Source organism: Schistocerca piceifrons, chromosome 6, assembly GCF_021461385.2.
Source record: "Schistocerca piceifrons isolate TAMUIC-IGC-003096 chromosome 6, iqSchPice1.1, whole genome shotgun sequence".
In the NCBI taxonomy this organism is placed as follows: domain Eukaryota; kingdom Metazoa; phylum Arthropoda; class Insecta; order Orthoptera; family Acrididae; genus Schistocerca; species Schistocerca piceifrons.
Window position 1 is genome coordinate 116,334,660 of NC_060143.1, and position 144,179 is coordinate 116,478,838.

Genomic DNA, 144,179 nt, shown 5'->3' on the forward strand with positions numbered 1-144,179 from the left:
TGTAGCCTATCTCCATGTTATTGTCTGTGCATTGAGCAAGCAATTAAGAAAAGCGAGGAGAAATTAGGATAGTTTGAAAGTTTGTGTGAGCGCAGTGTACACTGTACTCACACTACTCTTCAACTGAAGACGTTTGACTGGTCTATGGTTCTCCATTTTCCTTGTGTTTCCATTTGTTTACTGTCTACTCCGGAAAGTGGACGAATTACGCTACCCTGTATAGATGCACTGTTTGCTAGTACAGGAGAGTGAAACTCAGTTTTGTGTAACGTTTTTAACAACGTCCTCTTTATGTGAATGGTGCACTGTGATACGTTTTGATCAGGTCTTAAGAAAAGGAAGCGTATACTGAAAAAAATATAGGGTACTTCATATTTAAACTTACGTAAATTATAAAGCAAAGGCTCCATTACTAAACTAAAAAATAATAGAAATTTTATATTTTAGTTCTTTTCACTCAGTTTAGAGAAAGGGCATTTTTATCGAAGTTAGAACAATACAATAGGGCTAGTTCTTTCGACTTTCACTAAAAGCTTTTTAATATCTCAGGAATCACTTTCTATATTTACATCCACATAGACACTCCCCAAACTACCGTACGATGCGTGGTGCAGGGTACCCTGTACCACTACTAGTCATTTCCTTTCCTGTTCAACTCGCAAATAGAGCGAGGGAAAAACGACTGTATGCCTCCAGATGAGTCCAAATTTCTCGAATCTTATCTGTGTGATCCTTACGGCAGTCAATCTCAAATGCCGGTTCTTTAAATTTTCTCAACAGTGTTTCTCGAAACGAACGAACCCTTCCCCCCAGGGATTCCCATTTGAGTTTCTGGAGCATCTCTGCAACACTTACGTGTTTTTGGAATCCATCGTAACAAATCTGGCAGCTCGCCTCTGAGTTGCTTCAATGTCTTCCTTCAGTCCGACGTGGTACGGATCCCAAATATTCAAGCAGTACTCAAGGATAGGTCGCAACAGCGACCTATATGCGGACTCCTTTACAGGCGAACCACTCTTTCCTAAAAGTCTCCCAATAAACCGAAGTTAACCATTTGACTTCCCTACCATTCGCCTTCCCTGCCACAGTTGTCACATTCTCGTTCCATTTCATGTCGCTTTGCAACATTACACCCATATATTTAAACGAATTGACTGCGTCGAACAGAACACTAGTAATACTGTAACTGTACAATTGTAAAAGGAAATAAAAAGTTTCTTCTTTAAATATTTAGCATTGGAGTAAAATTGAGAAATTTACTTTCGTTATAGAGAAAAATCTATAAAATACTTACTGGCCTTTTATCCACGGCTTCGCCCACATACACATGTGGCACATATATTGCACACATCTCCTTCCCCCACCCTCTGTGCATCAATATCCTATCCCCATCTCTCTCTGTCTGTCGCTTTCTCCATCATCCCTCCGTCTATCTCCTCCTTCCCCTCTTTGTCTATCCATCTCACCTATGCCCCTGTCTCTCTCTGTCCATCTTCTCCTCCAATCTCTCTTTATCCATGCCCTCACAGCTTCTTACTTTTGTATTTGCCCACTAGCCCACTCCATCTTCCGCCTGCCTCCTACAGCTTCCCCTCCTCCCACACTCTCTGTCCATCTTCTCCTCCCCCTCTCTCTTTACCAATTTCTCCTCCCCTCTCTCTCTGTACTCCTCCTCCTTTCACCCTGTCTCTGTCTGTCCTTACTATCCCCTCTCTCGGTCCATCAGCTCCTTCTCTCTTTCTCTGTTTACTTATCCTCCCCCTTCATTATCCGTTTACTCCTGCTTCTCTCTGGTCAGCCATATCTGTCTACACGTACAGCCCCTGGAATACATTCTGATACTACCCACACAACACAACTGTCATGCAGGGCAGCCTAGATGTCAGATTTACCAAAATTTCCCCACAACCTCACCCAGCCCTATGGAAGCTAGGTGGTCCTTACCCCCACAGGAGGCCTACGTGTTCCCTGATAATAAGAATTATGTATACAAAACTTGTTTCAAATCGATCCAGTGGTTTAGAAGGAGACGCTGGACAGACACACAGACACATATACATACATTCATTTTTATATATGTATGTGATTTTAAAAAGACAAAACCACGCATTTCCACTATCACTAGATTTAGATTTTTAAAGGTCTTAACAAGAGGCCAAGGAAAGGCAGGCAGAGGCATGGGATTCTGGGGAACATACAGTATATATGGCTTGTGTGGAGAAAATATTCTCAAAGCGGCAGTGGCTGAGCGGCTAACAGGTCATGCTTGTAAAGAGCAAACCATCACAGGAACATACTATCGAAATCTCCTGACGAAGCTACAGTTGAAGAGCCATCGGCGTAACACTGCAGAGCGATATGAAATGGGACAAGCATGTAATGGCAGTTGTGGGGAAGGCGGATAGTCGTCTTCGGTTCATTGGTAGAATTTTGGGAAGATGTGGTTCATCTGTAAAGGAGACCGCTTATAAAACACTAATACGACCTATTCTTGAGTACTCCTCGAGCGTTTGGGATCCCTATCAGGTCGGATTGAGGGAGGACATAGAAGCAATTCAGAGGTGGGCTGCTAGATTTGTTACTGGTAGGTTTGATCATCACGCGAGTGTTACGGAAATGCTTCAGGAACTCAGGTGGGAGCCTCTAGAGGAAAGGAGGCGTTCTTTTCGTTAATCGCTACTGAGGAAATTTAGAGAACCAGCATTTGAAGCTGACTGCAGTACAGTTTTACTGCCGCCAACTTACATTTCGCGGAAAGACCACAAAGATAAGATAAGAGAGATTAGGGCTCGTACAGAGGCATATAGGCAGTCATTTTTCCCTCGTTCTGTTTGGGAGTGGAACAGGGAGAGAAGATGCTAGTTGTGGTACGAGTCACCCTGCGCCACGCACCGTATGGTGGGTTGTGGAGTATGTATGTAGATGTAGATGTAGATCTCGGTACGAGAGAGTGTTTTTTCTCCAGTACGACACCGCAGGTCATTCTGCATAGGTCAAAGTAACGCATGTTGCTTCTTTGAGCCAGTAAATTTTGCCTCACCCCTGCATACTCTTGACATGGCACCCACCGATGCCTTATACTTTCCTCGTGCAAAAGAAACCATTCCGTGGTAGGTGTTTCCGAAAGGGCGACGAGATGGCTTTCGAGACAGAACGTTTCCTAAACAGCCAAAATGTATTCTAACAGCGAGACCTCTGTGAAGTCGTTCGTTGTTCAGAAAAATGTGTCACATTGGAGGGTGAGTATCCAGAGAAGGGTACAAAACCGTCACCAAGTCTCTCTCTCGCAGTGCAATTGTTCCGAGTTGTTTCGGAGTGATAATCTACATCTACATCTACATGATTACTCTGCAATTCACATTTAAGTGCTTGGCAGAGGGTTCATCGAACCACAATCATACTCTCTCCCTACCATTCCACTCCCGAAGAGCGCGCGGGAAAAACGAACACCTAAACCTTTCTGTTGGAGCTCTGATTTCTCTTATTTTATTTCGATGATCATTCCTACCTATGTAGGTTGGGCTCAACAAAATATTTTCGCGTTCGGAAGAGAAAGTTGGTGACTGAAATTTCGTAAATAGATCTCGCCGCGACGAAAAACGTCTTTGCTTTAATGACTTCTATCCCAACTCGCGTATCGTATCTGTCACACTCTCTCCCCTATTACGTGAGAATACAAAACGAGCTGCCCTTTTTTGCACCCTTTCGATGTCCTCCGTCAATCCCACCTGGTAAGGATCCCACGCCACGCAGCAATATTCTAACAGAGGACGAACGAGTGTAGTGTAAGCTGTCTCTTTAGTGGACTTGTTGCATCTTCTAAGTGTCCTGCCAATGAAACGCAACCTTTGGCTCGCATTCCCCACAATATTATCAATGTGGTCTTTCCAACTGAAGTTGTTCGTAATTTTAACACCCAGGTACTTAGTTGAATTGACAGCCTTTAGAATTGTACTATTTATTGAGTAATCGAATTCCAACGGTTTTCTTTTGGAACTCATGTGGGTCACCTCACACTTTTCGTTATTTAGCGTCAACTGCCACCTGCCACACCATACAGCAATCTTTTCTAAATCGCTTTGCAACTGATACTGGTCTTCGGATGACCTTACTAGACGGTAAATTACAGTATCATCTGCGAACAACCTAAGAGAACTGCTCAGATTGTCACCCAGGTCATTTATATAGATCTGGAACAGCAGAGGTCCCAGGACGGTTCCCTGGGGAACAACTGATATCACTTCAGTTTCACTCGATGATTTGCCGTCTATTACTACGAACTGCGACCTTCCTGACAGGAAATCACGAATCCAGTCGCACAACTGAGACGATACCCCATAGGCCCGCAGCTCGATTAGAAGTCGCCGCAGCTTGATTAGAAGTCGCCGCCCGCAATAATGGGAAGTCTATTATTAGGTCCAGTGTTTAGGAGCTCGAGTGTCATTTGGGCAGTGAATACTGGGGCAGGCAGTGGATGAGTGGTCCCGGTGGAGTAGTGGTGCGGTGTGGTCGTCGTGATCAGCGGGGTGCAGGGCAGGGCAGGGCGTGGCGCGGTCGCAGACGGTCTGGCGCGGCCTCGGGGCGGCTCGCGTGCCAAGGAGCGCCGCCCGCAAGAATTAGGGAGGCGGCGTGGATCAATACGGCCCCCGCCGGACAGCCGCGGCCGCCTCCTCCGGTGACCTCGCCTGCCGCGGCCCACCTCAAGAAGAGCGGGCCGCCACACTCCCCAGCACAGCCAACTCCACAGCGATGCCGTCAGACTGTTTCATTCATTTCATTACACTCAGCTTTCGGTCGGAGTTTGCAGCTCTGTGAGCTGTGCTGGTGTCCCCAGATCTACAGGGATAGGCAAAATAATGTGGACACCTTGTAATGGTCGACTAGTCGTAGATATTGCTATAATCGCACTATTTCACTCCCATTTACGGAGCTTGTTAGCACTTGATGTTAGGTTCGCGCCATTAAAATGCACTGTGGTAATCGCTGCTGCTTGCTGGATCGCTGCTGTGTCTCGATGCTAATGCTGGCTCTAAATCTGGTTGTCTAGGGGTAAAAAGATGAGGTCCCGTGTTTTTGATGTGCTTTTGATGATAAATAATGAGCGAAACCAACAAATATTTAAACTTCAAATACTTATTACTCTGGTGGCCATCTTAATTCCACTGTCAACCAAAGACAATGACACAACACAAAGTAGCACTTCTTTTACATGTTCTTTGCAATGTTTATCCACCTCGAACAATAACACACATACAAAACTTCCTGGCAGATGAAAACTGTGTGCCGGACCGAGACTCGAACTCGGGACCTTTGCCTTTCGCGGGCAAGTCCTCTACCAACTGAGCTACCTAAGCACGACTCACGCCCCGTCCTCACAGCTTTACTTCTGCCAGTACCTCGTCTCCTACCTTCCAAACTTTACAGAAGCTCTCCTGCGAACCTTGCAGAACTAGCACTCCTGAAAGAAAGGATATTGCAGAGACATGGCTTAGCCACAACCTGGGGGATGTTTCCAGAATGAGATTTTCACCCTGCAGCGGAGTGTGCGCTGATATGAAACTTCCTGGCAGATGAAAACTGTGTGCCGGACCGAGACTCGAACTCGGGACCGAGTTCGAGTCTCGGTCCGGCACACAGTTTTAATCTGCCAGGAAGTTTCAACTTACTGAATGTTTCAAGAGCAACTGTTTCAACAGTCATGTCGCAGGAGAGCTTCTGTAAAGTTTGGAAGGTAGGAGACGAGGTACTGGCAGAAGTAAAGCTGCGAGGACGGGGCGTGAGTCGTCCTTGGGTAGCTCAGTTGTTAGAGCACTTGCCCGCGAAAGGCAAAGGTCCCGAGTTCGAGTCTCGGTCCGGCACACAGTTTTCATCTGCCAGGAAGTTTTGTATCAGCGCTCACTCCGCTGCAGGGTGAAAATCTCATTCTGAACACACATACACTTTACCAAAGTGATATTCAGACTCCGCCCCCGACCCTTCTTGCTGGTATTTATAACCTTGTCAAAGAACTACTAAAAAGAGATATAGTTTATACGTCACATGTACATCTGTTATCGCAATTTGTGCAGAAAAGTTATTAATTTATATCGACTGACATAATTTAACAGGTTATTAAAATGACAGACAGATTTGTTGACTTGACAGAATAATTCTTGGTTACAAAAAGGCCGTTTTTTAGAAGTTTGCCAATTGACTTCTCTAAATTGCATAAATAAGTAAATGACATGAATTATTAAGAATTACATTGGTTTTCGTCTAAAATAGGAGTGTTGACGTGAATACTGAGTGAAAACTGTCCTAGTGAACAAATAGGTTACACTGGGTGATTTTTATTTAAGGAGATCCAAAATACGTAAGTTGGCCGCTATTTTTCGTACTTCATATTAATTATTTAAGATGAACTTAGTGTTTTTACATGATGACATTTGCGGTATCAGTGATCAAGTGATATTAACTTTTGTGTGGGTCAGTTATTCTGTATAATTTAATGGGTTGACTGTTTATGGAGACATGTTATGCAGTCATTGTTAACATACACAATAACTTTTCTATAATCATAAATAACCGTTAAACTTGTTGAATTTGGAGGGTATCGCATACTTCGGTAAAGTAAAGCCTTTAATAGGTTTCGTTACAACCTGCACTTACTTGGGAATGGTTTATCAATAATGGGTTGGACCCCCGTTGGCCGTAATACAGCTCGCAGTTAATGATTGTATGGTCTCCAGGGAATGTTACGCCACTCTTCGAACAGAACCTCTTCTAACTCCTGTAGAGACGAGGGAGGCGGAAATCTGCTCCGGAGTCTGGGCTTCAATGCCGCTCACAAGGGTTCGATAACGTTCAAGTCCGGGGACTGTGCTGGCCAGGGAAGACGCTGCAGTTCAGTTGCATGCTCCTCATACCACGATTGTAATGTCCTGATTGTGTGAATGAGTGCATTATCCTTCTGAAATATGACAGCATTGTTGGGGAGCAACATTCGAATCATGGGGTGTACCTGATCACCTAAAAGTTTCACTTAATCATTGGTTGTATCACGGCCTTTGAGACTAATGATGGGACCAGCGGACTACCATGATATGGCTGCCGACACCATCACACTTCCACCTCCATGCTTAATCCTTGAAATCAAGCAATCAGGATTGTAAGCTTCTTTTGGCGTTCTCCAGACGTAAACCTGGCCCAGTATTGGAGGTAACGAAAACGTTGACGGGTTGTGTGAATGAGTGCATTATCGTTCTGAAATATGGCAGCATTGTTGGGGAGCAACATTTGAATCATAGGGTGTACCTGATCACCTAATATTTTCACTTAATCGTTGGCTGTATCACGGCCTTTGAGATTAATGATGGAACCAGAGGAATACCATGATATGGATGCCGACACCATCACACTGCCACCTCCAATATTAACAGTTGAAATCAAGCAATCAGGATTGTAGGCTTCTTTTGGCGTTCTCCAGACGTAAACCCGGCTCAGTGTTGGAGATAACGAAAACGTTGACTCGTCGGACCTTGTGACCTGTTTCCACTGATCTGCCGTCCAGGATTTATGCTCCTGACACCATGTTTTACGCATCTTTGCGCTGGTTCTCGTCACTAATTGTTTCGATATAGTAGTTCGTCCATGAATATTCGCTTTGTGGAGTTCTGGCGGACAGTGTCGATAGATACGGGATGTCGAAGAGGGCTATTGAGCTCTGCAGTCACTTTAGCCTCCGTACCTTTGTGTTGTTTTCATACAATTCGTGCTAGCATAGGACGATTTCTGTCGTTTAGTTTCAATTTGCGCCCACTGTTACTTTTACACGATGATGTCTTGCCATATTTTGTGTAGGCTGTCATGACTGTTGAAACAGTTGCTCTTGAAACATTCGCCGGCCGGATGTGGCCGAACGGTTCTAGGCGCTACAGTCTGGAACCGCGCGACCGCTACGGTCGCAGGGTCGAATTTTGCCTCGGGCATGGATGTGTGTGATGTCCTTAGGTTAGTTAGGTTTAAGCAGTTCTTAGATCTAGGGGACTGATGACCTCAGAAGTTAAGTCCCATAATGCTCAGAGCCATTTGAACCATTTATTAGGGAGTTAAAAAATGGAGTACAATGGTCGAGTAGCGCCTCATAAAATGAAGGCTTTCACGACCGCATGACATAGCTTGAGTCTTGCCAACTGTCCGAGAGCGACTATGGAGAACAGCCATTGAAATTTATAAGCATCAGGATAATTTTAATGGGAAAGAGGAGGCAATGAAACTTCGCGACATATTGACAGTAGCTCTGCTGATGGCTAGACAGTTTTATCTTTGACAAGACGACAATTGATAGTTAAGTTTTATCTCTGGCAAGGATTATCTCTGCTCATCGCGTGTTACTTTGACCACGCCCCTTATCCTACGACATTTATGTCGCTCTCGGACGGCCGACCGGTCAGTCGGCAAGACTCAGCGGAGGAATGCCTCTGAGGATGTCCAGCACAGTCGTGGACGACATGTCAGGAACAGAAGAGTTTCTTGCACCACGACCTCACATCCTGAAAAGTTTACCAGCAGCTCCTCATAACGCAGTTCTGTAGTCAGAGCTCAGTAACACATGAGGTGGCCTAAAGAGCAACGTCACTGGACAGTGGATGATTCGAAATGAGCGATTTGGAACGATGAATGACGCTGTTCACTATGACAATCGGATGGAAGAGTTCGAGTTTGACGGATGCCTGTAGAATGTTACTTACCATCATGTGTAGTGGCAATACTGAAGTACAGAGGAGTGGCATTACGGCATCGGGATATTTTTCCGTGGTTTGGGTGAAGTTCCCTTATTGCACTTAAGAAAACCCTAAATGAAGAAGCATATGAGCATATTTTACAGCTTTGTGTACTGCGTACATTAAAGTAACAGTTTGAAGAATACGATAATTTGTATCAGCATGACAATACGCCCTATTACAATGTACCATCTGTGAGGCAATGGTTTGTGGACGATATGATTCCCGAAATGGACTAACCTGCTCTGAGTCCCGACCTGAACTCAATGAAACGCTTTTGGGATGAGTTAATACGACGACTTCAAAATGGTTCAAAAGGCTCTGAGAAATATGGGACTTAACATCTGAGGTCATCAGTCCCCTAGACTTAGAACTACTTAAACCTAACTAACCTAAGGACATCACACACATCCATGTCCGAGGCAGGATTCGAACTTGCGACCGTAGCAGCAGCCCGGTTCCGGACTGAAGTGCCTAGAACCGCTCGGCCACAGCGGCCGGCACGTTGACTTCGCCCCATCTCCAGCGTTCAACATTACTAACTTCTACGCCTTCGGTTCTTGAACAAGAATGAGTTGCCAATCCTCCAGAGGCATTCAGACATATGACTGAAAGTGTTCCCAGCAGACTTCAAGCAGTCATAAAGGCGAACGGTGGACACAGCCCATGTTAATGTCCACTGATACGTGTCCGTATACTTTCGATCACATCTGCATACGTAGTCCTACGTAGTTTGCAAGTCACCGTAAGGTAAAAGCATTATACCAGTGCCACTGATTCCCTTTCGTTCTACTCACAAATCGAGCGACGCAAATACGACTGTCTACATCCTTCCGCACGATAGTGATTTCTCTAGTCTTTATGGCGCTTATGGGAGATGTACGTTGGTGGCAGTAGCTTCATTGTGCAGTCAACCACTAACTCCGACTCAACAGCGTTGCAAGAAAATAAAGTCTTCTTTCCTCCAGCGATTCCCATTTGAGTTGATGGAGCTGTTTCACTAACACTCGCGTGTTGATGGAACCTACCTGTCACAAATCTAGCAGCACACCTCTTAATGGGTTCGATGTTTTCCTTTATTTTGACCCGGTGCGAATCTTAAAACATTCCAGCAGTCCATAGAATGGGCGCTTAAATTTGTGTACGCTGTTTCCTTTATAGATGGGCTGCACATTCCTAGAACTATCTCAATAAACAGAAGTGTACCATTCGCCTTCCCTGCGATTTACCTTACGTAATCTTTCCATTTCATGTCGCTTTGCAACGTTACACCTAGATATTTAACCGAGGCGACTGTGTGGAGCAGCACACCAAAAATATTTTGTTTTGAACGTTACAGGATTGCTTTTCCTACTCTCTCGCATTATCTTGCATTTTCCTTCACTTAGATCAATCTGCCGCTCATAATAGCAAATAGAAATTCTATCCAAGTCATCATGTATCCTCCTACAGTCAGCCAACGACGGCTCTTTTCCGTAAACTACACTACTGACCATTAAATTGCTACACCACGAAGATGACGTGCTACACACGCGAAATTTAACCGACAGGAAGAAGATGCTGTGATACGCAAATGATTATCTTTTCAGAGCATTCACATAAGGTTGGCGCCGGTGGCGACACCTACAACGTGCCGACATGAGGAAAGTTTCCAACCGATTTCTCATACAAAAACAGCTGTTGACCGGCGTTGTCTGGTGAAACGCTGTTGTGATGCCTCGTGTAAGGAGGAGAAATGCGTACCGTTACGTTTCCGAATTTGATAAAGGTCGGATTGTAGCCATCGCGATTGCGGTTTATCGTATCGCGACATTGCTCCTCGCATTGGTCGAGATCCAATGACTGTTAGCAGAATATGGAATCGGTGGGATCAGGAGGGTAATACGGAACGCCGTGCTGGATCCCAACGGCCTCGTATCACTAGCAGTCGAGATGACAGGCATCTTATCCGCATGGCTGTAACGGATCGTGCACCCACGTCTCGATCCCTGAGTCAACAGATGGGGACGTTTTCAAGACAACAACCATCTGCACGAACAGTTCGACGACGTTTGCAGCAGCATGGACTATCAGCTCGGAGACCGTGGTTGCGATTACCCTTGACGCTGCATCACAGAAAGGAGCGCCTGCGATGGTGTACTCAACGACGAACCTGGGTGCATGAATGGCAAAACGGTCTTTTTGTCGGATGAATCCATGTTCTGTTTACAGCATCATGATGGTCGCATCTGTGTTTGGCGACATCGCGGTGAACGCATATTGGAAGCGTGTATTCGTCATCGCCATACTGGCGTATCACTTCTTGTTCGCGTTGACGGCACTTTGAACAGTGGACGTTACATTTCAGATGTGTTACAACCCGTGGCTCTACCCTTCATTCGATCCCTGCGAAACCCTACATTTCAGCAGGATAATGCATTACCGCATGTTGCAGGTCCTGTACGGGCCTTTCTGGATACAGCAAATGTTCGACTGCTGCCCTGGCCAGCACATTCTCCAGATCGCTCACCAATTGAAAACGTCTGGTCAATGGGTGGCCGAGCAACTGGCTCGTCACAATACGCCAGTCACTACTCTTGATGAACTGTGGTATCGTGTTGAAGCTGCATGGGCAGCTGTACCTGTACACGCTATCCAAGCTCTGTTTGACTCAATGCCCAGGCGTATCAAGGCCTTATTACGGGCAGAGGTGGTTGTTGTGGGTACTGATTTCTCAGGATCTATGCACCCAAATTGCGTGAAAATGTAATCACATGTTGATTCTAGTATAATATATTTGTCCAATGAATACCCGTTTATCATCTGCATTTCTTCTTGGTGTAGCAATTTTAATAGCCAGTAGTGTACAATCTTATTTCACGATTCTTAAACCAAGCGTTTCTGAAGAAGAGAAATTTGTTAACATCAAGTATAGATTTAAGTGTCAGGAAGTCTTTTATGAAAGTATTTGTATGGAGTGTAGCCATGTATGGAAGTGAAACGTGGACGATAAATAGTTTGGACAAGAAGAGAATAAAAGCTTTCGAAATGTGGTGCTACAGAACAATGATGAAGATTAGATGGGTAAACACATAACTAATGAGGAGGTATTGAATATAATTGGGGAGAAGAGGAGTTTGTGGCACAACTTGACTAGAAGAAAAGATCGGTTGGTAGGACATGTTCTGAGGCACCAAGGGATCACCAATTTAGTATTGGAGGGCAGCGTGGAGGGTCAAAATCGCAGAGGGTGACCTAGAGATGAATACACTAAGCAGATTCAGAAGGATGTATGCTGCAGTACGTACTGGGAGATGAAGCAGCTTGCACAGGATAGAGTAGCATGGAGAGCTGCATCAAACCAGTATTAGGACTGAAGACCACAACAACAACAACGATCAGAGGATGGCATTCACGTATCGTACAGCCGTTACCGCGCCTTCCGTGACCATGAGGGAATTTCCACCTTGCTGCACTCGCTGGACAGTGTGTATAAGGCGTTCAGCATGACCGGGTTGCCACCAAACACGTCTCCGATGATAGTCTGGTTGAAGGCATATGCGACACTCATCGGTGAAGAGAACGTGACGCCAAAACTGAGCAGTTCATTGGGCATGTTGTTGGGCCATCTGTACTGCGCTGCATGTTATTGTGGTTGCAAAGATGGACCTCGCCATGGACGTCGGAAGTGAAGTTGCGCATCATGCAGCCTATGTGCACAGTTTCAGTCGTAACACGACGTCCTGTGGCTGCACGAAAAGCATTTTTTGACGTGGTGGCGTTGCTGTCAGGGTTCCTCCGAGCCATATTCCGTTGGTAGCTGTCATCCACTGCAGTAGCAGCCCTTGGGCGGCCTGAGCAAGGCATGTCATCGACAGTTCCTGTCCCTGTTATCCCCTCCAAATCCAAACAACATCGCTTTGGTTCATTCTGAGACGCCTGGACACTTACCTCGTTGAGAGCCCTTCCTCGCACAAAGTAACAATGCGGACGCGATCGAACTGCGGGATTGGCCGTCTAGGCATGGTTGAACTACAGACAACACGAGCCGTTTATCTCCTTCCTTGTGGAATGACTGGAACTGATCGGCTGTCGGACCCCCTCCGTCTAATGGGAGCTACTCATGCATGGTTGTTTACATCTTTTGGCGGCTTGAGTGACATCTCTGAGGACTCAAACGGACTGTGTCTGTGATAGAATATCGGCAGTCAACGTCTATCTTCAGGAGTTCTGGGAACCGGGATGATGCAAAAGTTTTTTTGATGTGTGTAATTTTACAGATGTTTCTTTCTTATTTTGCATTACCTGCATATCGGTTGAATAAACCGCGTCATACGTTAGACAGGCTTCCAGGTGGCGCCACACGTTGGACGCTGCGATCAGAAACGAAGCCGACGTTGTAACGCATCCCAGATGTGTTCCTGTGGGTTCCGGTCGGGACTGTGGCAGGCCAGTCCATTTCAGGAGTGGCACTGGGCACAGGCCGTTGCCAAACAGATGCTTGTTTGTAACAGGTTGTATTGTCATGCTGGTACACTAAATCATCGTTTCCGAACTGTTCTTGCACTGTACGCAGTACACAATGCTCCAAAATGTGTTCAAATTCTATCGCATTTAGCATTTTGTTTAGCGCAATAAAGCGACCACAACCTAATAAGAAAAATTCCTCCTTACTCTAACATCAGCTCCTCTTGTACTTGACTCTTGCCACTACACATGGTGGCACATAACATTCTCCGGGCATTCGATGATCGCAAATCCTTCCTTCGGATTGCCAGAGGGTACAGCGTGATTCATTAATTCAAAACTACTCGTTTCCAATGATTGACCGTCCAATGCTGTCGCTCTTTACACAGTCGCTAGCCTCGCGTAGCATTGCCTACAGAAATATTTGGCTGACAAGGAGCTGATGAACCACTCTCCCGTTCTTCTTAAATCCGTACGCATTATCATCGTACTGGTGGACTGCAGGTCGAACTGTGGAGCTGACGAATAATTCCCTCAGCTAATTTCATGCAATTTTTTACAACCATCTTCCGCAATGCTCGAGTGTTCCTGTCCGTCTGAACATGAGGTCTGTTTGGTCTCGGTTTAGCTGTGCCGTTCCTCCGCGTTCCAGCTTCACAGTCACATCACCAGCAGTCCACTTTGGCAGCTACAGAAAGGCTGAAATGTCGCTGACGGATTTACACTACTGGCCATTAAAATTGCTACACCAAGAAGAAATGCAGATGATAAACGGGTATTCATTGGACAAATATATTATACTAGAACTGACATGTGATTACATTTTCACGCAGTTTGGGTGCATAGATCCTGAGAAATCAGTACCCAGAACAACCACCTCTGGCCGTAATAACGGCCTTGATACGCCTGGGGATTGAGTCAAACAGAGCTTGAATGGAGTGTACAGGTACAGCTGCCTATGCAGCTTCAACACGATACCACAGTTCATCAAGAATAGTGACTGCCGTATTGTGATGAGCCAGCTGCTCGACCATCCATTGGCCAGACGTTTTCAGTTGGTGAGCGATCTGGAGAATGTGCTGGCCAGGGCAGCAGCCGAACATTTGCTGTATCCAGAAAGGCCCGTACAGAACCTGCAACATGCAGTCGTGAATTATCCTGCTGAAATGTAGGGTTTAGCAGGGATCGAATGAAGGATAGAGCCACGGGTCGTAACACATCTGAAATGTAACGTCCACTGTTCAAAGTGCCATCAATGCGAACCAGAGGTGGCCGAATACTATCACGCCGGGTGATACGCCAGTATGGCGATGACGAATACACGCTTCCAATGTGCGTTCACCGCGATGTCGCCAAACACAGATGCGACCATCATGATGCTATGAACAGAACCTGGATTCATCCGAAAAAATGACGTTTTGCCATTCGTGCACCCAGGTTCGTCGTTGAGTACAACATCACAGGCACTCCTCTCTGTGATGCAGCGCCAAGGGTAACCGCAGCCATGGTTTCCGAGCTGATAGTCCCTGCTGCTGAAAACGTCGTCGAACTGTTCGTGCAGATGGTTGTTGTCTTGCAAACGTCCCCATCTGTTGACTCAGGGACCGAGACGTGGCTACACGATCCTTTACAGCCATGCGGATAAGATGCCTGTCATCTTGACTGCTAGTGATACGAGGCCGTTGGGATCCAGCACGCGTTCCATATTACCCTCCTGAACCCACCGATTCCATATTCTGCTAACAGTCATTGGATCTCGAGCAACGCGAGCAGCAACGTCGCGATACGATAAACCGCAATCGCGATAGGCTACAATCCGATCTTTATCATTGTCGGAAACATGATGGTACGCATTTCTCCTCCTTACACGAGGCATCACACCAACGTTTCACCAGGCAACTCCGGTCAACTACTGTTTGTGTATGAGAAACGTGTTGGAAACTTTCCTCATGTCAGCACGTTGTAGGTGTCGCCACCGGCGCCAACCTTATGTGAATGCTCTGAAAAGATAATCATTTGCATATCACAGCGTCTTCTTCCTGTCGGTTAAATTTCGCGTCTTTAGCGCGTCATCTTCGTGGTGTAGCAATTTTAATGGCGAGTAGTGTATTACTCGTATGACGTCGTAGGAGCTGTCTACGTTCGAAGTCACGGAGCTCTCCTAACTGACCCACTCTACTGCTGCTGCTGCTTCTTTACTGACAACACAATAAACCCCATGTTCTTTCATACTGGCGGGTCCGCGTCTTGTGACATCTAATGGCTAATTCCGCATCACAGAGGGTTGTCCGGATGCTTTTGGGCAAATACCCTAGCAGTATTAATGGAAGACCGACACTTTCCTTCCAGTTTGGATAAAAGTTTCTATCCCCCGGAAACCGTAAACGTCGTACACAACAGCCAAAGGACGAATATAGAGGCTCGGCCAGATACTGATACTTTACCCTCTGTTTGATGCTTGTTACGTTTTTGTTGTTTTCAGCTTCTCGATCGCTAGTCAGAAGCATTTAGCAGGTATCTGCAAAGTATTCCTGGATGATATCGCTCGGAATTAGACGTGGAACCCTTGAAGGTGATTCGTGGTACAAAATAAACAAGATATTCACTATCTCTTATTTTACTGTGAAAGAAGTGTCGATTATTTTAAGATGTGCCAATACTCGCCAAGGGAAGAATAGCAAGTCAAATAAATAAGCTTCCGAAAACGTGTTCTTTGTGAGATATGATCAGATGTTCATACGAGCGCCTGAAAGGCGATTTTGTGGCTGATTGCTGCACGTTAGTTACATCGACTTTCGGTCAAAAGGGTCTACAACGTTTTGAAGTATTTCTGTGCCACAGTACATCTTGTGCTAAGCTTTTCTCGACGGCTAAATACAGCATACGATCGTCCTTCTCAGGCGTGTGGACTGAAGACATCTACTGTTAACTTTTTCTGGCGGCAGAGAACTTGCGTCCGTAAGACACTGGAAAGTTCGTCGGGCAGCTTATCAGACGGTACTTTGTGATGTGGATGTTTTTGAGTGTAGAGGGCATGGGCTCGAAGTCTGCTTTCATTTGCTAATCAGTAGCATAAATCCAGAATGAAATTTTCACTCCGCAGCGGACTGTGCGCTCATTTTAAACGTCCTGGATCGAGACTCGAACTCAGGACGTTTTCCTTTCGCGAACAAGTGTTCTACCGATTTTTTACGTGCGAGTTTTTTAGAGGTCACGAAATTTACATTTTTACTGCAAAAATGGAGGTGAATCTAGATTCTTCGACTACTGCGTGTGGTTAATATGATGAAGATTCAACGCATAATGCAGTTGCAAAAGTCATGTAAGAGCTGCGTTCTTCAAGGAGCGGGCATTTGATGCACAATCATCAGCAATGATTTCTGCAGATGCAGTGGTGATTGGAGAAAAATACTTTGTCGGTCTAACGTTGAAAGGTAGGATAAAACACACATGTTGCTGACGAGGGCCTCATTCATTCCGACGAAATAGATCAAGAAGGTCTATTCTGTGAAGCTGAAGATTTTTCCGATGATGAAGATAACGAGCCAGCCGAGAAGAAGTCAAAAACCGGATATATTTCGTCGGAAGCAAAAATAAAAGCAGTGAGACTGACTAAAAATCAAATGGCTCTGAGCACTATGGGACTCAACACCTTAGGTCATCAGTCCCCTAGAACTTAGAACTACTTAAACCTAACTAACCTAAGGACATCACACACATCCATGCCCGAGGCAGGATTCGAACCTGCGACCGTAGCAGTCGCGCGGTTCCGGACTGACGCGCCTAGAGCCGCTCGGCCACCGCGGCCGGCGAGACTGACTAAAGAACACGCTACGTAGTATCTACAAACTCTACAAAATTCATGCAAATACAACTGTTTTTTCATCTTTTTACGTTACAGATGTCATATACCATATACGAGAAATAATATGACCAGTGTTGAAAAAATATGCATTAAAATGTTGAGCGGAACTCGATCCAGCTATAACGGAGCTATTTTTATTTATTTATTTTTAAAATAAGGATGTCCTAGAACGATTGTCGGGGTTGGGGGGGGGGGGGGGGGTGAAGTGGCGAGGGGTCACAAACCGAGGTCTGTCGACGACGTCCCCATCACCCGTGGCGACCGCTGTGTCAGGTTGGGAAATATGTAGAAGCGGTGTAGAACGGGAACCAGCTATTGTTTTGTTCGTTTTGTGCCGAATAGGGGTAGACTTCCCTAACAGTTCAAGGCCCGCAAACACTTTTGGTACGACAAGAAACAGAAACAAAAAAAGGAGGGTGGGGAGGAATAAAGGATATCTGGGTAAAGGTTCTCCAATGCATTGCGATGGGCGCGTTGCAAAAACAGCTTGTAAAAGTTTTTCATTCGTGGGGAGTACGTGGTCGGAAAGCCATCACATATGTAGCTGAGTTCGGCAAGTAGGTCGCTATGTGGGAAAGTGCTGGGTCAACTGATCGACGAGACAGGGAAGGCTGACATATAAGGGACGTGTAAGGCCTGTGTCAACAACTCCTTGTCACAGTAGTTACGTATAAAGTGGACGTCCTGATTCTAAGATGGACGAGTCGAGTCCTCCTGCAGAAGTGGGGAGTAGAGGGTGTCAAAAAAAAAAAAATGTGTTTGAAATCTTAGGAGACTTAACTGCTAAGGTCATCAGTCCCTAAGCTTACACACTACTCAACCTGAATTATCCTAAGGACAAACACACACACCCATGCCCGAGGGAGGACTCGAACCTCCGCCGGGACCAGCCGCACAGTCCGTTATTGCAGCGCCTTAGACCGTTGAGGGTGTCATAGCGGATCTTAAAGATGGTTTCTACTGACAGGAAGTACCCAAAGGCCACCTGGAATTGTCGTCGTATGACCATTGGCAGAGTGAGGATTTGGGCAAGATGTACCAGCTTGTGCTACGGTAAAAAAAAAAAGGCTCAAATGGCTCTGAGCACTATGGGACTTAACATCTATGGCCATCAGTCTCCTAGAACTTAGAACTACTTAAACCTAACTAACCTAAGGACATCACACAACACCCAGTCATCACGAGTGTTGTGTGATGTTCTTATTTAAGTCCCATAGTGCTCAGAGCCATTTGAACCAAATTTGTACCAGCTTGGATGCGACATAGGTGTAGCCCTCTCGCTGGAGTCGATTCAGACTGCGGTGGAGGTTGTGTTGAGTGTAGTCTCGCATCGTCTGAAGCAAACGGCTATAAGCGTACATCACAGTACGATGGGAATGTCCAGTAAATATGATACCCACATAATGGAGTTTTTCTACTGTGGGTAACAGAAGTGTCCACAACCAGTGTTTATAATCGCTGATATGGCCACATTGAAGATGCTTCCAGAGTTTCTACTGTACTGCTGGATACATGTGGTGGCATTATTTGTTACTGCAGGTGTATGTGTCAGGAGTAAGAGGTCGTCCACATATGCTCGGCAACAGAAGGTAGGACTGCATAGGGTGAGTCCTGTAATGTGGGGTAGGAAGTCTGCTACAAGGGGTTTGAAGGCGATCACGGGCAGCACAGTGGACAGGAGACAGCCCTGTCTGATGCAATGCCATATTGGAATCCGTCTAACATTTTTCCCTTGCCTTGTATAATTGAGGTGAGACCGGTAAGCAGGCGTTACAAAGTGTTGGTGAATGGCAGATGTTGGACTCTATCAAAGGCACTATCAAAGTCGATTGATACCAGTGCCTCATGGAGCTGGTAGGACTGGTATGCGCAATGAGATCCTAACATTTGTCTGTGAAAGTGTGTAGTTTGGCATAATGGCCATGTGATATCTGCTCCAGTGAAAGTATTGAGGGCAGTTCCACAAATACGTACACTGCCAATAGGTGCACATAGATATTATATTTTGCACTGAGAAGAGTAAGTGGGCGAAAGCTGGTGATCTCTGGACCTCCAGATGGTTTATGTACCAGATTTAAATTGCTGGCCACAAAGGCTGTTGGCATGTGGAAGTTTGGGTTGGGTATGTCCTGCAACATTTCGGTCCACCGCTGATTCATCAGGTCATGTAATAGCTGGAAGACTGTTTGGGCCTAGTAATTTGTTCATCGCGCCTTTGGCAATAGCATCTGCCACCTCATCCACTGTTACTGCTGCCACCAAGGATATTGCCTCCACGGTGTTTGGAGTACATGTAATGTGTTGGAGAACATCCTCAGATGTCCGATCATTTGCAGTACTGTCATAGCAAAACTGTCATAGTGTTCAACAGAGGTGGAGACAATAGTCGCCTGTGTAGTGCCATGTAGTGCCATGACCACCATCTTGCTTCAACACAAGCACAGGTGCGATATATTGTCTGCATGATCTCACCATTATACCCTGTAGCTTATTCCATGTCAATGAAAAGAGCTTGGCCTTAATGCACTGTCGTTCCCTGTGTGTCTTGGGTGATAGGGGTTGTACATTGAGTTCCTGTAGCACAGAGCAGTAGTAGATCATCGTGTCTCGATGCCAAGTGGCTGATTCATTCCCACATTGGACCAACTTCCTCGTGGTTTGGTGCAGTTGGAACACCACAGCGGTGTAGAATGTTTCCTGGGAAGGGGCCGTTCATGGTAGTCCACATCGTTGCAACGTGCTGTCGACAAATTGGGTCGCGGAGGAGGATCATATTATACTTCCATGTCCTACAGCTGTGCGAGACTGACTGCGGTGGAAGCAGGGGAGCTGATTAGTGTGTATTGGCCGGAAAATGTGAGTGGTCATTTTTGTGCTGCGAGTACTCAAGACTGGAGGGTATTGGAGACGTAGATCGGATCTATCCTGCTTGCAGAATGGCTTGAAACATGTGTGTGGCTTGTGGCGCCGCTATGTACTTTCTCCCATCAACAAAACGGAGTCCTTCCATCATTGTATGCAGGGCTGGACATCATGAGTAGCTGAGATGCTGGTCTTTCAGATGCAATACGCAATCCCATTGAGGTGACAAAAATCAAGGGATCCTCCTCACATTGTGTTGGAACTCCTTTCGCCTGGCAGCAACTAGATGTGACCAGGACTCAACAATTGGTTGGAAGTCCTCTGCAGAAATATTGAGTCCTACTGCCTCTATAGCCGTCCATAACTGCGAAAGTACTGCCGGTGCAGAATTTTATGAACCAATTGACACTCGATTATGTCCCATAAATGTTCTAATGGATTCATGTCGGGCGATCTGGGTGGCCAAATCATTTGCTCGAATTCTCCAGAATGTTGTAAAATGGCATATTGTCTTTCATAAAAGTTCCATCTCTGTTTGGGAAAATGAAGTCCGTGATTGGCTGCAAATGGTCTCCAACTATCTGAACATAACTATTTTCCGTCGATGCTCGGTTTTAATTGGACCAGAGGACCCAGTCCATTCCATGTAAATACAGCCCCCATCATAATGGAGCCACCACCGTCTTGCACACTGCTTTGTTGGCAGCTTGGGTCCATCGCTTCGTGGAAAATGAAATCGGGACTCATCCGAACAGGCCACTGTTTTCCAGTCGTCTAGGGAAAACCGATAGGGTTACGAGCCCAGGAGAGACACTCCAGGCGATATCGTTCTGCTAGCAAGGGCACTTGCATAGGTCGTCCGCTGCCATAGCCCATTACCGCCAAATTTCGACGCAAATCCATCTTACAACACACACTGATTTCTGCTGTTATTTTTACGCAGTGTTGTTTGTCTGTTAGCACTGATAACACTACACAAACGCCGCTGCTCTAGGTCGTTAAGTGGAGGCCGTCGGCCACTGTGGTGAGAGATTATGCCTGAAATTTGGTATTCTTGGCACACTGTTGAGTCCCCTAAAGATTCCCGAAATGGAGTGTCCCATGCATGTAGCTCCAACTACCGTTCCGCGTTCAGAGTCTGTTAATCGCCGTCCTGCGGCCAAAATCACGTCGGAAACCTTTTCACATGAATCATTTGAATATAAACGACAGCTCTGCCAATGCACTGCCCTTTTATACGCAGTGTACGCGATATTACAGGCATTTGTATAAATGCATACCGCTATCCCGTGACTTTTGTCACCTCAGTGTAAAGTCACCTCCAATTATAGTGTGGGAGACACGACCATGGAAGAGAGGGGAGATGTCTTTGAAGTATAAAACAGAACCCTGATGTCCGTTTGACTTGCCTGATGGGGAGTATAGATTGATGATACACATCCCAAATATGGCAAGGGCCATGCCCCGTATGGATGGTAGGGTGGTCATATCTATGAGCAGTAGCCCTTCTCAGATGTGGATCGCCACCCCACCAGCCTGATCTCCAAACGAGTGGCACAGGTCGTATCCATAAATATCTGTAATCATCATAATATGCTCCTCTTGTAATAGGAAAACGTCGACAATTGACATGTGAATCATGTCTCGAAGTAACTGTTGCTTCGCCATACTGCAAATCATTGTGGTGTTTACTGTGGCCACTGTACACTTGTCACAGGGTTGCTGAAAGTTGATCCACCATTGCTGGGACAGGAAGTGGATGTAGCCAATGGCTGATGGCACCCTGCCCCACTCGATCACAGCGGGCACACCTTCAAGTGTTTGGTGGGTGGGGCTAACTTTGTACATCGACCCCACAGGGATTGCCAAACCATTTTTTTCAATTTCTCCCCAAGCCATTGTGGTGGGGGAGTGTTTGATGACCATAAGTTGTATCATGCTAGTATGCTGTCCATACGAGTGACAAGTGCTGGCGTTATCATTTGGCAAGACTGTGTTTCACTGTCACAGTCAGTTGATATCAGGAGGTGGGCGTCACCTGCACATGTAACATCACCATTCTTGTGTGTGATTTTGTCACCAGTTCCTGCTCCACTTGGGCCACTGTAGTGTTTTGCAAACACGTCCTTCCGCATCAGACAACGGCAATGTCCCGATGTCCAGGTTCATAAGCTTCTACCAGCACAACAAGGGAGCCAAGTGGTGACATGATGTCGACGCCGATGGTGGTGTTTGCTGGAGGAGGCTGCTATGTGGCGGCCTCCCAGTCTATTGATCCCTTCACATTGTCCAAACTTTCTCTTTGTGCTGGCGGTTGCCGTCTGGGGTAGCTAAGTTGCTGGTTTCGTGAAATCATGGAGGAGGTAAGCGCCGCTGCATATGTCAATGAAAGAGCGGTCGGTTTGGGTGTGGGTGTCACGTCTGTAGGTGGTAACTGTGCAATCTGCCTAGTATAGATTCTGACCAAAGACGTTCTTCTTTCCACACCCCAAGCACATTTGGGGTTGGCCATCGAAAATGATAATGCCTCTGTAGCCCCTGATGCGGAGATAGGGGGCACGTGTATGGAGACTGATATGCACTTGTTGGACACCATTCAAGAAAAGATGTCTTGAACTGTGCCAATTTCTCGCCTACATGGTCGATAACTTACGGGTTGAGGGTGATTATCACAGCTTAAGCAGATAGTTCAATAGACAGTTAAAAGACTCTGAACACCCAAATCCTCATGATCAACACTCACAGTGTCTGCATTGCTATAAGCTTGGCAGAAGTGGAGTCCTTGACTTGCCTCCCTGATGATCTTGATGCATGTGGTGCCACTGATAATCTTCACCTACACTGTGTTGCTGACGATGGAAAAATGTTTGCCTATGATTTCCAATGCTGGCATCTTTACTTTGCCTCATATGAACTGTTCCACATCAATTGCTTTGAGTCGTGCGAAGTCGAGACAAAAAGTGAATCAATTGTACTATGTGGTTCCAGAGACCTTTTCATGTCTCAAATATCTATGAAGCAATGAATCAAAATTTGTACTAAGGCTGGTATTCGAACTCAGGTCTCCCATTCACTAGGCAGATGTGCTAACCGCTATTCTTTCCCGGCTCAGTGGCCTTGCACAATTGCATGGACTGCCCTAACACGCCTCCCTCCTCAATGTAAATTCCCGTTCACAGCTCAGCCCACCTCGTATTCCCCTAATCTCTAACAGCATTGGAATACCAGTAGGCTGAGGCATGAATGGCAATCGAGATTGAGAGGGGAGGCATGTTCGACAACTTGTGTGCAAAAGCCAAGGCTTTCAGTGGCGTAAATCGTTTCCGCATTATGAATTGTTGAGTCGTAGGCGCCCGTTGTTAACAAGTGGTGAAAAGAGAAAAAAAATATGTTTATCCGTTCGTAGCTATAAACAGTAAAAGAACAGTAAACTCAAAAGTGAAGTCAAAGTAGATAAGACGTGACATTACACTCCCAGAGTTGCAAGTAATACACTGTTTCATCAGAAGTATCCGGACACCCCCAAAAACATACGTTTTTCATATCAGGTGCATTTTGCTGCCACCTACCGCCAGGTAGTCCATATCAACGACCTCAGTAGTTATTATACATCGTGAGATAGCAGAATAGGGCACTCTGCGGAACTCATGGACTTCGAACGTGGTCAGGTGATTGGGTATCACTTGTGTCCTGCGTCTGTAGGCGAGATTTCCACACTCCTAAACATCCCTGGGTCCACCGTTCCCGATGTGATAGTGAAGTGAAGTGGAAACGTGAAGGGACACATACAGCACGAAAGCATACAAGCTGACCTCGTCTGTTGACTGACAGAAACCGCCTACAGTTGAAAAGGGTCGTAATGTGTAACACGCAGACATCTAACCAGACCATCACACATGAATTCCAAAATGCATCAGGATCCACTGCAAGTACTATGATAGTTAGGTGGGAGGTGCGAAAACTTGGATTTTATGGTCGAGTGGCTGCTCATAAGCCACACATCACGCCGGTAAATGGCAAACGACGCCTCGCTTGGTGTCAGAAGCGTAAAGATTGGACGATTGAACAGTGGAATAACGCTGTGTGGAGTGACGAATCATGGTACACAATGTGGCGATCCGATGGCAGGGTGTGGTTATGGCGAATGCCCGGGGAACGTCATCTGCTAGCGTGTATGGCACCAACAGTAAAAATCGGAGGCGGTGGTGTTACGGTGTGGTTGTGTTTTTCATGGAAGGGGTTTGCAACCCTTGTTGTTTTGCGTGGCACTGCCCTACATTGATGTTTTAAGCACCTTAATGCTTCCCACTGTTGAAGAGCAATTTGGGGTTGGCAATTGCATCTTTCTACACGATCGAGCACCTGTTCATAATGCACGGCCTCTGGTGGAGTGGTTACACGACAATAAGATCCGTGTAACGGACTGGCCTGCACAGAGTCCTGACCTGAATCCCGTAGAATACCTCTGGGATGTTTTTGAACGCCGACTTCGTGCCAGGTCTCACCGACCGTCATCGATACCTCTCCTCAGTGCAGCACTCTGTGAAGAATGGGCTGCCATTCCCCAAGAAAGCCGCGCGGATTGGCCGCGCGGTGTGAGGTGCTTTGTCACGGACTGCGGGCATGGGTGTATGTGTTGTTCTTAGCTTTGTGTAAGTCTAGGGATCGATTACCTCAGCAGTTTGGTTCCTTAAGAATTCACGCTCATTTGAACATTTTTTTTTCTCCAGGAAACCTTCCAGCACCTGATTGAACACATGTCTGCGAGAGTGGAAGCTATCATCAAGGCTGAAGCTGGGCCAACACCATACTGAATTCCAGCATTACCGACGGAGGGCGCCATGAACTTGTAAGTTATTTTCAGCCAGGTGTTCGGATACTTTTATCACATAGTATGCATCATTCAGTAACAACACACACTAACGCAACTGAAACCACAATTCAGGACAACTCGAATGACACAACTAAATGCTGACTATCTGATGCTCAGACTAATGTGTGTCTATGGTGTTGTGACATAGAAAGACACCAAAAACTCCAACTGACCCAGATGATAGAGCGTTGATGCAATGACAGACCTCATATCCACAATCGAATGTCTTTTAATCCCTCCAATGAACAAGTAAAAGAAGTGTTCGTATCTCAGGAAGTATATGTTCTCGATTCGTGTTTGCTGGATTTATTTTTCTTCTTTCTTTGAGTTAGAAACCACCTCTCAAAATATTCCATGGTTTCTTTAACTCCCTGTGTACGCATGTCGTTATTAATCATGTTTCTCTTGCGCGTAGCAATTTTGTTCATCCTCTTTCTTTATTGAACTTTACATCGACAGTGATGATGGACGGACCACGCAGGTCGCGGTGTGTTCCAGGGAATGGCGTCTAGGCTTTCACAAGGGTAGCTTTAAGTACCCTATGGTTATAATTAAAGCACTGCTACTCAGAGAGGTCCAGTGTAGGCTGTAATTACCGCACGGCAGCGAAACTTGGTAGGTATTCTAATGCGTTAATGCAGAACCGATATACACTGGAAAAAAATTAGTTCCCATTTTGGCCACCAGGTGCAAATATAGCGCTCTGAATGCAAGGAAGACGCACCGAAATGTTTCGTAAGTAATGGTTTAGTAACGGGAGGTGGTCTGAAAAGGTCAGACAAGTAAGAAAGTTATAACATTAATTTTATTATTAATTACCACTTACACAATTTGTTCACTCTGAGCACTGGAGACGTCAACGAGGTACTATACAGCGCCAGATTTCTACTTGGTGGCCAAATTGGAACTAGTAGTATTCTTTCAGCGTAGATCGGTACCCCATTAACGCATGAGAATATCTAACAGATTTCACTGCCCTGCGATGACTACAACCCACACTGGAACTCCGTTAGTAGCTGCATTGTAATTGTAACTACGTTGTATCTACGGCCGGGCCTTCTACGGCCGGTCTACTTGTCTGGCGTAGCGGTACAAATTATACAGAAAACCCTTTCTCGCGAATCAGTCTACCTCTTAGTGAAAACCGTATCAGAATCCCTAGAGTGGTTCCTGGTGTTAACCTTCAAATATAGACACGAAAACAATATAGGGGACATTAATTTATAATATGTACAGGTGCACACCTTGAGGTGTCGCGTGTCCTCCGGATATCAGGGTGCACAATATTTTGACAAATGACTTGTCTTATAAATACTGTACATGTATGAATGCATGGTTTCGCGACGATTTTAGTTAATAACATTTTCTCGGGCTTCCAGCCGCGTCAGGTGGTTAAAATCCCACGGACTTTCGACCGAGCTCTCCTCAGTCATTGTCAAAGGATAAGAATGACTGCTATGACGCCGTGGCCGCGTCGTTATATAGCCGCACTGCTGGCTCTGACGTCACTAGTGCTCTCTTCCTCGCACTAGTGACGTCACAGCCAGCAGTGCGGCTATATAAAGACGCGGCCACTTCGACACAACAGTCATTCTTATCCCTTGACAATGACTGAGGAGAGATCGGTCGAAAGCTCGTGGAAGCCCAAGAAAATTTTATTAAATACTGTACATGTGCCACGAGCAGGCTCGGGTAGTACCTGATGAAACCAACGAGTCACGTTGTTGAACTATTGTGCGTGGACGACGCTGATATCCGGCAGAACACCCGACACATCAAGATGTCAACTGATAACCGGGAAAGCCTAAGAATTTCATATACAGCTGTACTTCGTTCGTAGTGGTGATCAAGAACATGGTCAAGGACAGGAGTGGGCCTAACCTAGTCCTTGTATTTGTACAGTCATTTCCATAATTTTCTCGAAATATCGTGGCTCCATTGCGTATTACGTGCACCAGAAAGATGTAATAGATGACTAGTAAGCATTGTGAACTTAAGGGCACTATTTGCGTCATTTAATCCCATCATCATTTCAGAACTTTCTTGAGACTTGAGTTAAAGTAAGAAAATTTCTGTGAGATTGAGTACTTAGCACGGAGATCAAGACTTTGGAAGAGGACTCAGTTTCTTAACATCCTCATCAAATTTCTCGGCCTTTCTTTAAATCACTGCAGACAACAGATTACGCTACAATTCATTTCCTTGAGGATTCCCTATCCTGCTCTTGCCCAACTGAAATAGTGCCGCGTCTCTAATGACAGAGATGTCAACAGGACGATAAACGATGTTACTTACAATCCGTCTTGATTGCAAAAATGTTTGTTCACATGACCGGTTTCGGTTCCTCTAGGACCATCATCAGATCTGAAACGACAATGACACTAATTTACTATTTCACAAATGCAAACCTTTTTCATCCTATCCGATCAACATCAAATGTACCAGATTGTACCTGCTATTTCGGTTGCAGGAGTAACCCATCCACACACAGCAACCTTCACATGCTGCGTCACATTAAGTTGGTTCGCAGAATGCACGTCATTTATATTAATTATAAAACTATTACCGACAGGTGGCGTCTGGTACATTTATTACTTTACATATGCACATACTGTATTAAGTACATTTTTCTAATTCACTTTTATCTCTGAAAATACTTAGTTAAAATCTGTAGTTGTCACGGTTAAAATCTGTACTTGTCAAAATTAAAATACACAATAAAATTATCATTTTTGTACGATCAAAAACAAAGGGCGATTTCTATATCCATGGCGCTAGTGTAGACTTGTTTTCCTCCACGGTCTGCTTCCGTGGTTCCCGCTATTTCGGTGTTGTGCAGCGAGCCGTTCAGTCGTCTGATGTCCATCGCCGTGGGTACGAGGGCCGTGCAGCAGGGCCCCGTCAACGACGTTAGGCGCTGCACGCATCTTCCGCCTTATTCACCGTGCACCATCTCTCATCCTTCGGGTTGGACTTCTATACACAACAGTGATCATCTCAGTAAGTCGTCATAAATACTAAATTAGGCGTTATGATTGAACTCGCTTTGCTCATTGAGGATTAAATTCGGATCTTTCTTTTTGTGGGTGTATATTTCAACTTCTTCCAAAATGTTAAGAAACTGTAGCTTATGAGCTCTATGTAGGATGTCTGAATTTTGTTCAATGTTCGTGAATGAGTGCTTTAAGGTAGTCAGATGCGCACCAAACGCTGTTTTGTTTTGAGAATAGGTGTGCTCCCTGAATCTGGTTTCAAAGTTCCTACCAGTCTGTCCTATGTATTGTTTACAGCAGTCATCACATTTGGTCTTATACAGGGTGTTACAAAAAGGTACGGCCAAACTTTCAGGAAACATTCCTCACACACAAAGAAAGAAAATATGTTATGTGGACATGTGTCTGGAAACGCTTCCTTTCCATGTTAGAGCTCATTTTATTACTTCTCTTCAAATCACATTAATCATGGAATGGAAACACACAGCAACAGAACGTACCAGCGTGACTTCAAACACTTTGTTACCGGAAATGTTCAAAATGTCCTCCGTTAGCGAGGATACATTCATCCACCCTCCGTCGCATGGAATCCCTGATGCGCTGATGCAGCCCTGGAGAATGGCGTATTGTATCACAGCCGTCCACAATACGAGCACGAAGAGTCTTTACATTTGGTACCGGGGTTGCGTAGACAAGAGCTTTCAAATGCCTCCAAAAATGAAAGTCAAGAGGGTTGAGGTCAGGAGAGCGTGGAGGCCATGGAATTGGTCCGCCTCTACCAATCTTTCGGTCACCGAATCTGTTGTTGAGAAGCGTACGGACACTTCGACTGAAATGTGCAGGAGCTCCATCGTGCATGAACCACATGTTGTGTCGTACTTGTAAAGGCACAATTTCTAGCAGCACAGGTAGAGTATCCCGTATGAAATCATGGCGGTGCATCGAGGAAGTACAGTACATACCGACGAAACTAAAATGAGCTCTAACATGGAATCTTTATTTGTGTATGAGGAATGTTTCCTGAAAGTTTGGCCGTACCTTTTTGTAACACCCTGTATACACCTGAATCCTGAAATGTGTTCCTACTATACATATTTTGTGCCGGAGCTTCAATTTTAGCGTGTTATTTGTTCGGAACCCTATTGCAAAGGACGATAAACTCTGACTTTAGTTTCCTCATCTGTGACAGAACAATCGAAGGGGGCCGAAAAGGGGCAGCAACTGCATTAAGGAGCATGTCGTCACCTATTCTACGTGCTACATACAATTAACGACCATGCGTCGCAGGAAACAATGAAGATCTCCACTTCCGTTGACAGTGCAATCCGGGAATGTAACCTCCGACCCTGTAGAGGAAGACTCAACAAAGAATTCGACGTCACGATGCACTACAAATTGATTATTTAAAAAAAATCACTAAGAAGCATACGAAACTTTTAATTGCTTGTGTGGGCAGTAAACTAGCACAGGGTGGTTATAATTAAACTGACGGTGTCCCAAGTGCTGCGGTACGGTCTGTATAGATCGCAGGACGCTGAAACATCGTAGGTGTGTTCATTAATGGACGCACTCATGGAGTACGCCAAAAAATTACAGTTCTCGTTCTCCCACCTGGAGAAAATATGGCGCTGTAAGCAGCGAGAATGTGGTGTGGGTGGAAATTAGGGAGGAACGATCGAACTCATGATTGTGGTGGTTGTGGCACGGTTATTAGGATACGGTCACAAGTTACAACACACGTTCGATGTGGTCTCACGACGCAGCAACATGCATTCGTTATACGGTGCGGTCGACAGTTGCTCGTATCACATCCAGTGTAATGAGAGCGATGTGTCGTCGTATGTTATTCTTCAGATCAGGAAGAGACCGATATATCCCTGATAGACGCGATCTTTCGGATGCCCACAAACAGAAGTTAAACGGTTATAGGTCGGGGTATCTCGAAGGCCGCACATGTTGAAACTGCCTAGAGATGATGTGGTCATTACCGAAGGTTTCTCGAAGCAAATCTTTCACCAGGCAAGCGACATGTAGTGTCGCCCCACCTGCATGAAAACAATGATGTGGACGCAGTTACTTTCTTGCAAAGCTAGAATAATTTGTTCCACAAAAAGGTCCTTATAACATATAGATGTCGGGCCTGCGATGTGTCATCTCCTCGAAGAAAGATGAACCGAGAACGAAGGAGCGTGTGAAGTCACACAACACAGTCACATAAGCTGAGTGCAGTGGATGTTCCTGCACAACATGTTGGGAAGAAACCCATAGGCGACAGTTATGTGCATTCGCGGCATCGTGCGGACTAAACTGTGTCTCGTCATACCAAAGAATATTCCACAGCCACATGTCATCCATTTCCATGCGCGACAAAAAACGATGGGCAAACTCACGGCCTTGTAGCCAATCTTGGGCCTCCATTTGGTGCACATAATGAATATTTTAGCGGTACCATTGTAAAATGCGACGGAAACCTTTTGTACTGTTAACCAGGATAGAGACTGCTCGAACAGAATTCGAGGCACACACTGCGCCATCGGCTACAGCCACAGCAGGTTCATCGAACAACTGCCACTGGAATAGGCCACCTCCCTCCCCCTGCTGCACCACCTAATTCACCTCTTTCCTGAGATTTCTTGATCATATTCTTTTGCCCATTTGCTGACAATGATCTTCTTTGCACCTTTTTCTGGCAGTGAAATTCCTACGATGTAACGCTGCTATTGCAGCCGTTCTAATAAAACAACTTTACCAGCAGTGCACGGTCTTTCTTCTCAATAGCCATTGCGTTTCGTATGGAAAACTTCAAAAAATGGTTCAAATGGCTCTGAGCACTATGGGACTCAACTGCTGTGGTCATTAGTCCCCTAGAACTTAGAACTACTTAAACCTAACTAACCTAAGGACATCACACACATCCATGCCCGAGGCAGGATTCGAACCTGCGACCGTAGCAGTCGCACGGTTCCGGACTGCGCGCCTAGAACCGCGAGACCACCGCGGCCGGCTGGAAAACTTCAATCTTCTTCAACCTCTACACCAAGTCAGATCACAAAAGAGACCAACATGCGTCGCCAAGCGACAAACAACATACTGACGTCAAAACAGGAAACACTTCACATTTAAGTGCTTACAGCGCCATATTTTCGCCTGGTCTCAGAAAGTGGCACTATTATTCTTTTCCATCTACTCCGCGAGCACACCGATTAATGAACATACCTACCACTTTTCAGCGACCTCCGATAAATACAACCCACACTGCAGCAGTAGGGACATCGTCAGTTTAATAATAACCACTCGATACTAATGCGTAGAGATGCTACGCCAAGCAAGTTGCTCAGTGATTAAACTCTGTCCTATGCGTGAGGAGCGTGTTATGAATTACCGTTCGCCCGTCCCATTGACGGTTCAAACCGCCGTCCGACCACCTATCTTTAGGTGTTCCATGAAGGCAATTGCTGGGTAGTTTCTACTGAAATTCAGCGTCCTCTAATACCTCGTCGTCGACGGGGCGTTAACCCCCATTTTCCTCCCTTGCGTCCTGCTGTTTTCATAAATCACTTTCTTCTTCAAGAAATCTATGAGAAATTTCTTACCCGATCCTTGAATAAATGAGCTAATGTTTTCTCTATAATGACGTTGACGTCGACGAAATTGTTAAACTCTAACTTTTTGTCCTTCTGACAGGTAACTCCAGTGCGTAGAAAAAGGGGTATACAGAAAGAAAGTTCTCTTTGCAAACAAGCTACAGCAAAACTCAACCGCAAGAAGGAAGGGGGATTAGTATTTAACTTCCTGTTGTCGAGGAGCAGGTGGCTGAAAAGTGGTAGGTATGTTCATTAATCGAGCACAAGCTCAGATTAAGGAAGGGCGAGGAAGGAAATATACCGCATGCTTTTGAAACGAACCATCCCGGCATTCACCTTAACCAATTTAGCGAAATGACGGAAAACCTAAAACTGGATGTCCGGACTGGGTTTTGAACTGCCGATCACCCGACTGCGAGTCCAGCGCGCTGTCTCGCTCGGTTTGAACCGCAAGAGTGCACGTAAGCACCAACTGGCGAATCCCATCAGCAAGAACGAGGTGTCACTGTTAGAGAGGATTGAAATGAACACTCTTAATTGTGGGTTGCAAGATGTTCACGGAAATCGATACACCCGCAGTGTGTACGGATTCGCTCAGTCGCTGACGTTCGCGGTCAAATTTGTGAACTAAAAATTGATTTAGGAAATGCATGTCTGTATGTCCTTTACTATCGCTAGAAAAGGCACTAAATAATCAGAAATGCATAGATTACAACCAATTAAACATGAATGCGAAGAACCCCCTGTCATGTACTTCACAGTGGCTCACACACTATGGATGTAAACGTAATGTAGAAGTGTAGGATGGTCTTACGGAGCTTCACATCTTCATCGCTGGTGGGGGCTCGCCTCTAATCTCCACCCCAGAAAATGAGCTAAACACGGAACAAAGCTTACACGATTCGCAGACAGATGGCATACACGACTTTCCTCCCTTGGGTTATCTGACGTCTTCGGCGACAGGAAGGGCGCCCACCACAGAGTTAAAATGCAGTAAATTTGCCACATCATTAAAACACCGGACTCGGAACAAAGCGATGAACACTAGAGAGTGAGAAATAGATAGACAGATACATAGACTGAAAGAGAGAGAGAGAGAGAAAAAAGTTTAGGCCTCCACGTTCGAATATAAAGGACGTCTTTGGATTGGACTGGAGAGCCAAACTGCAGCTCGACTGCGACCTAGCGCAAATGACTATTTCGTTGTCTACGAAAGAGACTTCCACGGTTTCGTGACTTTCTCAGAACGTTTCCAATTACATATTTCGGGTATCATATCACACACCTCCCCCAGCTGCAACATAACACAGTTTGTTTAGTTTCGACATTTAATATAGCGTTATACGTTCTTTTTTCGTTTCGTGTCTTCTGTATCGATTAGTCGCTCACTTGAGCAAAATATATCTCTGCCATCGGATCATTTTCGCTCGTCACTCACGAAGGGTCGACAATCCTATAAAGCGGACGCAAAGTCTCGAAGCACGTTCGCCTTTACAACTATACAAAACACTAAATATATGAAAGTTTCTATAATACCGGCTACATCGTTCAGAATCTTCTTCTGCTTCTTCGCGGATGGATCACTTAGGACCACGCGTAATCAACATTTGTTGGAAACTTCCTGGCAGATTAAAACTGTGTGCCAGGCTGAGACTCGAACTCGGGCCTTTGCCTTTCGCGGGCAAGTGCTCTACCAACTGAGCTACCCAAGCACGACTCACGCCCCGTCCTCACAGCTTTACTTCTGCCAGTACCTCGTCTCCTACCTTCAAACTTAACAGAAGCTCTTCTGCGAACCTTGCAGAACTAGCACTCCTGAAAGAAAGGATATAGCGGAGACATGGCTTAGCCACAGCCTGGGGGATCTTTCCAGAATGAGATTTTCACTCTGCAGCGGAGTGTGCGCTGATATGAAACTTCCTGGCAGATTAAAACTGAGTGCCAGGCCGAGACTCGAACTCGCAGAAGAGCTTCTGTTAAGTTTGGAAGGTAGGAGACGAGGTACTGGCAGAAGTAAAGCTGTGAGGACGGGGCGTGAGTCGTACTTGGGTAGCTCAGTTGGTGGAGCACTTGCCCGCGAAAGGCAAAGGCCCCGAGTTCGAGTCTCGGCCTGGCACACAGTTTTAATCTGCCAGGAAGTTTCATATCAGCGCACACTCCGCTGCGGAGTGAAAATCTCATTCTGGAAATATTTGTTGGCCTTCCTTTTCGCCCAGTATTCCTTCATACGCTACGAAAGGGCTAGTTATCGTTGCCCAGACCACGTATGTCGGTTAGTTTTTCTCTCTTTTTCCTCAAAACCCCGTGTGTTTGTGATTTTTCTGATTTCATTTCTGTCACGTAGATTTGGAAACTCTAATTCTCTCAGGTCTTTTGCCGTCTGTTTGTACCAGTTCGGTCTTGTAGTTTTGTTGTTTAAAAATGTATGGATTTTGTGCGTTAACCTGTTTGAGTCCATTCTTTCTAAATGCCCCATGAATTGAATTCTTCTCATGCACATTGTGTCTGTTATTTTGGAAATATTTTATATATATTTCTGCCATAGGTTTTGGATAATGCACACCATCTTTAATTCTTGGTCCTAGGATTTTCCTCATTATTTTACATTCTTTCACTTCTAATTCCCCTTTTAGTGTTCTTTGTTGAAGATTTGGTGTCTCAGATGCATACAGAGCTTCGGGTTTAATTACTGTTGCGTAGTGTCGTATTTTGCAGTTCAACGAGAGACTCTTTGTTGTAAACGTTTTTTGCTAACTGAAACGCCGTCTCCATTTTCTGGACCCTTGATCTGACAGATTTCTTTTCATTACATTTTCCTGCAACCCATTCACCTAAATATTTAAATTCTTGTACTCGAGAGATGTAGTTGTTATGAGTTTTGAGATCAGAAGGTGCATCTTTGATGTCAGTCATAAATTTTCTTTTTTCAAATGAAATTTCTAATCCTATTTTTGCTGCCTGCTCTTGTAATAATTCTAGCTGTTTCTGTGCATCGGTAATGTCTTGGGCGATCAGTGCCATGTCGTCAGAAAATGCTAAACAGTCTAATTCTGTGTCGTTACGTTTTGGCCCCAGTCTGTATGCCGGTGCACCTGCTTTTCTCCATCCTCGAACAACTTTTTCAAGAGCACAATTGAAGAGCACTGGGAACAGTTCACTCCTTGTCATACTTCTGTGTCTATTTCAAATTCTGTGCTCAATTCTCCCATAAATTTTACTTTGGATTTGGTGTCCGTGAGTGTTTCTTTTATGATGTTTGTTGTCTTTTGATCTAGTCCAAATTCTGCTAACACTTCAAAAAGGGATTCTCGGTCTATACTGTCATATGCTTTTTTAAAGTCGACAAATGTAATGGCATAACTTTTGTTTGAAGTACTGTGCAAATATTTCGTCGAATTTTTCAAGTTAAGGATTTGTTATACGCATGATCGATCTTTTCTGAATCCACTTTGGTATTCGCCTAGTTTTGAATCCAGCTGAGGTTCTGCTCGGTTTAGTAGGGCTTTAGACAGAATTTTGTATGTTATTGACAATAAAGAGATTCCACGATAGTTGTTGGGGTCTTTTTTACTTCATTTTTTGTGCAGAGGATGCATGATTGCTGTCTTCCAATCTGTTTTCCAGATTTCATCTACGATTTCTTTGAGTTTTGCAATAAGATTTTCTCCTGCATTTTTCCATAATTCTGCGGTGTTTTGGTCTTCTCCTAATGCTTTGTTACTTTTCAGTGACTGAATTATCTCTTTAATCTCCTGGAAACTTGGTGGCTTTGAGTCTGGGTTTCGTTGTGTATTACGGAACTCAAATTTTTCTGCAGGCTTTCCACAATTCAGTAATTTAGAAAAGTATTTTGCAAGAATTTCACAGTTTTCGGTGTTGGTATGGGCAATTTCTCCATGTTCATTTCTGAATTGGATTCAATTTTTGTAATTTACTTACAAATGCGAACGTGCTTGGAGATATTCAGGGTGATTCCGCCAAATGACGACAAACTGTAGGAAACGATACGTGAGAGGAAAAGGAGCAAAAACGGTCATATGGACATGTGGCAGGAAATATTTTGCAAGAGAGGTGCACCCATATCAAGGTTGCCATGGAAGATCTCTGACGGTGACGCTGGTATCATCGCCAACCAGATGACCTGCCAGCATAGAATAAGCTAGGCGACCGTGTGGAGCATTCGCAATGACAACTGCTGCTATCCGCATCACTCGACGAGGTGTGGTTTTGTAGCTGGTTCGTCGCACTGTCCATCACGGTGCTCAGATTTTTGTCATCCTTCCTATTCACATATGAGTCTACCTTTAATAGGGACGCTATCGTCGACCTTCGCAACACCCACCTGTGAGCTATGCAGAATCGCCACGGTACGGTGGCAGCGAATCATCAGCACTGGCCCAGCCCCAGTGTGTGGGCCTAGCTTACTGGTAACCACCTCGTGTTGTGGGACCAGCCATCCTTTCACAAGGCCTCGAAGGCGAGGCATATCTGCGCTTCCTGCAGGTGACCCTGCCTGCCTGGCTGGAAGATGTGTGACTGATGGTACGAAGGGTGGTGCGGCTACTACATGATGGAGCTCCAACACATTGCCCTCTTAAGTGCGAAGCTAAAACACTAGTACAGACGGAATATTGGCACTTGCATGGTCTGTTCTCACATGTGCTTTCAATAATTGAAGCCTATACTGCCAAAGATCGTTCAAGGGGGAGTACCTCCCTCGGACGTGTTTCCAGCCACATGTCTGTATGACATTTCTTGCTCCTTATTCTCTCAGGGAGGGATTCATTAAGTTTGTTCTCATTTAGCGAAAGCATCCTGTACTGTATGACTGAAGGGCGAAGACAGTATGACCAGTGCCCTTCGAGAGATTGAATGACACTTAGTGACGCTGAGGGCACAGGAGGCGGGAAGGGATGTATGTAAATGGAAGAGAGGCGGACAGGGTATCATTCTGTCCGGTCTGTCGCCTTAAACGAGCACCTCGGAAATAGCGAAGCTGCTCGGCTGTTCGAGTGCAACTTTTTTTTTTGTGCGGTCTGCCACGAATTTCTCTCCTGTGTCAACCTTTTCAACGCAGAGTAGCACTTGCAACCTACGTCCTCAATTATTTGCTTGACGTATTCCAATCTCTGTCTTCCTCTACAGTTTTTGCCCTCTACAGTTCTCTCTAGTACCATGGAAGTCACTCCCTGATGTCATAACAGATATCCTATCATCTACTATTGGGAGTATATATTGAAAGTGGTGATACCACGACTAGGAGACAAGGTATTAGAGATTCACAACTCATCACAGAGCGTGGTGGTCGAAGTCTCGGCCTCTTTCTAAACCAGGATAGTTGGCGATCTGTCGTGTGGTCTGACGATATAGAACAGTGTTGGTGCAGGCGCACGTGTTTCGCAACACACTTTCATTGCAAATTGTCGAACTTGGGGCCCCATAGAAGACGGGCTACATGTTCGCATGTCGAACCAACGACAGTGTCAGTTATGACTGCAGTGGGCACGGGGTCATCGGAAATGGGTACGCTGTCGTCCAGGCAAACGGCTGCTCGGAAGATGCACCACACACAGATGCAGCCCGGTGGAGACAGTGTTATGCTATGATGAACTATCATCTGGGTTTCCGTGGGACCAGTGGTAGTAACTGAAGGCATTATCACAGCTGTGGACTATGTGAACATCATTGTGAACCACTTACTGATGTTTACTGAGGTGGCCAAGGCATCTTCCGCCAGGATAACTGACCTTATTACAAAGCCAGAATTATGCTACAGTGGTTTGAGGAGCACGATAGCAAACTCAGATGAAGTCTCGAGCATACAGGGTGGTCTATTGATCGTGACCGGGCCAAATATCTCACAAAATAAGCGTCAATCAAAAAACTACAAAGAACGAAACTTGTCTAGCTTCAATGGGAGAAACCAGATGGCGCTATGGTTAGCCCGCTAGATGGCGCTGCCATAGGTCAAACGGATGTCAACTGCGTTTTTTTAAATAGGAGCCACCACTTTTTATCACATATTCGTGTAGTACATAAATAAATATGAATGTTTTAGTTGGACCACATTTTTCGCTTTGTGATAGATCGCGCTGATATAGTGACAAACATTTGGCTCACAATTTCAGACGAACAGTTGGTAACAGGTAGGTTTTTTTAAATCAAAATACAGAACATAGGTACGTTTGAACATTTTATTTCGGTTGTTCCAATGTGATACATGTACCTTTGTGAACTTATCATTTCTGAGAACGCATGCTGTTACAGCGTGATTACCTGTAAATACCACATTAATGCAATGCAATAAATGCTCAAAATGATGTCCGTCAACCTCAATGCATTTGGCAATACGTGTAGCGACATTCCTCTCAACAGCGAGTAGTTCGCCTTCCGTAATGTTCACACATGCATTGACAGTGCAATGACGCATGTTGTCAGGCGTTGTTGGTGGATCACGATAGCAAATATCCTTCAACTTTCCCCACAGAAAGAAATCCGGGGACGTCAGATCCGGTGAATGTGCGGGCCATGGTATGGTGCTTCGATGACCAATCCACCTGTCATGAAATATGCTATTCAATACCGCTTCAACCGCACGCGACCTATGTGCCGGACATCCATCATGTTGGAAGTACATCGCCATTCTGTCATGCAGTGAAACATCTTGTAGTAACATCGGTAGAACATTACGTAGGAAATCAGCGTACATTGCACCATTTAGATTGCTATCGATAAAATGGGGGCCAATTATCCTTGGTCCCATAATGCCACACCATACATTAACCCACCAAGGTCGCTGATGTTCCACTTGTCGCAGCCATCGTGGACTATCCGTTGCCCAATAGTGCATATTACGTCGGTTTACGTTACCGCTGTTGGTGAATGACGCTTCGTCGCTAAATAGAATTCGTGCAAAAAATCTATCATCGTCCCGTAATTTCTCTTGTGCCCGGTGGCAGAACTGTACGCGACATTCAAAGTCGTCGCCATGCAATTCCTGGTGCAGAGAAATATGGTATGGGTGCAAACGATGTTGATGTAGTATTCTCAACACCGACGTTTTTGAGATTCCCGATTCTCGCGCAGTTTGTCTGCTACTGATGTGCGGATTAGCCGCGACAGCAGCTAAAACACCTACTTGGGCATCATCATTTGTTGCAGGTAGTGGTTGACGTTTCACATGTGGCTGAACACTTCCTGTTTCCTTAAATAACGTAACTATCCGGCGAACGGTCCGGACACTTGGATGATGTCGTCCAGGATACCGAGCAGCATACACAACACACGCCCGTTGGTCATTTTGATCACAATAGCCATACATCAACAAGATATCGACCTTTTCCGCAATTGGTAAACGGTCCATTTTAACACTGGTAATGTATCACGAAGCAAATACCGTCCACACTGGCGGAATGTTACGTGATACCACGTACTTATACGTTTGTGACTATTACAGCGCCATCTATCGCAAAGTGAAAAAAGTGGTCCAACTAAAACATTCATATTTCTTTACGTACTACACGAGTATGTAATAAAAATGGGTGTTCCTGTTTAAAAAAAAAACGCAGTTGATATCCCTTTGGCCTATGGCAGCGCCATCTAGCGGGCCAACCATAGCGCCATCTGGTTTCCCCCTTCAAGCTAGACGAGTTTCGTTCTTTGTAGTTTTTTCGTCTGATGCTTATTTCGTGAGATATTTGGCCCGGTCACTATCAATGGACCACGCTGTATAATTTGCATGATCTGAACTATTCTGCACCTACGAATCACCAACTTTTAATCCACAGGAGCTTTGAATCGTGTGTGTAGACATGTGGCACCACATGCCTGCAGTATCCTACCGAGAACTCGTTGAGTCCATGCCACGAGAATCGCTCTGGTACTGCATTCCACAGGGGGCCGAACATACCATTAAGAAACTGGTAGTAATGTTACCTTAATGAAGATAGCAGCAGGCAGCCAGTTCAGCAGGGCCAAACGTGGAAGGTTTTGTTTTCTCTCGTTATCAGTGTAGGCTTGTACCATGGGAGGCAGAGGATGCCGTTTGGTGACTGGTATGCTCTTTCTGTAACATAACTGTATGCATGTATTAACTGGGTTCTTTATTTATCAGGGCAGAAAACTGCTTAAGTCGAGATAGTCTGCGTGTTCTGCTACAAACTCTCTGTAGCACATTAGCCTCACTGCTGGTGAAGTACAAATACCGCTATGTACACTACACTGTTCGTTAAGTACTGATTCTGACCTAGAGGCTGAGTTAACTGCGACTGTGATCCCACTGGGCTGCGACCGATGACTCGATTCGTAGACTCCCTGGATGACTGTCCGGAACCGACGGGTCCCTCCGGTCTGCGGCGGCGATCTAAATACTGTCGGCCGAGAGGGCGTTGGCGCGTTTCTTGTGAGTCTGTCTTTGGCCTCTATCGATCTTCTCGCAACGTCTTTGCCGCCTGGTGTGCTGGCGCCAGCTTACAGCAGCACGGAAGGAGACACGTAAGGCTGATGCCGATGTAGACCGAGTGCCACGTGGTTTAGCCAGATACTGAGATGTCATTTCTCGATGCGCTACACTTTTGGACAGCAGAGCGCGTCGCGAGCATCGCACTGAAGATGTTTCCAGAGCTGAAATGAAAAGCAGCGCCGGAGTCGCAGCGACACATCCGGGCGCGGTAATCGCGCGGGGCAGCGGGGCGGGGCGTCAAGAATAGCGCAGCGCGGTCACGGCGAGAGGGACGCGCGGGCTGCCAACGGCCACGGCGTTTCGCCACAGCCGGCCGGCGGCCCCACCAGCGCACGCACCGGCTCGCGTGTGGGGGCGGCGACACACGCCGTCACACGGCCCGCGGCCGTCAGCTTCCACTGGTGCGGCTGCATCCACACGCCGTAAACCACTGTGAGCGCACGGCGGGGGGCGCTTCCCACTGTAACACGTACCCCTCTCGTTCCATTGGTTCACCTACAGAGGATAGGCAAAATAATGTGAACACCTGTACTTACTTGGGAATGGTTTGTTAATAAGGTGTTGGACCCCCATTGGCCGTAATACAGCTGTGATTCTTCTTGGAATACTGGCATATAATGATTATACAGGGTATAAAGTATTTAAACCGACAAACTCTGGGAGGTTGTAGGGGACATAAAAACAAATATTTTTCCCTAATGTAATTTTTTCCTATGAGGATTATTTAAACCGGTGGAGGCTGTATTACTCTCTTCAGTTGTTAGAGGCCGTATTACGATCTTTAGTTGTTAGAGGGCGTATTACGCTCTTCAGTTGCAGGCAACTGCAGTCCACCAGTGTAGTAGTGCATTGTGTCTGTTTACTAATGGAGCGATACACCTGGGGTGAGTACACTGATGCGGTTGGTGCGTACCTCGTAGCGCACCACAATGGACGAGCCGCGCAGCGGATTGATCAACAAGTGCACTCTTTGTTAATGTGTGAGTCGGTGTTGTTGGGGACTGTTTAATTGGGCCGTATCTGCTACCTAGGCCATTAAATGGCAGGCACTATTACAATTTTCTCGCCAGAGCATTTCCAGACTTGCTGGAAGATGTCCTGCTCCCTACAAGCCAACGCATGTGGTTCCAACATGGGGCACCAGCACATTTCAGTCGTCGTGTGCGTCGATTCCTGGACCGACGGTTCCCAAAAACGTGGATTGGCAGAGGTGGTCCTGTACCATTACCTGCTCGATCCCCAGATATGTCCCCTCTGGACTTTTTTGTGTGGCGAGAGATGCGCAACCTTGTTTAAACAACTCCTGTTGCATCAGAAGATGATCTGGTAGCCCGGATAGTAGCAGCAGCAGGAACAATTCAGGATACTCCTGGGGTTTTTGCCCGTGTCACACAGAACATGATCCGACGGTGTAAACTTTTGTAAGTAGGCTGTTTAGGTTTTTTTTATTGGTAACGCCACCTCTGTATGAAAATCACTGGCTGTGCTGTGTGCAGTCTGTGGCTGCTTTGCATTGTTGTAATACTCGCCATTGTAGTGTTAGGCAGCTGGCTGTGAACAGCGCGTAGCGTTGCGCAGTTGGAGGTGAGCCGCCAGCAGTGGTGGATGTGGGGAGAGAGATGGCAGAGATTTGTAATTTGTCATGAACTGCTATATTTATATATGATGATATCAAGGTAAATACATTGTTTGTTCTCTACTAATATCTTTCATTTGCTAACTATCCCTATCAGTAGTTAGTGCCTTCCATAGTCTGAATCTTTTATTTAGCTGGCAGTAGTGGCGCTCGCTGTATTGCAGTAGCTTGAGCAGCGAAGATTTTTGTGAGGTAAGTGATTTGTGAAAGGTATAGTTTAATGTTAGTCAGGGCCATTCTTTAGTAGGGAATTTTGAAAGTCAGATTGCGTTGCGCTAAAAACATTGTGTGTCAGTATAAGCACAGTCTTGTATAAATAGTTCAAAGGGGACGTTTCATATGTCGACCCTTAGCCTAGGATACCTCACTGGAATCTTCTGATTTTTTCTTGTAATTTGTGTAATTAGTGTAGCTATTGTTTATTGCTAGCGCGTAATTATAGAGAGAATTTCCTTTGTAGTTGTAGTTTTTCATTGTTGTACAGTAAAACAGTTGTGGCACGCATGTAGATTTGCACCAAGTATTTCGCAGCTGCGCTGGCAATCAAGTAGACATTATTTCCATTGCTATGTTATTTTATTTTGCTCTTCAAATTGCGCTTTTCTGTGTTATCGTGTGAAATACTGTGACAATAATGGCGTGTGAAAAACGTAATACTAGGCTCCAAAGTAAACTGAGAAATGACAGTGAAGACGAAAGCAGTGTGTTAGCGCCGCAGAGTAATGAATTAACTAATGTTCAAAGTAGTAATTTGGTAATTGCGCATAGGGAAATGGAGCGGGCGGCAAACAATGGTGTGGACAGTGAAACAGGTAGTGAACAGGGAAGCGTTATCGATCGATTGGTCGGCAACAGCTCGCCTCAGGAATCGGGAATGACAGAACACAATATTGCAAATACTGCAGACTCAGGTTTTGGGTTCCCACCGTTTTCTCAAATGAGTCAAGACACATTTTCCACTTGTCAAAATGTGAATGTTGCCGGTGCAACTTCACTGCCGAAAAGCACTGAGGAACATGTTTCAGACACCAGTGCATTGTTATTACAATTAATGCAACAAATGGGACAAAAGCTTGAAAAGTTAGACACAATGGAACAACATCAGAGACAAACACAGCAACAGTTAGACACAATGGAACAAAATCAGAGACAAACACAGCAAAAGCTTCAAAAGTTAGACACAATGGAACAAAATCAGAGACAAACACAGCAAAAGCTTCAAAAGTTAGACACAGTGGAACAAAATCTTAAAAAGTTAGACTCATTGGAACAAACACTTGAACAAACACGTGAAGATTTAACTACTGAGTTACATAACATTGAATCGAAATGTCAAAAAGTCTGTAATGACGTAAAAACACAAATTTGTGAGCACTTTCAACCTATTTTTTCGCGGCATGAAAATGCATTACAGAATCACGAAGCAGCCATAAAAGAACTGCAAGCCACTGTTCATGAAAATCATGAGACCTTGTGGGCTAAAATTGACTCAGTTGCATCTACCGATTCGGTTACGCAACTTGCAATAACTCAGGAAAACTTAAAGGACACAGTAGATTCGATTTCAACACAAATGGACACTCTGAAACTTGGTTCAGAAAAACACACTGAGGAAATGTGTTCACTATCGGAGAAAGTAGCCGAACTTTCGGATCAGGTCACTAACTTATCTACAAAGGTAGATGATGATCTGAATGACACAAGACCTGTAGCCTTCACTGACACAGAAGAGTATGAACAAATTAGAAAATTCGAACAGAATCAAAATCAAATCAATACACAGTACAAAAGAGAAATCCGGGAAGTACAAGATCTGCTGACACAGGTAATTCAAGAATTACGTATTTCAGAGGATACTCGCGCCCCAATACGGGAAGAGGGACACAGAAATACGGAACAGCCACAAAATAATAACACAGGGCATTTCGGAAGTTATGAAAGAAATTGGCAATGTGCACCGAATTTTGATATGGAACGGCCGACACGACCTAACAATGACCGATATGCGACTCGCCGACATGATGATTTTGACTATAAGCTGTTCATTACTACACGTAAATTCAAAACATTTAAGAATTCTGGCAACGACATTCATCCACAAGCATGGCTCCATCAATTCTCGCATTGTTTTCCTCCCAACTGGTCGTTAGAACACAGATTAGAATTTATGTGTGGCTACTTGGAGAATGAACCAGCTGTAAGAATGCGATCGGTAATTCACGATTGCCACAGTGAAGGGGAGTTTTACCATGCCTTCCTCTCAGCATATTGGTTTCAAGCTACACAAGACCGTGTAAAACATAGCATCATGATGATGAAACACTTTGAACAATCTGAATTTTCCAGTCTTGTCAAATATTTTGAAGACATGTTGCATAAGAATCAATATCTTTCAAACCCATACAGCCCCTCAGAACTCATCCGCATTTGCTTACTCAAATTGCCTGAACATTTACGACACATTATTTTAGCAGGACGTTGCAAAGACGACATTGAAGCATTTCAGGGACTGTTACAAGAACTGGAAATTGACACAGACCGTCGCGGGATGCGAAAACAGGAAAACAATCACTACAGGTCACATCCGTCACAATTCCGTGATGACAGAAACAATAACCGGACACGACTGGTCTATTCTTACAATGCAAATCGTGACCAAAACAGACACCACCCATATGACAACCACTGGCAGAGTAATAATAGTTACAAAGAAAGATCACATTTCTGTAGTAATGAATATGACAGAGACAATCATAGAAACAGACAATATGGTAACCAGAACTGTTATTATCAAGGGAGACAGAATAATTTCAGACGCAACGGTCCAGCGCGCAGTTACGATTCAGGGAGAAATTCTCCACCACATGACCGACAAGAAAGAAACTACAGGAACTACCGACATGACGACAGACGATATAATCATAACGATAGACGTGAATTTCATCAGAACTGGCGGGACTCTAACAGAGCTGGGCCCTCTCGGCAAGGCGAATTTGTAGAAGTTAGGTTTCCTAATCCCAATAACGACGCGCGCCAACAAAGCGGCAGACAATGACTCACGCCGCAGGCAGCCACCTGCGCCGGCTGGCTCAGGAAAAAATAACATAGACGCTAACATTAAGAAAAATTCCAGTATTCTTTAACGACGTATACCGCATGATAATTGCGTTGAAGTTGAAACGCTGCACACTAGAAAGAGTAAAGGTTTACACCACATTTCACATGTAAAACCGTTTATTGAAAGATAATCTGCTTTTTAACTTTGTCTTTGCCATAAAACTTTTCACTTCACATTTCCAGTATGCTTTGTCAGACTTAAGAAACTGTTAACATGCAACAATGTTTGAAGTTAAATATCCAGTCTAGAACCTAGGGAACATTTTTAAACAGAAATTACGAATGCATTGTTATAGTGAACAGACGACACAGTGTTGTATTTGTACATTCTTGCTTGTTAGTTGCACGATTACGTAACGACTATCAGGCTTACATACTTAGGACACATACTGGTACTGCTAATGAGATTTTAATGCAACATTTTGGTTTACTTGAAAATACATTCTGGGTTTAATGTACTTTCTGTGAGATACCAGATGACACAGTGGTTAGTTTAAGTGACAACTACACGGTTTTATCACGACGCTTCTAATGAGTGACAATTTACAATGTTGCTTTTATAGTGTTTCTGTTTTATTTCTGCACAGTTTTTCTGTTTTATTCTGCAAAGTAAAACATGTTTTAGTAGTAACTTTTGTGGTATAGCTACAATGAGATTGCCTTTTCCGTAGCACAACAATACGTTACAGCACAGTACTTTCTTCATCATGGCAATAAGCGTAATAACTAAGATATCTATACATAAAGCATTTCACTTTTGTTTATCATGAGGTAAGTACATTGACTTCTGCAGAACTTAGCTTTCGGAGGACGATAAGTACGACACTTCCACAGAATTATCTTACAGCAAGACGCACATTTAGCGCTACAGGACACGCATTTGAGTGATTAATTTTGTACTTAAAACATTTATTTTTAAAGATATTTGAAGTACAATGATACAAAGGTTTTCAGTGATACATTTCATTTCATTGCTGTAATCTGTAACACCTGAGGGTATAATTACATTAATCCTCAGGGGGTTACACACTTACTTTGTGTACCATGTGTGTGGCAACCACAAGGAACCCTAGCTAATATGGTATTTGCTTATACAACTTTACACATCGGTACCATATTTCTCTAACACACAAATTACACAGCTATCTGATCATTTAACTGAGAGATAAACATTTTTTTATTACATCAGTGACAGATGTTTACGCAATTACACAGTTGGATAACTTCACACTTATGAAATTGTATTTTGTCTGTACTTTGTAAACTGTTCATATTTTTTTTGGAACCATTGTGATACTATGAGAGCTTTGAATGATGTATTTGGTATGGATTCATGATTTTTAAAGTACGTTTGAGGCAGATGACACTTTTGACATGAGCAGAGAATTTTTTTAATTCTTGGAGGAAGCTACGACGATTTTGAGATTTGACTGAGGTGTTATGATGTTATTTTTTTACGACGACGATGTGCATTATGCTGCTGAGGTATGTTTATGATTAATAGGCTGAAGCTATATGAGTTATTTGATTATGCTTCATATTTATAATGACGAAATATTGACGAGTGTCGATGGATACGTATATGTGTAATAAGGTAAGGAGTGATGAATAGTGGGTAGGGACTCTTGACTTGTGAAACACGATGTTGGAAACCAAGAATCGTACTTTAAGAGTTATGAAATGTGTGTAAATGCGTGAATGTATCACAATGCCGGCGAAAATTTTTTTGGACACTTATATTTATAGGATTTTCTTTCTACAGATTTGCAACGCTAATTCTTGACCTGTGAAATATTTTTATGTGAGACTGTCACTGTAGCGGAAACTGCTGTCGTAAATATTTCCGTAAGAAAGTTAAGTGACCACCTGCACGTAATGCGTCGCGGGCACCCACCTGGGCGCCAGCTGCCCAAAAAAAAAAAAAAAAGGCCATTAGCCTTTCAGCGGCACAGGTAGAAAAAAAAAGGGAGGCCATTATCGTGGCTATTGACTTTCCTTTGTAGAAAGCATCGCAAATATTACACGCTCATTACCAGAAAACATATGGTTACTCGTACTTTGTGCTAATTACTGAAATGCTTATGAATTGACAAGAAATATTTTTACATCTGCACACCTGATTATGACAAGCGTCTTTCTATGAGAGTTGAGAGAATTTCTACTAACTTATGAAATGTCACATGACTGCTGAATGATATTTTTATGCTTTGCTTTTCATAGTTGCTTATTTCATTTGATATCTGGTTTCCAGCTGTGTTGCAGCATTGTTTTTATAAAATGAAATGCATTTGCTAATGTGAACACTTTCTGTCAACAGATCTATTAAATAATTATTTTGATCCACATTCTTCAAAAAAGGTGCACTTGGAAAGGAAAGAACAATAAGAAGGGACTAGTAACAGTAACACATAATTTTCTTTTCAAGTACATGGTAATATTTCTTTTACAATAAGTTGTTGTGGTGCACCACTTTAATTACTTAGACATTAAGATGTGATTATACATTTCCCTTATCTGCATTGTTATCTTTAGTGTACTATTTTTTCTGCTTGAGCTATGTCATGTTTAGATATAAGCTGCTGTTTGCCAGCCATAGTGTTACTGAATTTGACTTTGTGTTACTCTGCTAAGCCAGTTTTACTACTCATTTATTTTTGTTGTTGCTGCACATTGGCTCATATTAGTTGTAATGTTGAATTGCTTGGTAATTTAGATTTACTGTAGCTTGCTTTGCGATTTTCCATTTTTTTTTCATTGCTGTTTATATTAATTGTTTTATGTGCTGCTGCATTGCCTCGTCCCTTAGATTAGCATCTGAGCTCAGTAGATTTAAGATAGCTTAAGAGGGGTAGACTATATAAGAAACTGACTATGGAGAGTAGGTAAAGAATGCGTTGCGAAGTTATATGAAACAGACTTGGGCCAAAATGAGTATTGTGCACTGAGAAATAATTATATTGAAAAAAATATGAATAGAATACAGAAAGCAGGTATAGATAGGACTTTTTGGGAATAATGTTGAATGAAGGGAGATCTCCAAGAAGTAAAGAAAGTTTTGTTTGCAAAATACTGCAGTACAACAAACCCTGTCCTTTCCTTTTGTATTATCCCACTATATGTTTGTGTACCCTTGTGTATTTGTTTTCTTCCTGTCTCTGTGTAGTTTCATAGAATTTTTTCTTCTTTTAATATTAAGCTACATTCACTATGATGAGGAATACTGTTATCCTCGAATATAATTGGCATTAATAATATGTTATTTACCTTATAAATATGCTTACACATTATTTATTCTGTTTTGTTTTAATGCTCATGTGTGAAGTTGATGTTTCGAAAGTGATTCTGATCTTTTATTTTTGTACTCATGTCATAATTCCTGTAACACTGATGTATATGTTCATTTCTATTCTTTTGTAAAGCCTGTACTACAAATGTTATCTGTATTTTTATGTTCTTTAATGATGTATTTTGTACCTTTGTTATTGTATTTTTATGTTACCAAATTGTAATTGTTACCAGTTCTTCAAATTAAGTAACATTTCACTGCACACGTTTCTGTTGGTCATAGTACATGGACAATATGTGAGAAGTAGGGACTGATAGTGTTTGCACGTGTGTTAATGATTCAGCAAGGGACTGGATAACAGCATTGCTGGATCTAAGGATAATTCCAGAAACTTTGTGAGTGCACAAGTGGTGGTTTATGGACTTGCTATATTGTCCGCAAGACTCTTCGATGGTGATTGTGCACCTGCACATTTGCAACAGATGGCTGCTGGCTGTCTCTACCAGGACTACAGTGGGTCTGCATCTTTGATGGCCCACCAATTGCTACAAGGACTGCAGTGGGTCTGCACCTCTGGTGGCCCACCAGTACCGTAATTTCTACCAGGACTACAGTGGGTCTGCTCTGTGATGACCTAACTACCAATATTCTTCAAAACGTCGACTGACTCTGCTGTGGGTTTACTCTGTTGTGGCCCATTACCTGTCTGCATGTCGAGTCAGCACTGTCTTTCCGTTGGAAGGACAACACTACTTCTACAAGACTGCATGGAAATCCACTATGTCTGTGTGCATTGTCTTTTACTGGTCAGACTTTGAGAAAAACACTGCAATTTTACTGTGACGAATGATGAGGACTGTCTTTATGGACTGTGAGAAAATTTTAGCTTTTGACCAACATTGTATCAATAAGTGTGTGCCTTTGATTTCTTTGTTATTGTAATTGTGAAAAAAATTTTAACAAATATGTATTGGCCAGTGCCCAAAAAAATTTGTAAAATTTTTTTTAGGTAGCATGGGGGCTATGTAAGTAGGCTGTTTAGGTTTTTTTTATTGGTAACGCCACCTCTGTATGAAAATCACTGGCTGTGCTGTGTGCAGTCTGTGGCTGCTTTGCATTGTTGTAATACTCGCCATTGTAGTGTTAGGCAGCTGGCTGTGAACAGCGCGTAGCGTTGTGCAGTTGGAGGTGAGCCGCCAGCAGTGGTGGATGTGGGGAGAGAGATGGCAGAGATTTGTAATTTGTCATGAACTGCTATATTTATATATGATGATATCAAGGTAAATACATTGTTTGTTCTCTACTAATATCTTTCATTTGCTAACTATCCCTATCAGTAGTTAGTGCCTTCCATAGTCTGAATCTTTTATTTAGCTGGCAGTAGTGGCGCTCGCTGTATTGCAGTAGCTTGAGCAGCGAAGATTTTTGTGAGGTAAGTGATTTGTGAAAGGTATAGTTTAATGTTAGTCAGGGCCATTCTTTAGTAGGGAATTTTGAAAGTCAGATTGCGTTGCGCTAAAAACATTGTGTGTCAGTATAAGCACAGTCTTGTATAAATTGTTCAAAGGGGACGTTTCACTTTGTTTACATGCCAGTGGAGGCATTTTTGAAAATCTACTATAATTCAAATTTGGTTGTGTTAATGTGTTGTCTCTTGGTCATAAAAAATGCAAATGTGTTTGTTGGTTTAATTAATTTGCCGGTTTAAATACTCCTCATAGGAAAAAATGACATTAGGGAAAAATATTTGTTTTGATGTCCCCTACAACATCCCAGAGTTTGTCGGTTTAAATACTTTTCACCCTGTATAGTCTCCAGTGGAACATTATACCGCTCTTCGAACGGAACTTCTTCTAACTCCTGTAGCGACGAGGGAGGCGAAAATCTGCTCCGGAGTCTGCACACCAATACCGCCCACAAGAGTTCGATAATGTTCAAGTCCGGGAATGTACTGGCCAGGGAAGACGCTGGAGTTCAGTTGCACGCTCCTCATACCACGATTGTACCGTCCTGGCTGTGTAAATGGTTGCATTATCTTTCTGAAGTATGGCATCATTGTTGGGGAACAACATCTGAATCATGTGGTGCACCTGATCACCTAAAATGTTCACATAATCGTTGGCTGTAACACGTTCTTTGAGAGAGTAATGAGGGGACCAGCAGAATACCATGATATGGCTGCCCACACCATCACACTTCCACCTCCATGCTTAACCGTTGGAATCAAGCAATCATGACTGCAGGCTTCTGTTGATGTTCTCCAGGCGCAAACCCGGACCGATGTTGGAGATAACGAAAATGTTGACTCGTCCGAGCAGATGACGTGTTTCCACTGACAAGCCGTCCAGGATTTATGCTCCTGACACTATGTTTTACGCTTCTTTGCGTTGGTTGTCGTCACTAATCGTTTCGGTGTAGCAGCTCGTCCATGAATATTCGCTTTATGGAGTTCTCGGCGACAGTGTCGATAGATACGGGGTGTCGAAGATGGCTATTGAGCTCTGCAGTCACTTTAGCTGCAATGTTTTGTGTTGTTTTACACAATTCGTGTTAGCATATGACGATCTCTGTCATTTAGTTTGCACCCACTGCTGCGTTTACACGATGATGTGTAGGCTGTCACGATTGTTGAAACAGTTGCTCTGAAACATTCAGTAAGTTGGCTGTCTTGGTTACTGATGCTCTAGCCAATCGGGGCCCATAATCTGACCTCTTTGGAACTCTGTTAGGTCTTTCATTGCACGTAGACTTCGGCCTCTGAATGCAAATACGAAGTGCGCACTACTCGTAAACAACCTGCACCTATGTGTAATCTGTACTGAACAAACACAGTCCAGCGCGACATGTGCTTTACCTGCGCTGTTAACCGACAAACACAGCCATCCCATTACTACCACTGTTCACATTATTTTGCCTATCCCCTGTACATCTAGATACACTGGTGTCCAAAACAAGCCGAAATGTTTCAAGTTTGCCTTTATTTTGCTACAAAACAGTGTAAACAGACGATAGTAAAGTAGAGACAATGTAAAGAATGCATAATGTAAACAATTGCAACGTGAATAGCTGTAGACAAAAATGTTCTTCTTTTTTCCGACTTAACGGATTTACGCACACCTTCCGACAATTGGTTAATGTGTTCAGTATGGGTGTGACCATCTATAGCAGCAATACAGGATTAACAACGGGGCATGCTGTGAATGATGTCATCAATCTCATGTTGAGGCAGTAACGTCCATTCTTCCTCCAGAGCTACTCGCAAGTCTTGGAGAGTGGTTATTGGATGCTGACGCGCTGCAATCCGTCTCGCTAATGCACTCCAGACATCCTCTATGCGATTCAAATCGGGAGAGCAAGCACGCCACACCACCTTTGCAATATCTTCCGTCTCCAAGTAAACATCAACCGTCTGTGCTCTATGAGGTCGAGCATTATCGTCCATCAGTACGAAGTCTGGGCCCACAGCACCTTGCAACAAACGCACTTGAGGTCCCAAAATCTCGTCACGATACCTGACAGCAGTTAAACCTTGCCAATTCACCCATACAGTTTCAAGAAGATGTTTTCGAGTGGTCAGCTTAATCCCTGTCCACACCATAAGGAATCCTCCTATATATCGGTCTCTTTCCACAATGTGTGGATCCAGAAATCGTGTTCCAAGTTTCCTCCAGATGCGAATCCGTCGAGAATCACTCTGCAGACCAAATCGAGACTAATCTACGAACAGAACATTGGCCCACTGTTCGTTCGTCCAGATGGCAGGTTGACGACTCCACTCTAGACGTTCCCTTCTGTCAAGACGCGTCAGACGTACACATACCCCCGGTCTGCAGCACTAAAGGCCACTCTGCCGAAGCCTTCAGTACACCGTTTGCCTCGACACAACGCGTCCAATAAATGCAGAGAGGTCAGATGCCAGTGCCTACCATGCTGTACGAAGGGAGTACCGTCCTGCCTTTACAGCCAAATAACGGTCCTCTCTTTCTGATGTCACACGTAGTCGAACCTGCCCTGGTTCTCCGGATACATCCTCGGTCTCTATAAACTGTTGCCACTACCGACAAACAACAGTACGAATCACATTAGGCCAGCAATACATATCAGTTTGTCCATTCTTCCCAGGCCCTTCACCACAGAGTCTGGTAGGCGTCATCTTGTGCCATACTGTACGTCTGAGACTGCGCACACAGCGATTGTGGATGTGGGACTACCCAGCAAACACTTCCTCGTTTGATAGGTGCCCTGATGTCATCGTTGGCGTGGTTGACCGTTGGCCGGAATGCCGTCTGCCGTGCAGAACATGATCTTACGGACATCTGTTGACAGTTTGTACGATTTTATCGTGAAATGGGACTGGGAAATAACAGTTTGTTGCTTTACTTTTGGTAACTTTGGACACCAGTGTATAAATTCAGCAAGTCACCGTACGGTGTATGACGAAGGGTACCTCACACCACTGCTAATGATATCCTTCCTCTTCTGCTTGCAAATGGAGCGATGGAAACACGACTGTCTCTAAGACTCCGTACGGGCTCTAATTTCCGTATCCAGTCTTCGCGGTCCTTACGCGGAATGCACGTTGGCGGCAGTAGAATCGTTCTACACTCATCCGAAATGCCTGTTCTCTAAATTTTCTCAATAGTGTTTTCCGAAAAGAACGTCGTCTTCCCTCCAAGGATTTCCATTTAGTTCACGGAGCATCTCTGTAATACTCGCTTTTTGATCGAAACTACCGGTGACAATATAGCAGCACACCTCTGAATTGCTTCGATGCCATCCTTTAATCTGACCTTGTGCGGGTCGCACACTCTCGAACTGTATTCAAGAATGGGACGCACAAGTGTTCTGTACACGTTCTCCTTTATAGATGAGCTACACTTTCCTAAAACTCTCAACAAACTGAAGTCTGCCATTCGCCTTCCCTACCATCATCCTTATAAGCCCATTCCGTTTCACGTCGCTTTGAAATGTTACGCCTAGATATTTAAATGACGCGACTGTGTCATGCATCAAACCACTAATATTGTGTTGCAACATTACAGGATTGTTTTTCCTACTCATCTGCAGCAGCTTACATTTTCCCCACATTTAGAGCAAGCTGCCATTCATCACACCAAACTCTTTCAAACTCTCCCCGTATCCTCCTACAGCCACTCAACGACGACGCTTCCCCGTGCACTGCGGCATCACCATCAAGCAGTCGCAGATTGCTGATAACACTATTCACCAGATCATTTATACAGGGATAGGCAGATAAGACAAGTCAACCCAAATATTCCTAGAATGAGTAAACAGATCGAGGTGCGGATTTCACCAGGTTATAGCGGACAATATGGCGATTTTCCTGACGTTCTCAACTAATTCTTATCGTTTACAGTCGCTGCAGTACGACTCTACTTAGTTTTTTCTGTTGGAACTATATGCGTTTCTGGGGCATATGAAAGGAGCTTCTAAGGGAACTTCAACGATTCAGTATCTATGGGACTTGATCAGACAGTATCAGCATAAAAGCGCCGAAAATCACTGTCCCGGCCTCAGGAGAAGAGGTTTCACAAACGTCCGCCCTGCTATAATGTAAGCAAGCTCGTAACTCAGGTATCGTCTTTGTGTTTGCCTGTGACTTGAAGCCCATCACTCTGTGAACTGCTATTGTAGCAAGCGGATAACTTGCTCGTAAAGCTATTGAGTCGTTCAAAATGCTTTCGCCAGTCGAGAAAGTGAATATCGCTTATGGCGAATGTTGCCAAACTGTCATAGTAGCGGTGCGGCAGAATGCTAAAGAGTATCCATGTCGCACCAAGCACTCACGATCTGTTTTTGAAAACATTATAAAAAAAGTTCTAGAAGTTGGAAACGTGGAGAATAAAATACGCCAAGAAAAAAGAAGAGCAACCGATGAAACAAATGAAACACACATTTTAGCAGCAGTAAAATAGAAATTGGGCCAGGAAGACAACTATAAACCAGTGATCGGTAATGCAAGTCTGGATCAAGAGAGCACTGATAATGGCACCCTTTTGATCAGTTTCGCAGTTGACGATGATATCTTCATCATGAGTACATCCTTTTGAACATAAAAACATCCATGAAAGAGACATGGTAGGCACCAGTCGGGCAAACCATAAATCAAATAGACCACGTATGTATCCAGAAGCGGTATGCAGACAGCATCAAAGATATGTGAACCTATAGACGAGCAGATTGCCGCACTGATCACTTCCCGACAGTAACTTCTGCGAACACTACATTCCATCGCATTTCATCCTCTTCAATGTCCTGCAGCTACAGATTCATGGCAATGACTTCCAAAATTGGTTACAGTTGACCGAATATTATCCACGAAAAGTGCGAAGTGATGCGGCGTGTCTATGCAAAATTTTATTTATAAAGAAGAAGAATCGTTTATAAAGCATTGGCAAGTCAATCTTCGCAGTATACACTAATCGTCGGTTAAAAATCCACGCTGACTCAGAAGAAGTGGATAAAAACAACAGTCTTGGTCTATCAACGTCGGTAGAAAAATCCACACTGACTCACAGGAAGTTGATAAAAACAACGGTCTTACTATATCAATGTTTGCTGCGTGTTTTTCTAGACCCGCATCATTGCTTCCTGTTTTATAGATGGAAATCTAAATACACTCAAGTATCTCCAGTTCCTAAAAAATTGCTGCTGCCGCAGTTATTGGAAGACATCCCACTGGACACAAGGCAATCAGCGTGGTACCAACATGACGGATGTCTATCCCATTCTGCAAATTCGGAAATTATTGGAACGGTCGTTCAGGAAACGCAAAATGCTCTACACATTCATTAAACTTAAACTTTTATACTTTTATCTGTGGCGAAAATTAAAACAAGAGGTCTATTAGGAAACATCGACAACTCCCGAGGGCATGCAACGCTTTATAACACAGGTCTGTGCTGCCGTTAACTCCAGATAAAATTCAACGGGAAATACTGTTCCTCCACAATCACTTTATAGCGTGTAGTAATGTTCATGGTCAACATTTTGAGCACTTGGCAATTGACATGGCATCCGTGACGCACACGTACCGTACCTAAGTTACGCGCTTGCTTACATTTGAAGGGCTTATTTCAATAGTGGTACAAGTCCATTACCTCCACTTTTCTGCCTACAATGCTTCTGCAATTAATGATCCAAACAAACAGAACGAAAGGTTCATCTCTAGCAAGGAGCCATATGCTTGGATATTTCTGGTATCTCAACTGCAGATTTTTCAGCGCTCATTTAACTTAAGGACTCTGTATCTCACAATTAACAAAAATGGACTTGTACCACTATTGAAATAAGCCCTTCATTTGGTATAATACGGCAGGCGCTTGTGGGACCTCTTCTCATGGCAGCGGGACAGTGGTTTGCGGCACTGTTATCTCTATTCTGTTTGATGAGTCCCATACGTGTTATGTCGTTGAAGATCTCTTAGAAGCTTAGAAGCCACAGAAAATAGCATATAATTCCATGAGGAAAAAACAAATCCTTTTTCGTAATCCGGGGACTATAAACGATAAAAAATTACTTGCGAACGTCAGGAAATTCGTCATATTATCCGCTATAGTTTGGTGAAAACCACACCTCGATGTATTTATTCATTCTGGATGTATTTGGGTTTGGCCTGTTTCAGCTGCCTCGCCCTGTGTATACAAGTTGTTAGGGGTATAAGTGCAAATGTTTTATTTCATTTTCAGACTAGTAATTATATCTATTAGGAGCAGTTTTTATGTTGATTAGTACCTCCAAGTAAACGTGGCAAGAGCAAGACCTTAACGCTTATTTTCTCCTGCGCAGCAGGCCAGGTGTTGAAGTGTGGATGCGTGGGCGCAAAACGGTTAGTCTATACTGACAGGTGTAGTCCACTTGGCGGTGCAGTTACGACGGTGGAGAAAACATAAGGTGGCAAATTATTTGATGTTTTCCCGGGAAGACAGCTATACGCAGAGAAATAAACAAGTAACACGCTGACGTGGGTACATATTAAGGTACTAATTATCACAATGTCTGTTCCTGTACCTCTAACACCCTGTATAGAGAATAAGTGCGGTCCAGTCACACTTCCCTGGGGCACTCCTGACGATACACTTGCCTCTAATGAACAGTGGCTGTCGAGAGGTTGTGTATGATTTCTGACTCTTGGAGCTATAAACTATATTCCCCCGTTTCACATCGCAGTTGAGCATGCATGCAGTAGCAGACGCATTATGTTACAAAGTGGAGTGAGCTGCGAACGACAAATGGGACTACACGTACAGCTAACGTGAGAAATTGCGCCAGCTGAATAGTCTTGTGAGCTGACTCGCTGCTATGGTAGATGGAGAGAATTCCTCGGAACAGCGCACCAAATCACTTATTTTCATTCAATAATTATTACTAAAGTATCATTCAGATTTTGTTTATAATACTAGAGGAAAGGCTCTTAATACTGAGCTATCATTAAGTAAGTGTAAACTGTCATTTTAGTGTCAATTTTTGGAAAATATTTATTTACTAAAAGGAATAGTAGCACTTCGTGTGTCATCTTCTTCGCTTCGAATGATCGACTAACGAAAAGGTCCGCGTTACACAGAGTTGCAAGTTACTAACAGTAAGTCGTTATTGGAGAGGTCGAACAGTAAGGCCGAATTCAATGCTGTGGGCGTTCGAGATCACGACTGCGCAAGCAGTGAAGAGTATAATTGAGCCTAGGAAGTGTGATTTGATTTGTGAAATAATAATGGTGGTTTCCACTCAGTTTAACAGTGTGTAAAGATTATAATTACGAATAATAAAAATGATCAGGAACTTAACCCGTGACTCTCGTAGGACTGCGCAAGCAGTGAAGAGTATAATTGGGCCTAGGAAGTGTGATTTGATTTGTGAAATAATAACGGTAGTTTCCACTAAGTTTAACAGTGTGTAAGGATTATGATAACGAAGAGTAAAAATGATCAGGAACTTAACCTGTGACTCTCGCAGGCGTACACGTTACCACAAATCAGTGACAAATTCTGATGTAATGTGCATAATAAAAAAAGCAGATAAAGTTCAGGAGTTATTATTTCAGTAAGAGTGCGCCTTCGCCAGTTACTAAGTAGTTCCGTTATAATCCCATAGCAAGATCAGGTGCCTCTGTACTGGCACGACAACAACACATGGATACGCCAGATTCGTGGACATTTTTTAGATGTTCTGTGTTTTTCTTTGACGTGGCAGGACACAAACAAGGCCCTTACATGTCCTGCCACTCCATTACAAATGGAGACAGTTATGTGCCATCTTTGGTAACATAGAGAAGGGAGTCGCTAACATACTCGTTCTGTTCACTGACTTACGTCACATTCAGTCGCAACGATCGTAGTACACACGTTTGAGAGGAACGCCGTAGCGGCGCTAAAGCCCGTTTTTATGTAAGTGGGCTTACGGTGTCCTCTGCGTTTCCGTTGCACTCTGCTGTTGGTAACGGTTCGCGCGTGGAATGCTGGGTCAGTTTTTAGTTCCGCTCGATTTATTTATTGCTACATTTTCGTTGATCATGGTGCCATACAATGTTTTGTATTATGTATGTGGTAGTAAATCATGTTAACAGCAACTACTGGTAATATTAATGTAGAAATAAAACAGAGCAGTTGAAAAATAAGAATCACTTATATATATGAAGTTTCTCTTAATTAAATTTATATGTACCTATCATTATCTATAATGGAGGAAACGCTTCTTGTGACTGTTGACACTATTTTGATATGCAGAGCGTCCACTTGACCTTATAGACCAAAAGTTAAGAAGTTGCCTTTTAGATATCCGATGTGCTGTCGTATTGACTTTAGTGTACAAGTTTTGATCACTTACAACTGTTTGCAGATCGCAGTCTAATCGTCTGCAGTCTCTGCCTACCTGAAAAAGGAGACATTTAAGAACGACATGTTCAGCCAAACCTTCCTCTGCACATTCACGGATTTGTGTGTTACTACATCCCATTCTATGCAGATGTTTGGAAAATGGACCGCGACCTGCTAATAGGTGCACCATACCTCGAGTAGGAGCAATGTCGGGCAATTTGACTCTGTTACTGATGTTGGGAAATATGCCGTAAACACGCCTTACGGAGTCCCATATAAATTAGCACGAGAAAAGATAAGATCACCAATGGTGCTATCCACCGTCAGGGACGGGGACCGGATGACGGGCACTTGGCAGGAAACTGCTGAGGCCCTCCTCCGGGTTCTGTTGCCTGACGACGTGGAGGAAAATGAGACGGAAGAACAAAAAAGGATAAGGAGAGAAAATCAAAGGGACTATAACAATAACATCAGAGTCTACCCCTTCTCTGAGGAGGAGGTCGCTGCCCAGATCAAGGCCCTCAAAAGAGGGAAAGCTCCTGGCCCGGACGGCATTACTGCGGAAGTGGTGCAATTCCTTGCCCCCCAGCTCGTAGCTCCTCTCACTAAGTTGTATAACGAGTGCTTGAAACTCGGGAAATTCCCAGAAATATGGAAAAAAGCCAATGTAATTATCATCAAAAAGAGTCTAGACAAAGATCCCACTGAAATTAAATCTTATAGACCTATCTGCTTGTTGGACGTACTGGGCAAACTTTTTGAGAGGCTACTAGCGAACAGACTGACAGCACACCGCATGCTGTGCGGGATGGGTGACAGACAATTCGGCTTTCGGTCTGGGTGTTCTGCGTCTGACGCAATCGCCCTGGCTGCCGAGGTCTGTGGCTCCACCCCGCACAAGTATGTTGTCGGCATCATGGTAGATATCAGTGGCGCCTTCGACAACCTGTGGTGGCCCTCACTCTTTTCCTGCTTGCGGGAGAAGAACTGTCCAGGGCCGCTATATGGGTGTCTGAGGAGCTATTGTGCAGACAGGGAGGTCTGGCTATCGGCCCCTAGCGGCATAGTCAGGAAGATTGTCACCAAAGGATGTCCTCAGGGCTCTGTCCTGGGACCTCTCTTTTGGGACATCAACATGGAGCCTTTACTTGAAGATCTCAAGAACTGTGACGATGTGCTAGAGGTCATAGCATACGCTGACGACCTCCTCCTGCTGGTCGGCGGCCGAAGCCGCGAGGAATTAGAGCCGAAAGTGGAAAGAGCCCTAACTGTTCTTACATCATGGTGCCACAGAAGCAAAATGACGATAGCACCCAATAAGTCCACATACCTACTTCTCAAAGGCCAATTGGTCAGGAACCCGACGGTTAGAATTAATGGTATACCAGTTCTTCGGCGCCGCGAGGCCCGATACCTGGGTGTAATCATCGATGAGAGGTGGAGCTTTGCATCACATATTGACACCGTATCACAAAAATCATTGGTTCTATTAAACAATCTTATCGGAATTGGTCACAAGCGGTTTCACCTCCCACCAAATTTAATTAAGTTATATCACAACAGCATCCTGACCTCAATAATAGGATACGGATCTGGAGTCTGGGCACACAGACTCACGAGGGTCATGCCTGCCATGGCCGTAAGAAGAGTGCAGCGGAATATGCTTCTACGTTCAGCAGGGGCCTATAGGACAACACCGGGGGGAGCACTGTTAGTGTTAATGGGAATCTGTCCATTAGATATAAAAATACGTGAACAGGCAGCCTGGTACTGGGTACGAAAGGAGAACAGGGACAAAATCAGGGAAATACTTGGGGTTTATGCAGGGGACAAGTACACCATTAAAAAGAGAGGGTTAGAACTATGGCAAGATCAGTGGAATAATGAAGATACAGGTCGTAGAACCTATGAGCTGCTACCGGACATAGAAGAAAGAATAAAACTCACATTTTTTACGCCAACGAGAGGAATGCTGCACTTTCTTACTGGACATGGACCATATCCAACATACCTATGTAGGTTTGGGAAGCAGGCTACACCAGCGTGTGACTGTGGCGCAGTGCAGGGCACCCCAGAACATGTGGTGTATGAGTGCCACCTCTTCGATGATGTAGCCCAAGAGCTAAGACAACAGCTACCAAATAACGACACGTACCACCTGTTAAGGCGTGAAATCACCTTTGACATTCTAAACAAACTTACAGATGAAATATCAAAAAAGATACTTAAGAACTTTTTAAGGGACAACCATCATCACTAAAGACAAAACTCTCACCGACGTTGACTAGTGCACCCTTACTGTACCGCCGGGCAAGGACTGGCCAGCCGCCTCACGGCTGGAATCCGCCTTGCCCTGGACTAGGAGGGAGGGGTGTACATAAATACCGGACTATGACGCACACCGATTTTGACACTTAGTTAAATTAAATTAGAAGTAGAAGATAGGATAACACCTTAGAATACACTGCAGCGACACCAAGTCAAGAGCCAGCCCAGTGCCAGGGGCATGCCCACTGGGATTAGCTCAGTGGGCCTGGCTAACAACTAGTAGGTTTATAGTAGCTCTGGCACAACTTGTAACGCTGCAGGTAGCATGTAGTTTCCCCGTAGATTAATGCTTAGAGCCCTATAGCGGTAAAAAATTAGAGTAAATAATAGTAATAATAATAATAATATTACCTGTAGTGTAGAATAACATTGCTGCATCTAATTTGTATCATACTAGGACACACTAATGTAGTTAGGTAGTGGGTTATAATGTATAATGTAATGTATTGAATAAAGATTTTTTTTTTTAAAAAAAAAATAAAATAAAAAAATAAAAAAAAAACACGCCTTACAGTGCACCTAGTGCCCCAGTCAGACTGCCATTCATCTAATTTTCACCCTCGTAAATGTATTTTATCGGTAATATCCGTTCCTGTGGTCTCGCACACACGATAATATTGCTCACTCCCCAACCAATTTAGCACTGCACTGTAACGTACTACGATATCCATCGGACATTTCCCGAGGATCACCAGTAAACCCTGTGCAGTTGTAGTTCGGAAGCACCGGTGAGCCTCAGAAGTACTCTCTGCTGAATTCGTCGCAGCCTATTGTTTTGTAGCTGCCTAGTCTAAGGCGGTGCGTCCACACGCTAGCAGTAAAGCCCACAATGGTGAAGATAGCTTCGTGATACGACCGCACCAGATGCAACGGTAATTCATAGTCAGCAGTGCCAGCACTGGCAATGTTATGCATAAGTTAGGCCGCTTTCTGAGTAACAGGTTTTACGTGTTCTATAGTTTCTTTTCTCGTCTAGAAGAATGCCTAAATACACTCCTGGAAATGGAAAAAAGAACACATTGACACCGGTGTGTCAGACCCACCATACTTGCTCCGGGCACTGCGAGAGGGCTGTACAAGCAATGATCACACGCACGGCACAGCGGACACACCAGGAACTGCGGTGTTGGCCGTCGAATGGCGCTAGCTGCGCAGCATTTGTGCACCGCCGCCGTCAGTGTCAGCCAGTTTGCCGTGCATACGGAGCTCCATCGCAGTCTTTAACACCGGTAGCATGCCGCGACAGCGTGGACGTGAACCGTATGTGCAGTTGACGGACTTTGAGCGAGGGCGTATAGTGGGCATGCGGGAGGCCGGGTGGACGTACCGCCGAATTGCTCAACACGTGGGGCGTGAGGTCTCCACAGTACATCGATGTTGTCGCCAGTGGTCAGCGGAAGGTGCACGTGCCCGTCGACCTGGGACCAGCCCGCAGCGACGCACGGATGCACGCCAAGACCGTAGGATCCTACGCAGTGCCGTAGGAGACCGCACCGCCACTTCCCAGCAAATTAGGGACACTGTTGCTCCTGGGGTATCGGCGAGGACCATTCGCAACCGTCTCCATGAAGCTGGGCTACGGTCCCGCACACCATTAGGCCGTCTTCCGCTCACGCCCCAACATCGTGCAGCCCGCCTCCAGTGGTGTCACGACAGGCGTGAATGGAGGGACGAATGGAGACGTGTCGTCTTCAGCGATGAGAGTCGCTTCTGCCTTGGTGCCAATGATGGTCGTATGCGTGTTTGGCGCCGTGCAGGTGAGCGCCACAATCAGGACTGCATGCGACCGAGGCACACAGGGCCAACACCCGGCATCATGGTGTGGGGAGCGATCTCCTACACTGGCCGTACACCACTGGTGATCGTCGAGGGGACACTGAATAGTGCACGGTACATCCAAACCGTCATCGAACCCATCGTTCTACCATTCCTAGACCGGCAAGGGAACTTGCTGTTCCAACAGGACAATGCACGTCCGCATGTATCCCGTGCCACCCAACGTGCTCTAGAAGGTGTAAGTCAACTACCCTGGCCAGCAAGATCTCCGGATCTGTCCCCCATTGAGCATGTTTGGGACTGGATGAAGCGTCGTCTCACGCGGTCTGCACGTCCAGCACGAACGCTGGTCCAACTGAGGCGCCAGGTGGAAATGGCATGGCAAGCCATTCCACAGGACTACATCCAGCATCTCTACGATCGTCTCCATGGGAGAATAGCAGCCTGCATTGCTGCGAAAGGTGGATATACACTGTACTAGTGCCGACATTGTGCATGCTCTGTTGCCTGTGTCTATGTGCCTGTGGTTCTGTCAGTGTGATCATGTGATGTATCTGACCCCAGGAATGTGTCAATAAAGTTTCCCCTTCCTGGGACAATGAATTCACGGTGTTCTTATTTCAATTTCCAGGAGTGTATCTACGAACAGTGCTGCGTTTTACTGGTATTCCGTCAAGCCTCAGGAAATGATTTCTGGCAAAAGAAAGTCTTCCCTTGCGAAGTATGTGTGTGGTTTCATGAACAGCTATAGTCAGTTTGTTGCTCTTGCACCAGTGCAGCATCTGAGCAAGCACGTCATTCGCCTTTTCCTCAAGTCTCGCCCTGGAGTATGAAGACACAACTACTAGGATGTCGTCTGCGTATGCAATAATTACTTCAGTAGCATCTGCTCCGTCTAACAGATGTAATAGGGGTTTAATGCTAGGATCCCAGAGCAGTGGACCACTTAGGGAGCCTTCAGGACAGCCCTTGGTAACCTTTTCGATTACCTTGCTCTGCCCCGCAAGCCACTGAGCGCTCCGTCCACTACAGTAATCTACAAAGCTCTTATACATATATTTGGGGACCCTCAGATCTCGAAGGCGTGTGAACAGCACAGATCACCAAAGAGTGTCGAATGAGCCTGCGATGTGAATCATGAGCGCGACTTCGATCTTCGTTGTCAAATTTTCTACAATCTGAAGAGCTCTATGAACAGCATCATCTATAGAATTCTCTTCTCTGAATTCATAATGACAGTAGTTTAGACCCAAGAGCTCCCTGTGCGCCTGCAACCGATCACAGAGCAGACCTTCCTGAACTTTCGTCAAGACGTTTAATAAGCAAATAGCTTTTTGGTAAAGCTGGGTTTTTATCCTTTCCCTTTTCAATCAGTACTGGCGTAGACGTTTGCATATCGCCGGGATCCTACCTATTCGCAACGCCTAGCTCAGTAATGCTGTTAAAAAATATGGAACTATTAATGGACCTCCATCTGCACGACCTCAGGGTAAACACCATCTGGACCAGGTGCCTTTCCAGTTTTGAGCGTGGAAATTGCGACAGCAACTTCTTCTTGAGCGAACGGTATCACCATCTGGAGTATGATGGATAGTGTGCACGGCGAATCAGGAATCGGATGTGGGTAGCCAGTCACGCTGCTGGCCCGTAATTTCCTATACTTCGTAAACAACGTCAGCTGGTATTTTGTTTCCCTCGCAGCAATTTAAGCTGTGCCATTAGGTCGCAATCTAACCACAGCCTCGTACATCGTTACATATTTGGAAGAAACAGCCAAACATTTATCGTTTCACTCGCAGCAACTTAGTGTTTCCCAGCGATTTAAAAATGGCTGAATGGTTATCTGTCCCAAATATCGTAGTAAGATATCGAGTCATCCGATTGCAATCCAGAAACTTCACGGAATACTCATTACGCCGGGTAATGAATCACAGCAGTTTATTTATTGTAAGAAATGTAAGTCTTACTGAAGTATTAATCAATTTCGTTTTTACGTTCCTGACATCTAACAGAAACGTGGGCAACAGCACAAGACAAAGCAGAGCGTGACAAGAATTTGTGTGATATTAGGTTCCAATGTAACGAAAAGCCCGGAAATCGTAACATATCGGTAAAAACAGCCAAATATTGATGAAAACTAAAAGACTGATCGATTCTGCTTGACTACCCTAACTACCGCCCGATCGGCGAAGACTAGCGATAACGCGTTGCCAACAGCAGCACGGCACGGAAGAACCGAGGGCGCCGTAAGTGCACTTTGGCCTTATTCTGCGGTCCCTACTTGGGGGCGCTACTACATTCCTAGGCTTAAGACTGGTTTTTGAAACTCATAATGGACAGAAATCTTAAGATGTAAAAGCAGCTTCAGGCGTGCCCCGAGAGCAATTACTCTTCTAATGTGCACCATCCAGTCACATTAATGTGACCAACGCCTATGTTCGATGTCAAAGAACCATTCACAGACAGCAGGTGGCAGCACTAGCAGTGGAGGGTATTCAAAGCGTGTCGGAGGGACGCGTAGACAGTGCTGTCGTTGTAGTGCGGAAGCGGAGCGATTTATCTGACGTCCAAGAGGGCACGATCGTTGGCTCTCGGACATTCGGTGGAAGCATCTCTGAAGCGGCTAAGTTTGTAAACCTTTCGCATGCCGCTGTGGTTAAAGTATACCGTGTTTGGGCAAATGGTGCTATCAAAATCCGCGCCGAGGCAAGTGTGTAGTACTACGGGCCATAGATGGCAGGGATGAAAGATGGCTGCGGAGATATGTGCCGGCGAATAGACGTGCAATTGTTGAGCAACTGACTGCCCAGGTGGACGAAGGGGCTACCAACATTGTCTCCCCAAAGGCCATTCGTCGAATGTTTCTGCGTATGGGCCTACGCAGCAGGCGCCTGTTCATGTACCCATGTTGACTGCTGCTCATCGGCGACGAAGGCTGGAAGTTGGTACGTCAATATCGCAAATTGACGTCGACTGAGTGGCGACAGGCGGTCTCCTCAGGTGAATCACGTTTTATGCTCCATCGGACAGAAGGCCTTTGGCGTGTACGGCATGAAACGTCTGATAGCAACTATCCTGCAAGGATAGTCGAAAGGGTCCAGGCCGTAGGAGGGAGCGATATGGTCTTGGGAATGCTTTCGTGTCATTCCCTGGGTAATTTCGTCATTGTGGAAGTCACAATGGATAATCGCAAGTACGCATCTATCCTTGGGGACCATGTCCACCCCTTTGTTTCCTCGACTCGATGGTATCTACCAGCAGGACAATGCAACATGTTACACAGCTCGCAGTTACGTGAATGGTTCGAAGACCACCAGCAAGAGTTTACCGTAACCCCCTGGCCACCAAACTCCTTGGATTTAAATCCAGTCGAGAATCTGTGAGACCACCTAGACTGGGCTGGATTCTCAGCCGAGAAACCTTGTGCAGCTGGCCACGGGAATGGAATCGTCACGGCACCAGATCCTCTGTCGGTACCTTCCAGAACGTTATTGACCCTCTTCCTGCACGTCGCATCGATCTGCGCTGAAATAGGTGGTTATTCAAGCTTTTGATAGGTGGTCACGTTAATGAGACTGGACACTGTGTGTATACGAATGGCCTAGTGGAAGTTCCATGGGCTGTTCGCAGTTGAAACTGTTTTATACAGAGAAGTCGCGTCGCGAGAGAGCTGTAGGGAAACGCAGGAAGACCTGCATAAGGATAGACGCTTGGTGCAGCGAGTTGCAGCGTAAACAAACGTCCAGCGCTATTCAAAACGGTTCAGATGGCTCTGAGCACTATGAGACTTAACTGCTGAGGTCATCACTCCCCTAGAACTATTTAAACCTAACTAACCTAAGGACATCACGCACATCCATGCCCGAGGCAGGATTCGAACCTGCGACCGTAGCGGTCGCGCGGTTTCAGACCGAAGCGCCTAGAACCGCTCGGCCACTCCGGCCGGCTCCAGCGCTGTGCATAAGGGCTGTAATAGTAGTGCCTAAATATTGTACCACGTGTTTTGTCAAGACAAATAAGCGTTATAAAGTATTCACTACTCGTTAGTGTCGATAGTGAAGCTCATTACTGAAGTTGCCACTACACGTAAATACTTTTTTCTAACATAGAAAATTATGGGTCTGACAGTGCTATTGAAGGCGCCATTTGAGTGGGTTCCCTTTTCTCCTCAGATATTTCTTTTCTGCATACTGACGAATAGTCCCATGTCTGTACTGGTCGCGCTGCTGCTACGGTCGCAGGTTCGAATACTGCCTCGGGCATGGATGTGTGTAATGTCCGTAGGTTAGTAAGGTTTAAGTAGTTCTAAATTTTAGGGGACTGATGACCACAGATGTTAAGTCCCATAGTACTTAGAGCCATCTGAACCATTTTTGAGCTGTACTGGTAATCATGGGAACAGCTGAAATGGCAATATGTTTTATGCTGAAGAATTTACAAAAATTGGCATGGATTCCATAACCTGAGGTACTGCGAAACTCAGCTCGCTCTGTTCCTCCATGAAATCCGTAGTGCTGTGGACAACGGCGCTGAAGTTGAAACCGTGCTCCTTGAGTTGAGGAATGCATCTCGCACCGTCCCGCACTGCCGTTTAGTGAAAAAATACGATCTTACCGAGTGTCGAAACAGATTTGCGACTGGATTCAAGACTTTCTTGAAGGTAGAACTGAACACGTCGCTCTTAACGGAAGAAAGTCGACGGATGTAAAGGTAATCTCCGGAGTACACCATAGAAATATGATAGAACCGTTGCTGTCCACAGTGCATATAAATGATGCAATAGAAAGCGTCGGAAACTCTTTAATACTATTCGCAGATGATGAATTCGTCTGAAAGAAAGAAGCAACGCCAGACGACAGTATCGATTTGGAGAATGACCTACAGAGAATTGATGAATGGTGCAGACTCTTGCAGTTGACCCAGAATGTAAATAAATGTAACACACTGCGGCATAGGAAAATAAACCCATTACTGAAGAACTACAATACCGTTGAAAAATTGCTGGAAACAGTAAACACCGTAAAAATACATAGGAGGAACTATCCAGAGCGACCATAAGCGGAATCACCAAATGAAACAAACAGTAGGAAAAGTAGATGGCAGAATGAGATTCGCAGGAAGAATCTTGTAAATCGTTCACGAAAGAAGTAGCTTTCGAGGAGCTTTTGACCGATTCTTGAGTACTGTTCATCAATCTGGGAGCCTTACTAGTTGAGACCAATAAAATAGAGGGGCGTGTTTCATCACGGGATCGTTTGGTCGGAGCGAGAATCTTACAGAGATACTCAACAAACTCCAGTGGCAAACGTTGAAAAAGAGGCGTTGTACGTCACAAAGAAGTTTGCTATTGGAATTTCAAGAGACAATTGGAAGAGTCGGACAACATATTACTTCATCCCACATACATATCACGAGGAGAAGATTCGAGAAATTAGAATCAATACAGTGCTTTACCGAGAATCATTCTTCCCACTAGTCTTTCGCGATTTGAACTGGGAAGGAGGGGTTAGTTAGGGGTACCAGAAGTACCCTCCGCCAAACACAGCTAGGCCACTTTCGGAATATTGATGTAGATGTGGAAGAGTTGAACTGGTTGTATCAAAGTAACTGCGAGGTGGGCAGGCACGTCGCTGCTTCACGCAGTTCACGACGGGCAGACACGGCTGCCGGCCTTTGGAGTGCCAAGGCGCGACGTTGACGCTCTCAAAACCGCCGCATAACGCAGCGGGCCACCGAAAAATCGGCGATTTGCAATACCGAGGAAACCACAGCCTGCGAAACGAATGAATTGGAGGATTACGGACAGTGCCGACTCAGTCTGAGTGGGACATGAATGGCACGTGGCAAAGGAACTGTCGAGTGACGAAATGCATCCGTATCACTGACTTGCTTCGCTGATATAAGAATTCGGAGGAGTGTGAAAACATGCGGGAAAGAAGACTGGCGAGTAACGAAACTTTTCCGTTAGTCCGAGTCGGTTGAGGATAACGAACGGGAGAAACACCAAAACTGCCGAGTAGAGCACGGATTGCGGGTGGTGAAGCAAACACGCGGGTAAGGAAACGCTGCCAGCCAGTAACGAAACGGTACTTCGAGTCTCGTAAAATATTCGCTACTTAGTAATAAATACGTACGATATGCACTGAGGTGACAAAAGTCATGGAATAGCGCTTACACGTACACAGACTGCGGTAGTATCGCGTACACAAGGGCAGGGCACTGGCGGAGCTGTCGTTTGTATTTAGGCGATTCACGTGAAAAGCTGTACGACGGGAATTAACAGACTTTGAACACGGAGTTGTAGTTGGTGCTACATGCATGGGACATTCCATTTCGAAAATAGTTAGGGAATTGAATATTCCGAGATTCACAAAGTCGAGAGTCTACTGAGAATACAAGATTTCAGGCATTACTTCTCCTCACCAACCACGCAGTGGCCGACGGCCTTCGCTTAACGACCGAGAGCAGTGACGTTTGCGTAGAGTTGTCAGTGCTAACAGACAAGCAACATCGCGTGAAATGACCGCAGAAATCAATGTGGGACGTACGACGAACGTATCCGTTAGGACAGTGCGGTGAAATCTGGTGTCAGTGGGCTATGGCAGCAGACGACCGATGCGATTGCCTTTGCTAACGACACGACATTGCCTAAAGCGCCTCTGCTGGGATCGTGACCGTATCGGTTGTACGAGGGTCATTCCAAAAGAAATGCACGCTATTTATTTAAAATCCATCTTTTATTCTACGTGTTTGAAAGTTTTATTTTCATTTCTCCACATAATTTTAATCCCACTCAATCTGCCTTACGCCTTCTTGGAACCAGCGCCTGTATACCAGCGTGGTAAAATTCTGGACCAACCTGTTGGAGCCACTGTTTGGTAGCGTGCACAAGGGAGTCATCATCTTCAAACCTTGCTCCACGAAGAGAGTCTTTCAGTTTCCCAAAAAGATGATAATCACATGGAGCCAGGTCAGGACTGTAACGCAAGTGTTTCAGTGTTGTCCATCCGAGTTTTGTGATCGTCTCCATGGATTTTTGACTGACATGTGGCGGTGCATTGTCGTGCAACAGCAAAACATTCTGCTTTTGCCGATGTGTTCGAACACGACTCAGCTGAGCTTGAAGTTTCTTCAGTGTCGTCACATATGCATCAGAATTTATGGTGGCTCCACTTGGCACGATGTCCACAAGCAAGAGTCCTTTGGAATCGAAAAACACCGTAGCCATAACTTTTCCAGCATAAGTTGTGGTTTTGAATTTTTTTTTCTTGAGTGAATTTGCATGATGCCACTCCACTGATTGCCTCTTAGTCTCTGGTGAAAAATGATGGAGCCATGTTTCATCACCTGTCACAATACTTCCAAGAAATTCATCTCCAACATTCTCTTACTGTTCCAAAAGTTCGCTGCATGCCGTTTTTTTGTTTCTTTGTGAGCTACTGTCAACATCCTGGGAACCCACCTGGCACAAACCTTTTTTAACGCCAACACTTTCAGTATTCTGCAAACACTTCCTTCCCCTATCCCATCGTAGCGTGACAATTCGTTCACTGTGATGCGTCTGTCAGCAGTCACCAATTTGTTAACTCTCTGCACATTGTCTGGAGCGTGTGCAGTACGAGGCCTGCCGCTGCGAGGACAATCCTCAATATTGCTGTGCCCACTTTCATCACGTAACCTGCTTGCCCACCGACTAACTGTACTGTGATCGACAGCAGCATCTCCATAAACCTTTTTCAACCTCTTGTGGATGTTTCCCACTGTCCCGTTTTCACAGCACAGGAATTCTATGACAGCACGTTGCTTCTGACGAACGTCAAGTGTAGCAGCCATCTTGAAGACATGCTGTGACGGCGCCACTCACGGGAACAGGTTGAACTATGTGCATTTTCAACTTCTCGCGGCGTAATGAATAATCCATTAAATTTCGGGCATGCAGCCGCGCAAATAAAATTTCTTCTACTGATATTTCGGCCGCGTATCGTCCGGCCATCTTCAGAGCGAGTTCCAAGACTGACGACAAGGTGCCAAGCGCGGCCTTATATGCTCCACCGCGGCGGTACTGCGCATGCGGGTCACAGATGCTGCGCCGCCTGTGGCGAAGGCGTACGGACATTCGATGTGCTTATCGATATTTGATCGGCGGCGGTGACACGGTGACGACTTCTCTGCAATTTAATTACTCCAAGAGCCGGATTCCATGCTTTGTCCAAATTAAAACCATTGTCTCTGTTTATTAAATTGTTGGCTAATCGAATTTCTATGGCTTCTTTGAATACAGATTCCCAAAAAGAAGAGGTGGATGTTAAAATCTTCACATCACTGTAATTCATGGAATGACCCGTATCAATACAATGTTCGGCCACAGCTGACTTGTCTGGTTGTAATAAGCGTGTGTATCTTCGGTGCTCCACACACCTCTCATGAACGGTGCGTGTTGTTTGACCTATGTGTGACTGCTCACAATTTCCGCAAGGAATCTGGTACACACCCGCCTTACGAAGCAGTAAATCGTCCTTCACAGAGCCGAGTAAAGCCGCAATCTTCATGGGGGGCCGGAAGATCACCTTAACACAGTGTTTCTCAAGAATACGGCCTATCTTTGAAGAAAGAGCACCCACATAAGGCAGAAACGCCCTAAATCTGAAGAAATTACTATCTGTCATTGTCATTGTCAGAGAAAGAATTCGTTTTACTCGTCGGAAGTTGGACATTGTTTCTGAACATCTGTATCATCTGCATCTGAAAGTAGCAGCTGTTTTATCTCCTGACTCCTGGGACTGGATCGATGGCACGACATGGGCTAAGTCTGACTGGGTTCGCGAAGTGGCCACAAAAAGGCAGATTACCAAGTATAGCCGATTGGACCAGCCTTCTCAGGTGGACTCAGTTATTCGACGCCCTGTCATAAATTTGACGGGTAAGGAATTGGACGAAGCTACGTTGTCCGTCTTATGTAAAGGGCTAAATTTTGCCCCTACTCCAAAGACTTTGCCGATATCATCTTTCATCAGTACCATTGAAGAAGCTGTCCGACCACTATCAGAGGATTCTGCGGAAGAAATCAGACGAGAAACCTGTCAAGCAATCACGAAGCATCGTCTACAAAGAAGCAACGTTTCCAAGGAAGAAAGACGTGCGATACGAAAGCTGCGTGAGGATACTGATACAGTCGTCCTGCGTGCTGATAAAGGTAATGCTACCGTCCTTTTGCCTCGGGAAGTCCACAGGGAAAAGATATGTGGTCTACTTAGTTCTGGTGCATACCGGAAGATTAACAAAGATCCTACTAACAAGGTGACAATAAGGACTGCTGCCTTGCTGAACGCTTCATCACTACCGAAGGAAGTCATAAGAAGTTTAAAAGTACGAGGTGCAGTACCACCAAGATTTTATGGTCTTCCTAAAGTTCACAAGATGGGTAAGGATGAGCGTCTAGAGGACTTGTCTATGAGACCTATAACGAGCACTATTGGTTCACCAACATATTTTTCTGCCAAATATTTAGCTTCCTTATTAAAACCATTGGTAGGAAAATGTAGTCACCACATTCGTAATTCTATGGATTTTATTCAGAGACTTAGCAATGTCAGGCTAAATAGTATGGATGTTCTTGTTAGTTTTGACGTAGTATCATTATACACCAAGGTACCTCTAAAGGACTCTTTAGCTCTTATCAGCCAACATTTTGATAAGAACATTACGGCCTTATTTGAACATGTGCTTTTATCATCTTATTTTCAGTTTGATGGTGAATTTTATGAGCAAATTGACGGTGTTGCCATGGGAAGCCCCCTCTCCCCTCTGGTAGCTAATTTATTTATGGAAGACTTCGAGGACAAGGCACTGGACTCAGCATGTTTTAAACCTACGGTCTTCTGGAGGTACGTGGACGACACATTCGTGGTATGGCCCCATGGTATGGATGAATTACATCGATTTCTTGAGCATTTGAATTCCATCCATGCTAGCATTAAATTTACTATGGAAATAGAAAAAGACGGCTGCCTCCCCTTTCTGGATGTTGTCGTTCGCCGTAAAAGTGATGGCACATTAGGACATGCCGTACATCGGAAACCAACGCACACAAATCTATACCTTCATGCCAGTAGCTGCTATCACCCTTCTCAGAGCATGGGTGTCCTTAAGACCTTAGTGCATCGGGCGCACTGTATATCCGATGAAGACAATTTACAAGGAGAGCTAACATACCTCAAGAGTATTTTTAAATCGAATGGATATTCTCCGCAACAAATTCGTAGAGCATTCGATGCTAAACCTAAAAAGAAGGTATGCTATGGGGAAGAAGATAGTAATTTCTTCAGATCTAGGGCGTTTCTGCCTTATGTGGGTGCTCTTTCTTCAAAGATAGGCCGTATTCTTGAGAAACACTGTGTTAAGGTGATCTTCCGGCCCCCCATGAAGATTGCGGCTTTACTCGGCTCTGTGAAGGACGATTTACTGCTTCGTAAGGCGGGTGTGTACCAGATTCCTTGCGGAAATTGTGAGCAGTCACACATAGGTCAAACAACACGCACCGTTCATGAGAGGTGTGTGGAGCACCGAAGATACACACGCTTATTACAACCAGACAAGTCAGCTGTGGCCGAACATTGTATTGATACGGGTCATTCCATGAATTACAGTGATGTGAAGATTTTAACATCCACCTCTTCTTTTTGGGAATCTGTATTCAAAGAAGCCATAGAAATTCGATTAGCCAACAATTTAATAAACAGAGACAATGGTTTTAATTTGGACAAAGCATGGAATCCGGCTCTTGGAGTAATTAAATTGCAGAGAAGTCGTCACCGTGTCACCGCCGCCGATCAAATATCGATAAGCACATCGAATGTCCGTACGCCTTCGCCACAGGCGGCGCAGCATCTGTGACCCGCATGCGCAGTACCGCCGCGGTGGAGCATATAAGGCCGCGCTTGGCACCTTGTCGTCAGTCTTGGAACTCGCTCTGAAGATGGCCGGACGATACGCGGCCGAAATATCAGTAGAAGAAATTTTATTTGCGCGGCTGCATGCCCGAAATTTAATGGATTAGGTTGAACTATGCTTGAAAACAAGCGGGAAGGATGTATCTACACACTGTAAAACTTTGACACATGCAGAATGAAAACTGTTTTTTTACAAAAATAGTGTGCATTTCTTTTGGAGTGGCCCTCGTACCATATGCGACTGGAAAACCTTGGCCTTGTCACAAGAGTTCCTATTTCCATGGACCCAAGTTGTCAACGAGGCACTGTGCAAGCAGATGGTGGCTCCATAATGGTGTGGGCTGTGTTTACGTGGAACTGACTGGGTCCTCTGGTCCAACTGAATCAGTCATTGACTGGAAATGATTATGTCGGCTACTTGGAGATTATTTGCAGCCATTCATGGACTTCATGTCCCCAGACAGAGATGGATATTGTCATGAATGACAATGCGCCATATCATCGTGTCATAATTGTTCGCGATTGGTTTGCAGAACATTCTCGACAGTTCGAGTGAACAATTTAGCCACGCAGATTGCCCGACAAAAATTACACAGAACATTTATGAGACATAACTGAGAGGTCAGCTCGTGCACAAAATCCTGCATCGGCAACACTTACGCAATTATGGACGGCTACAGAGGCAGCATGGATCAATATTTTTACAGGGGACTTCCAATTTGTCGAGTCCATGCCATGTCGAGTTGCTGCACCACTGCAGGAAGAAGGAGGTCCGACACGATATTAGGAGGTATGCCATGACTTTTGTCACCTCTCCTTATGCGAAGATGGGGCAAAGTGTCCAGGGCGGGAAAAGTATCCACTCTATATTCTTTGCCCTGAAAAGCGCTGCTCCCTGCCGAGAAGTGAACAAACTAGTTCTAATATAGACCATCATTGTTATCAGTGAGTCTGACAGAGAAGTAACTTTTTCCGTTAGTTTCTAATCAAATTTTCAAGGTCTTCAGTCATCTGATGTAAGAAATTAGCGGTAATGTTTAAACAACATCTTTTGGCTTACAAACGTAGCTCCTTGTTGCGTGTTTCGGTTCGATAGTTTCATTTGTAAACCATGAAATCGATACGGCGCCCGGTCGGGAAAAGTGGCCACTCTCCAATTCATTTTTAATTTGTTTACCCCAGTGAGAATTATTTATTTCCATATAATGGTACACATAATACTACAGACTGATTTCTAAATGCTTTTACAGTCAAAGCTATCACTCGTCATTCTATGCCTTTGTGACGATTTTGAATTAATTAACTACTGTTAATTAATTAAAACTGTCTCTGTTGTTTTATGTTTAGTCTACTACAAAAATCCGATTGTATTGTTTCAGATACAAGGACATCTAAATACGTAAAAGTATAGCCACAAATCAGAGCAAAACGTGGAATCCTATTGTTGATGGACAATACGATTGAGGCGGTAAAGAGTGGACTGCAAGGATGCCTTCCTCTACAGTAATTTCATGTTACACGTAATACGCTGAAAAGAATAGTTCTAGGAAAAAAACAGAGATGGAATACGTGGTAAAAAGATTATTCGAAGCTTATAGAGTGTGTACAATAAAAAAACAAGAACATGAAACCAGTTATTATTTTTTTCAAATGGAAAAGCGATTTTATGGATTTACGGGGAACGATCTATCGATATCAGCACGCCAGGTGGCAGGGTTGAACAAAATATTGCATCGTTTTAACAAACAGTTGGAGATGGCAGGCAAAGGCAGATCATAATATTAGTCTTAGGGAGCCTACCTCAGTGACTAGAGGATAAGATTTTAAACGGGTCATAGTAGACAAGTTTTTGATATCCTTAAAACAGTGCAAGAAAAACCCTGTAAGTTATTAGATGGGGAAATGTGGTCACTATAAAGACCCCCGAAAAATGCATATCGGTCCTATTCATTGTACAGGGTGGTCAGAAACAGTTTGAAAAGCACGTAACGGTGTCGCAGGCAAGGTTGTGCTTGAAAATAACCGTTAAGAATAAAATTCGATACGTTTCGCCATTTCCGAGTTATTTAGCAAAAAAGGTGGCCAATTAAGCCATTGCGCACGGACATTCAAGCAGCCTGCTAGGGGTAATGCTGCCAAAAGTGTTCTTCATTTGGTTTCCTCAAACCGAATGAGAGAGTGATACAAAAACTGGACATTAGACGGGAGTGGGAATCTCTTGTTCGGTTTGAGAAAAACAAACTTGTAGCAAAAAAATGGTTCAAATGGCTCTGAGCACTATGGGACTTAACTTCTGAGGTCATCAGCCCCCTAGAACGTAGAACTACTTAAATCTAACTAACCTATGGACATCATACACATCCATGCCCGAGGCAGGATTTGAACCTGCGACCGTAGCAGTCACGCGGTTCCAGACTGTAGCGCCTAGAACCGCAGAACTTTTAGCAACACCGTCTCTGGCAGTGTTGTGTAGATAGTTCCACGTAGTCAGCGCGTACACAATTTTTCCACGCGTCCCGCTAAGCACAACAGCGCAGGCGCAGCGCTCATCCGTCTCCGCACTACGAGATGGCGCTGTCTTAGAGACGGACAAAATTCTGCTTCCGCCGATCCGCGTATTAATATGTAAGGCAGCCAATGAGATTGCTGCTAACGTAGAACCTTTTCTCCTCGTGGATCATACTCGCGCAGTGATACATGAACGCTGGAGGTATTATAACGAATGTACAGACCTCCGATTAGTCAGTCTGCATTTAACTGCATCTGTCTGTACAAGTCTGCATTAGTCTGTACCAGTCTGCAGTAGTCTGCATTAGTCTGCATCTGTCTGTACCAGTCTATAGTCAAGTTTCAGTCTGCGCCTAATAAGATTATCATATTCCGGTACATAGCCATGAAGAGAAATGTATAGACTTTGTCAAGCATCAGAGATATGTGAGAATAAGATTAACGTACCAAGACCAAAGGAACTTCAGATTGTCAATTGTAAATAGCATCCAGAATCAAGTTAAGTAAGGTTTATGATTTTTATTATTTTAATAAATGTGTGAGAAAATTAATCGAGTTTTGTTTAAAGTTGGTCACCGTCAATCTGCTACTCTAAGCGTGCAAGTGGCATTTCTATCGTCTGACCTAACGGCAGAAGATAAACACGCCACGATAACACCACGAGACGTATTGCTGACACTCGCCTACTTCGTTAGAGCGACAAGTCAAATAATCTGATGGTGTGTGTACCGAAGGTCTTACAGTACGCACAGCACAGGCAGGCTGCTTGAATCTGAGCACATGACGATCAGACGTTGACTTTGGATATTGTATCACAGACACAGTCGCCTTGACTGTTCATAAATGTCACTAAACCCACCCAAAAATGTAAACAACGATGCATGAGCAGCGTTCAACCACGCCTAGACGGTCAATACCGCTGTTCGACCGCGTCCGCACTGTCACTTTGTGCCAGGAAGGGCTCTCAACAAGGGAAGTGTCCAGGCGTCTCGGAGTGAACCAAAGCGATGTTGTTCGGTCATGGAGGAGATACAGAGAGACAGGCACTGTCGATGACATGCCTCACTCAGGCCGGCCAGGGGCTACTACTGCAGTGAATGACCGCTACCTACGGATTATGGCTCGGAGGAACCCTGACAGCAACGCCAGCATGTTGAGTAAAGCTTTTCGTGCAGCCACAGGACGTCGTGTTACGACTCAAACTGTGTACAATAGGCTGCATTATGCGTAACTTCACTCGCTACGTCCATTGCGAGGTCCATTTTTGCAACCAAGACACCATGCAGCGCGGTACAGATGGGCCCAACAACATGCCAAATGTCCCGCTCAGGATCGGCATCACGTTCTCTTCACCGATGAGTGTCGCATATGCCTTCAACCAGACAATCGTTGGAGACGTATTTGGAGACAACCCGGTTAGGCTGAACGCCTTAGACACACTGTCCAGCGAGTGCAGCAAGATGGAGGTTCCCTGCTGTTTTGGGGTGGCATTATGTGGGGACGTCGTACGCCGCTGGTGGTCATGGAATGCGCCGTAACGGTTGTACAATACGTGAATGCCATCCTCCGACCGATAGTGTAACCATATTGGAAGCATACTGACGGGACATTCGTCTTCATGGACGACAATTCGCGCCCCCATCGTGCGCATCTTGTGAATGATTTCCTTCAGGATAACGACATCGCTTGAGTAGAGTGGCCAGCATGTTCTCCAGACATGAACCCTCTCGAACATGCTTGGGATAGACTGAAAAGGGCTGTTTATAAATGACGTGACCCACCAACCACTCTGAGGGATCTACGCCGCATCGCCGTTGAGGAGTGGGACAATCTGGACCAACAGTGCCTTGGTGAACTTGCGGGTAGTATGCCACGACAAATACAGACATGCATCAATGGAAGAGGACGTGCTACTGGGTATTAGAGGCACCTGTATGTACAGCAATCTGGACCACCGCCTCTGAAGGTCTCGCTGTATGGTGTTACAACATGCGATGAGTGGATTTCATGGGCAAGAAAAGGGGCGGAAATGATGTTTATGTTGATCTCTATTCCAATTTTCTGTTGAGGTTCCGGACCTCTCGGAACCTAGGTGGTGCAAAACTTTTTTTGATGTGTGTATGTAATTCTGAGAGCGACGTTCCAAGAAATGACAGACAATGTATTGAAAGTTCCTGCCAGATTAAACTATGTGGCGGACCGAGACTCGAACTCGGTACCTTTGTCTCTTGCAGGCAAGTACTCTACCGACTGAGCTACCCAAGTACGACTCACAACATCTCCCCACGCTCTACTTCCGCCAGTACCTCATTTCCTATCTTCCAAACTTTACAGAAGTTCCCTTGCAAAACTTTCAGAACTAGCACTCCTGGAAGAAAAGATATGTAGTGGAAACGTGGCTTAACTACATCTTGGAGGATGTTTCCAGAACGAGATTTTCACTCTGCATCCAACACATTGATGGCTCCTACGTAAATCTAGCGCGAAAGACCACGAAGGTAAAAGTAGATAAGTTAGAGCTCAGATGGAGGCGTACCATCATCCTTTGTTCCAGCGAACTATTCGCTACTGGAACAGCTTAGGGGGAGGTGACAGTGGCGCACAAAGTAGCCTTCACCACGCACTATAAGGTGAATTGCTGAGTGTTGATATACTGGATAGAACGGGTGTACAGGGTAGAATGGTTGTAGGTGGAGATATTTCTGTCCATGGTAACTTAATACATACACGTATCAGTGTGCTGGTTGTACAACGGTTGTAAGTGGAGGTATTTTTGTACATGGTAACTTAATACATACACGTATCTGTGTACTGGTTGTACAACAGTTGTAAGTGGAGATATTTTTGTACATGGTAGCTTAATACGTACACGTATCAGTGAACTGGTTGTTTTTTTTCTGCGTCGACCATCCTTCCCACAAACACGTCACAAACCTTACGACCCTATGTTACCTGAACGGTCGTAACTGTAACACTAAGTGGACTACGCCTGTCACTACAGACTGATCGTTTTGCGTTCACGCGCCATATTTCCAACACCTGACTGCTACCCAGGTGAGAAAAATGCGTTAATGGCTTGCTCTTGACAAGTGTACTTGTATGTACTAAGTAGCCTAAAACGTACACCTACTAACGGCTATAATCATTAGTCTGCAACTGAAGTAAATATTGATGCAATGTTGTTGAGCACACTGTCGTCAGTCACCACTAGAAATATCCGCACTTACAATCGTTACACCCAGAATAAGTAGATGTAGTGCTGTACATCTTCAAGCGTCTTCCAGTTTAGGTTTATCAGCATTTCTTTGACTCTCCACCTTGAATCAAACAAACCTGTGACCATTCATGCTAACTTCATTAGTACATGTTCAATACCCGTTGTTACTCCTAAGTGTTACAGGTCGCACACATTTCAGCAGTATTGTAGAAAGGGCTGCACGCCTGTTTTGTAAACAGGCGACTGATGGTATTTTACCAGTATTCTACCAAGAAAGCCGGCCACGGTGGCCGAGCGGTTCTAGGCACTTCAGTCCGGAACTATGCGGCTGCTCCGGCTGCAGGTTCGAATCCTGCTTCGGGCATGGATGTGTGTGATATCGTTAGGTTAGCTAGGTTTAAGTAGTTCTACGTCTAGGGGACTGATGACCTCAGATGTTAAGTCCCATAGTGCTTAGAGCCATTTGAACCATCTACCAAGAAACTCAAGTGTGACACAAGGTTTCCCTATGATTAAGCCTTCGTGATCACTTAATTTCTTATACCTATGAACCGTTATATCCAAATGTTTGTCTCCGTTGAATGATTCAAATTGCCACTTATTGATACTGTAATTCTAGAATACTATGTTTTCTCGTTTTCAGAAGTCCACAGTTTTACATTTATGAACACTGTCACGCTACTAATTCGTATTATCTGAGTGAAAATTTGTGCATTTTTTCCCCCAGACAGTACTTTGCTACAGATAACTGCGTCATCTGTATAAAATCTGAGCTTACTATTAATATCATGTGCTGGATCTTCAATACACAACATGAAGTGTTTCAGTGCGCTCCACTCAAGATACTTTTACATCCGATGATGCCTCGCCATCCAAGATAATATACTGTGTCTTCCCTACCACGAAATCCACAATCCAGTCAGAAATATCGTTTGATTCTCCCCCTCCCCCCATAATCCCTACTTAAGTTAATAAATGTTGGCGTGGTACTGAGTGAAATGATTTTCGGAAGTCTTCGATAAAACCTTTACAGGCGTGTCACCGCCTCGTGATGTTGTTCCACCGACCACAGTTTCGGTCGCGGTTGCTCCAGGTCTTCATCAGGCCCCAACGTCAATGAACTCTGTTTTTGATTGGAGGACAGGAATGAGGAAGCGGGTTAGCAGTTTTATTTAAGGTGGCAGGACGAGAAACGGGCCAACTTGGAACAGGAGAGACACCACAGGACATTTTGATTTCCATAGTCTATACTTTTACAAATAACTTCATAAAACTTTGTCAGCATGACCAGGAAGGGTTCAAGATTCACATTCATAGGAGTGGAAGTTAAAAAAAAAATTTTTTTCACGCGTGAAATTTCAACATTTTTTCACTTGCTATTAGCTGCATTTGTTGCTACAGGGACACTTTTCTTCATAAGAAAGAGAAAAACTTCGATGAATTTTGCATAGCATACAAACCATATTTACAGGTGTATGGAACTCCAGAAGTTGTTTAATTTATGAATAAATGAGTGAGCTGTTACATTTTAAACTTAATGTTTACAAAAACTCAAAATTTATAGTTAATTATCTCAATTTTTACCGCAGTTTTTAAACAGATTTTGAAAATTCTAGAGTTTGTATGCTGTGCAAAATTCATGAAGAAAGGTGTACGTATAGCAACAAACGCAGTCAATGGTAAGTGAAAAAATGATGAAATTTCACACGTAAGAAAAAATATTTGGTTATGTTTTTGAACTTCCACTAGTATGAGTCTGAATCCTGAACCCTCCCTGGTCATGCTGACTAAGTTTTATGAATGTATTTGTAAAAACATAGACCGTCGAAATTAAGATGCGCTACAGTGCCTCTCCACTCCAAGTCGGCCCGTTTGACGTCCTAACCCTCCCCCTCCCCCTCCCCCCCCCCCCCCCCCCGCCCCAGCTTAAATTCTGGTATCGGTGAATAATGAAGGCAAGCCAGTTCAGTGACTTAGCATTTTACTGCCGTGCTGCTCGGAAGCGGTCGAGGCAAATCAGTGCGTTACGAAATGATGACCAGCAGGCTTCGGTTTATTGGGACAGTTGCAGGGAAATGTAACTCACCTGTAAAGGAGACCGCGTGTCGAACAGTCGTGCGACCCATTCTTGAGTATTGCTCGGCTGTTTGGAGTACGTACTCAAGTCGGATTCAAATGAGTTATCGAAGCAATCCAGGAGCGTGCTGTTCGATTTTTACCGATGGCGAGTATCAGGGAAATACCCCGTGAACTCAGATGAGAATCTGATCAAAAATATCCGAGCTCCTCCAGGTAGTTTTGAATTAGTTACTACACGCCGCGGGAGGCGGGCTCGTCAGTGTAAAAGGAGCCGAGGAGTATTGTGTTGTCAGTAGAGAAGTAATAACAGCAAAATGGGTCGGTCGGGAGAGCTGAGTGACTTCGAACGTCGACTGACCATTGGATGTCACCCGAGTAACAAAAACCGAGCGAGGTTGCGCAGTGGTTGACACACTGGACTCGCATTCGGGAGGACGACGGTTCAATCCCGCGTCTGGCCATCCTGATTTAGGTTTTCCGTGATTTCCCTAAATCGCTTCAGGCAAATGCCGGAATGGTCCTTTGAAAGGGCACGGTCGACTTCCTTCCCCATCCTTCTCTGATCCTATGAGACCGATGACCTCGCAGTTTGGTCTCCTCCCCGAAATCAACCCAACCTCGAATAACAAATACGTTAAGAACATTTCGACCCTTCTAAAGGTGCCCCAAGTCCATTGTTGATGACGTGACTGTTAAGAAATGCGAAGGAACGATCGCTGCTAAACCAAGACCACGAAGAGGTTATGTAGTGAGGGGCAGGGACCCCCGAGCTTTTGGAGTGGGTGTATCGACACTGTATGAAATCGGCAGAACGAGTTACTCGTGAGCAGCCCAGCTAGCACAGAGACTGTGTGCAGGGGGTTAAAAAAGGGTACAAAGGTCGGGCATCTCCTCACAAACTACGCTTGAGGTGGTGTAAAGAGGGGCGTCACTACACAATGGATGACTGAAAACGAGTGATTTGGAATGACGAATCACACTACTCCTTGTTGTAATCCGATAGAAGGCTTTGGAGTTGGCGAATGCCTGGACATCGTTACCTGCCATTATTTTATATCACTTCGACGTCCCCCCCCCCCCCCCCCGCCCCCTCTCCCCACCCCCAGCAGAGGATCTGATCTCAAAAGTTTGTGCATATATTGTCCCGACTTGTTAAGAACCATTCCCTGCCATGTGGGCCGGGCATAAAACATCTCTGAATCACGTAGTGAATCTAGTCGTGTGAACTAGCAGATGAACATTGATCGCGTTTTTCCAGAGATATTTCATACACTTTCAACCACGACGGATCCAAAGACAGTTTTGTTTTTATTTTTTATTACTCTGGAGTAAGATAATAGTTGAGTTCCCGTCTTTTTTTACTAATTTGATTCCCTGAGTAATTTGATTTAATTACTTTAGCAGTCTGTATGCATTCGTTGAATCCTATCAAATCTGTTTGTAAAAAGGTTTATCAGCTTCCTTCAATAACCCATGAATGTTCACAGATATTATAGTTTATGTACGTGCTGATTATGGAATTTAGTAAACACTGGGAATGTCTCGTATATTTCTGTTTTATTGACACAATTAAGTTCTTAATGAGAGATGGCACTGGGAGATCAATGAAAGGAGAGTTGATCCTAGTGTGTATTGTTTCGGTATGATAAGTCAGTCAGTACTACATTCCTTCATGTACCTGTCACCAAAGATATGCTTTCCCGTGAAACTGTCCTTTGCCATTAATGTCCGATAAATTATAAATATGTCTCTGGGCTTTACAATGTCTAAGCTTCTCAAATCTCACGACACGATATTAATTATGGGTTAAAATCCTTTCAATGTCTGTTCAGCACAAATTTAGTCTTTTAACGGGCACTATTTTTCACTTATCGTTTATTAGCGGAATCACCTTGACGACGAGCGGCAGAGATACTAGTGTGATAAGGTCCAAACTATTTTCGGTCCCAATACTCTTTAATAATTCCCATACAGCGAATAAAGTCCTAATTCAACATAAAAGTTTCCGTATTGTCAATAAATCTCTTGACCATCGTAAGTATACGATCGTAGCGTTTCTTTTAACACGTACAATCGCCTTCACTTGAATATCAATGTTCGTACACCCAATCACCTCTAATTGACTCCGTCTCTGAATTTATCCCAAAATAATCTGTTCTCCACCACTCCAATGTCTAATCCAGTTGTGAATGCAATTTAATTGGGCTTCTAATCCCAAAATTCCGACTACCACGGAAGAACTGCGAACACACTCTTCACCACTGAAAACAAAATCTCAAAAGACCTAACAATGCTGCACACTGATTTATATATTACATTCAAAACAAAACGCAGCTCTGTTATGTCTTCCTTGGATTCCCTTTTTACTACTCTGCGTTACTCTGTTTCGAATATGTACTCTTTGTTAAATTTTAACTAACTATTACTTCGAAATATTACTACCGTTTTTTGGCTCTTAGGTCATTTTGTATTACAGAATTTAATCTAATACTGATTTCTGTATAACCACTCTCTAAAGAGCGGTAACATAGCGTATATGGATTTTTTTTGTGGTCCCCTTATCTGAGTTAAGAAAACGTAAATGCGGAAGGATACGAACACAGTTTACGGCATTGTGAATTGCTTATAGTAGACGAACAGTTCAGAGACGATGATCGTTCGTATAAGCATGACTGTCATAAAGTACCGTAACTAAGCCAAGGTATGTGGACAATAACTTTTCTGAAATGGTTTGGTCTGCCCACAGTCCCGACCTAAAAACCAATGGAATGAGTCAGAACGCAGCCTTCGCTCCAGACAACAGCGTCCAGCAGCACTACCTACATCTCTGGTTTCTGCTCCTGAGGACGAATGCTTTGTCGTTCCCCGAGAGACATTTAGACACCTGATTGAAAGAGTCCCCAGCAGAGTTTAAGCTGCCTAAAGACTAAGGATTGGCTCACTTCTTATTAATGTCCACTAATATTTGTCCGCAATGTTGATCAGATAATGCAATAACATAAAAACAGCTGTACGTCCTTACCAAGAGAAAATTCTACAAGCTGAGACATAGCTCTGTTTATTTTCGGCATGTAATGGAATCCCCACGAACTTATATAAATAAGATACTCAAATCCACAGCCACCGTGGGTATACTTGTCTTTGTTAATATTGTTTTGTCCAGAGTCAAAGGTTCAAGGCTTTATTTGACGTACGAAGTGATATCAGAGTTTGAATAAGAAAGAAAAACTTAACGCATTGTTTGTTTATTCTGGTCGTTTTCAGCACACAGAAAGAACGCATGAGTGAGTCGCTCATTGGTTTGCGTACCAATATGGCTAGCTTCAGTGTTGCCACCACAGAGCTGTTAAAAACGAAAATACAATTTCAGCACAATACGTGTTACCCTTCTCATGTAGCTAGCAGACCATGCAGTGTCATCTTTTTAGCTGAGGCAGCCCATTGAGACATCGTGGATTGTAACGTCATGGCTATGGCGTCACCCGAACCATACGTCATTGCATGCTCTTCTGTTCAGATTATTCTTTACATAATTTTGAATTGGGCTGGAAGCCATTTTTTGAAACATTCGGTGCATTGTAATAATAATCTGAGTCCCTCACAGATTGTCGATTTTTTCTGCATGATAATCAAAAATGGTTCAAATGGCTCTGAGCACTATGGGACTTAACATCTCAGGTCATCAGGCCCCTAGAACTTAGAACTACTTATACCTAACTAACCTAAGGACATCACACACATTCATGCCCGAGGCAGGATTCGAACCTGCGACCGTAGCAGTCGCGCGGTTCCGGACTGAAGCGCCTAGAACCGCTCAGCCACCGCGGCCGGCATGCTAATCATATTTGATCAACTTATGGTTGGGATTCACAGATTCACAGTCATACAATATTTCTTAAAAGACATCATAGTCGCCGTTGACTATATGAAATATTTATTATTACGATTGCAATTTGGGCCGAAATAATAATAAATAGTAATAAATATTTCATACAGTCAACGGTGACTATGATGTCTTTTAAGAAATAATCATATTTGTATCATGTTGGATTGGCATGCGCATCCTTCTTGTTATGGTGCTGCCTGTCTTCGGTTGGTTATCGTTATGACTAGTATTGTTTTTGACATTGCGGATTTAAACCGTCTAGGGAGGTACGTCCGAAGCATCTTTCCGATTGTGCAGCCACAATGTTTGCCTTCTTCCTACTGATCTTTTCCTACAACCTTTCGTTCTATTATTAGTCTTAGACTATTTGATACTCCTCCTCTAACGATATGGCCAAAACACTATAGTTTTATAATTTCGGTTGCGTTCCCCAACTCCTTATCCCTTCCCATTCGCCTTAGAATGCCTTCATCGACAGTTCTTCGTGTCGAAGAAGTTTTTAACTTTCGTCGGTAGAGCCACATTTCGAATGCCTCAGTCTTCATCATTGTTGCCTTACAAAATTGTCCGTACCTACATTCCATGCAAGAGTATTAGCATTACATAACATTTCACTATTCGTATAGTTGCAAGTTTAAATTACGGTTAAAAAAAACAATCTCATCTTAAAAAAGTCAGCTCTAGGTTGTTCAATTCTCCTGTTGATTACCTGGGACTGATCGAGTTTATCATAATTACCCAGATATTTTTATTATTGTAATGCTCTTTCAATGGGTGTGATGTTACTAATAATATCTGATGAGATCTTCGGAGTTTTGCTAACAATCATGTATTTGGTTTTGCTAAAAAATACAAAAATTACAAAATAAAAATTGAGAAGTGTGTTGTTGTTATTGTTGTGCATATCTAACCATTGCATTCGGTAAGGGGAATACAAATTTGAAATGGGTTTTTTTCAAGCCAAAATATCTTGAAAGTCATCGATGGATTTTTATCGATGTTTTAATAATTAATATTAATCAAAGTAAAGTCTTTTACTTAAATTTATGCACGTTATGTGGGTGTTATTTGAGGGTTTCGATCGTGTTGTAAGATTTTAATGAAATAATTAATGCTGCAACAGTCACTTGTTACCAACATTTTGTTAATAGAACGTGTTTCGGCATCTTGCTGCCATATCAGGTGCATTACAGTTACTTTTACATGAAGTGAGTTAGTTTCCTTTGCTGCGTGTGCCTAACCTCACTGGCGCATGCAGCAAAAGAAACTAACTTTACTTCATTTTAATTACAGTGTAAAAATAACAGTAACTATAAATGCAGCTGATGATGGCAGCTTGCTGCCGAAACGCGTCCTATTAATAAAATATTAGTAACAAGTGACTGCTGCAGTATAAACCGTCGTATTTTGACCTCCAGCCTCGACTGAGATACCACAGCTACCTCAAAAGGATGGAATTTTTTAAAATATGGTCCAAAAGATTGTGGCGTGCTCTGGTATTAGGGGCGACGGGAATAGTTGAAGGGAGCTGTCCCTCTCAAAATTTGTTGAGCCACTGCAAATAAGAGGTGGTTCCGATTTTCAGTAAACGTTCGAAAAAGGAAACTAAAAGCTAAAATTTGAATCAAATGATGAGAGTTGATAGAGCATACAGGGTGGTCCATTGATAGTGACTGGGCCAAATATCTCACGAAAGAAGCATCAAACGAAAAAACTACAAAGAACGAAACTCGTCTAGCTTGAAGGGGGAAACCAGACGGTGCTATGGTTGGCCCGCTAGGTGGCGCTGCCATAGGTCAAACGGATATCAACTGCATTTTTTAAAAAAAAATAGGAACCCTCGGACCTTTGGAAGTGACGGAGTCCCACCTCTAACTGACAAACCAGGGACTCCTAAGATACGACTTGGCAAACAAATGGTAATGAGATGGGGAACTATTAATATCAATGGGGGCTACTCTGGGAAGAAGGTAGAGCTGGCAGAGGCTGCAAGTAAGATGGGGCTGGATGTTTTAGCTGTTAGTGACATTCGGGTAAGGGGTGAGAAAGAAGAGGAAGTGGGAGAATACAAGGTCTACCTGTCAGGAGTCAAAGCAGGAATAGCACAATGGGGTATAGGGCTTTACATCAAGAAAGAAATGGAACCCAGCCTAGTTGCAATAAGGTATGTAAACGAACGACTGATGCGGATGGATTTGACAGTGTCTAGCAAGAAAATTCGGATTGTGTCAGTATATTCGCATTGTGAAGGGACAGATCAAAATGAGATGGATAGTTTTTATGATGCACTCAGTGATGTAGTTGTTAGAGTAAAGGACAAGGACAGTGTTCTGCTCATGGGTGATTTTAATGCCTGGATTGGAAATCGAACAGATGGGTATGAAAAGGTTATGGGTAAATTTGGAGAGGATATGGAGGCCAACAGGAACGGGAAACAACTCTTGGATTTCTGTACCAGTATGGGCTTAGTAATCACAAACTCCTTTTTTAAACATAAGAACATTCACCGGTATACTTGGGAAGGCAGGGGAACCAGATCTGTCATTGACTATATAATAACAGATCAGGAATTCAGGAAGGCTGTGAGGGACACACGTGTATTCAGGGGATTCTTTGATGACACTGATCATTATTTAATCTGCAGCGAAATTGGTATTGTGAGGCCGAAAGTGCAGGAGGTCAGGTCCATATGTAGGAGGATAAGAGTGGAGAAACTTCAGGATAAGGAAATCAGGCACAAGTACATAACAATGATCTCAGAAAGGTACCAGTTAGTTGAATGTAGTCAATTACAGTCATTGGAAAAGGAATGGACAAGGTGCAGGGAGGGACACAGTACTAGAAGTGGCCAAAGAATGTCTCGGAACAGTAGTGTGTAAAAGTAGGATGAAGCAAACAGTTTGGTGGAATGACATAGTCAAGGCAGCCTGTAAAAGGAAAAAGAAGGTGTATCAAAAATGGCTACATACTAGAACTCAGGTAGACAGAGAAAGTTACGTTGAAGAAAGAAACAAAGCCAAACAGATAATTGCAGCATCCAAGAAGAAATCTTGGGAAGACTTTGGAAACAGGTTGGAGACTTTGGGTCAAGTTGCTGGAAAACCATTCTGGAGTGTAATTAGCAGTCTTCGAAAGGGAGGTAAGAAGGAAATGACAAGTATTTTGGACAGGTCAGGAAAACTGCTGGTGAATCCTGTGGATTCCTTGGGCAGATGGAGGGAATATTTTGAAGAGTTGCTCAATGTAGGTGAAAATACGATCAGTAATGTTTCAGATTTCGATGTACAATGGGATAGGAATGATGATGGAAATAGGATCACATTTGAGGAAGTGGTGAAAATGGTCAATAGATTGCAGTGCAATGAAGCAGCTGGGGTGGATGAAATTAAGTCGGAACTCATCAAATACAGTGGTATGTCAGGTCTTAAATGGCTACACAGGATAATTGAAATGGCCTGGGAGTCGGGACAGGTTCCATCAGACTGAACAAAAGCAGTAATCACACCAATCTTTAAACATGGAAACAGGAAAGATTGTAACAACTACAGAGATATCTCTTTAATCAGCGTTGTGGGTAAAATCTTCTCAGGTATTGTTGAAAGGAAAGTGCGAGTATTAGTTGAGGACCAATTGGATGAAAATCAGTGTGGGTTTAGGAATCTTAGAGGTTGTCAGGACCAGATCTTTAGCTTATGGCAAATAATGGAGAAGTGTTATGAGTGGAACAGGGAAATGTATCTATGCTTTATAGATCTAGAAAAGGCATATGACCGGGTTCCTAGGAGGTAGTTATTGTCTGTTCTACGAGATTATGGAATAGGAGGCAAACTTTTGCAAGCAATTAAAGGTCTTTACATGGATAGTCAGGCAGCAGTTAGAGTTGACTGTAAATTGAGTTCATGGTTCAGAGTAGTTTCAGGGGTAAGACGAGGCTGCAACCTGTCTCCACTGTTGTTCATATTATTTATGGATCATATGTTGAAAACAATAGACTGGCTTGGTGAGATTAAGATGTGTGAACACAAAATAAGCAGTCTTGCATATGCGGATGACTTAGTTGTGATGGCAGATTCGATTGAAAGTTTGCAAAATAATATTTCAGAGCTAGATCAGAGATGTAAGGACTATGGTATCAAGATAAGCATCTCCAAAACGAAAGTAATGTCAGTGGGAAAGAGATATAAACGGACTGAATGCCAAATAGGAGGAACAAAGTTAGAACAGGTGGACGGTTTCAAGTACTTATGATGCATATTCTCACTGGATGGCAACATAGTGAAAGAACTGGAAGCGAGGTGTAGCAAAGCTAATGCAGTGAGTGCCCAGCTACGATCTACTCTCTTCTGCAAGAAAGATGTCATTGCCAACACTAAGTTATCTGTGCACCGTTCGATCTTTCGACCAACTTTGTTATATAGGAGCGAAATCTGGGTGGATTCAGGTTACCTTATCAAAAAGGTTGAGGTTACGGATATGAAAGTAGCTAGGATGATTGCAGGCACCAGTAGATGGGAACAATGGCAGGAGGGTGTCCACAATGAGGAAATCAAAGAAAAACTCGGGATGAACTCTATAGATGTAGCAGTCAGGGCGAACAGGCTTAGATGGTAGGGTCATGTTACACGCATGGGAGAAGCGAGGTTACCCAAGTGACTCATGGGTTCAGCAGTAGAGGGTAGGAGGAGTCGGGGCAGACCAAGAAGAAGGTACCTGGATTCGGTTAAGAATGATTTTGAAGTAATAGGCTTAACATCAGAAGAGGCACCAATGTTAGCACTGAATAGGGGATCATGGAGGAATTTTATGAGGGGGATTATGCTCCAAACTGAACGCTGAAAAGCATACTCAGTCTTAAATGATGATGATGATGATGATGATAATAGGAACCCCCATTTTTATTACATATTCGTGTAGTACGCAAAGAAATATGAATGTTTTAGTTGGACCACTTTTTTCGCTTTGTGATAGATGGCACTATAATAGTCAGAAACGTATAAGTACGTGGTATTAAGTAACATTCCGCCAGTGCGAACGGTATTTGCTTCGTGATACATTACCCGTGATAAAATAGACCGTTTACCAATTGCGGAAAAGGTCGATATCGTGTTGATGTATGGCTATAGTTCAATTCTTTTATCTCGGCGGCTCGCGCATGCCCGCCTAGACGCGGGAGATTGCTGCGTTGCCAGTTGCACACGACGCACGCGCCAATAGAAGCAGCGCCATAGCATAGCATAGTTCGCAAGCTTATGTTTAGGGGGGAGCGCGCAGTTCATGAAGTAAAGCCACCACGGCCGCATTAACCCTTTCGCTGCTACAAAGACGTGCTCCCTGCATTCCGCGCTGTGAGCGATTTTGTCACTACACTGCTCGCCTGTGCAGACACATTGTGTTCCGACTGCTTTGACACTCTTTATCATTCGATTCCACAAAAACTATTTGGCTCAAAAATTAGATTTTTACACATCTTCTTGACTGATACCTTCCCCCCATAAATGACTTAATTTTGTTTCGATGTTCAACGCAGTTATTACGCAGCATTAAATATAGTAAACCATTGCACGAAATTTTGAAGAGTTTGCAGAGGTAAAAGTCCATAGAGTATACTTTCCGGATGGTCGATTTTAGTTGCCACAATGTTGAGAATGAAATGTGGACAAGATACCTATATATTTCTTTTAATTTAAGTACCACATAAGTGTCGTATGTAATATTGAGAAACATTCCACCTTTCGCGACTGTAACAAAAGTTTTACTTACGCTGGGCACGTTTGGCTTTATTTTAAAGCACTTCAATCAATCAAAAGGAAGTAGACAAAATACATTAAACAAAACTGTGGACTTACAAAAACTTGAATATACCGTCTGTCAGTGAAGTGCTCAGAGCTACGTCAAATGTAATTTTGTGTGTGGCACATACAAACAGCATTTATTTGCTAAAACATGAGCCAACACAAACGTTGAATATTGTGCTACCGCAGCACAAAACTACGAAATGTGACTTGGCAATGGAGGACACAAAATACATGATGCTTCAAAAGAGAGAAACGCGTCTGGTCTAAATAAGTCGCTTATTACAGTTGCAGAAGAGGGATATATTTCAATACCATTGGTAAAACTGCGACTGTGGAACAAAAACAAGAAATAGAACATGAATACCATTGTGTATGTGCCATACCTTTCACCGATGGAAGTGCTTTAAAATAAAGACAAACGCGCCGTGTGTAAATAAAACTTTTATTACAGTCGCGAAAGACGGAATATTTCTCAATATTACATACGACACCTATGTGGTACTTAAGTTAAATGAGATATTGTTATACAGTAAATATTATATGAAATTTAGGTATCTTGTCCACATTTCATTCTCAACATTGTGGCAACTAAAATCGACCATACAGAAAGTATACGCTATGGACTTTTACCTCTGCAAACTCTTCAGAATTTCGTGAAATGGTTTACTACATTTAATGCTGCACATCAAAACAAAATTAAGTCATTTATGGGGGGAAGATATCAGGCAAGAAGACGTGTAAAAATCAAATTTTTTGGCCAAATAGTTTTTGGAAATCGAATGATAAGTGTGTCAAAGCAGTGGGAACACCAACCATGTGTCTGCACAGGCGAGAAGTGCAGTGATGACAAAACCGCACACAGCGCGGAATGCGGGGAGCACGTGTCTGCAGCAGCGAAAAAGTTAATGAAGAGGCAAAGCACTAGAAATTTCATTCAAACGAATAAAATTCGTGAAGTAAGGCACTCCAATATTGTTTTTAAATAAAGAAAATATTAAGCACTGCACAAGGTTAGAACTCTTAATCTTTCAGTTGGCAGCCTAACACCTTAATCGTTCCGCTATCTCACCTCCTCAGACAGTGTAACTCCATAAGGACTCTAACACCTCACGCAACTACTTATAAACACTGTTGGTTTGACTATGAATTACTCACGCTTCGTCGAAGTACGATAGGAAATAAACAATTACCGCTGTTGTTTATTGCGAAAAAGCAGTTCGTGAGATTGAAACAAACATCTTTCCTTGCTATCGCCTGAATTAGGAGTCTTATTGCTTGTTTGGTTTAATTAATTAATAGAATATGAACAATTGGTATAAAGAATGCTTTTTCCAAACTTTCTATAAAAGAAAGTCTGCTATCAAGACATTGCTTTTGTTCTATTACTTTATTTATGACTGAACGTTTCTAAAACCGAAGCCACTCGTCCATGCTCTGCACTGCAGTCGAGATGTGGCAACGTCGTTCTCTGTTCATTGGCTGACTGTGTTTTGTGACGTCAGATGCGCAGAACGAACCTAAACTCGGCCGCCAAGATATATGACGCGCACTTTAGTGTGATCAAAATGACCAACGGGCGTGTGCTATGTATGCTGCTCGGTATCCTGGACGACATCATCCAAGTGTCCGGACCTTCGCCAGATAGTTACGTTATTTAAGGAAACAGGAAGTGTTTAGCTACATGTGAAACGTCAACCACGACCTGCAACAAACGATGATGCCCAAGTAGGTGTTTTAGCTGCTGTCGCGGCTAATCCGCACATCAGTACCAGACAAATTGCGCGAGAATCGGGAATCTCAAAAACGTCGGTGTTGAGAATACTACATCAACATCTATTGCACCCGTACCATATTTCTCTGCACCAGGAATTCCATGGCGTCGACTTTGAACGTCGTGTACAGTTCTGCCACTGGGCACAAGAGAAATTACGGGACGATGGAAAATTTTTTGCACGCGTTCTATTTAGCGACGAAGCGTCATTCACCAACAGCGGTAACGTAAACCGACGTAATATGCACTATTGGGCAACGGAAAATCCACGATGGCTGCGACAAGTGGAACATCAGCGACCTTGGCGGGTTAATGTATGGTGCGGCATTATGGGAGGAAGAATAATTGGCCCCCATTTTATCGATGGCAATCTAAATGGTGCAATGTATGCTGATTTCCTACGTAATGTTCTACCGATGTTACTACAAGATGTTTACTGCATGACAGAATGGCGATGTACTTCCAACATGATGGATGTCCGGCACACAGGTCGCGTGCGGTTGAAGTGGTATTGAATATCATATTTCATGACAGGTGGATTGGTCATCGAAGCACATTCAACGGATCTGACGTCCCCGGATTTCTTTCTGTGGGGAAAGTTGAAGGATATTTGCTATCGTGATCCACCGACAACGCCTGACAACATGCGTCAGTGCACTGTCAATGCATGTGTGAACATTACGGAAGGCGAACTACTCGCTGTTGAGAGGAATGTCGCTACACGTATTGCCCAATGCATTGAGGTTGACGGACATCATTTTGAGCATTTATTGCATTGCATTAATGTGGTATTTACAGGTAATCACGCTGTAACAGCATGCGTTCTCAGAAATGATAAGTTCACAAAGGTACATGTATCACATTGGAATAACCGAAATAAAATGTTCAAACGTACCTACGTTCTGTATTTTAATTTAAGAAACCTACCTGTTACCAACTGTTCGTCTAAAATTGTGAGCCATGTGTTTGTGACTATTACAGCGCCATCTATCACAAAGCGAAAAAAGTGGTCAAACTAAAACATTCATATTTCTTTACGTACTACTGGAATATGTAATAAAAATGGGGGTCCCTATTTTTAAAAAACGCAGTTGATATCCGTTTGACCTGTGGCAGCGCCATCTAGCGGGCCAACCATAGCGCCATCTGGTTTCCCCCCTTCAAGCTAGACAAGTTTCGTTTTTTGTAGTTTTTTCGTTTGACGCTCATTTTGCGAGGTATTTGGATCGGTCTCGATCAATGGACCACCCTGTATATGAACAAAATTGCTGGTATGAAACCAGATACATAATTTTAAGCAGTTTTGTGTGGTACCTAAAGCTATCCGTTATGTTGCATTGCGTTATCATGCACGAAGTGATTTCCGTCTGAAGCAATAGAGTGGATGTAGATCGAATACCAGTAAGGGATTTTAGATTCATAAAAACAGCGGTGAATTTCAGTATAATCAGATCACAAAATGTACGTGTGTATTAACTTTTCAACACGATCGTCAATACAACAGCTTGCTGAAATATTTACCATTCCTGCGGAAACACCGTGTGCAGGAGTGGTTGGCTCTACGTTCTCAGTGAAAGGAGGACTATACCGCAGGCTATAAAGCCAGCACTGCGCTCATTAAGACGACAATCAGAATGTTGCACAGTCGTAAAAAGGAAGAGTAACATCGCACACACCCATTTAAAAGGGTGTACTTATTGTCTGAAGCGGCGAAACCGGATGCTTGGATCGCCAGTTACGTCGGGTGCCGCAATCGCCAGCGTGACACAAGTGTGGAAGCGAGCAGAACGAGCCGGTCTACAGTTTAGAGTCTCCTCTGCCCGCGAAGTCAGGAAGAGAAGGTGGTCGCAGCAGGAGTCAGTGATCCAAAGAGGGGCTTGATCAGGCAGTTTGTGGGGGCTGGGGGGAGGCGCGGTCTATGATTGACCTTCGACACATTCGGCTGTTGTATGGATGTATTGAACTTTTGCACAGGTACCAGGACTCAAGCTGGCCAGCCCTTTCATTTTCATATCCAACCATAGGATCGGTCGATCTAAAAAAGCGTTCGACAACCTAAAATGGTGCAAGATGTTAGAAATTCTCGGTAATAATCCATAGCGAAAGATACAGGGTGTTTCAAAAATGACCGGTATATTTGAAACGGCAATAAAAACTAAACGAGCAGCGATAGAAATACACCGTTTGTTGCAATATGCTTGGGACAACATTACATTTTCAGGCAAACAAACTTTCGAAATTACAGTTGTTACAATTTTCAACAACAGATGGCGCTGCGGTCTGGGAAACTCTATAGTACGATATTTTCCACATATCCACCATGCGTAGCAATAATATGGCGTAGTCTCTGAATGAAATTACCCGAAACCTTTGACAACGTGTCTGGCGGAATGGCTTCACATGCAGATGAGATGTACTGCTTCAGCTGTTCAATTGTTTCTGGATTCTGGCGGTACACCTGGTCTTTCAAGTGTCCCCACAGAAAGAAGTCACAGGGGTTCATGTCTGGCGAATAGGGAGGTCAATCCACGCCGCCTCCTGTATGTTTCGGATAGCCCAAAGCAATCACACGATCAACGAAATATTCATTCAGGAAATTAAAGACATCGGCCGTGCGATGTGGCCGGGCACCATCTTGCATAAACCACGAGGTGTTCGCAGTGTCGTCTAAGGCAGTTTGTACCGCCACAAATTCACGAAGAATGTCCAGATAGCGTGATGCAGTAATCGTTTCGGATCTGAAAAATGGGCCAATGATTCCTTTGGAAGAAATGGCGGCCCAGACCAGTACTTTTTGAGGATGCAGGGACGATGGGACTGCAACATGGGGCTTTTCAGTTCCCCATATGCGCCAGTTCTGTTTATTGACGAAACCGTCCACGTAAAAATAAGCTTCGTCAGTAAACCAAATGCTGCCCACATGCATATCGCCGTCATCAATCCTGTGCACTATATCGTTAGCGAATGTCTCTCGTGCAGCAATGGTAGCGGCGCTGAGGGATTGCCGCGTTTGAATTTTGTATGGATAGAGGTGTAAACTCTGGCGCATGAGACGATACGTGGACGTTGGCGTCATTTGGACCGCAGCTGCAACACGGCGAACGGAAACCCGAGGCCGCTGTTGGATCACTTGCTGCACTAGCTGCGCGTTGCCCTCTGTGGTTGCCGTACGCGGTCGCCCTACCTTTCCAGCACGTTCATCCGTCACGTTCCCAGTCCGTTGAAATTTTTCAAACAGATCCTTTATTGTATCGCTTTTCGGTCCTTTGGTTACATTAAACCTCCGTTGAAAACTTCGTCTTGTTGCAACAACACTGTGTTCTAGGCGGTGGAATTCCAACACCAGAAAAATCCTCTGTTCTAAGGAATAAACCATGTTGTCTACAGCACACTTGCACGTTGTGAACAGCACACGCTTACGGCAGAAAGACGACGTACAGAATGGCGCACATACAGACTGCGTTGTCTTCTATATCTTTCACATCACTTGCAGCGCCATCTGTTGTTGAAAATTGTAAGTAGTGTAATTTCGAAAGTTTGTCTGCCTGAAAATGTACTGTTGTCCCAAGCATATTGCAACAAACGGTGTATTTCTATCGCTGCTCGTTTAGTTTTTATTGCCGTTTCAAGTATACCGGTCATTTTTGAAACACCCTGTAGGTGACACGCAGTATGGACAAGTACCAACAGCGAAAAATAATGCAAAATGAAGAGAAAATGCTCGGACTAAAAATACCTAAGGCAGGGATGCAGTTTATTTCCATCATTCTACAATCTTCCATCAAAAAAAAAAAAAAAAAACAACGATGGAAATAAAATAAAGGCGTAGGAATATTACTGCGATGTTGGTGACGACCAGGCGAGTGTAGAGCAATGGAAGAGTGATGATGAGGGCGTGCATGGGGCTCGGCGACAGTTTACACCCAAACCTTCATATGTCAGACACTCAGGTCGGTTACCGAACGTTGTGTGTCGATAGAGTATCAAGCAGAACACCGATTTAGTTCGAGCTGTGTGCTGTCGTCCAGTAGAAGACGCGTGAAAGGTAACTAAAAGTCACACCAGAACTATGGAGTACAGGAAAGGCGTATGTATGAGTGCTGAATGTGAAGATCTCTGGTAGGTGAGTTGATTAGCGGCACGGTTTGGTCAGAGGGTTAGCAATCCTCTGTTAAAAAAAACCTGAGGAGAATGGATCAATGGATCAACAGTGAACTTCAACGGGTGTCATGGGATGTCCGCCCCGAACACTTGTAATGAACAATAACGAACATAATGAGATAAAAAAAACATCGGTAGAGCGTCAGATCATCATACTAAATGTCTCCAATTCGAAACCCAAGGCTAGCAATTATCTTTAACAGTTTCTGAGTGAAATTGTTATATGAGGGAACATTTTTATGACGTGTAAAAGGACGTTTCGGAGTTTGTAGCAATGTTCTTTTGGCAGCGTGCTTTCGCTTCATTAGTTGAAAGTAACGAACCTATAGAGTACACTTGTGTAGGTAGGTATTGTTTTGTCTATAGAATAAATGGAAATGCCGTGTGGCTAGGACCTCCCGTCGTGTAGACCCTTCGCCTGGTGCAAGTCTTTCGAGCTGACGCCACTTAGGCGACTTGCGTGTTGATGGAGATGAAATGATGATGATAAGGACAACACAACACCCAGTCCCTGAGCGGAGAAAATCTCCGCCGGGTATGACATGCCGTCGCGCTGACCAGTCAGCTACCAGGGGCGGACATCTATAGAATACATATGTATAGACAGGTGTCGTGTTATCTAACATAGTATTACAATTATAAATAAAAGTGATGAAAATTCATAACTTAAACACAGGGTAATTTTTCTGAGCAAGCCATGTGTGATGCAAAAGCATACTGCAGTGATTTCGCAATACTGTTGAATACTGAAGCCACTGAATGTTAATTACAGTCACTCGTCCGGTAATCTGTTACACCCAAACCTCCTGACATCAGACACTGAGGTAGATGTCAGCCATTCAGACAGGTGTGGTGTCATCTATAGGGAACATTTGTATTGACAGATGTGGTGTTACCTATACAAATGTACGCTATAGGTATGCTACTTTTAACCAACGGAGCGAAAGCAGACTGCGAAAAGAACAGTGCTACAAACTTCGAAACATCCTTTTACATGTCAGAAAAATGTTCTGCAATGTCACAACTTCACACGTAAACTGTTAAAAAAATCGCTACCCGTGGGTTTCGAACTCGTTAGGTGAATTGGTAGAGCGTCAGAATGTCCCGTGTCTAAAGGAACGTTTATTTCGAAACACTACAAGTGAGGCGTAAATTACGAACTGATAAACTTCCCTCGTATAATTTTATCATCATCCATGGCACCTAAGTACTAGTAATACGCGTTTCGAAAACAAATATATTGGTCGTGGCTCGCCAATACCATGGCCAACCGTGTCCAACAACTTGAAATCGTTGACTTTTTTTGTATGGCGATTTAAAAGTTTAGATGCATTCCACCGATGTTGAAAGTGTTGACAAACTCCGGGAAGGCGTTGGTGGCTGATTGTCAATGCCTTCAGAACGCGCCTGGGATTTTTGGTCCTCTACGGACATCGAGGAGGACGCTTATTGGAGCCTGCTTTCATGCGAATGGCGACCACGTGGGAAACTTGTTGTCACGTGTTTATCTTCAGGGTTGTCTGTAGTTTGGATCCTCAGGTATTCATGTATTAGGTCATAATGAGTGGCATCGGGGAAACCATTTGTTTTGAGGCCTATATTTATGACGATTATTTGTTTGTTTCATTGCCCTCTACACGCCACTTTCGTTTGTTGCCAGATGCCCTGTGTTCAGATAGGTACATTATATTCACGTCGGCAATGCTGAGAGGATTGGATTACGAAATGAGGCAACATGATAAACGTGGCAGATGAAGTTTCATATTTGGGCAGCAAAATAACTAACAGTGATAGAAGTACAGAGCATATACACTGAAGAGCCAAAGAAATTTATACACCTGCCTAATAACGTGTAGGGCTCTCGCGAGCACGCAGAAGTGCCGCAACACGACGTGGTATGGACTCGACTAATGTCTGAAGTAGAGCCCGAGGGAATTCACACCATGAATCATGCAGGCTGTCCATAAATCCGTAAGAGTACGAGGGGTGGAGATCTCTTCTGAACAGCACGTTGCAAGGCATCCCAGATATGCTCAATAATGTTCATGTCTGGAGAGTTTGGTGGACAGCGGAAGTGTTTAAACTCAGAAGAGTGTTCCTGGAACAACTCTGCAGCAATTCTGGATGTGTGGGGTGTCGCTTTGTCCTGCTGGAAATGGCAAAGTCTGTCGGAATGCTCAATGGACATGAACGGATTCAGGGCATCAGACAGGATGCTTACGTACGTGTCAGCTGTCAGAGTCGTATCTAGGCGCATCGGGGGTCCTGTATCACTCCAACTGCACACACCCCACACCATCGCAGAGCCTCCACCAGCTTAAACAGTCTTCTGCTGACATGCAGGGTCCACGGATTCATGCGGTTGTCTCGATACCCGTACACGTCCACCCACTCGATACTATATGAAACGAGATTCGTCCGATCAGGCAACATGTTTCCAGTCATCAACAGTCCAATGTCGGTGTTGACGGGTCCAGGCGAGGCGCAGAGCTTCTTGTCGTGCAGTCATCAAGGGACACGAGTAGTTCTTCCGCTCCGAAAGGCCATATCGATGATGTTTCGTTGAATGGTTTGCAGCTGGCACTTGTTGAATGCCCAGCATTGAAATCTGCAGTAATTAGCGAAAGAGTTGCACTTCTGTCACGTTGAACGATTCTCTTCAGTTGTCGTTGGTCCCGTTCTTTCAGGATCTTTTTCCGACCAGATTTGATGTTTTACTGGATTCCCGACATTCACGGTACATTCGTGAAATGGTCGTACGGGAAAATCCCCACTTCATCGCTACCTCGAAGATGCTGTGTCCCATCGCTCGTGCGCCGACTAAAACACCACGTTCAGTTTGACTTAAATCTTGATAACCTGCCGTTGTAGCAGCAGTAACCGATCCAATAACTGTGCCGCATTCTGCCTGTTTACATATCTCTGTATTTGAATATGGATGCCTGTAGCAGTTTCATTGGCGCTACAGCGTACAATGCAGACTGGCATAGCAAGGATAGAGCTTCTGAACGAGAGAAATATTTTAATATGCAATCTAAATTTAAATGATAGATAGTCTTTTTCCAGAACTATTTCTCTGGAGTGTAGCGTTGGATGGCAGCGAAATGTGGACGATAAATAGTTCATACAAGAAGAGAACAGAAGCTTTTGCATTTATTTAATTTTATTTTTTTATTTTGTACTGAAGGTACTGCTTCATATTATATGAGAAGTACTAGGAGGATGACGTGACGGTCACATGAGACACTTGAATATGCAAGTAATGGGGAAGAGCTTGTCATTTGGAGTGACCTAACTAAATGTCAAATGTTTGTAATCATACATACGATCCAGGTGCTTGTCCGGAAAATCGTAAATGAAAATGATTATTCTTTTGATTACCACTGGGACAAGTAAGTACCATGTCAGCGTTATGCCCCAAACTTTTTACCGCGCTGGAAAACGAAATGGCATGAAATATTGTTTTCATATTGTTACTTCTGACGACGGTGTTAATGAAAATAACCACACATTAATAACTTTCAACAAAAAACAAAACTGATACTGAAAAGGTTAAACAAGTATTCGGACTGAACACCACTTCAACAGCAGCGTTCTCATGGTGAGAGCTTGGACTTTCTGGTAGGGGGCTGCGACTGCTGTCACTGTTTGCAGCACATTAACCATTTTACCGCTTGCGAAGCATATATCCTTTACGAATTTGTGCGGTAACTACGTAGCCTCTGAATGTTACAGGAGTCAACAAGCAAGTAGCGCGGATGTTGGATATAAACGTAGGTTTAGATGTTTTACTGCAACATGAACATACGACGTGACCAATAGCGCTTCACGCGGCAATTACTCGTACTAATAAGTTTATTAATATCGCTCATAGATGGCACAAGAAGCCGTTTTATTTATCATTTACTGCCCTTCGGGTGATTCCAGTGCAGGAGCTTGTTTAAGCCACCTTCGCACTGTAGCGAATGGAAGATAATAGAGGTGAACGAGCGTTAGCAGATAATTCACCTGTGTTTACGACCATTCGCTTCTACCCCTGAATAAGCCTTCACACAGGAAGGAACGGAAGCAAACGAACGTTGCGTGTGAACCATGAAGTAGAGATGCCGCTACAGAATTAGGCTACACTGTGTTTTAAAGCCGTCGCCGCCGTGTTAGATGCTCCAGAACATTAGCAGACTTTATTTGCACGAAAACTGTTTACGACCGCTTTTTGTTCAGTGGGTGAGAATGATTTACAGATAAACAACGAGAAAGATGCAACTCAGATACAAACTTTGAATAAGCAGAAACAATTTCTAAGGACTTACAGAGGACTACTTGAGAGGAAAGCAGACAAGTTTTACAAGGGTAAACGCTCTGAACGTTTGAAGTCCAGAAAATTTGTGATTAAAAAAGCAATCTGTATGGATTATTAAAGAACCTCTCGCTTACTAATATTTCAACCAACGAAGCATATTACCACAGGCAGGTGTCATTTTAGTCATTCAGTATTTACTTGCCTTCTTCTGGAAAATCTGTATTTTATACGTATGACGAAACACTTTCGAACAAAAGACCCAATGAAGTGTGTTCACTTATGATCCATTTCAGTTTGCAAATTTTACCTAACTTTGTGCATGAGCTTATTGTGTTATTTGATTCTAGCTCTGGATAGAATAAAAACACCTGAAGGTAATGTTTTGGGGCAACTAAGATGGCGGACGTGTGTATCAACTTTTTGGTGTCATAACAACTCCCTTATTTCTACCTCCATGGTGTCAACCACTGGAACACTGTTACTATTTTACGGCACTGTTACTATTTTGCGGCGCTAACAATCGTCACACAAATCTCACTCAATAAAACACGTTATAGCCATAATGCTGTATCAGACAATATTAGTCTGCAGGGCGAGCGCGTTGATTACGATGGAGCAAGGAAATTTGTGTAGAAAAAGACAATAAAGGCCTAGTTATCTGAATTTGTACGCGAGTGTGAAGCACTTGCAACTCCACCCTTACTTAGTATTATTCCAAAACTTTAGACAGCTCTCCATTGACGCTTTCCACTAGTTTTCCATTACAACTGAGGCGGACACTTAAAAGCAGAACACAAATAACCGAGAGAAACACAACCTGAAGAATGGCAACCATTTACACTCTGGTTATTAGCGACTGGAGACATTTACGTGAAAACTGTTTCGAGTTTAAATAGCTGCTGTATCTCAGATAGTTCCTCATGCCTGCAGTGATATATGTGAAGCGTTTCTATTAAAGAAGATGTGAAGATGATAATGTCAATAAAGTATGATTAATGAAACGTGAATATACACACAACCTGTCAAAAAAGCTTCTTGATAAAATCTGCTATAAAGTTTGTTAGAGGCCAGATAGATTGATCGCGGGAAAACGTTTTTATTGTTATTAAGGCAAAACCTCTAAAATAACAGTGCGATATCGGTCATGTAAGTACAGAAACAATGAGCGTAAGCACCGAGAATGATTAGGTCTTCCGTATATTTCTGATTTTAATGTGGATAATAGATACATATTTCTACTTCATTACCTTCAAGGAAATTTATTGTGCTGTAACTTATAAATAATAACAAAGCTTCTGGTTATTCACTTCGTCCCGGCATGAGATAAGCAACTAATGATTTTATCGTCATTTCCATGTCAACAGCTGCACATTTTCGTGCTTCGGCAGTTTTATACCGGTCATATTTATTTTTGTTCGCATTTATGTTTTGGGTCTCCTGGCTCACACAAGAACTTACACTGAAGCGCCAAAGAAACTGGTATAGCGTGCATATTCAAATACAGAGATATATAAACAGGCAGAATACGGTGCTGCGGTCGGCAACGCCTATATATGACAACAAATGTCTAGCGAAGTTGTTAGATTGGCTACGGTGGCAGGTTATCAAGATTTAAGAGAGTCTTATAGTCGGCGCACGAGTGATGGGACACAGTATCTCTGAGGTAGCGATGAAGTGGGGATTTTCCCGTACGGTCGTTTCACGAGTGTACCGTGAATATCAGAAATCCGGTAAAACATCATATCTCCGACATCACTGCGGCCGGAAAAGAGCCTGCACGAACGGGACCAACGACGACTGAAGAGAATCGTTCAACGTGACAAAAGTGCACCCCTTCAGTAAATTGCTGCAGATTTCAATGGTGGGTCATCAACAAGTCTCAGCGTGCGAACCATTCAACGAAATATCATGGATATGGACTTTCGGAGCCGAAGGCCTACTCGTGTTCTCTTGATGACTGCACGACCCAAAGCTTTTCGCATTGTCTGGACCCATCAACACCTACATTGGACTGTTGATGACTGGAAAGATCTTGCCTGGTCGGATGAGTCTCGTTTCAAATTGTTCCGAGTGGGTGGACGTGCACGGCTATCGAGACAACCTCATGAATCCATGGACCCTGCATGTCAGCAGGGGGCTGGTCACTCTGGTGAAGGCTCTGTAACGGTCTGGGGTGTGTGTGAAACCGTTCATGTCCATTGAGCATTGCGACGGACTTGGCCAGTTTCAGCAGGACAAAGCGACACCCCACACGTCCAGAATTGCTACAGAGTGGCTCCAGGAACACTCTTCTGAGTTTAAACACTTCCGCTGTCCACTAAACTCTCCAGACATGAACAGTATTGAGCATATCTGGGATGTCTTGCAACTTGTTGTTCAGAAGAGATCTCCACCTCCTCGTGCTCTTACCGATTTGTGGGCAGCCCTGCAGAATTCGTGGTGTTAGTTTCCTCCAGCACTACTTCAGACATTAGTCGGGTGCATGCCAAGTCGTGTTGCGGTACTTCTGCGTGCTCGCGGAGTCCCTACACGATATTAGGCAGGTGCACCAGTTTCTTTGGCTCTTCAGTGTATGACGTCTACATTGCGCTATCAGAAACATTACACTCACTTCATACAACTACTCCGCTCACGCAACTCACAACGGAAATTCAGTTGTAAAAATGGTTCAAATGGCTCTGAGCACTATGGGACTCAACTGCTGAGGTCATTAGTCCCCTAGAACTTAGAACTAGTTAAACCTAACTAACCTAAGGACATCACACACATCCATTCCCGAGGCAGGATTCGAACCTGCGACCGTAGCGGTCTCGCGGTTCCAGACTGCAGCGCCAGAACCGCGCGGCCACTTCGGCCGGCTTCAGTTGTAAAACAGCTTGTAAATGCCATCCTTATTTTTGATGACAGCTTCCACTTTCGCAGGCATACGTTCAATCAGGTGCTGGAAGATTTCTTGGGGAATGGCCGACCAATCTTCACGTAGTGCTGCACTGAGGAGAGGTATCGGTGTCGGTCGGTGAGGCCTGGCACGAAGTCGGCGTTCCAAAACATCCCGAAGGTGTTCTATAGGACTCAGGTCAGGACTTGGTGTAAGGCAGTGCATTACAGGGAAGTTATTGCCGCGTAACCACTCCGCCACAGGCTGTGCATTATGGACAGGTGCTCCACCGTGTAGAAAGATGAAATCGCCCCGAATTGCTCTTCAACAGTGGGAAGCAAGAAGGTTCTTAAAACATCAACGTAGGCCTGTGCTGTGATAGTGTCACGTAAAACAACAAAGAGTGCAAGCCCCTCCATGAAAAACACGACCACACCGTAGCACCACCGCCTCCGAATTTTACTGTTGGCACTAGACAAGCTGCCAGATGACATTCACTGGGCATTCGCCATACCCTCCCTGACATCGGATCATCACATTGTGTACCGTGATTCGTCACTCCAGACAACGTTTTTCCACTGTTCAATCTTCCAATGTTTAGGCTCCTTACACCTAGCGAGGCGTCGTTTGGCATTTACCGGCGTGATGTTTGGCTTATGAGTAGCCGCTCGCCCGTGGAATCCAAGTTTTCTCACCTCTCGCCTAACTGTCATAGTACTTGCAGTTTGGAACTCTTGTGTGATGGTCTGGATAGATGTCTGTCTATTACACGTCACGACCCTCTTCAACTGTCGGCGGTCTCTGTCAGTCAACCGACGAGGTCAGCCTGTACGCTTTTGTGCTGTACGTGTCCCTTCACGTTTCCACTTCACTATAACATCGGAAACAGTGGACCTAGGGATATTTAGGATTGTGGAAATCTCGCGTACAGACGTATGACACAAGTGACACCCAATCACCTGACCACGCTCGAAGTCCGTGAGTTCAGCGGTGCGCTCCGTTCTGCTATCTCACCATGTCTAATGACTATTGAGGTCGCTGATGTGGAGTACAAAGCACTTTATATGAAAAACGTATGTTTTTAGGGGTGTCCGGGTACTTTTGATCACAGTGTATATTCTCACGCAGTACTGGGTACTATTGACACAGGGGATCTCAAACTGATTCCGTATATCTTTATTTCCAGAGGGCTTTTTAAATCCCTCCTCACAATCATCTTCGAATCAAGTTGTGTGCCTATGGAGTATCGTCTCAGCTGTGCGACTGGATTCGTTACAAAATGGTTCAAATGGCTCCGAGCATTGTGGGTCTTAACATCTGAGGTCATCAGTCCCATAGAACTTAGAACTACTTAAACCTAACTTAGGACACCACACACATCCATGCCCAAGGCAGGTTTCGAACCTGCAACCGTAGCGGTCGCGCGGTCCAGACTGAAGTGCCTAGAACCGCTCGGCCACCCCAGCCGACGACTGGATTCGTGATTCACTGTCAATAATGTCACGGTTCGTATTGATTGACGGATAGTAGTCGAGTAAAACAGAAGTGATATCTGGCGTTCCCCAAGGAAATATTATAGGCCCTCTGATGTTCCTAATCTACAATGCCCAACATAATTAAATGGTGACTTTTTCTAAACCCTGTAATCGTCTCCCATAGCGACGCATAAGTTTGAAATTTGGCTCAAAGAAGCCTACAACCTTTCTGTGTGAAGGTAAAAAAAAAAAAAAAAAAAAAAAAAAAAAAAAAAAAAAAAAAAAAAAAGAAAAAAAAATCGGACTCGACTACGCCAGGTGTCGGCCAGAGCTGAGAGTTTCACGTGATGTGAAATGACGTCCTAGAATTCTGCCCAACGCCGGCGTGGATGTCACGTGGTGGGAAAGTCGTCACTGCCCCTCTTACTGCGACAGAGGCCAGAACGGCGACGCCAGTTTTGAAATCACGCGTTTTTCGTGTGAGTGGCCGAGGAAAACATTTCAGACATATTGCCACTCAGAATCTACACGGAAAGGCCTCAGAAGGTGGCATAAAGGGTGGCAATGAAACCACTCCTTTCCTTTGGACACTGATTCCTACATACTTTGCGATCGAAAACGACAGTCTGCAGTGGATGCCTCCATTTAGGCAACGATTTGACACATCTCCGGTGCCAGTTGCCTTCGTGCAGGCGCCTAGGACCACTTTGAAGGTTTCCTCTCGAAGGACACATTTTTAAAATTCTGAGTAAATGGGGGCGGGTGGTACCGAAGCTACTGCCGAACTGGGGGAGGGGGGGGGCTCAGAGGGACCGTTTGCCCTTTTGTTCGCGCTGTGTCAATGTCGTAACCCCTCTGTAATCACGCTATAGCAGGGTGTGACACGGGAGCACTGAGAAAGGAGCATTTGCTGCTCTGGATCATGTTCAATTTCGTCGAATCGTTCTGAACGGTCGCTAGTGGTCACACTCTGTACACTTGAGCAGAGGGATGACATCACATTAAATGGGACTGCTAGCCCACGACGACCTTAGAGGAAGGCTGAAGCATCAGGTTGATATCAGCAATATCAAAGATTGTCATGAACGTCCTCCTGTTGCTCGTCGCACTGTAAACTGTCAGTTGGGAAAAGGGTGGCACCATTGACGTCCTTTATGTCACCCCTTGAGGTCTTTTCGTATCGATTATGAGCGGCGATATGTCAGAAATTTGTTCCTCAGCCACCCACAAGAAAACTGGGTGAATTGAACGCTGGGTATCCGGGTTCTGACCTCCACCACAGAGACGTAAAAAGAAAGGGTGAAATTTAGGTAAGAGGGGGTGCTGACGACCTTCCCATCGTCTGATGCGTCCACGGTGGCGGTGGGCAGAATTGTGGTGAAATTTGGTGCCAGTGGGTCATCAACAACGCACTTTGCACGTCACATGAACTTCTGAGCTGTGGCCTTTTTTCGCATTTGCTGTTTGAAGCTACGTCGATATCGAGGGCGCCACGGTTTTGCGCCATTACAGAGAAAATTGTAGGCACATTTGAGTCAGATTTCAACCTTATGTGTCGTAGTGGGAGACAGTTAAGAGATTTCGAAGAAGTGATCCAGCAGCGGTTTTAGATTGTTTGCAGTTGATATTGTCATTTACGGCCTACTAAAGTCATCCGAATATCAAAACCAATTGCAAAATGATTTAGACAAGATAAGCAAAAAAGGGAAAGCAGAAAGGTGGAAGGAGTATATAGAGGGTCTATACAAGGGCAATGTTCTTGAGAACAATATTATGGAAAAGGAAGAGGATGTAGATGAAGATGAAATGGGAGATATGATACTGCGTGGAGAGTTTGACAGAACACTGAAAGATCTAGGTCGAAACAAGGCCCCGGGAGTAGACAACATTCCATTAGAACTACTGACAGCCCTGGGAGAGCCAGCGCTGAAAAACTCTACCATCTGGTGAGCAAGATGTATGAGACAGGCGAAATACCCTCAGACTTCAAGAAGAATATAATAATTCCAATCCCAAAGAAAGCAGGTGTTGACAGATGTGAAAATTACCGAACTATCAGTTTAAGAAGCCACGGCTGCAAAATACTAACACGAATTCTTTACAGACGAATGGAAAAACTGGTAGAAGCCGACCTCGGGGAAGATCAATTTGGATTCCGTAGAAATATTGGAACACGTGAGGCAATACTGACCCAACGACTTATCTTAGAAAATAGATTAAGGAAAGGCAAACCTACGTTTCTAGCATTTGTTCACTTAGAGAAAGCTTTTGACAATGTTGACTGGAATACTCTCTTTCAAATTCTGAAGGTGGCAGGGGTAAAATACAGGGAGCGAAAGGCTAATTACAAATTGTACAGAAACCAGGTGGCAGTTATAAGAGTCCAGGGGCATGTAAGGGAAGCAGTGGTTGGGAAGGGAGTGAGACAGGGTTGTAGCCTCGCCCCGATGTTATTCAATCTGTATATTGAGCAAGCAGTAAAGGAAACAAAAGAAAAATTTAGAGTAGGAATTAAAATCCATGGAAAAGAAATAAAAACTTTGAGGTTCGCTGATGACATTGTAATTCTGTCAGAGACAGCAAAGGACCGGGAAGAGCAGCTGAATGGAATGGACAGTGTCTTGAAAGGAGGATATAAGATGAACATCAACAAAAGCAAAATGAGGATAATGGAATGTAGTCAAATTAAATCGCGTGATCCTGAGGGAATTAGATTAGGAAATGGGACGCTTAAAGTAGTAAATGAGTTTTGCTATTTGGGGAGCAAAATAACTGATGATGGTCGGAGTAGAGAGGTTATAAAATGTAGACTGGCAATGGCAAGGAAAGCGTTTCTGAAGAAGAGAAATTTGTTAACATCGAATATAGAGTTAAGTGTCAGGAAGTCGTTCCTGAATGTATTTGTATGGAGTGCAGCCATGTATGGAAGTGAAACGTGGACGATAAATAGTTTAGACAAGAAGAGAATAGTATCTTTCGAAATGTGGTGCTACAGAATAATGCTGAAGATTAGATGGGTAGATCACATTACTAATGACGAGGTATTGAATAGAATTGGGGAGAAGAGAAATTTGTGGCACGACTTGACTAGAAGAAGGGATCGCCTGGTAGGACATATTCTGAGGCATCAAGGGATCACAAAGTTAGTATTGGAGGGCAGAGTGGAGGGTAAAACTCGTAGAGGGAGACCAAGAGACGAATACACTAAGCAGATTCAGAAGGATGTAGGTTGCAGTAGGTACTGGGAGGTGAAGAAGCTTGCACAGGATAGAGTAGCATGGAGAGCTGCATCAAACCAGTCTCAGGACTGAAGACCACAACAACATCTGTATCGTACGAAAAGTGGGAGTTGACACTAGATAATTGAAAGTGTGTGGTCATCCACACGAGTACTAAAAGGAAACCGTTAAATTTCTGTTACACGGTAAATCACACAAATGCAAAGCCTGTCAATTTAACTGAGTATCTATGGATTACAGTTAGGAACAACTTAGATTGGAACGACCACATAGGTAATGTTGTAGGAAAGGCGAAACAAAGACTCCGCGTTTTGCCAAAACACCTGGAAGATGCAACAACTAAGGAGACTGCCTAGACTACGTTTGTCCGGCCACTGCTAGAGAACTGCTGTGCGGTATGGGATCCTTACCAGACAGGACTGACGGGGGCAGTGGAAAAGATCAAAGAAAGGAAGCTCATTTTGTACCATCACGCAATAGGGGAGAAAGTATAGTGCCTCGAAATTTTAATACTCAACCTATTCTTGATGCGCAACGCCTCTTTTATGATGTCTGTCACAGCAGCCGGTGACGAAAAGCGCCGATCTTCGTTGGATATTCTCTACCTCTTCTATCATTCATACCTGGTAAGGGTCCCAGAGTGATGAACAATACTCAAAAATCGGTCGAACAAGCTTCTTGCAAACCACCTCTTTCGCGAATGAGTAATATTTCCCTAAGATTCTTCCTGTGAATCTCAATATGGCATCAACTTTTCGCACTATTTGTTTTACGTGGTCATTCTACTTAAGGTCTCTCCGGATAGTTACTCCTAGATATTTTATGGCAGATATTGTTTCTCGCAATTTGTCACCAACAGTGTAATTGTACAGTAGTGGATTTATTTTCATATGCGCAATATGGTAAATTTACTTACGTTCAGGGTCACCTGTATGAGTCCACGCCATTCATCAATTCTATGGAGGTCATTGTGAAAATCGATAGTGTCTTCTGGCATTGCTACTGTCTTAAAAAAAAAAAACGCATCATCTTCGAACAGTCTTAAAAAAGTTTTCTGGCGCTTTATACTAAATCATTAATATAAGATGTAAACTGTAAAGCTCCTATTCCATTTCTTTGGGGTACTCCGTAATGTACATTTACACCTGTCGATTTTGTTCCGTTAAGAGCGACATTTTGAGTTCTACCTGCAAGGAAGTTTTGAATGCAGTCGCAAATCTGGCACGACACTCGGTAATCTCATTTTTTTTTGTTTTTTTGTTTTTTTTTTTTTTTTGCTACCTGAAGATATGACATCTCTGTGTCTTTATATATTGTAATTGTTTCACTATTTGTATATATATATATATATATATATATATATATATATATATATATATATATATATGCATTTATGTCGATGTATAATTGGTTTGTTTTGTAAATACTATTTGTATTTTTACGCTGGGTCTTGGCAAGGGAAAACTATGCTATCGAACGATTACATCGATAGGTCGTGTGGAGAACCAAAGTGTTTAGGATCTTTGGTAGTGTTAACTCTGCCGTGTGGAGCGCGGGCAGAGAGAGTCTGGCTTGAATAGGGCGGTGGAGCAGGTGTGTTGTGTGACGCTCCCGCGAGTTGCCGCGCTTTCGGGGTTTGGCAGCATGTAATTGCGCTCGACTTGCTATGATAGTTTCTGACACGGTGTCGCGGACGGGAAGTATTAGCTGGCGCATATCAAGAGCCAGTTTCGCCTGGTGACCGTGTCGAGAAGGAGGCGCGCCAACATCCAGCTTCTGCAACAGCGACGGCCGGCAATGAGTGACTGTCGCCACCTCCTCGACCGACGACTTCAAACCTTCAATCAACCAACAAGGAAGACTGGAAGCACGTAAAGGTTTAGAACTGTATGGCAGACCTCAGCTTTTAAAATTATTCCATTTGCCTCGCAAAATTACGGCAACTTAGCATGAACCTTTGTTGCTCATTGTCCCAATTGCATTACCAAGCAGGGTCCCTTCCTTTTCCGAAATGAACCCGAGTGTCGTTGAAATTCAGAGGCCAACATTAAATTAATATCATTCCATTTCACTGCTTTAATTTCAAAGTTCAGTTAAGGTATCCATAGCTGGCTACAAAATTTAGATTACACAAGCACAAATTAAGAGTGCGAGTTTTGTTAGCATATTTTAGCTTACCTGTGACTGCAGCTCAGCTTGGTACGTACTAAATGGTACTATTGTTAACTGTCCAGAATCATTTAATTCAAGTTCAAAGTTAAATCTCTTATTTCTAAATTGCGTAGATTCAAGTAGCTTTCGAAATGATTGTTGAGGTAGCCCAAGACTAACCTTATTTCACTGAATTTCGTAGTGCTTCAGAAACAAATCTCACTATTAATTTCAGTCACTAAATTAACTTTCAATTTTCCGGTTATATTAATTCTTTTGCTAAATTAAGTCAGAGTGTAGTGAAATTTATTACTTCTGACAAACATTCAGTTTTCACACAACACGTGTCAACCTTCAGTTGCCACGCTTTTAGTGCTAATTATATGTGCAATAACCTTTCTTTTCAGTTATTATAGTAGTTGTCCATAGGACTGGTGACCGTAATTTTCCCCAAATCTCAAATATGTAATTAACGCCAGTTAATTGTTAACGTAACAACCGCACTTTTACTTTCTTTATTAACTTTACCCTTTTTCAAAATTAATTTCCACCAGTTTCATTTGCATTTTTCCTTTCATTTAGATGTAACCCTGTCCTCTCTCTTTACCGACAGATTAACTTCGGTGACGATTGCTTTTCCCAAATTTCCATTAGGTGCACGCGGTTTAATTTTTCACTGTCATTAAGGTCGATAAGTGAGGGGGGAGGTTACAAGATGTGTTCTTTAAGTGAATAAACACGGCATCAACCTGAGCGCCGTTGTCTACAGCGCTATGGATCTCATGGAGGAACAGAGCGAGCTGAGTTTCGAAGGATCTCTTTTTTTATAGACGAGATCTTCGTTCTCCAAAACCGTCATAATTCTTGAGCATAAAACATATTCCATAATTCTACGACAGGCTGACATCAGAGATATAGGCCTGTAATTACATGCATCTGTCCTAGGACCCATACGGGAAACAGGAATGACCTGCGCTTTTTTCCAGTCGCTAGGTACCGCTCGTCGCTCCAGCGAACTGAGATAAACTGCTATTAGAACAGGAGCAAGTTCTTTCGCATGGTCATTGGAGAATCTTACAAGTACCCTCGCTACTACTAAGCCATTGTAGTTGTTACGCTATCGGTTATCTCAATATGTCTCATTTCGGTGTTCATAAGCTGTTTGAAATGAGGGACTATATTACGAACTTTCGCGTTGAAACAGTTTCGGAAGTCCGAATTCAGTATTTCCACCTTCCGTCTATTATCTTCCGTTTCGGTGCCATTATGGTCACTGAGTGAATGAACTAAGGATTTAGACCCGCTTAGTGATTTTACATAATACTAAAACCTCTTTGGGTTTTTTGTCAGATCGGTTGACAAAATTTTACTTTCAAAGTCATTGAAAACTTCTCTCACCGCTCTCCATTCCTTATTTTCGCTTCGTTCTGCGTTATTTGTCAGTTAGGTTTTGCCTTCTCTTGAATCTGTGATGTAACTCTTTCTGTTTACGTAGTACTTCTCTAACACGGCTATTAAACGACAGTGGGTCTTTGCAAACTTTTAAGACCTTGCTCTAAAAATAATAGTCTATAATGCGTGCTGAATGATGCTTTTGAATTTTTTTCCATTTGTGCTCACTTCTTCGTCCTCAACACTGAGCGTTTGATGTTGTCTACTTAGAGACTCAGCAATTTTTATGCTTTCACTGTTCATAAGCAAAAATATTTTCCTACATTTCGTAACGTTCCTTCCAGTAACAGTAGTCATAGTTGCTGTCACTGATTCCTCCCTCTACGTTAATTGATTCGATAAGTTCAGGTCTCTTAGTTGCTGAGAGGTCTAAGACGTTACCTTCAGGAAGTGGTTCTCTGAATATCTGCTCGATGTAATTTTCGGACAACATATTCAGTATTATGTCACACGAATCCCTGTTTCCTGCACCAATTTTGATAGCATGACTCTCGTAATCTATATCTGGCAAGTTGAAGTCACCCCCGATTACAACAGCATGATCAGGAAAATTATGAACTATATTCTGCAAGTTCTCTCTGAAGCGCTCTACCACTACAGCTCTTGACCCAGTCGGAGTGATGATTTCACCGGCTGAGGGCGCGGCTTTCAACTTTTTCTCCGGAGGAGAAGTGGTGGGGTACCGCTCCATGCACTGCCGATTTGTTTCCGGTTCTAAGTGACGGACCCACGTTTCATCACCTGTGTCGATGTTCGCTAAAAAATTGTCGCGGTCACTCTCGGAACGCGCAAGCTGTTGCACACAATGCTCCTTCGCCGCTCTTTATGGTCTTCTGTCAGGCCGCGAGTAATCCGGCGGGCTCAGATTCTGAGTACCTCAATTGGCGGAAGAGGCTGTCAGCACTACCAACAGAGACGTCCAGTCTTGTAGCGAGGTGTCTGACTGTGTCTATCGATCACTTCGGATGAGTGTGTCCGCACGTTCCAACATCATAGGAATCACCGCTGCGTGCGGCCGGTGGGCACGCGGGGGATCGGACAGGTTTGGGCAATCTTGGTGTAATGATGAAAGACCCCTCGCCCAAAAACTGACCGTGCTTTTGTTCACTGCCAGGTTTCCGAAGACATTCTGCAAGCGCCTATGAATATCTGCGATGCTCTGGTTTTCCGCCAGAAGAAACGCACCTCCGTCACAGACACAATTTTGAAGGCAACGTATAGCGACTGCACCTATCGAAACTTCATGAAACTACAGGGGCTGAAGCGGGAATATTCCACGGTGTCGCAAAACAAATTCCGCATTTTTTCAACCGAAATTGGGCGAGAAAAAAATGTGTTGCATTATTTATTACACGCCCCTCGTACTTCTTCCTTAGCGGTGTTGTAGGGACTGCACAAATGTCAATATCTTTTTTTGGAGTGAAAAATGGTATTAAAATTGTTGTCGACGATTCATGAATACATCATCAGATTTGCCTAAGGAGCGTTTTTTTTCTAATGCAGTCGTTTTTGTACTCACTGTGTAAACCAGTCACGCTTTTCCCACCTGCTATAAATCTCGAGTGCTTTCTCCGTCCAGATAATCACTTTTGCTTTTGGCCTGGTATTAATATTATCAATAACACCATCTCGATCACTGTGGGCCGGCTGGTGTGGCCGAGCGGTTCTAGGCGCTTCAGTCTGGAACCGCGAGACCGCTACGGTCGCACGTTCGAATCCTGCCTCGGGCATGGAAGTGTGTGATGTCCGTAGGTTAGTTAGGTTTAAGTAGTTCTAAGTTCTAGGGGACTCATGATCTCAGATATTAAGTCCCATAGTGCTCAGAGTCATTTGAACCATCTGATCACTCTGGACTCCGGAGAAACGTAGCAACACGTATGCTAATACTGACGCTACGGATTATCGAAGTAGATAGGTTAAAGAAAGGCAAACCTACGTTTATAGCATTTGTAGATTTAGAAGAAAAAATTTCACAATGTTGACTGGTATACGGTCTCTGAAACTGTGAAGAAAGCTGGGGTAAAATACAAGGTGGTTATTTCCAACATGTGCAGAAATCAGACGGCAGTTATAAGGGTCGAATGGCATGAAAGGGAAGAGGGGGTTGAGAAGAGAGGAAGACAGGGTTGTAGCCTATTCCCAATGTTATTCAATCTTTATACTGAGGAAGCAGTAAAGGAACACAAAGAGAAACGTGGAATTGAAATTAAGGCCAGGGAGAAGAAACTTCATTGTTTGCCGACGACATTGTAATTTTTTCGTAAACAGCGTTACACTTGGAAGTGCAGTTGAACGGAAATGAACAGTGTCTTGAAAGAAGGATGCAAGATGAACATCAAAAAAAGCAAAACGAGGCTAATTGAATGTAGTCGAATTAAATTAGACAATGGTGAGGGAATTAGATTAGAAAATGAGACATTAAAAGTAATAGATGAGTTTTGCTATTTGGGCAGTAAAACAACAGATGATGGTCGAATTACAGATGACATGAAACGCAGAATGCAAGGAAACATTCCAGGAAAAGAGGAATTTGTCAACATCGAATATAAATTTAAGTGTTAAGGAGTCTTTTCTGAAGATTTTTGTCTGGAGTACACCCTTGTGCGGAAGTGAAACGTGGAGATAAATCAGTAGGGATAAGAAAGGAACACAAGTTTTTGAAATGTCATGCTACAGAAGAAGCTGCGAATTAGATGGGTAGATCGTGTAAGTAATGAGGAGGAACTGAATAGGGGAGAAAATAATGGTTCAAATGGCTCTGAGCACTATGGGACTTAACTTCTGAGGTCATCAGTCCCCTAGAACTTAGAATTACTTAAACCTAACTAACCTAAGGACATCACACACATCCATGCCCGAGGCAGGATTCGAACCTGCGACCGTAGCGGTCACGCGGTTCCAAACTGAAGCGCTTAGAACCGCACGGCCACACCGGCCGGCGGGAGAAAATATTTGGGGCAAAACTTGACTAAAAGAAGGAATCGGTTGACAGGACACGTTTTGCGAATCAAGAAGTAGTCAGTTTAGTATTAGAGGAAAGTGTAAGCAGCTTCAAGCGGATCTAAGTTGCAGCAGTTATTCGGAGGTAAAGAGGCTTGCACAGAATAGAGTAGCATGGAGTGCTGTATCAGATCAGTATTCGGACTGAAGACCACAAAAGCAGCATTTATGTTATCTCTCACGATTAGAGCTTTGACACCATTTCTTACATCTTACCAGACATCCATAGAAAACTGACACTGTTATGTGGATAGTACATGAGTTAAATCTACGAGGCGCTAAACTCGGCACAGAAATTGGTGGTAACCACCACGCCACAACTCTCGGCGGCAGCGAGTGAACAGTGAACAGTATGTTGCTCTTTTAGTCGTGCATGAACTAAGGCAGTTCTCGCATGTGCAGAGGAAGCAGATCGGTGGGCCACTGGTGAAACAATACATGTGCCCGATGTTAGGTTTGTTCATTTCGAGGACTTCGCCTTGACGTGAGCAAGTCTTCAACTGCATCGTATCACTCGTTGGACTGAAACTGTCTGGCAGGAGCCATGGAGTGGGATAGATGAATATATTCCGCAAATACGTCACTGCCGCGTACTCGTATTTCAGATTGTGCGCACTCTGGAACTTCCGTCCCACGGCATCAATCTGATGAAGACAGCTGCGACAGCACAGGAGTCTTCCCGTTACGTGCAACGGATAGGTAACGGGCTTCGCGACAGTGTTTTGAACAAATAATCGTCAAATACCAGCATCGCGCCTCAGTGTCGTAACACTACCTCGGAATCTTGCAATCGGTTTAGGTGCAAGCAAAGCAAAAATTTCTGAAACTGACTGTTAAATCAGACCAGGCTCCCAGCTGCAACAGTTGTCCGTAGTTTTCTCTTTAAAATAAAATGTTGAATCAGTTGTAATATTGTAATTTGTCGATCTGCAACAGTGTCACTGCAGCTGTATCAACATACAAATGTAGTGTTTGATACACATCCCTCCCTACCATTTTTCTCCTAATTCGTAAAATAATAGTCACATGTACATTCATTCAGCGCATTTCGTAGATTCTGATTTCTCACCTAATAAATTAATAACTTTATGACGTGGGCAAAATGGCAAACCGACATCATATGGCGTGCACACGAAACCATCATAAGTGTGTTTTGTTCTGACTGGTTGAGAACGGCAGACAGCGTTATATTCGAATTTGACATCTGGTGTACACGTGTTTGGGGCAAGACTGTTAGCACTATCAAGCCAGCTGCATGTGTTGGGGGCGTCAGTGTACTTCGAGTAACTGAGTGCATTTCTGGGAGTATGCATACTTATTATTCGACAACATTAGTACTATATACTTGTGAGAATTATAGGTAGTACCGGACAATGATGTTTATTTAATTTTTTTCACCCTGGTTTTTCCATGTCTGAGTAAACATAAAGGGTGAGTATATGAGTACAGCTTTATTGCTTTAGAGTTGCACACTAAATTTAATTTCATTTTTTTTCACGTCAGAATCACAGACTTGGAATTAATCAGTGTTAACTAACACACTTAAGTTCATTCAGTGTAATTTAACGAGATCAGATCATCACTTGTTTACACAATTACAGGGTGTTACAAAAAGGTACGGCCAAACATTCAGGAAACATTCTTCACACACAAATAAAGAAAAGATTTGATGTGGACACGTGTCCGGAAACGCTTAATTTCCATGTTAGAGTTCATTTTAGTTTCGTCAGTATGTACTCTACTTCCTCGATTCACCGCCAGTTGGCCCAATTGAAGGAAGGTAATGTTGACTTCGGTGCTTGTGTTGACATGCGACTCATTGCTCTACAGTACTAGCATCAAGCACATCAGTACGTAGCATCAACAGGTTAGTGTTCAGCACGAACGTGGTTTTGCAGTCAGTGCAATGTTTACAAATGCGGAGTTGGCAGATGCCTATTTGATGTATGGAATAGCATGGGGCAATAGCCGTGGCGCGGTACGTTTGTATCGAGACAGATTTCCAGAACGAAGGTGTCCCGACAGGAAGACGTTCGAAGCAATTGATCGGCGTCTTAGGGAGCACGGAACATTCCAGCCTATGACTCGCGACTGGTGAAGACCTAGAACGACGAGGACACCTGCAATGGACGAGGCAATTCTTCGTGCAGTTGACGCTAACCCTAATGTCAGCGTCAGAGAAGTTGCTGCTGTACAAGGTAACGTTGACCACGTCACTGTATGGAGAGTGCTACGAGAGAACCAGTTGTTTCCGTACCATGTACAGCGTGTGCAAGCACTATCAGCAGCTGATTGGTCTCCAAGGGTACACTTCTGCGAATGGTTCATCCAAAAATGTGTCAATCCTCATTTCAGTGCAAATGTTCTCTTTATGGATGAGGCTTCATTCCAACGTGATCAAATTGTAAATTTTCACAATCAGCTTGTGTGGGCTGACGAGAATCAGCACGCAATTGTGCAATCACGTCATCAACACATATTTTCTGTGAACGTTTGGGCAGGCATTGTTGGTGATGTCTTGATTGGGCTCCATGTTCTTCCACCTACGCTCAATGGAGCACGTTATCATGATTTCATACGGGATACTCTACCTGTGCTGCTAGAACATGTGCCTTTACAAGTACAACACAACATGTGGTTCATGCACGATGGAGCTCCTGCACATTTCAGTCGAAGTGTTCGTACGCTTCTCAACAACAGATTCGGTGACCGATGGATTGGTAGAGGCGGACCAATTCCATGGCCTCCACGCTCTCCTGACCTCAACCCTCTTGACTTTCATTTATGGGGGCATTTGAAAGCTCTTGTCTACGCAACCCCGGTACCAAATGTAGAGACTCTTCGTGCTCGTATTGTGGACGGCTGTGATACAATACGCCATTCTCCAGGGCTGCATCAGTGCATCAGGGATTCCATGCGACGGAGGGTGGATGCATGTATCCTCGCTAACGGAGGACATTTTGAACATTTCCTGTAACAAAGTGTTTGAAGTCTGTTGCTGTGTGTTTCCATTCCATGATTAATGTGATTTGAAGAGAAGTAATAAAATGAGCTCTAAGATGGAAAGTAAGCGTTTCCGGACACATGTCCACATAACATATTTTCTTTCTTCGTGTGTGAGGAATGTTTCCTGAAAGTTTGGCCGTACCTTTTTATAACACCCTGTATATCCGCTATTTAAACATTTAGGTCGACTATCGCGTTGTGTCGTGTAGTCGCACTGTTTTGCCTGACCAGTGTACATTTTGTTCGCTGTATCAGACTGCGCCATACTCGGAATAATTTATGAAAAGCACACTATAAGGTGCACTGATGGTGCCAATTCAGCAACCAAAGGGTGAACTGGTAGCTGACTCCCCCCACATGCGAATCATGCTGCCTCCCCCCCACATGGAGGGGAAATCACAAAGTTAGTTCGTGCAAGGTTACATGGCATACAGAGTGTCCCAAGGGGAGTAGTAAATATTGCAGAAGGTGGCAATACAGATCAACTGGAATAAAATATTCCACATAAGATGTGTTCAATTTCTACTGGTTACGGAGGTACAGCTATTAAAATATAACCCAAACAAATATCTAAAGGGGTGTTAAGCGAAGCCAAATGATTAAGTGTCAAGTTGATTTTAATAAATAACACCTCCTACTGCAATGCACTTCCGAATTCTCTTTGCAGCACCATGCGTACCTCGTCTTTTAAGAGGGTGGCATTACTCGTAATCCGAACCATCAGTCCGTCTCTTACATCAAGTTTTTATTTTGTAGGCTTCGCGTTTCAACCGTCGCGACAGTCATCTAAGGCGGTAAATTCCGGGGACCTTGATGGTCTAGAAACGTGACCATTTCTGCCAATCCATCTACTGGGGAATGCCAGGTTTAGACGATGTGTCACAAGGAGACTGGAATGTTTAGGTGCCTCGTCATGCTGGAAGAACATACCTATTCCTGTAGGCAAGGGACCCCTTCCAATAATGCTAGAAGCTCGCTTTCAGGAAAATGTGGGTAAGCGGGCTCTGTAAGACGGTGCTGCAACACAGATAGTACTGTCAACGGATTTTTCCTTTTCTCAGAAGAATGCTAAACATGTACGCGATTACATAGCAATCACAGTTTTATGTACATAGATTGCACAAATTAAACTAACGAGACAAATGGAATTGACCAAATCTGCATTCGGCTTGCATTTCTCTAAAACTGAGCGACACCTAGGGTATCGCCATAGGCAAGCAATAAATCTTGTTCTGAGCTTGAAAACGGACAGACAGGGCATTGCCACATATGGCTGACTGGTTTACGCCACAGTCACTCTTGATGCCCTTTGATGTGAAGCCCCATGACTTAAGCGAAGACTTAGCCCTACTGACACAAATTCTTTTTCGGTCATCAAGTGGTTGTCTATCATACCATGCCACACGTCTACATAGAGGCGTTCTTTGTAAACGAGCATCCAGAAAAGCAGTTGGATTTTCCTCGGACCACCGATATGAGTTGCGGGTGTTATTGATACAGTAACGACTGAAAATGACTCCACCAATAAACAGTGTCATTGGGATTACTCGGCAAATTTCCAATCATATATCTTCATCTGCTCCTCGAAAGTGTTGAATCCGCTCTAAATGATAAGGATAGAGGCTGTGCATACGTTATGTCCGAGTTTTCTTGTGTGTGGAACTCCGATACATTTAGAAATTTCATGTTCTTGTTGAAGAACTACGTTCTACTAACTTAATAGAGTCTTTTGTTTCATTTACACTCTGTTCATGTGCTCGTTCACATGAGATATGTGTTTTGGGTCCTGCAACAGTCTCACGAGTTTAGTGAAAACACGGGTAATCGGTCTTGAATCTGGTACTCTGAAGTTTACGAAATATTATGCCATGTTCTCTACCCGTGGCAGCACTGTTCCCATTACAAAATCTGTGCGCAAGTATCACGTCGACGTACTCAGGATTTGTAAAAAAATCTCGAGATCTAGTTCCTTAATCCACTCGATCGCGTCATCCGAGGCGTGGTGAAAGTCCATTATCGTTCCTTTGTACGTCCCAAGAGGACAGTCAGCAACGATATGGTGTACTGACTTACGGAGGTCTCACAGTCACAATGTGTGTTACTGGCCTATCACCGATTGTGCCTTAGGTAACCATACCTGCCTTGTTCTTCCCCAACCGTTTCATGTTCCTCCACTGTCGTGTGGGGAGATCGAATCCTTATATCCGCATGGACGTGTTTCAACTAGACGTGAGTTGACTACTGATGACTGTACCCACTGGATTTCTCACGAATAGTTGACGCTGAAAGAAGACTCAACAAGGCTTTTTTTGTTTTTGTCAGAAAGCTTTTCTTGTTTTCAAGCGTTGGTGTTCTGCTTGTGCAGTATCTCGGTGAACGGATAGCTGAGGATTCTTCTAAATTTTGCTGCTGACCCGCAGGAGAGCTCCTGATCTCAGACTTGGAAGTGGGATATTGCTGAGAACAGGAAGCCGTAGGGCGTTTGTTCTCTGAATATATGCCGCAGTTGAGGTGCACGTCTATCTTCTTAGTGTGAGCAGTGCTGAACAAGGTCAAACAGCAACAGTGTGTAGCTCTAAGGGTCTGGATTGTGAAACATGAGTATTAGTTCCTCATGAGGTACCAGCAAGTTTTTGAAGAATGTTGCTTCTCGTTTTGACTTTAGCACCTACGTTTTAAAGACGCCGCTTGCAAGTCAGAGTTCTGTCAAACGTCATTCCTAGGTGTTTTCGTGTACTGCAGTATGGCAAGACTAGGCCTCATAATCTGACTTCTTTCGCGCATAGGTGAAAAGCTCATATAACTGTTTTCTGAGGATTTAGGTGGTGGCACCATTTCTTGAAGGATACATCGAAGACTGCCATATCAGTTGATAAGGTGGCTACAGCATCAGAAGAAAATGGAGCTCTGGGCCACAAACAAATGGCATTACCAAAAATGAATTTTGTTGAAGATGCTTCCGGTAAATCGTGTGTGTAAAGACTGAAACGGAGAGGAGTCAGAACAGATCCTTACCATAAATCATCATCAAGTTTAAATAATCATCAGAATAGACCTGAAAGTATTTATTGCTTCTCATGTTGTTAACTAAGTCTGTAAGTTTACGACGTGAGGTAACACTGACGAACATCAAAAGAAGTCCGTGTTGCAGAAAAGTATCATAAGCAGCTGATAGATCAAAAAAGGCGGCCACTCTTACTGGTTTCTTCTCATACTCATTTCCGATGTAAGTAGCGAAAGAGAGTAACTGGTCGTTACAGCTTCTTCTCCATGGTCTGAACGCTGCTTGTTCTACATAGAAGAAGTCAGAAGGTCCTTTTCAGGACCCACAATTTCGTAGAATTGGACCGTCTTTGGTTATTTCTCAACTTAACATGGAAGGGGTAAATCGAGCGAAATTTCCTTCGAATAAAAGAATGTTACTTCTTGTAGACTGCATTGCCCCCAGGCAGACTCTAAGTGTTTTGTACTGATATCTATCTCGTTGACCTAGACATGAGTCTGGACCTGAGCCGAAACAAAGTCAAGCATAATGTCTGCATTCAGTCCCTAGCTCACACCCACGGTAGCTCGCACTATATCACTGAACTTTCCGCAGATGACGACAGCTTCCGTAATATGTGCCTTCTATCGAAGTTTGTAGTCGGTATGGAGTCCAAAATAACTGATTACTGTCTTGTCTGGTAGCCCGAAGAGCCCAAGCTTCAATGTACCCTGGGGATGGACGCTCCGTCTAGTGAAGAGAACCGAAGACTCTATAGGTGCTGTATCGAAGTCATTCTTCTCCACATATCGGTGTATTTTAAACGTACAGAGGTAAACAGAAACATGGAAGCACCAAAACCGCAACACATTAGCATGCCAAATACCGTGTAGCAACACCGCTGACACTGAAAGTTGCTTCCAGTCATCTCGGAATGGATAAATAGAGCTCCTGTATGGTTTTCAAGGGAATCTTATACCATTCTTACTGCAAAACAGTGACAGGTCAGGTGACAATGATGGAGGTGGAAAGCTATCACGCACCCTTCTCGCAAAAGTAGACTAAACAGGCTGAATAATATGGGGAACTGGTGACTGTGGTGTGCAGGAGAGACCCAACCTTTCATCCTCGTGGTCACATAACCAGTCGTGGGCGATACGAGCTGTGTCAACATGTGTCCCGTCGTCTTGGAGAACAGTGTCACCACTAGGGAACAAATATTGTACTATGGGGTGGACCTAATCAGCCAAAATGATCATATGATCGATGGTAGCAATGTGACCTGCCAGAGTACGCATGGGGCCCATGGAATGTCACGGTATGACTGCAGAGGTCATCAACGAACCCCTGCCACTTTTCACTCTTAGGACGAAAACTCGGCCAGAAGTTGGAAACATTGTGAAACAAGACTGATCCGACCAAATGACTTTCTTCCATTCCTCCACAGTGCAGTTTTTATTGAATTTGCGTCACTGATGAGTGGTCTTGGAATACCAGCTCACGCTGCAGCTCACACGTTATGGAGCTGCCTTCGTGTTGTTGGCAGGGTTCGTGAGTGGGATGAGAGGGACATATTTGTACAGTGGCTTTTGGTTCTGTCGTGCTCTTATTTTTCGTCACAATTCTCTTAAATGACCGTCCGTCGCTATCACATTTTCGTGCGAGTTGTGACTTAGCGGATGATGTTTTCTGCTTTCCTTGTATGCGGTATAAATCTTCGATATCATGGTTACGGAAGCACTCACCATAAGAGCACCATCAATTTGCCCAAGTTGCAATTCAGTTATCTCAGAGCATACGGAATAGGCTCCCAAATATGTGAGTGACTGGAAGACTTTGTTAGTGGTACAATGTCGGCGATGGCGAGTGTTCATCAGAGAAGGGATATTGTCAGGAATGCCTCAGGGATTTGCTGATGATACTGTGGTGTACGGGAAGGTGTCACCATTGGAGTGACTGTACGAGGACCCAAGATCAGTTACTTGGTGTGATGAGTGGCAGCTTGGTCCAAATGTAGAGAAACGTAATTTGATGCAGATGAGTAGGAAAAACAATCCCGTTATGTTCTAATATAGGATTAATAGTGTACTGCTTGGCACAGTCAAAGGGATTAAATATTTGGGCGTGACGTTGCAGACCGATATGAAATGGAACGAGCACGTAAGGACGGCTGTGGGGAAAGCGGATGGTCGACCTCAGTTTGTTGGGAAAATTATAGGAAAGTGTGGTTGATCTGTAAAGAAGATAGCGTGTAGAACACTAGTGCGACCTATTCATGAGTAGTGCTTTGTGTTTGGTACCCCCACCAGGTCGGATTAAGTGAGACTTCGAAGTAATTCAGAGGCGGGCTGCTAGATTTATTCGTTGGAGGTTCGATAAACACGCGCGCGTTATAGAGATGTTTCTTATACCCATGTGAGGTTCCATGGAGAGAAGACGACGTTCGTTTCACGGAATTATATTGAGAGAATTTTAGACAACCGGCATATATACATTCATACCTTAATACTTGTTCCTTAGGTCTTGAATACGACGTTTCATAATGATGTGGAACGTGTCACTTTAACATAAGTTTTCTTTACACACAATAATTTTTTTTTTACAGTTCGTACTTCATATCTAAAAATACATTTATTGATGGGAAGGAGTTGTCATTCAGAAATTCTTTTAATTTGTTTTTAAATGTTGATTGGCTATCTGTCAGACTTTTAATGCTATGTGGAAAATGACAAAAGATTTTAATGGCAGCATAATTCACCCCTTCTTGTGCCAAAGTTAGATTTAACCCAGAATAGTGAAGATCATCCTTTCTCCAGTATTGTAGCTATGCACTTCGCTGTTATTTTTGAATTGGGATGGGTTGTTAGTAACAAATTTCATAAGTGAATATGTGTATTGCGAAGGTTCTGTGAACATTCAGAGTTCATTAAATAAATGTCTGCAAGGTGATCTTGGTTGGGCTCCAGCTATTATTCTGATTATACTGAAACACGTACGTATTAAGTACCAGCGATGGCGAGGCATGACAGAATCTCTGACCAGAGAGTTTTTTTTTTTATCGTTGCTAGTCTGCGCTTGACCGCGCGTGAGTGCAGTTGTTGTACGTAGCGAGTCGCGAGAGCATGTAGTTCAGTTGCGAGTTAGCAGTTGCGAGTCGGAGTTGTGTGTGAGGAGTCGGCGGGCGCCGATATGGGTCTCTGGTCAAGGTTCGGGACGAGGTATATTGTTAAATAAGGTAATGAAGCAGCATTGCGCACAGCTGATAATGTAATGTATGTTAATTGTAATTAATTTGTTCAAGAAATGCCCCAATAATAATTTTGTTTTCAAAGCAATCTTTTTTAAGAAAAGAATCGTTCCAATTGAAACAATATTTCCTATGCTTTTCATCCCAGAATCAATTTATCAGATTAATTATTGCACAGGGCCTAAGGTCAGCGCAGCTGCCCTTATAAAATTTATCAGGTTGATCTTAACGTTAATTTTGTGGGGACTTAACATTTTTGCACATTTTTATTATCATTGAGTTTTATTACTGTGGGAAGCTAACATTTGGCACTATTTGCAATACCATTTGAATATTTTCATTTTCTAAATTTTGCGGGGAGGTTACACTTAGCACGATGTCCAATTCTCATTTTAAAATATTTTCTTTCATAAATTTTTGTGGGAAGGTTACACTTGGCTCTATTCCCATTAACATTTAAATATTGTCACTTACAAAATTTTGTGGGAAGGTTACAATACGCTTTTGTGCAATGAATACTTTTTCTCTTAATCATGAATTTCCCCAAAATATAATGCCACATGAAAGCAGTGAATGAAGATAGGCATAGTAGGCTAATTTACTTATATGTTTATCACCAAAATTTGCTGTAACCCTAATAGCATAAGTAGCTGAACCCAATTGTTTCAGCGGACCATCGATGTGTTTCTTCCAATTCAATTTCTCGTCAGTGCATACACCGAGGAATTTTCTGCCTCAGCAAGATACTTCTGTTCATAGTCTATATTTATCAATAGTTTTGTGCCGTTTACTGTACAGAATTGTATATACTGTGTATTTCTCAAAATTTAATGAGCAAATCTGATTCTTGTTTGTTGGGTGTGACTACCACACTTGTTTCATCAGCAAAGAGAATACAGAGTTGCAAGGTATTAATATATATTATGAACAATAAATGAGCAAATCTGATTCTTGTTTGTTGGGTGTGATTACCACACTTGTTTCATCAGCAAAGAGAATACAGAGTGGCAAGTCATTAATATATATTATGAACAATAAGGGACCCAAAACTGTGGGACAGCATTCTTGATACCTCCCAAGATAGAGGCCTCTATTGATTTTTGCAGCTTGACTGTGCTGTTAATTTTAACTTTCTGCATTCTTCCAGTAAAATATCAGTTAAAGTATTAGTGTACGGTTCCAGTCATACCACAATACGTAAGCTTATCTAGAAGAATTTCACGATTAACACTATCAAAGGAGTTTGAGAGATCACAAAATATCCCAATGGGTGATGTTCGATTATTCAATGCATCTAATATTTGATCAGTGAAAACATACACTATGTGATAAAAAGTATCCGGATACCATCAAAAACATACGTTTTTCATATTAGGTGCATTGTGCTGCCACCTACAGCCAATTACTCCATATCAGCGACCTCAGCAGTCATTAGACATCGTGAGAGAGCGGAATGGGGCGCTGAGCGGAACTCACGGACCTCGAACGTGGTCAGGTGATTGGGTGTCACTAGTGTCATACGTCTATACGCGAGATTTCCACACTCCTAAAAATCCCTAGGTCAACTGTTTCCGATGTGTTAATGAAGTAGACACGTGAAGGGACACGTACAGCACGGAAGCGCACAGGCCGACCTCGTACGTTGACTGACAGAGACCGCCGACAGTTGAAGAGGGTCATAATGTGTAATAGGCAGACATCTATCCACACCGTCACACAGGAATTCCAAACTGCATCAGGATCCACTGCAAGTACTATGTCAGTTGGATTTCACGGTCGAGCGGCTGCTCATAAGCTAAACATCACGCCGGTAAATGCCAAACGATGCCTCACTTGGTGTAAGAAGCGTAAACATTGTACTACTGAACAGTGGAAAAACGTTGTGTCGAGTGACGAATCACGGTACACAATGTGGCGATCCGATGGCAGGGTGTGGGTATGGCGAATGCTTGGTGAACGTCATCTGCCAGCGTGTGTAGTGCCAACAGTAAAATTCGGAGGCGGTGGTGTTATGATGTGGTCGTGTTTGCCGTGGAGGGGGCTTTCACCCCTTGTTGTTTTACGTGGCACTATCACAGCACTGGCCTGCATTAATGTTTTAAGCACCTTATTGCTTCCCACTGTTAAAGAGCAATTCGGGGATGGCGACACTGTTGAAGAGCAATTCGGGGATGGCGATTGCGTCTTTCTACACGATGGAGCACCTGTATATAATGCACAACCTGCGGCGGAGTCGTTACACGACAGTAACATCCCTGTAATTTACTGGCCTGAACAGAGTCCTGACCTGAATCCTATAGAACACCTATGGGGTGTTTTGGAACGCCGAGTTCGTGCCAGGCTTCACCGAGCGACATAGATACCTCTCCTCAGTGCAGCACCCCGTGAAGATTGGGCTGCCATTCCCCAAGAAACCTTCCACCACCTGATTGAACGTATGCCTGCGGGAGTAGAAGCTATCATCAAGGCTAAGGGTGGGCCAACACCATGCAGAATTCCAGCATTACCGATGGAGGGCACCACGAACTTGTAAGTCATTTTCAGCCAGGTGAATGAATGAATGCCGTTTGGCTAGGGCCTCCCGTCGGGTATACCGTTTGCCTGGTGCAAGTCTTTCGAGTTGATGCCACTTCGGCGACTTGCGTGTCGATGGGGATGAAATGGTGATGATAAGGAGAACACAACACCCAGTCCCTGAGCGGAGAATATCTCCGACCCAGCCGGGAATCAAACCCGGGCAGTTAGGTATGACATTCCGTCGCACTGACCACTGAGCTACCAGGGGCGGACTTCAGCCAGGTGTCCGGATACATTTAATCACATAGTGTATACAGCATTTTCTGTTGAAAAGCCTTTCTGAAAACCATATGATGGCGAAGAACGATTCTACTACCACCAACGTATATTTCGCGTTAGGAGCACGAAGATAAGACAAATTAGGGCTGATACGGAGGCATATAGTCAGTCGTCTTTATCTCGTTGTATTTACGAGTGGAACAGGAAAGGAAGTGACTATTGGTGGTGCAAGGTACCATTCGCCGCATGCAGTAAGGAGTATGTCGATGTAGACGTACATAATGCACACACTACACAAGACAGTGATCTGATCACGACTGACATTTGCAGGTACTGAGGATAGTGCACAGCTGTCGTCTATGGTCCAGTGCTTGTACAACAGCGCAATCTGGCTAGTTTATGGCATTTATGTTCGAGCGTGCATTTCTCGAGGTGTGTCGGTATTTTTGTCCAACCCCTGTAGCTGGCCCCACCTTCCCGGTCATTATGGCTGCTCAGGCTGTTAGCGGGTGTCGACCCCCGCGGATAGTAAACAAGGCGTCGCGGGGGAGGGGTGTCGTGGTGTGGAGGTGCACCGGCCTGTGGGAGGCGCGGCGGCGCCCGCAGCTGGCAGCTGGCACCACTCAGCTGGCCGATCTCGCACTGCCCGTCAGCTGGCAGCGGCCGCTGGCCGGCTTCCCGGTGGCGCAACGCACGGCGCGTGTCGCCCTGTGGGGGACGAAGCCGCGGACCTGCCAGCCGCCCGGCGGGCCAGCGCGACGCAACCGCAGCACTGAGCCGCTGGCTCAGCGGAGCCCAGTTTCCGCGGCGCAACGAGTCTGAACAACGCAAGAGCACTTTCTGAAACCCTCTAGCTGTACGTGTGCAGTCACGCGAGCCTCCTTGCGTCCGTCTTCGGACCATGGAGCGTTCTCTGTCAGCGAGAAGTGGAACCAACACTGGGAAAAACACCCACCCCACAACGGTCACCTAATTCAATACCCAATGCAGAAGCTTGCGGGGTTTGAGCTTCCACGTTGCTAATTGTCGAGGCTCAACCACATACACTCATCAGCCAGAACATTGTGACCACCTGCCTAATAGCCGGTATGTCAACCTTCGGCACGGATAACATTGGCGACGCATTGTGGCATGGGGACAATGACGACTTGGTAGGTCGCTGGAGCGAGATGGTTCCACATCTCCACACACGAGTCACCTAATCCCCGTAAATTCTAGGAGGGAGCGATGACGTCTGACCCAGATGTGTTCGATTGGGTTCAGATCTGGTGTGCTGGGCAGTCAACACATCAGTTGGAAATAGTCTCTGTGTTCTTCGAACCACTCCATCACATTGCTGGCCGTGGGACGTGACCCATTACCTTGTTGAAAAATGCCACTGCCGTCGGGAGACATGATCATCATGAGAGGTGTACGTGGTCTGCAACCAGTGTACGATACTGCTTGGCCATCATGGTTCCTTGCACAAGCTCTACTGAACCCACATCCCAGATGCGTTCGATTGGGTTGAGATATGGCGAGCTGGAGAGCCAACACACCAATTAGAACTCGCCGCTGTGTTTCTAGAACCACTCCATCAAACTCCTGGCCTTGTGACATGGCCCATTATCTTATTGAAAAATGCCGCTGCCGTCGGGAAACATGGTCGTCACTGACAAACTGCCTATTGGTTTCTGTCTCGGGTTCTTCGGCCGACGTTCATCTAATGATTTTACTGACGTTTCGCTAGCACGAGTGGCTGGCATTGTCAAAGCTTCACCCTCCATTGGAAACATCAGTAAAATCATTAGATGAACGTCGACCGAAGAACCCGAAACAGAAGCCAATAGGCACTTTGTCAACAAGTGGCCACGAAAGCCTTAACAGTTTTGTATGGTCGTCACTCCTTGGCCGTCATTTTTCCTTGCATGAACTCCACTGAACACATAGCTACAGCTCCACTGAACATATAGATGCCCACATGAATTTCCCCAGAGCATAACGGAGCTGCCGCCAGTTGTCTCCATCTCACAGTATAGGTCTCAAGAAGCTGTTTCCCTGGAAGACGACGGATTCGAGCCCTCCCATCGGTATGATGAAGAAAGCATCTGGCTTCATCAGACCATGCAACATTCTGATACTACGCCAACGTCCAGAGCCGATGGTCATTTGCCAATTTCAGTCGTAGTTGCTGATGTCGTGGCGTTATCATTTCCACGTGCGTGAGTCGTCGGCTGCAGAGACCCATTGTTAGGAGTGTTCGGTGCACGCGTGTTCAGACATACTTGTACTTTTCCCATCATTAAAGTCTGATGTTGGTTCCGCCACAATTCGCCGCCTGTCCTGTTTTACCAGTCTGACGAGCCTACGACTTCCGGTATCTGTAAGGAGGGATGGTCCCCAACCCCACGACGTCTGGACGCCGCTTCACCTTGATTTCGTCACGTGCTGAAGACACTCATCACAGCGCTCCTCGAACACCCGAGAAGTCGTTCAGTTCCCGTAAAGCTCTTGCCGAGCCTCCGAGCCATCACAATCTGCCCTCCGTCAAACTCAGATAGATTGCGCGCCATCCCCATTCCACATCTGGACAGCACCATCACTGATACCACATCCACCGTGCGTGTGTCTGACTAGCAGTCCTTGCTGCGGGGTGACGCTGCCATCGCCTGGATGGGTTTATATCGACAGTAGCTCTATGGTCATAATGTTGTGGCTGGTCAGCGTACACCTACCTCTACACATATACTGGCCAAGCCAACTTACGGTGTGTGGCGGAGGGTACTCTGTGTACCACGGTCGCTTCCCCCTTTTCCTGTTCCAGTCGCGAACGGTTCGCGGGAAGCACGATTGTTGGGAAATCTGCGTGTGAGGTCTAATCTCTCCAGCTTTAACTTCATGGTCTTTTCGCGAGATAAACGTAACGGGCAGCCATACAGTGTGATTGCATGACGACCTTACAAATTGTCACGGATGAGGGAGAAGGGTAAATGTATCAATTTCAGATAAAGGCCTACGATCTAGAAACGATCGAGTCGAAAATTATATGCCAAAATAGTTCTGATACCTCTGAGGGTCAAATACATGTTCAGGTACTATCGTTATTAAGATTTTAGGGCAGGAAGCTTTCAGAGGTGTTTTTATGGGTCAAAAAAAGGAAACAAATATCTAGCAAACAGGGCTCGAAAGTGCATACCTGAAGAGTTATGAGCTCTTCTTCATTTTTGATGATGTGAAACACACCTCTTCTGCTGAGAGAGTGTTCATACAGGGTGACAATTATTGAACAACGTGAAATAAAATCGTCATAACTTCTGAATGGTTTGCGTTAGGACGTTCAAACTGCACGGTTGCCCGCGGGATATGATGGGGATTAGTATGTGCTGTATGGTTTGTTTAGCGACGACACCCATTTTCATTTGGATGGGTTCGTCAATAAGCAAAATTGGCGCAGAAAGGGACTGAGAATCCTCATTTCGCGATCGAGAAGTCTCTTCACCCTCAACGGGTGACTGTGTGGTGTCCAGTCACAGAATAATCGGTACGATATTCTCGATGGTACGGTAACTATCGAACGCTACGTCAAGGTTTTAGAAGACAATTTCATCCCAATTATCCAAAGCGAGCCTGATTTCAAAAGATGTGGTTCATGCAAGACGGAGCTCGATCCCATCAAAGCATGGGAGTGTTTGATGTCCTGGAGGAGCACTTTGGGGACCGCATTCTGGCTCTGGGGTATCCAGAGGCCAATGGCACGGATCTCGATTGGCCGCCATATTCTCCAGATCTGAACACATGCGACTTCTTTTTGTGTGACCATATTAAAGACAACGTGTACAGCAATAACCACAAAACCATTGATGAGCTGAAAACAGCCATTCAGGAGGTCATCGACAGCATCAATATTCCGACACTTCAGCTGGTCATGCAGAATTTCGCTATTCGTCTGTGCCACGTCATCGCCAATGATGGCAGCCATATCGAACATGTCGTAACCTAAATCTGAATATATGTAGTGCCATTTAATGCTGAACAAAGTGTGTGTACGCTGTAGTTTGTAACTAATTTACGTTTTTTTCATATAGTTCAATAAGTGTCACCCTGTAGCTCTTAAGGTATGCATTTTAGACGCCATAATTAATGGTTTTCTGTCTTGGCCCATACTACCTCATCCAAAAAGTACGGAAACTAGAGAGCTTCCAGTAGACGGAATGTGTTTCCCAGTATCGAAGAGGAAGAAGTGTAAATAGTTCTTAAGGTATGCATTTTAGAGCCCAAGTTCACTAGATTTATTTTCTTCCATTGGTCGATGCTACCACTGAAAGCTGCCTACCCTACACTCTTAGCAACAATAGTACCGACACAGTATCCCACTGTCAGAAGTATCAGAACGATTCTCGCTTATAATTCGGCTTGACCGTTTCCAGGGTCCCTTACCTCAAATTGATACATTTACCCTTCTCCAACAGTGATGCAGAACGCCTCTCTTGCAGCGTCTGCCACTGGAGTAGGCCAGACACCTCCGTGGGGCTTTCCCGTTTACGTTGTAAATGAATCTGTAACGAAACGCGCTCCTCTTCTTTGGATCATCTCTATATGCTGTGTGAATCCCGTCTGGTACGGATCCCAGACTGACAAGCAGTATTCAAGAATTGGTCGAACGAGGTGTTGTAAGTTACCGCCTGTGTTGTGGACTACACTTTCTCAGGATTCTTCCAATGAACCTCAGTCTGGCATCTGCCTTATCTGCGATTAGCTTTTAAGGGGAGGTTTACTATCTTTCGGTTCAAAAAATAGATTTTTTTTAAATTGCATTTTTGGATCCATAAAAGTGTTTAGAATCCACCCCTGAAACGGTTTTTCCGTATACGGAACGGAAATGTTTGTTATTCGCGGTTTAACAAAAAAAGCACCTGCCTGAAATCGGCCTTCTTCACGCACCAGTTTTTTTCTTTCGGAGGACGAGTTATTGTACCGGTGCTTGGGAGGAAACACACAAAAATTCAAATTTGAACGCATGTGTTTGGAAGTTAGCCCCGAAGCATTTGCATTCTGGTGCGAAGACTGTGGAGATTGCGACTTTCCTGGCAGTGAGCAGCTTCAACGAAGGGTATTCAGCAATTCTGAAGACCATCACAACGATGGACGTCACCCTGGGACTCTATTCGACGCAGTTTGCCAAGCATTCTGACGAACACCTGATTTAAGCGGTCGAAAACCGCTTGTCGCCGGCCGTACGAGCGGCTCTGGAGCAGCGCAGGATGGCCCAGATCGAGCAGAACGCCCTCTATGAGGAAGAGGAAAGACTAATTTATGGAGCCGGAATAGCAGATTGAACGTAAGTTGCATAATATTGCATTTATATGTAGTCAAAACTTCAAACGCGTTTTTCTTATTTTTTTTCTTATTTTTATTTTATTTATTTTTTAATCGCGCGGTATGGTAACTTCAAATCTACTGAACCGATTGGCATGATTCTTTGTTTCCGACGAAGCTAGCTAAATTGTCTAGGAGTTGTACCACTTTTAATCCGATCCATCAACTATAAATATGTTTATTTGACCGACGAAGTCGAAAAATCGATGACAAAAACCCTATTTTTTTCAAATGGCCTCCGTTTTATTTCCTATGGTCCAAATAATTTAAGCGAGGTACAATTCCTAAAGAATCTTATATACTGCGCTAACGTCAACTCAATTTTGATTTCAGACGAGCCAGCTGACCTGCGACATACCGACCATGGAGGTCTACGTCAAAATTTTGTTTCGTTCCGACGGCGCTTCCGCCTTTGCTCTTCGATAGTTCCTGTTGAAAAAATTCCAGTTTGTAGAGGAAATATCAACAAAAATTTTGACCAAATTTGAATTGAAATCTATAACAAATCCCGAGAAAAAAATTCTCAAAGAACATGCTTTTTTCGGGCCAAAGATAGTAAACCTCCCCTAAATGGTCGTTTCATTTTAAATCTCTCCGTACGCATACTTCTAGATATTTTATGGATGTGACTGCTTCCAGTGATTGTTCTGAAATATTTCAGTCACACAGTAATGAGTCTTTTCTGCCTATTTACGAGCAATACGCTGCGTTTCTTTACGCTGAGAGTCAATTAACACTCCCAGCCCCAAGCGTCGATCCTCTGCAGGTCTTCCTCCATTTCGCTACAGTTTTCTAGGTTTCCGAGTTACCTGTATAAAATGGCGTCATCCGCAAAAAGCCTCATGCAGCTTGCGATACTGTCCACTACGTCATTTAGGGGTAAGACCCATGTTAGGCTTATGAACCAGACGCATCAGGAAGAAGTAGGGTTACAGCGTACGACTGGCGAGGAAGAAGAGACAAGGAGACATAATGTAGAGAACTGCCCAATCCATGCTTACGAATATGATCTCAAAGACATGGGCGATAACCGGTTCACAGAAGAGGAGTGTGGAGCTACAGAAGAGTACTGAACAGCACATGGGTTAATCGAGTGATTAAAGAAAGCGTACTTCATCGAACTGAGGAAAAAAGAAATTTATGGCAAAACCTAAGGCATGAAGGAATTGTCAGTTTGGTAACGGGAAGAAGGGTGGGGAGAGGGGAGGGCAGGTGAAAGTTGTAGAGTAAGGGATGAATGTAGTTACTAGTTTCAAACGGATGTAGGGTGTAGCAGTTATTCGGAGATGAAGAGGCTTGCATAGAATAAGGTTGCGTTGATAGTCTTCGGACTTCATAGCACAACAGCAACACGTGCGAGATTATTTTAAGTAGTTTCAATGCAGAGAAAAGCCTTTCCAGTTGGAGAATAGAGTGAGAACATGATAGGTATTTGATACGTCTAACTTTACACGACACAGCGTGCACAGAGGAAATACATGTGCAGATTTTCGTCAACTTTGTGACTCCAAGAACAGTCGAATCATTAACATTAGATACACGGGAGCCTCAGACCGACAAATGAACATACAGTTGGTTAAAGAGCACTGGTTTTTTAATGGATTGACTCGGGACAAAAATGTGGGAACAAGAACAGGCAGAGATCCCTCCAGAAGGACCGCACCACGACAAGATCGGAGCAGTAGACGGACGACAGCAGCTGGAACCCGCGTGTCATCAACGAAACGTCGGGAGCAGATTACTAGAAGCTGTGTCCATTTGGCATGCGATGTTCACCGCTCGCACGATACCACAATGGAGACTTACTGTACGTGGTGTACAACCAGAGTAAAGTAGGATGCGTGGTATTCTGCGCTGTCCGGCAATGAATCTCGCTTCTGTTTGTGGCGGTCAGGCCGACACCAACGTGTCGGTACACGTCCTACTGGGAGATCGGAGGAAGCAGCGATTGTAGAGGACCATACCTCTCCAAGTCCTTCAGTCATCTCACGGGGGAAGCTACTGTATATGGCAAAGCGACCGATTTGGTAATTGTTGAAGGGAAGTTCAATGCTCGCCAGTATGTAGCAAGAGTGGTAAACCCTTTTGTAACACCTTTCTCGACCAGGTTACGAAAGGGCATAATCCAGTAAGAGCATGTTCCACCAGGATAATGCAAGACCCCACATTGTAGTTCACTTAATAAATGTAAGGATCCTTGACTGATTTGTCTGCTCCACTGACTTGTCATGTATAGAGCAGTTACAATATACTGAACAATGTATTTTACTGCCATGTCTTCTTGCGGACAATCTGCGTGATGGTTCTTCTACGGTATTGTAAAAAGGCGTTGTAAAAAGAACCAGAGTTGTTATACAACTGTATTTAACAGTAGTGACCCGTAAACTGCATGAGGTGTTGCCTAAGATTTAGAGGAGGTACTAATTTGATGATCAGATTGTATCGGGCGTTGCTATAAGAGCAAAACTAAATTATTGTGCAAAAACGATTGTAATGTCCACCAGTGCATTATCGTCTCTATCCGCCATCTTAATAACATCAGTTAAAACGGAAATCATCTTGTTTGTGTTGTTCAGAGTCGTTCGTCCATATTTCAATTGCCCAATACCTTGTAAGTAACTCTTTTTTTTTTTTTTACAGTTTCGAGTGGATTTATGGCAGCTCGCAGTCACCGCACGTAAGTTAAATTGTAGCTTTCCGTTGTTTCTCTCTCACGACTCACTCGTTGCCTCATTAGGCTGGCGACCGTAGTACATTATAAATTACAGTTTTGGCGCGTTCTGGGGGTTTCCCCGTTGTATTTTCCAGTTTTCTTGTGCTACGAATTTAGACGCAACTCGTAAGATTTTTTTTTAACGATGGATGTATGCATGAGCCTCTCGAATGCGGTGTTTTTAACTCGGTAAGTCCAATTACATACACAACCCACAGTCAGTTAATAAGCCAATCCAAGCCGTTGCACCCCAGGCTGCCATTTAATGAAGAGATTCATATTACATCATCAGCTTCGGGGCAATATGATCACATCTTCAGATAGCCATATACTTATTCTTATCAATCAAAACCCGCGTACGGTGTCCAAACCAAAATGTGATTCACATATTTCAAACCTGGCGTAATCTATGAGGATATCATATGCGACTAAAATGTACGACATTATGAATTCGATACTGCTAATTTCGCAGACATATCGTCATTTTCAGTTTTACGGTTTCATGGACAATGATAATGATCTTGATACGTAAGAAGCAGATAAATGACATCCCGCTGTACAGCATCAGATGCACTTCCAAAGTATGTATTTGTCAAAACCGTATTCATACATATAGCACATCAGTGGCACCTGATGGAGAGTATAATTTTTATCTCTTTGTATACACTGAGGTTACAAAAGTCATTACCTCCTAATTTCGTATCGGACCTCCTTTTAGCCGGCATTGTGCAGCAACTCGAAATGGCATGGACTCAACAAGCCGTTAGAGCTCCTCTACAGAAATATTGAGCCAAGCTGTATCTATAGTCGTCCATATGGCAGGATTGCGTGCCCGAACTGACCTCTCGATTTTGCACCATAAATGTTCGATGGGATTCACGTCGGGCGATCTTGGTGGCCAAATAATTCGCTCTAATTTTTCAGATGTTCTTCAAACCAATTGCGAGCAATTGTGGCCCGGGGAGACTACATCGTTGTATGGGAACATTCAACCTTGAATTTACTTTTAAAAAATATTCTTAAGAATTTACTTTATTTACTAGCGATTCATCAAGAACATTAACACGTTTAATCAGACTACGTGAGCGTGGACGTAGTTGCCAATGGGTAACTGATGAAAACAAATTTCTTTCAACAAGTGGAAATTTTTAATCCTAAAAACCCTTTCTTTTTTTTAAACAGCTCTAAAAATTATAATCATAAAGCACCCTCTAAATATCAAGTTACAATTTATTCAGAGGCAGACATAAAAAATCTTTTTTTGACAGTATGAGCTTTCGAGGTGATAACCTTGCCGCTCCCTTTTAACACGGTCGTAGTCACGGCCGCTCACAACAACCTCTGAAAGACTACACTGGTGCAAATCTGCAACACACCAGATTACTTTAAACTAAAAATTTTAACAAGTCACACAAACACATAAACTATGCACCCCGTAGGAGGGATGGAAATGGTAGAAACACTTACATTTAAAAAAATTACTTGCCACCGAAAGTGCAACTTGTTTTTAAAAGAAAACTCTTGCGGTGGAAGGGTGGCAACTTTATATACTGAAATGACCATTTAAATAAAAACCCATGAAATGCAGTCTTACATAAAATGTACAGACATGCTCTACATTACATATATAACGCCTCTCAAGATGATAGGCAAGATAAAAACATATTTCAGGAATTCGGCCTTTACACCTTAAGCAATAAATTCGTTAACACCGAATCCGACAAACATGACAGAGGCAGCTATTAACGTATGGCAGACTGACAGACAGACAGACAGACAGACACTAACTGCCTAACAAATGCGGACGGGAGACAGACGAGCAAGCTGGGGACGAGAGACTGACCAAGAAAACAAGTAGAATCTAACAAGTTAATGAAACAACATATCACGAATCACTTAACTTCTAATAAACTGCGATGTCTGGCGAAGACCTAGCGCAGCACCCCCCAAAACGCTCTCCCGAACCGTCCGCTGCCAGCCACTTCAACGGACGCAGGAAGGCGCGCCGATCTCCCGTCTCACGGCGTCGCAGCTCGCCCCGGCCAGACCGATGTCGTGGGTTGGCTCCTGTTGCTCTCGTGTCGGCCGCGAAGCCACTACCCGTCGCTATACGGCGCGGCCCACTGGACTGACTTGGCGACCTCACATGCGCCGACACTCAAGGCGGACAAGTCATCTTGTGTCTCAGTGCGCGACCGATCAACCGATCGATCCAACCGCCAACGACGATTGCCCGAACAAACTCGAGCATACTGGCGGCCTAACGCATACTGGCACTCCGGACGACAGACACTGACTACCCCATACTGACCCGGCTGACCAACTGACCCACTGGCGAGCCCATAGCGCCCATTAAATGCACGTGAACAGGCTACCTTTCCCCTTCCACACCGGAGGGAGACACCAAAGCTGCGACTGCCACAACGGCGCCACCGCCAGAAACGGAGGGCGACTGCTTTACACTACGCGCTGAGGCGCGCTCTTCAAAACAGCAAATTTTACCACGGCTCAAACATGAAGTTCATGAATGGCTGCAAATTGTCTGCAAGTAGCCGAACATAACCATTTCGAGTCACTGATCCGTTCAGTTGGACCAAAGGACCCAGTTCATTCCACGTAAACACACTATTGTGGAGTCACCACCAGCTTGCACACTGCCTTGTTGACAATTTGGGTCTATGGTTTTGTGGGGTCTACCCCACACTCGAACTCTGCCATCATCTCTCACCAACTGAAATCGTTGCTTATCTGACCAGGCCACAGTTTTTCAGTCGTCTGGGGTCCAACCGTTGTGGTCACGAGCCCTGGAAAGGCGCTGCAGGGGATGTCGTGCTGTTAGCAAATTCACTCGCGCCGGTCGTCCTTTACCATGGCCCGATAACGCCAAATTTCGCTGCACTGTCCTAACGGATACGTTCGTCTCACATTGATGTCTGCGGTTGTTTCAGGCAATGTTGCTTGTCTGTTGGCACTGACAACTCTACACAAACGCCGCTGCTCTCGGTCGTTAAGTCACGGCGTTATCCGTGATGAGAGGTAATGCCTTAAATTTGGTAATCTCAGCACACTCTTTGACATTGTGGACCTCGGAATACTGAATTCCCTAACGATTTCCGAAATGCAATATCTCATGCGTCTAGCTCCAACTACAATTCCGCTTCCAAATTCTGTTAATTCCAGGCGTGCGGCAATAATCGCGTTGGAAACCTTTTCATGTCAATCACCTGAAAATGATAGCTCCGCCAGTGCACTGCCCTTGTATACCTTGCATACGTGACGCTACCGTCATCTGTATATGTGCATATCGCTATCCCGTGACTTTTGTCACCTCAGTGTACACTGTTATAATAAGATTTTAAAAATTAAGGAATTCTGTATTTTCTAAATCAACATGAATTTTAAACGTCATGAAGATTTCATATTTGACAGTCACGTCGTTTCACGTAGTCGTGAACAAAATGTAAGAATCTTATGTTTCAACTTTAGTGTATAAAAATGTTCTTCTGTTTGTAATGGTACTTGAATTACGTAACCATTACGGCACCTCACCTCAACCTCTCGATACCAGCAATATTCTACTGTGTTTCTGTAAAATAGTTAACATATTTCTGTGACAACATTCAGATTTGATTTCATTAATGTAGAGGTACTTCGATACATCGATATGTATATATTGGAATGATATTATTCTTATGTGTATTCTTTCTTTTGTCACTATGATCTTTGACGTACTTGTAACTCTGATTTTTGGGCGCGTAAGCGGTTATCAGAGAGTTAAGCTTTGGTCGTCAAGTTAAAAAGACGCAAATTGTAGTCAGTTTATGAAATGTGAACTTTAACAGTGAGGAAGATATTTTCAAGTATGTTTTATATTGTGAAGTGATGTTTTGGAACGAGTTACGTGATATTGCAACAAAAGTAATAGAAAAGAAGTATAACTTAAATTCGGAGTGCTGATTACTTTTTTACATCACCATTGTCCTAACTTGCAAAAGTTTAATCTTCAAGAATGGATTATGAAACACATCTATAAAACTTTTGATTATCGCAGAATAACACCTAGGCCTCTTTGAATCCGAGCTTGGAATCATCACTACCTAGATTTTCGACGATTGAACCATGAGTTCACAACGGGACCACCGTGGGAAACACGAAAAGATGAGTGCCTAGTTTATCCATTATTTCAAGAAATGACTTTATTAACTGTGCTCTAATGACACCTGCCACATAATATAACTTCGCTGTTGCCCGAAAATGCAATGTTTAGCAGCGTGAGCAACACTACAATCATAATTAATTTTTGACCTTTGTTGTGGCAGGGTTGTTAGATGTTTCCGATACTGATACGCATACATTTGTTTGTTTATACTTTGTACCAGATGTCACTGATGATGGACTATATGCGCGAATACCGGTCTGTCAAATAAATGCTTCTGAAGTGCAGCTGTTGATGTATAAAAAGATCTCTTTTTTCCACACACATACTAGACTTTTGAATACAAGAAATTGCAGTAATTTTTGCAAGCGTAAAACGATCAAGACATGCTGGGTGCATCGGCGTACCATGACTACATATGCTTTCCTGTCAAAGTAAGATTGCACGACGTCAACGCTGTCTTCCCAACCCGCATACGAATAACTCTCTGGGGGAAATTTTTCCACGCGGCTACTTGTAGCAAAAATCGTCTACTATACCGACCAACGGCTTTCCGTATTAAGGAGCCCCCGTCATTACGCCAACGGCCATGTCAAAGAGGGCAGAGAAATCGAGACAAGTTCAGGACACCCTCTTGTCATAACACTCATTTATTTTCTATTTATCGCTATTTTGTATATACTGATTCCTGTCGATTATGACGTCACTGCAGGCCATGCAGTCCATCAACAACAGTAATAAATGTTGTAGTATCCCATGAGTTCATCTGCATCTACATGATTACTCTGCAATTCACAGTTTAGTGCGTGGTAGATGGTTCATCGAACCACCATAAAGCTACTTCTGTACCGTTCCACTCTCGAACAGCGCGTGGGAAAAACGAACACTTAAATCTTTCGTTTCTCTTATTTTATTATGATGATCATTTACCCCTATGTAAGTGGGCGCCAACAAACTCTTTCCACACTCTGGGGACAAAGTTGGTGATTGAAATTTCTTGAGAAGGTCCTGCCACAGCGAAAAACGCCTTTGTTTTAATGATTGCCATCTCAATATCATATCCGTTGCACTCTCTCCCTTATTTCTCGATAGTACAGAACGAGCTGCCCTTCTTTGAACTTTGTCTGCGTCTTCGTCAATCCTGTGTGGTAAGGATCGAACAAAGCACAGCAGCACTCCAGCAGAGGACGATTAAGCGTACAGTTGAGAGTCTCTTTAGTAGGTCTGCCAATAAATCGCAGTCTTTGGTTTGCTTTCCCCACATCGTTATCTATGGGATTGTTACAGTTTACGTTATTCGTAATTGTAGTCCCTAAATATTAAGCTGAGTTTACAGTCTTTATATTTGTGTGATTTATAGTGTAACTGAAATTTAGCGGTGGTCATGTGGATGACTTCAAACTTTTCATGATTTCGAGTCAATTGCCACTTTTTGATCGTCTGATGATTTTACGTGACGGTAAATGACAGCATCTTCTACAAACAAAGAGGACTGCTCAGATTATCTCCTAAGTCGTTTATTAAATTAGGAACAACAGACGGCCTATAACACAGCCTTGGGGAACGCCAGATATAACTTCTGTTTTACTCGATCTGTCAATAATTACGAACTGTAGCCTTTCTGACATTAAATCACGAATCTAGCCATACAAATGAGACGATATTCCACAGGCACGCAATTTAACTAGAAGTCGCTTGTGAGTAACGGTGGCAAAAGCTTTCTGGAAATCTAAAAATGTGGAATCAATTTGATGTCCCCCGTCAATAGCACTCTTTATTTCGTAAGAATAAAGAACTAGCTATGTTTTACAAGAACGATATTTTCTTAATCCTTGTTGGCTATTTGTCGATATATAGGATTTTTTTTTTGAGGTGATTCATAATGTTCGAGAACATTACATGTTCCAAAATCCTATTGCAGATCGAGTTTAGTGAGGTGGATCTATATTTGAGCGGATTATTCTTATTTCCTTTCGTGGGTATCGGAGCGACTTGTGGCACTTTCCAGACTTTGGGTACGGACCTTCACAAATCATAATTTAGGCTGCCTGCCCATTATTTACCGGGATGTTGTCTTAGATGGAGAGTCATCGGCAGATACAGAAGTAACTTCGGGCGTGCCCTAGGAAAATGTGTTGAGACCCTTGCTGTTCATGTTGTTTATTAATAAACTTGCAGACAACATCAATAGCAAGCTCCGAAGTCTGCAGGTGATACAGTTATCTGTAATGAAGATCTGTTCAAATAAATCTTCACAAATATCCAGTGAGATCTTAACAAGATTTCAAAGTGGTTCAAATTTTGAGAACTTGCTTTAAAGATTAAAAATATAAAACTGTGCACTTGACAGAACGAAATAAACGTCATATCCAGTGACTACAGTATCAATGAGTCACACCTGAGATCAGTCAACTAACAGGAGTACGTGGGTGTAGCACTCTGTTGGGATGTGAAATGGAGTGATCACATAGACTCAGATGTAGTTAAGTAAGGAGCCACACTTGGTGTGATGCTGAGGAAACGCTGCTAGTCAACAAATGAAAAGAAATGATAGAATGGCTTTATTGGCTATCTGACGCGACTTCGGCGAACTTGAGCTTGTTTGTCATGGATATGAGACGAAATGATTAGAAGAAAGCAGACAGACAGTCTCCGAGAGAAGAAAATTTCCGACCCTGTTGGAATCGAACTCGAGACCCCGCGGTCTAGAGGTGGCCGTGCCGGGCACTGCACCACGAGCTGCGGACGTCAGTCTACAAAGGAGATTTCTTACAAAGCACTCGTATGACTATTTTTGCTAGGCGACTATATTTCCAGCAAAAATGGTTACGTTTCCATATATAATCTCACTGGCACACCCAGCAAATGTACCTCATCATATTTCAGATTAATTTAATGTAAGCTGTAATGAACCTGATATTAGCAGCATGCTGCCGAAACGCTTCTTACTAATTAAATGTTAGTAAAAACTGACTGAAGCAGTAGAAATTATGTCATAAATGTTCGCATAGTCTTTCATGTAAACGAATGAATCAGCACTTACAACTGGGAATGACGGAACAACGTCTCTTTAACTTGGGCCAGTCAAAGAGCAGTCTCACTTGGCCCAGAGTTCAGCACATCCAACTGTATGGTGGGTAAGACACGCTACCAGTCACCACTCACGATGCTGACATGTATCACGCACAACTGCAGTTGCGTTTTCTTGCTCCCCATTGTCTGTGGACGAAATGAAGTCGTTTGGCAGACTGGACACAGGATCGTTTCAAGACTTGCCACTTTATTTTGTTCAAAAACGCCGAAAGTCACGGTGATAAGGCTTTTCTCCGCTCACACAGGCCATGAAATAATCACTTACACTGAAAAGAAAACTATTTGTAGAACCGTGGGTTTAGACGCCGTCCATTTCCAAATCACACGTACGACATTGATTCCATATTTAGCTCAATAGATGTCTTGTTTTTCATTTTGTCGAGAAATTACAGGTGATCGCGTTTCTAGTTGTATCAAATTCAGTAATCTAGTTATGATATGGTGGCCGACACCCTAATTGTTTTGACATAAGCGTTTTTTCATCTTGAACCGTGAAAACATTTTGCCTGATTTAAGCCGAGATTTGTTTTTGGGGACAGATTACCGTTAAGGAGTGAGTGTGTAAGTTCTTATATTTGGGTTGTGATCTTTACATCTCCCCTTCACCTGAGTTAAGAGAAAGTTGCATATTTGTCCCCAAGTATCCTTCTTGGTGTTCTTTTAACGTTGAAGAGAACTTGATCTGCATTCTGGAGGACGACCATCATCATTTGGGTTTTCCGTGATTTCCCTAAATTGCTCCAGATACTGATCCACTACTGTACACCGTCTGTAATGACATCATTGTCGAAGGGACGTTAAAACCCTAGTTTTTCCCTATCTTTTGGCCAGTGCCAGTGACTACGATTGCACGTTCGGATATCCACGAGTGATTTCAAGAAGGAACGTACTGAAACTTATGATATAAGGAAGAAAGAACCAAAAATAACGAGGCAAAGAAGTTGCGTCTCTAGACGCATCTATAGCAGAAAGGATGACACGTCGAAACCAGAGCCACCAGTTTCAACAATTTCTTCCTCACAATGTCAGCAAATAAAACGCATTACATTTACTCTGGCTGACTTTAGTTGAACCATCGACAAACATAAGTTTAAAAAATACAACTCCTACAGATATTACAGAAAGCTTGGTGCTTTTGGGAAGTGGTGATTCGTAGCCAGTGGAAGTATTCCTTTCTGTAGGAATGTAAAAACCTGGTGCTAACTTCGGAGGACCGCTCAGAATACTTTCCCTGGCAGATTTTAAACCAGTAGTGACACCTGTCTATAAAAATGGGGATAAGAAAATCACAAGCACTTTTCTCTTCTTCAAGGCTTTTCAAACAATTTTGTGAAAGTGACGCTCCTTTTACAGGATAAATCGATGTTTGGCCTTCATAATGGATTCTGTCCTAAGAAAGCCATATATAATCTCATAAATGAAATTCTAGGAGAAGTAAACAAGAAAAACTTTCCTCGTGGTGTATTTCGTGACCTTGTCTAGCTTTGAAAGTATGGAAAATAAAATTCAGTTTTGGAAACTAAAATTATTCTCTAATTAGTGGCATCCGTTTTGCATGGATAGATTAACAGTCATTGCAAAAATCAGAGAGTCATGTTAAGTACAATAGAAATATTTCTGACTACATTCTAACTTGCACAACATGTTTTCCAAAACGACTGAAATATACTGTTTGTTAGATCGTTTTAGATGTGCGACAAGAAGACACATTTTACTGTCTGTCAGTTTCACTGTCAATACCCCTTTTAACGTTTTCGTGTAGATAATGCAATTATTCAGAACAGATGAGTATCTCTGTAAAGACAGGTTTCTGTACAAATAACAATTTAATTTTATAAGGGTCTTTCCACGTAAAATATTCTGCACAACTGATTCAAATAATCACTTCGAAACCCCCAATTGTCTAACTGCTGCACATATGTTTGAAATCTGGCTCAAACGTGCCTACACCCTTCCTCTACAATGGTGCACCAGCGTGGCGTCCTGTGACGTCACCCTCGGGATGGGCAGCGCTTCAAACAGCAGAATGTCGACGCATGTCAAAAGGAGGACTCAGTTCGGAATTTATGTGAGGTGTAAGGTGAGCTAATGATTTCACATTGGTACAAGATTTCACTATTATTCTGCCCAACGCCACCGGGGACGTG